At 44.1% G+C, this 118,151-nt stretch overlaps 2 protein-coding genes across 3 annotated transcripts; both read left to right on the forward strand.

The window, feature by feature from the left end:
• The first annotated feature begins 8,191 nt into the window (after positions 1 to 8,191).
• SPTLC2 (serine palmitoyltransferase long chain base subunit 2) lies at positions 8,192 to 81,970 on the forward strand. The gene is made up of 12 exons (XM_054161988.1): positions 8,192 to 8,335; positions 16,562 to 16,756; positions 26,092 to 26,246; positions 27,503 to 27,651; positions 27,986 to 28,110; positions 33,362 to 33,455; positions 35,955 to 36,060; positions 36,894 to 37,113; positions 38,888 to 39,014; positions 74,253 to 74,388; positions 76,453 to 76,582; positions 81,661 to 81,970. The coding sequence occupies exons 1-12, from the start codon at positions 8,210 to 8,212 to the stop codon at positions 81,778 to 81,780; spliced, it is 1,683 nt and encodes a 560-aa protein (XP_054017963.1). The 5' UTR covers positions 8,192 to 8,209; the 3' UTR covers positions 81,781 to 81,970.
• Positions 81,971 to 90,002: 8,032 nt separating this feature from the next.
• On the forward strand, positions 90,003 to 108,961 carry ISM2 (isthmin 2). 2 transcript variants are annotated; one of them, XM_054161989.1, is made up of 6 exons: positions 90,003 to 90,229; positions 104,683 to 104,943; positions 105,967 to 106,333; positions 107,132 to 107,272; positions 107,741 to 107,818; positions 108,326 to 108,961. In XM_054161989.1, exons 1-6 carry the CDS (start codon positions 90,092 to 90,094, stop codon positions 108,841 to 108,843), a joined length of 1,503 nt encoding a protein of 500 aa, XP_054017964.1. In that variant the 5' UTR covers positions 90,003 to 90,091; the 3' UTR covers positions 108,844 to 108,961. The 2 variants fall into 2 exon arrangements, with proteins under 2 accessions (XP_054017964.1, XP_054017965.1); XM_054161990.1 differs by having other exon boundaries at positions 107,747 to 107,818.
• Positions 108,962 to 118,151: the final 9,190 nt, after the last annotated feature.

Consider the following 118,151-nt stretch of genomic DNA (forward strand, 5'->3'; position numbering starts at 1 on the left):
GTCTCATTAGTTTTCCTCTGGGTTTTTTTGGGGTTTTGTGTTTGGTTTTGTGGTTGTTTTTTTTTGGGGGGGGAAGGGCAGGTGGGGGAAAGTTGCCTGAGAAACAGATCTACAAGATGGAATGCCTCTCTGCAGTGCCAGCTCATGGGAAGGTGGTGGTCAGGTCATTTGGTGCTCCTGACCAGACCCTGCTGCTCACATTTCTTGGCATGTAACTATAGGAAATTAATCTCAATTCCCTTTCTCCTCAAAGCACTCTGTGGATCCCTGCAGGAGGGCTTAATTCCCTAATGATAGCAGGGAAACAGTAGTCCAGAACAGCAGTGCCTGATGTGATGCTGTAGCAGGAGCACAGTAGATAGGAGCCATGAGCTGAGTTCTTAACTCCTCTGCTACACAACAGCCAAGTATTGCCTCATACAGACTCACAAAATCATTAACATTGGAAAAGACCTCCAAGATCACCAAGTCCAACCATTGACCCAACACCACCATGCCCACAAAATCATGTCCCCAAGTGTCACATCTACATGTCTGAACACTTCCAGGGACAGTGACTCCACCACCTCCCTGGCAGCCTACTCCAATGCCTGACCACTCTTTCTGTAAATAATTTTCTTTTCTTAGTATCTAATCTAAATATCCTCTGGCACATTGAGGACATTTTCTCTCGTGCTATCCACTTGGGAGAAGAGACTAACACCCATCCCACTACAACATCCTTTCAGGTAGGTCTCCTCTCAGCCTCCTCCAGACTAAACACAAACCCAGCTCCCTCAGCTGCTCCTCATAAAACTTGTTCTGTAGACCTTTCACCAGCATTGTTGCCCTTCTCTGGACACAGTCCAGAAACTCATTGTCTTTCTTGTAGTGAGGGGTCCCAAACTCAGTGTATTCAATCTGTGGCCTCATGGGTGCCAAGTACAGGGGAAGGATGACTGTCCTACTCCTGCTGGCCACACTATTGCTGATATAGGCCAGGATGCTGTTTGCCCTCTTGGCCACCCGTGCACTTTGCTGGTTCATATCCAACTGTCACCCAGCACCTCCAGGTCCTTTTTCTGCCAGGCAGATTTCCAGCCAATCTGCCCCAAGCTTGTAGCATTGCATGGGTTCGTTGTGACCCAAGTGCAGGACCCAGCACTTGGCTTTGTTAAACCTCATACAACTGATCTTGGTTCATCAAGCCAGCCTGTCCAGATCCCTCTGCTGACTCCTTCTCCCTTCAGGCAGATCAGCGCTCCCATGGAGTTTGGTGTCATCTGCAAACATACCTAAAAGATAAATTTATCTCCCACTTACACCACCAGACATAGTCTGGGGATTTCTCCCAGGCTACCAGTGTCACATCAGGTTCCTTCAGCTCTTCCAGAAGCTGCTGGTGTGATTTGAGCTTGGGCAATGTTACTAGGGTGGGCAGAGGCCTGCTCTTGACCAGGCCAGGTTGCAAGTACCTGGGTGAGCATACTACTGAAATGAGATCTCCCTACCTGGCTGCCCAGCATGTCTCGACAAGACATCCCCAGTTCTCCCAGGACTAGTCAGGGTTGCACATCTCGTCCTTCTCCATCTTGAGGAATCAGCACAAGGCAATTCCCTGCTCCTCTCTCTCCCCATCCTCATTATCACTACCTGCACCCCTGGCTGTGGCTGAGTGCAGGTGCCTCCGGAGGCAGAGGCCTTGCTTTTAGCCCTGCTCAGGAAGTGGGACCCAGGCAGAGGCCGTGCTGCTTGCAAAGCCCACAACCAGCCCAGGTGGGGCTGCTCTAGCCCGGGGAAAGACACTTAATACCTAAGCATACACTTCCCTCTTATGGCCGTGCCTGATACAGCAGCCACTCAGGCCTGCAGCACCTTCCCCGGAGATGTGATTTTCCTGTGAATATTGACATTTCCCATCGTTGCCTCTTAGAATTGTCGAGCACAGGCATTTCTCTCCTGCACGTGGGGGACAAGCACAGGACCTTGTTGCCCTGCTTGGGTGATGCTGAGCACACCATGAGCAGGAAAGACAACTCAAGTGCTCAGTACATGTCCTGCCTGTGTCTCATGATCTGACAAAGTATACATCCCTGGTCCTGGGGCAGATTTCCTCTATAGTAGGGCCCAGCCTCTAGTATCTTTCCTCAGCTTAAGCATGGCTTCCACTTACTCTGATTTTGATGGACAAGTTTTTAACTATTTAATTATAGTTAAGGTTTTTGATCAATTTCCCTCACCCCACTGCACAGCAAAGCCTCTCACTTACATGCAAATAATATCCTTGCCAAAAGGAGAGGCTGCAGCCTTCTGTTTTCCTGTACTGACCTTCTTCTGTGGACTAAGCCTCAAATACCACCAATACCAGACTTAATTCAAGAGCTGCATAGCTCTTGAATCCCTTTACATCTGAACTATGGCCATCTTCCCCCAGCCAAGAAGTCAGTTCAGTTCACTGACCTGAAGGAAAACTAGTCAATTTTCCACGGGATAATTTTCTATCAGATCTGAGAGCTGAACTCATGCACTCTTCAGGTAGAAAGAAGAGAGGCAGGAGAATGAGTACCTGCAAAACTGTGTTTGGTACCTGAAAGGGGACAAACTGCTCCTTCTTTCTCCAAGCTAAGGGTTGGTCACTGCTCAGGTGCCATAGTACTGTCCTCACCATCTCTCTCCTCTACAATGTGCTGTCTTCTCATGGGCCAACTTTGTAATAGCATCAGTAAGGTCTGAAACAAAAACTATCAAAGACACATGTTCAAGGGAAGACTGTTTATAGTCATGTTCTTCACACAGGACCAGGTGAATGAGAAGGAATGTGTCCAGGCTCCAGCAGTACCAGTAATTTTGTCAGAAGCAGTAGTTGTGACCCTTCTTGAAGGGACCCACAGCAGTCTGTTCATGCTTTGCTGAGCTCAGTGCCCTAGTGTTCTCTGAGCACTCTGCAGCCATAGGCCCAGATCCTCAAAAGTATTTAAGCACCTAAAAAGAAGTTAGGAATTAAAATACCATGGGGCTGTGGGTCCTAATGAGGATGCAGTTATAGTGGTATTCAGGGTTTTTGCTGATACAGCTGATAGTGCTTAGAAAAGTTCTGCTCAAAAAAAAAGTCCTATTCTGCTGACATAAGCTGCCTGCACACAAGGAGGGGTTCACTGCTACAACTCTGCTGCTACAGCGATACTGCACGCATTTACATGTAAATTAGGGCTTTGTTTACACGCACAGATGCAGCCTTTCACTTCAGCCTGGATCGGGAGGGAAGAGAGAGGGTAATGGTCTCACTACTCGAATTTTATGGACTGAAAAAGCAAGGCACAAACAAAATGAAGTAACTGTCTCAATATAACCCAATATTGGTGGCAGAAAAGGCAGAGACTACAATCATAGATTACAGCCACAGGATTTCAGTGCTAGAGACAGGGAGACAAATTAGTGAATTATTAAGTACAAGCCTTGTCATGTCAACTATGGAAGGTCAAATCTCCGATGTGTTTTGAGATGGGGGGGGGGGCTGTCAAGTAATGAATGCACTAGAGAGCCCTGAAGCTAGAGGATTGAGGCCTGTTTAGATGCACAAAGCATTGTCAGGAAGTATTTGAACCCGAGACCTGAAGAGTTTATGCTATGCATTGCAGAGTTTTACAGGTTATTTCCAGAATAATAGTATTCTCTGAGCCAGTAAAACAGAAGCTGTGGTGAGCCTGGAACTGTAGTATTCACAGCAGAAAGTGTTAAGGACAGGGAGGGACTTCCCTGGCGCAGAAACACAACTCTTAGCTGAATTTAAGCCAACCAACTCTATTGCTTAGAAAGATGTACCTGTCTACACCTTGCCTCCATCAGATGGAAGCAATCTGCTGTGGGCATTCATGCTTTACTTACTTATCAAGATATGCTGAGGACAAACAATGGTCATTCCTACACCAGACTAGGAAACCTTCCAAGTATCACTCCCTCGTATGAGCTACACCAACGCCTCTCCAGCTTTCCATGAATTTTACCTAGGGGCTTGACAAATTCTCCTGGGGCATACTCATAGCTATCTGGCTCTTTAAGAGCTATGAGGTCCCCAAGACCTCCACACTGCTGCTAAATCTTGTCCTATGCTTCAGGCAGTGATTCTGCCTTTCAGCACCCAAGGTTCACTGCTTCCTTGAACTCCTTTCCCAGCACAATCCACGCAATTTCAGTGCTAGGTTGCTGTAACTGTGAAAGAAAAACAGGGAGCAGAGACCATGCGCACCTCACAGCGCTGGTCCGCCCAAACTGCAGCCTTTGCAATCATGTCTTTAGCGCTCATTTCTGCTTACTTCAACCTGCACTGGAAACTGAAGATGAAAGGTATGTGAAAACTGTGGACTCTCAGAGCAGCCTGCCTGCTGTTAACTGCCTCACATGCAATGGCTGAGGTATTGCTTATTTTGTGCTGCAAATATAAAAGGCAAAGGCTTAGGTTATTTTGGACTACAGCTACTTTGAAATCTTCCATCAAGACTCTTTACATATCTGACATCATTCACATACCCAGTGTTTCCTCAATTGCCAACTCCCTCCTTTCCTGAAATTCTTCCCCTCAGTTACATCTCAGTGACAAGCCCTGGTTATTTCTCACCAGTGCACAAGCCCCTGTTCCCTCTGCTTGGGATGTTAGAACTGAAATTTTTCCTGCTACACTTTTGTTCTAGTTTACTCAATTGGTCCTTCTTGAGCTTGCCCTTCTGCTGTCTCCAAGCTTCACAACTCCACTCTGTGATCCCCAAACCTACAGATGGTTAGAAGCAGTACAGCTCTCTGTTGATAAAAAGCTTGCTGCACAGCAATCCCTGGCTGTCTGACCTGTCCACTCTTCCTTTTGCCTCATTAGATCTTTGGATACACTCCTTTGCTTCATTCAGCTGGCTGAGTAATACTGTTTGCTTTGCAGCTCACAGGAACAGCAGCCATGCGACCTAAAAGGAAACTCAGAACTGAAATTCCCTGGTCTAAGTTTGTTTGGCTTCACAAGCTGCAGCCACCTATGCACACAGGTATCTCATGTGTCACACCATCAGTGCTGCATCAGAGCTACCTAGCTGTGACTCCAGCTCTGCAGAATGCACTCTGCAGGCAGCTGCTGTGCCCTGGGATGGTACCCCCATGCTAGGACTTACCTACACTTCTGTCTTGAACTCTTCTGTCACTGCAGCCACAGGGTGAGCATGATTTTTCCTGTCACCAGTGCTGTGCCAAAAGGGGTCAGCTGCCTCTCAAACACCAGGTTTTGCTGGCTACATGCTGAGGGAAACTTGGTTGCTGGGTGATGAAATCACATACGTGAGACTGCCTGGTCCTGCATGAGTTAACTAGTGGATCCCTTAATCTCTTTTTCTTCCTGAGTTTCCTAAACCAAAATTGAAAACATTGCATTGTAGAGGTTTAAGGACAGATGAAGTAACCACTCTGCAGGTGCCCACATGTGAAAGGGGTTTGGGCTCTATTTGAACAGGTAACACAACAGTGAGATCCAGTGCCTGGCAGGCGAGGCAGCTGATCCTTGCTAGAAACAAGACATTAGCAGATAAAACTCCCCCATACACACATGGGCAGGGAGCAGAGGGTGTTGCCCCATACATGCCCTGGGAGTGTAGACTGGTGGACCATCTGCACATGGCACAATCTGGTCAGTGTAACTCAATCTGCTCTGCTTAAAGGTAGCCAGGAAGAAAACACCCATAGCCAACTATGGCAACAGAGGGGGGGAAAAATATATATATAAAAAAAATAAATCTACAGTTTGTGGTCCTCTGGTACACTTCTCTCTAGCTCATTGTCTTTTTTCATTATAGTATTTGTTCATTTCCTCATAATTATTTTAACTCTGCAGAAGCCCCCTCCTTCGTATGCAGAGAAAGCTCAACAGCAGGAGAGGTCCCGGTACCTCTTCCCGCCAGTACTCCTAACTGCACCTACTTCAGCAAGTCCACTTGCACAAGCAACCAAATGCTGAGCAGGGACATCTGCTGCTTCGATCACTAGGTCCTTCCTAGCAACACCAGTCTACCTCATGCTCCCATCCTCCAACACGAGGAGGGACATGACCCATCCCATCTCAGCTGACAGCACACCGAAACCAGGTGAAGGAAGAACGCTTAGACAAGACCATACCTGCTTCAGTGGCACTCAAGATATGGGAGTGGCCACAGAGAGCAAAAATAGGAACAAAGTCTCACGCCCAGCCTGTGTGCATTACCCCATAGCCTGTTTGTTCCCCTCACTACAAAAAGCCCTCTGATCCAAAAATGACACAGAGATGAGGAATATCAGACACATACTGCTGCCTAGAAACAGGCTGAAACCAGGCCATGAAGCTCTCCCAAGTCTTCTTGAGGGAAGGAAAATTACTGTCTTTCACAGAAGCTAATGTATTTTTGTTACATGACTCCATGTTCCTATTGAATGAGCAATGAAACCCACAACAGAGGCTCCAAGATGTGACTATAATACTGAAAAATAACTGTCAGTAGTAGCAAATGAGAAAGGAAAGGCTGAGACCATCTCCTCAAATTCATCTGCTTAAACCTGTTAACTTTCCAGTGTGTTAACCGAGATCTGTGCTACTTCAGGTTGCACTCCAGGAAACACCACAGCCCTTCCCTCTCAATTACACTGGAGAAATCAAAGGTCATCCTCTTACATCTCTTCAATATGTCATTAAACACGTTAAACTGTTTCCTCTCTACAGATTAACACTCCTGCAACATGGAAACCTCTGGATGCCTTCCTCTTCCCACTCCCTCACCAAAACATAGACAAGTTGTTTAACAGTGCACAAATACAGATGCTTTGTGGTTGGCAGAGCATCTTTCCTCTGGTGTTGTCGTGATGTAACCCAAACTAAGGTTGGTAATAGCTACCCCCGAGCTAAATACAGTGTTTAGTTTACCTGGCTTCTGAATAAAGTATGTCCTTTCAAACTCTCAGAAAACACTCAAATTTATACCCAAACATACCATGATTTTTAAACACAGCCGCAGGCAGAGTTAACGGACTGGCAACTCAGCAAAGCCGCCAGGCATACGCCTACCTTTAAGCCCCAATTTAAATCCTATTGACTTAAGTTCTGCCAGGAGCTTGTCAACAGCGTTTCCTTTCAGGCCCTTCATTACTTTAAGGAGTAGAGCCAAGATTCACCTCTCCCAGCTCGATCCCACGCTGGAAAGGGCATTACAGTAATTAAGTCTGACCTCCCAAAAAGCCTCCTGGGTTTCACCCAGGAGGTCTCCTGTCAGACTTGCAACGGGTTACTTTAGCTTTCCCACTGCCCATCACGACACAGCCCAAAGCCTGCGTGTCCTGAGGCCACGCCCAGAGTCTCAAAGGAACTGCTTCACTCTACCAGCTCCCTCAATTCAGAGCAGCGAGGGCAGGCGAGGAGCTCCCCGGCTGCCGCATCATACCCTGGCCCTCTCCTCGGGGACTCCCGAGGGTAGCGGCGCCGCGGGTAACGAGGTGGCACCAGCCTGCGCACTCGGCGGCGCTGTCCCCTTGGCGTCAACGAAAGCGTTTACAGACCCACCGGGTGCCTTCCGGAAGCCAGGGCAGCCTCACACATTCGGCTTCCCCGCGCACCTCCTACAGGGCCGCAGCCATGGCCCAGGCGGTGCACTCATAGCTGCGCTGCTCAGCCAGCCGACCAAGCGCCTATCCTAACCGGACCAGAGCTACCGCGCTTCCCTGAAGGCGCTTTAGCTCGCCTCAGCCTCATCCCCCGTCCCGTCAGTCCGCTCCGACGTCCCCCATTGGCTGCCGTCTCAGCTACCGCCCGGCTCCTCCCTCCTGCCATTGGAGGGATGCCGCTGTTCGCTCGTGCCCCTCCTTCCACTTCGCTCCATGATTGGTTAGCTCATCTTCCTCCTTCGTTCCCGGTTCCATCTCTGCCAAATGATTGGATAACTTTTACCTTTTGGCTCCCTCTCCCTCCCTTGTAATTGGGCAAGCGCCTTCCTTCACCTCACTTTCCTCCCATCTGATTGCCATGCGGGGCTCTCATTGGGTGCCGTCTCCTCGATGCCGTTCCCCTTCCCAGCCTCTGCCGCCAGTCTCGCACGCGCTCTGTTGCGTCGTTGCGGAGGCCGTCCCCGCGTGTGACGCCTCCGCCGACGATTGGAGGAAGCAGCGGCTCGCGCTTCCGGTGCGGCGCGGCCGGGCGGGGGCAGGGGAGCGGGCGCAGCGGAGCGGAGACGGTGGGATGGAAGGACCTGAGCGAGCTGCGGCGGCGCTGGGTGCCCAGCCTCGCGCCAATGGCTGCAGTGGCGCGGCCCATGGAGCGCTCCGCAATGGCTACGTGCGCGGGCTTCCTGCGCCCGACACCCAGGTGTGCGCGGCGGGCGCCCTCCGCCGCCCGGGCGGGGCCGGCACCGGGGCGCGGGATGGGCTGGGGAGGCGGGGGAGCTTGTAGCCACCCCTCACGCCGCGGCTGCGGCGGAAGGTGGGCTACTGGCAGCCATCGAGGTGGCTATTGAGGAGTTCGGCAAAACTTCGGTGGCCAGTGGGGTTCGGATTTTTGCCTCCTGGCCCTCGCCTGAGGGATCTGGGAGGGTAGCGCCTTGGTCACGGGCCTGCTTCGGGGGGCTGCGCCGGGCGGATGATTGTTGGCTAGACTGGTAACTTCAGGTGGAACAACTGGCCCTCAAGTCACTGCTATACCTTTACTGCAAGGCTTTTGTCACCAGCAGAGATTTAAACTTAAACCTTTCATAGAATAAGTCTGTGCTTGAGAAGAAAGGATATTTGCACTGCTCTTTTTTTATTGTTACAGGTGTGATGCACAAGACTGGGGGTTCAGTGGGCATGTGTAGGGACTTACACAGAAGAGTTAAAGGGTTGATGCAGAACTTCACATTTAGCTGTATTAACACCCTGTGATGTGAGTGTATCTGTAATTCAGGCTTCTAGTTTCTCTGAAAGAAAGTAAACCTTTGTGTAAGTGTGTAAGGGACGTCATGGTTCTTGTGAAGGCAATCCCAACGAGATGGAAAAGGTCGTTTCCTTGGGCACCTAAAGCTGCTTGAGAAAACCTACCTCCCACTGTCATCCCTCCTGTTACTCCATGCTTTTATCCCACTGCTGCTCCGTCTGTTTTTCCTGTAGGCTCGTGTAGTCACTAGGTGAAACAGATTGAAGGCTCATGCAGGATAAAACGAAGCTTTTCTTTCTTTTCTTTTTCTTTTCACTCAGGAGGAAAAAAAAAAAACAACAAACAAACCAAAATCAAAAGCAAACAACAAAACTTTAACCCGGGGCACTTGCTGTGTTCCTTTCACTGGGTGGATGCTCACAGTTTTTCCCTGCCAGCTGGAAGGTGACAGCACAGTATTGGGAGTGAACAGTACCTTCATTTGGTGGCACTGTCAGCTTATACTGGTTTAGGGGGCTCTGGCACCTTTAAAATCATAGGTGTAAATATTTGCTCTAAGGCCGAGTGTGGTGATGATGAGGGCCCTTCTGTGAGTGTGGGGTTTGTTATTATTATTTTGCCCCTTTGTGCTTTTTTAAAAGAAGGCCTGACTTAAATTACATTCTTCTGAGCAGAGAAGTGAGGTATGGAAGCCTTTTTTTCTGGGGATTTTGTTCAGCTGTGTATCTGGAAAACATGGGAGGTGCAATATGTCAGTGGATAAACCATCAGTGTCAAACTGAGGAAGCTTAAAAATGTTCCTGCTTTACGAGACATTCTGTTCAGTTAGTAGCTTACACATAGAATCATAGAATCAATAAGGTTGGAAGAGACCTCAAAGATCATCAAGTCCAACCTGTCACCCAAGACCTCATGACTACTAAACCATGGCACCAAGTGCCACATCCAGTCCCCTCTTGAACACCTCCAGGGATGGTGGCTCCACCACCTCCTTGGGCAGCACATTCCAATGGCTAACAACTCTCTCTCTAAAGAACTTTCTTCTCACCTTGAGCCACATGATACTACACTCAAATATGTCTTGGACACCTCAGGTGTTTGAATAACTGTTTCTAAAGGGGAGGAAGACTCGTGGCAGAAGTGGTCATGAGAAATCTTAGCAAAGAATCAAAAGTGTATTGACAATGTCAAAGAATGTAAGAAGAATGTAAGGAAGTTTTACTTTTTTTCATGGCAACTGCTCGCTTGTCCTGCAGAAATGTATAATTAAGAACCTTGCATTCTTTTCTTTTATATGGGTCAGATTGCTACCTTTCAAAATAAGGAACTAAATATCAGAACTTGACTGGAATAAGTGTCTGTTCAGGGGTAGAATAGAATAGAATAGACCAGGTTGGAAGAGACCTTCAAGATCATCATATCCAACCTATCATCCAATACCACCTAATCCAACTAAACCATGCAACCAAGCACCCTGTCAAGTCTCCACATGTATAGATTTCTCAAACAGCATCAGTGATGGGAGGTTAGAGCTGATGTATCACAAACTTGGCTACTTGAGTAGCCCTCTGTCTTTTGAATTTTGGTTGTTGAGCCTTTACACAGGAGAAGGGAAACATTAATGCTTACTGTGTGTTGAATGTATTTGTCTGGGCATGTATGTTATATCATACCAATACAATACTTCAAGTGAAGAGGTCTGTGGAATGCAAAATAGTTAAGTACCAGAAAGGAAGCTGCTTACACAAACTTAGTTTAAAAAAATGTGAAAAATAAGGATGAAGCGGGGGGGGGGGAGGGTGGTGGAAATGGTGCTTTTGCAAAAAAGCTTATGACAGGGTGCTTGAAGAGACCTGACAACATCTAAATAAAATGAATATATTGATGGGAAGAGGAAGGAAAGCCATTGGTATAAAGATCTGTTTCAGTTGCTGACAGTTTATCTGGAAAAGCCTGGAGCTTGTGAGAGGAGAGCTTAGATGAAAAGTAGTACATCACTGTGCCCTCCTGTAGGGCTTGATTATGCAGGAAAGCTTTCCCCATTTTATTGATGTGAAAAAAGGAGTCTGCCTTTATTTAGGGCATCTCTGTAGTGGTTGTCTGAGTAAGTTTTGGGGTCTTCTGGTTGGTTTGGTTTTGTTGTCCTTTCTTTAACCCTCACCAAAAAAACCACAGATTCAAGGCGTTATTATCCTTAGGATGCACATTTCAGTCTTTCCTTACAACTTCCTGCACAGAGATAGACAGGTATTTAACATAGTGGGGGCTTTTTACCTTTACTCTAGCATGAGCAAAAGAGGGTGACATTGTTCACCTTAATTTTTAAACACATTATATTAGTCTTCTGTTGGGATCTGAGCTGGTAATCCTTCCTCTTGGGAAGAGGAGAGAGAAAATTGCTGCCTACTAGGACCGTACGGTGACTGACTTTGGCTACCTTGGAGATCAAATGATTACTTTCCTAGCAACCAGTAATATTAAAGTTAGAGTTTCCCTGATGTTTCTAGAAGATCTTCAAATGCCATACCCTAGCAATCTCCAGATATCTTGCTGCATTCATGCTTTGGTAAACATGATCTCGCACTACTTCCTCAGGAAGACAAGGAGTAGCTTGGCTGCATAGAGTGGGAGGACTGTGGGATTTGCATGCCTTTAAAACTGTTACAAGTCTTGAATTCTCTCTCCACAGCTATTAAAATGGGCAGCATAGATACTGTTTTTTTCTGAAAGCTTTGGTATGTGCATGTTAAAGAAACAGCTTGTGTAGTCCTGCAATTTGTATTTGGGGTTTTGTGTTTTAGAGAATAATCATACTGCTTATAGCCTCATATCATAAGATGCTTCAGGATACAGGGGAACAATGTCTTCATTTCATAGATGCTGTTGTTGCTGGAGTTCAGGTTAGTGTAACCTCTTAGGGAGAGCACACCTAAGAAGAGGAGAGAAAGAAATACTGCAAGTTTTTCTTGTTCCAGTGAACTAGTGATAGCAGTGATGCGAATGACCCCTGCTTTCATATGGTTAGGTTAAGATAAAGATGCTAAATAACTGCCCTGTCCACTAGTGTAAAAAGGAATTTTAGTACAGAATTGTGTGGGCTTGCTTTTACATCTGTGTAAAATGAAAATTCAAATATTTCTGCTAAAAAAGAAAAAAAAATTGATCCTGAAGAACTGAATCTCATGAATGTACTCAGGAAGAAGTGATCATTGCCCCTCACTCAGCATTGGTGAGACTGCAGCTTGAGTACCGTGTCCAGTACTGAGCTCCCCAGAAAGTTGCTGATAGAGCCATGTGAATGTCTGAATCCAGTGGAGGGCTCCCAAGAAGCAGAGGAGGCTGGAATGCATCACTCTGATGTGTTCTGCTTAGAGCAATGCAGTCCTTTCTAGCTGTAGCTAGATGCTGCTGCTCGGTAACTGTTGCAGTGCTGGTTTATGTGATTAGTTTCCCCAAGAGCTTGGCCAAACACAGGCATTACCTACCTGTGGCTGAGTCAGAATGCCATCTTTTTACTGCCTTTTGTAAACAGCTGTGTGGTGCACTCTTGATTTTTCTCTTGCAGTAGTTTCTTGCTAAGATGGTGCTCTTCTGTGTGCACACAGTCTTGGACAGTACAGGAAGGAGTAGGTGAATATCTGTTTGTTTTGAGCCATGCATTTAGCTTAGGTGAGTCCTGGGCTTTCTTTGTCCTCTCCATTTAGATACACAAGTACATGCTAGTTCAAAGGTCATGGCTCACTGGCTCACTTTATCACATGACTTGTTGAAACCATAAAAGTCTTAATCTTGTCCCCTTCCTTTTTCTACTTTGTTTTTCCTCCCCAGGAAAGGAAATTAATTACTAAGCTGTAGGCACTTTCTTGGTGTCTGTAACTGCTCTTGCAGCTCTTTGGCAGCAAGCTTGGAGCTTGCAGCGTGTATGCCTTCATTGGAAGGCTCGTGTGGGTTCATAAGGCTTTCTTGGAAAAACAAATAGGCTCATATCTAAAATGTGGCTACAAATGTCTCTTGTATAGGTATATTTATAGTCATAGTACTCCTCCTGAAAAGTCTGTGGGATTGCATTCTGAGTACTTCTTTAGTTCAGCTGAGATAACATAGAAGCTTCTCAGCTTGTATGGTAGCTGATGTAGGAGTTTAAGGACGTATAAGCATGCCGGTAGGAGAACACTGGGAGAGTAAATTGATTGGAGTGCTATTGAATCAATACCAGTATTCCCAAAAGGGTGTTTCTCAGTGAAATAATAGGGTTTAATCATAAGGAATAACTTACTTAGTTTTAGCATTTATTATAATCGGAGGCACCTCAAAGAAGCTGGAAGAAAATGAGTGTGTGTTTATTCTGATTGAAATGGTCGATAGGTTTGGGTTTGTTGAGTTTGTTTGGGTTTATTATTCTTTTTTTCAGTAGGTATTTTTTTGGTATTAGTTAAACTTAGATCCATACCCTTAGGATGTAGCCTTTAATTTCTTCCAGATGAATTTCATGTTACTTATCATAGTGTCAGTCAGGGTTGGAAGGGACCACAAAGATCATCTAGTTCCAACCCCCCTGCCATGGGCAGGGACATCCTACACTAGATCAGGCTGGCCAGAGCCTCATCCAGCCTGGCCTTAAACACCTCCAGGGATGGGGCCCCAACCACCTCCCTGGACAACCCATTCCAGGGCTTCACCACTCTCATGGTGAAGAACTTCCTGCTCACATCCAGCCTGAATCTCCCCACCTCCAGCTTCATTCCATTGCCCCTAGTCCTATCACTACCTGACATCCTGAAAAGTCCCTCCCCAGCCTTCTTGTAGGGCCCCTTCAGATACTGGAACTGGCCACAATTAGGTCACCTTGGAGCTTTCTCTTCTCCAGACTGAACAGCCCCAACTCCTTCAGTTTGTCCTCATAGGAGAGGTGCTCCAGCCCTCTGATCATCCTCCTGGACCTGTGATCTCTGTTTATTAGCTGCTAGGTAGCTTGTGAAGTAGTCACTGTCAGTTTTCTGTGCTTATCCAGCAACTGGCTACTAATAGCCAGCTATAGGCAGCAGGTACATTGTGTGTTTGCTCCTGAGTAGCTGCTGTTCACAGCATAGTTTGTCAGCGTGGGGACACAAAATTCAATTTTAATCTTATCAAGCTGTGGCACTAGTAATTGCAGCTTTAGTGCACAATCTTTCTCAGATCTGGATGCAATAAAATTCTATGGTTGCATGAATTGGAACCATAGTATTGCAGGGTTTTCTCATGGGTTTTTCTCTGCAGTATTGGCTTACCAAGTCGCTTGATTGTCATGGTGGTGCTGCCCCTCTTCTCTCCCCAAAAGCTGCTGGTTCTTGTTTGCTGAGATGTATTGAATGAGTTTGTAGAGTGGTGATGCAAAGATTATTAAGGTCTAATAAACAACCTTCTGCAAGCTATTATATTTCCAACCTGAATCATTTCAGTGTTGGAGGGGTGCTGTGCTGAAAATGATTAGCTTTAGTTGTGCAAGCCAAACGAGAGTGAGTGGGGCGGAGGGAGTTCCTTTGGCTGGCAGTGTTCCTGAAGAAACAATGTATGAACCTATGGCCTGTATTAAAGCTTCAAACTGCCATCATTAAAGCTTCAAACTGCCATCATCTGCCATCATCATGTGGTAAGCAAGTGTTCCTACACCTGTTCCAAAGCATGGTCATTTTCTAGTTTAAGCCACCACTGTACACTGTGTTTTTAAAGATTAACTTCAATATTAAACCTGGCCTCAAAGCACTGCAGGTTAGTTCCTTGCATTTGGGGCAAGGGTTGCTGCTAAAAGACAAGTTCTTATCTATGACTTTGCTGTTTTGTTTCCACACTTGCACCAGTTCTAAAGTTTCTGCAACTATAGTGGCCAAACTGAGGATGTGCTCTGGTTAAAACTTTGTTCTGGATGTCCCTGTTGGCAAGAGGGAAGAAGTACAGATCAGTAGCAGAAGGAAGGTGCTGGTGCAATTTATACTATACAATGACTGCATTGCTGTAGCATAGTTGTGTCCTAAGAGCAGAATTTTGCTTCTAAAAATTACTTTCAAAATCTTAATGCCAGACTTCCAACTGAGGCTTTCTGCAGCACCTGAGATAATCAGGTATTGCTTTTCAAGTAATGCAGCATCTGATGAAGCCAAGTGTCTGTGTCTTTATTGATTCATCTAGTTGATACAGAGGTTAGTACAACTCTGTCTCCCTTCCCCATACAATAGTATAAATGTCATAGGTAAACAACTGGTTTTATTCTGTCTGCTGGCCCCCACTCATTAATTATCTGCTGTTGTCCTTTTTTGATGCATTTGGGTTCAGCCTTTTTGCTGGGTGCTGATGTTTCTTTGATTAGAGTGTATTTTTTTTAATACATTTCTTATTATATCTGACTATAACATGCAATTTGAGTACAGTCCAGAGAAATCTGGGCAATGTCCTAGAAGCATCCTTTTTTTTAGCCCTCTTTTCAGTGTGATGTTATTAATAAAGGCAGTTATTGAAAGTTATTACCTTGGTTTCCTTCTTGTGCACATCTGGCATATTTGGATACCAGAAAGGTATCCAATCTTAATCCATTTAGAGGCTGTAATTTTCCTAGGACTAGGGGTACTAGCAAAAATAAATTTGTTCTGCAAGGAGTTGGACTTGGCTACAGGTAAAGGATTTATGTCTTGGAGAATGTTTTTTCACACATCATATTATGTGGTAGCTGTTCTATAACTTTTAGGAATACAGGTAGCAATTTGCATCTACTAGCTGAGTTTCTGTGCTTTGATACATTGACTTTTGAGATTTGATCCTTTAACTTTGTTCTCTGAACAGGTGGTCTAGTTAAAACCATGATGTTGTTTTTTTTCCCTAGAGTTATGTTGAGTGAGCCCTGTCAAGTTTTTCTGTAGTAGTCACCAACGTTACGTATTACAGTAGTCATACTTCAGGTGGGCTTGCACATGCATTACACATCTAGGCAATCTCTTTGTCTCCAGGAGAGGGTATGCAAGTAGCAAGATGGCTTTCAGGGTGGGTTTTATGCAGAAAGCCTTGCTTTGTTCTGCGTGCTGACGTACACGTAATGTTGGGACTGCGTATACAATGACTTTTTTGTCTGTGGTATCATGTCCACTCATGGATGAGCACAGTGTTTACGTCAGCATCTTTAGGCTAAGGGCTATGGAGACACATAGATTATGTTTGTTTTGTTACAGGAATACACAGTTCCAAAGTTGAGTCTCACTCTGATATTTTCCACTTGCTTTCCAAGTCTCATAATTCCGGAAAGACATTGTTTAGATGAATGAAACTTCATTTCCATTTTGGTTGGATGCCTGGGAAGCGTCAGTGTTCTGTTATTTGTGCTTACCTAGCTCTTGGTGAAGGGGGAGGGCAGACTTCATCTCGGTTGGCCTGGACATAAGCAATGTTCTCTATGTAGCTTCACAAGCTAAAGAATTTTGAGACCTTAGAGTAAACTGTACTAAGTTGGTAAACATGACTTTGGTTGTATCAACAACTTAGCAACCTCATGTATGGAAATTGACTATCAACAATGGCTGAACCTAGCTGAAAGTACGCTGAACTGGGTAGAGGGATGAAGACCTTACAGCTGGTCAGAGGGCCAGGGACTATGCTGAAATGCCTACCTGTCATTTCTTTAATGAATATCTCACAAATGCCTCTCTTAATTTTTAGATGAATCATATTGTGCACAATGGAGGGCTATACAAAAGGCCTTTCAATGAAGCTTTTGAAGAAACGCCGATGCTGGTTGCTGTGCTGACCTACGTAGGCTACGGTGTGCTCACTCTCTTTGGGTATCTGCGAGATTTCATGCGGCAGTGGAAGATTGAGAAGTGTCAAAATGCAACAGAAAGAGAAGAACAAAAGGTAACCATTGGGAAAGAGTGGCCAGTGGGAAATGATGGGGCTGAGGCTGTAAATGAAGCATTTCTTTTGTGAGCGATGTTATTGAAAGTTTCCTGCTGTTTTCCTTGTCTTCTGAATGCCCCAAATATTTTGATAGCGCTGCTGTTTCATTAAACAAAATGTTTCTTTAGTTGTGGTGTTGTTTTGGTGGAGCAGTTCCTTCATCTAGTTCACTGCAAAACTGCATCAACAGTTACATCAACACGATGCCCTAGCTGCATAAACAAGGGTTTGGGGAAGATAGACCACTTACGCCAGCTGCTAAAGAAATGCTTATCAAAAGATCCGGTTTAGGTTTGAGAGCAGTTGGAGGCTTTCTCATGCTGCTCTAGTGGCTGTGTTTTTATTTGGAAGCATGCCATTAATTCTCTTTAGCCTAAACACTTGTTAAGAAAACCCTTGTGGATGAGAACCAGAGCACAAACTGAGCATCCAGAACAGTAGCAGGTTAGCAGGTGACTGGTTTGAGATAATGACTCTTGACTCACTGGCAGCAATTAGTAACAGTAAATTTGTAGTAAGACATACTCACCAAAGCATCTGTTACTAGGTGAAAAGTCTTGCCTGCTTCAGCAGTTAGTCTGGAATAGATAATCCTAATTTTGAATAATTGTAAAATATTTTGAGGCCTTTATTCCCCGCAGGAATTGGTTACTCTTAAGAAAGCTGAAGTTTGAAATTGCAGTTCACAAGCTATTTCCTGATGACTCCTAATGTGAGCCCTGTTAGCACAGTGTGAATACTAGTGAGCTTTGCTCCAAAGGTAAAGTCAGTTGTCCTACTTTTTCTGATCAGGCTTCTATGTTTCTCAACAGCTTTGGGGAGCCTGTTTGGTTTATCAAATGCTAAGCAGAGTTGTTTTCCACTTACTGGTTTCTGGTTCCCTGTTAAGCCACACAAACAGTTGGTTAGCAGAAAATAGTGTGGTGGGAAGGATGTTGCACTGAGGCAAACAAATAATCAGTGGTGAGAAGGAAAAATAGGAAAGTTTATTTGGAGGATTTTTTTGAGTAAAGTGCATGTCATGTGGTGGTAGATTAGGTAAGATGTAGTAAACTAACCAGTACCATAAATTACTTCACAAGGGCTTCTTTCAACATTGTGAGGTAGAGTTAGGCTGGCTCATAATAAGGTGCTTAATTCCAGAATAGAAACATTCTCATAGCAATTTGATGAGTAATAGGTATTTAATATTTGTTCAAAGTATAGGAGTTTAAATGTGCACTATTTCCAAAACTGACTTCTGGAATCTGGAAGTAAAAAAATTGGATTCCTTTTAACAGTTGCAATATCTGAATAAGGATTGGTGGCTAAATCTCAATTCAAACCCCAAAGTGTTCATTAATGTTGTTTAAGCTCCTCTGGTTTATGTCACCTGAGACTGCGACACCCTTGTATTTTTCTGTGTATAAATTAGAAGTGGATGCAGAAAGGAATATCCAAACAGTTGTAAAAATCTACCAAGACATTAGAATGAAGGTTTAAGTATTGGTCTATACTCATGGTACTTGAAGATTAGAAAGGGACAACTGAAGTGTTGGTGCAATTATTCTATACTGTGGTTATTTTCTGTTGCACAATTGTTGTGAAATGCTTATTCTGTTACTTAAATGTAAGGTGCAAGACTGCTTACATTAGTCCTTTTCTCTGGGAGCAGTCATGACTCTTACATGAGAGCGTACAAATGGAGGACCTCAGGCAGCAGGCCTAGTTTGGTGATACTCTATTGGTTAAGATCATCGCACAGGACGCTGGAGTACAGACTTTGTTAGCAGCTAATTATCCTAGTTCTGAGAGAAATTTAGCTTTGACCTTTTTTTCTAGGTTAATTCAGTACTGCATCTTTCCCTGAAAGACATTTGCTTAACAAGTGTACCTCCCAGACAGATGAATTTAATACCTTTTGAGTTTATATGTTGGTCAAGGCTTGCAGGAAAGAGATGGCACGTGTTCTGTGTTTGTTTGGTATATAGGATGTCTGTGGATGGAGCTAGTAAGAAGTGCCAGTGAATACTGCGTAAGAATGGAGAATAGGAAATCCTGTTTTAAATGGTGTTGAAGAAATCTCAGCCTAGTGGACTTCCCCTAATCAATCACGTTTCTAGTGCTTTGGCTGGAATAGCTGGGTTTGGTGTTGGACAAACAGAAAAGTGATCATGTGAGGTCTAGAACATACAGTACTTATCCTCACACTTTGCTGCTTTAAGCTTTGTTTGCCTGCAAATGAATTGATGAGAGCATGTTGCAGCACATCTAGTGTGGGAGCCAGGTTTTATTTCGGTGCTGGGGGAGTGAGGTGCTCAATGACTTGTTTGGAAACAATTTCTCCTGATTTTCAGATATTTGAATCTCTCTCAGTGCTGGCTGACAGCCCAATCGTCTTAGGGTGGGAGAATGCAGATACTAGTACACAGAAAAGGCTCAGAACTCACACTGTCTTGTTAATACATACTAACTGGAGGAGCCCTGTGGTAGACTCTGGCAGATTTGTGACCTGTGTAGAAAGCAGCAGTTTCATTGTTTAAGTTCTAAAGAGCTGACTGGATGATTATGATCTTACTTAGATCTCAAGCATCAAACAAAAGGAGTTAGGTTTAGCTTTTTGAAATCGTAATTGCCTAGGTGAAAAATCTCCAAAGCAAAGACAGTAGGAGTAGCTGTGTAGCTGGGCAGTGTGACAACCTGCCTTGTGAGCAAGACAAAATTACATACAGTGAGAAAAGGTTTCATAATGGTCTGAATAAACTTGTCCTGAAAGTTTTTCTCCATAGTATCAAGTGATAGAACAAGAGGAAATGGCCTGAAATTGTGCCAGGGGAGTTTTAGATTGGATTTTAGGAAGCATGGTCAGGCTTTGGAATAGGTCACCTAGGGAGGTGTTCAAGAAACATGTGGACATGGCACTTTGGGACCTGCTTTAATGGCCATGGTGGTGTTAGGTTGATGGTTGGGCTCGATGTTCTTACAGGTCGTCTCCAACCAAAACAGTTCTATGATTCAATGAATTGAAGTATGTGACTTTTCTGTGGTGTGTTTCTGAATGTGATCACAGTTAAAAGCATAATGTAAACTTAGGTCCAAAATGTAGTTATGAAAAACTAAGGCCAGAAAAATCCACCTTTGCTTTTTGTGTGTTATTGAGGGCAGTTTATTTCAGTAGAGCAAATCCTCTCCTCAGTTTGTCTCTTAATGTTGTAGTCCTAGTCTGTGCATCAAAACTGGAACCCAAAAGTGACCAAACTAGGTTAAAGAGCAGACTTCCCAATGGGTCTTTATTGGAACTGCCTCTTGACAGTGGGCGAATTCCTTGGAATTTATTACAGCCTTGCACTGAAGTTAATGATTCCAGGAAAACTTCAATATCCACTCATGGTTGGAACACAAAAGGGTGAAAATGAACAGACTTTACTAGTACTGATTTCCAGGAAATAGTCTGATGGGTCTTGGCTTTGTTTAAAATATACCTAGCTAGGCTTTTCCTGGAAACCAGGGTTGTGTGACACATCCTCTCCAAAGCATTATTAGTCTGGTTTAGACATGGGCAAGCGGCAGGATTAAGAGTTCTCAGTTACCCTGGCACCAGTTTGTGGATCCCAATTTCAATGTAATGTCTGGTCATACAATGTAGTTAAATCTGAAAAATGCTTGTGGGATTTTCTTGGCTAGATGAAAATCACTTTTACCTTTCTTTAGGTCTGATTTGCCTTGTTGATTACCTTGTATATTTTGTATGCAGGAACAACTCTGCAAATGGGGCTGGTAACAAGATCTGTTAGCATACCTCTTCATACTCAGTAGCTTGCCCAGTTGGAATATGTTGCTAATATCTGGGGTTTTCAAGCACTTGTTCACAGGAATCCAGCAGTAGTATTATCTCAGGGGCAGTAATCTGTTGTTTTAGCATCTGTATAGCTCGTCGGAGGCCTTCTAATTGTATAAAGGCTACCTACACTTATTGCTCCATTTTTCTCTTGACTCACTAGCAGTGAGATGGAACTAGTTGTTCTGCTTCCTTTTAGAAGCCTGAATTTTGTTGCAATTGTCTATCTGGTTTCCATTCAGCGTCATTTTTGTGTTATCGGGGAATGCCTTATGTGAATTGCAGATAAGCCTGGCTGGTGCTTATGGCACCATTTGTTGGCTTAGGTGCAATGCTATGAAAACTTGGCTTTAAAAGCAGCATAAGTACTGCATTTGCATATCCTTGTGCCCCAGGCTAATGCTTACAAAGCTGTCATTATGACCTTCACTTGTAGTATTAATTTGCAATATGATGAAACCTTGGATTCTCAAAGCACATGTACCAAGGTGCTGCACCCCAAGGGAGGATTTTATTCTTTCCTGATTTTGCTCTCTCCTGAAATTGCTGTGCCTTTCAAGCTTCTAGGATACCACTGATACTTAGATTTCTTCATCATAGAATCACAGAACATTAAGGGTTAAAAGGGACCTCCAGAGATGATTGAGTCCAACCCCCTGCCAAAGCAGCATCACCTAAAGTGGTCTGCACAGGAATGCATCCAGATGGGTCTTGAAAGTCTCAAGAGGAGACTCCACAGCCTCTGTGGGCAGCCTGTTCTAGTGCTCCATCACTCTCACTGTAAAGAAGTTTCTCTTCATATTGAGGTGAAATCTTGTATGTTCAAGTTTGTATCCGTTGTTCCTTGTCTTGTTACTGTGCACCGCTGAAAAGAGCTTGGCCCCATCCACTGGACACCTGCCCCTCAGATATTTATAGTCATTGATGAGATCTCCTCTCAATCTTATCAAGACAAAACATCCCCAGGTCTCTCAGTCTCTCTTCACACAGGAGATGCTCAAGTCCCCTAATCATCCTTGTGGCAATCCAGCAAATCCCTGTCTCTCTTGAACTGGGGAGCCCAAAATTGGACACAATATTCCAGGTGTGGTCTCACCAGGGCAGAGTAGAGGGGGAGAAGATATCACCTCACTGACAGAGGATATGTTCTGGGCTAAAATCCACAGGAATTGAGCTGTGTAGGATTTTCTAGCCCCATGTTCAAATGAATTCAGATAAAAGAACATTCTGCTTGGCCTCCTGCATTGGAAAGAGCATAACCTTTGCGTAACCTTACTCTGAACGTTGCTCAAAGAATCAACTCTCTCAGAATATTTTTCCTCCAAATAAGGCTGTTCCATCTCAGGCTGATATTCTTAGAGTCTCTTACAGCTAAAAAGAGTGTTGGACCTTAAATAGGATGAGAACTTGATGAAAAAAATAATAATACCCTCTGAAGGTCATTTAAAGGTGACAGTGATTGCTTCCAGTAGTAGGATGCTATTGCGGCACAGCCCTGTGGCTGTACGTGCCAAAATTTTGAAGTAGTATGGATTTTGATAAATTTCTTTCCCCCCTTCCTTCCCAAATGATTTTGGTTTTTTTAAACTTTGAAGTGGAAAAAAAAAAACCCCACACCAAAATTTCATTTCCATGAGAAGTGGTCTTTTTGCTATCATCTCTCCTCTCCATCTGAAGTACCACACTGCAGACAGATTTAGGGAGAAAACAAACTCAAACCCAACCTCCAAACCAACCAGGCAGACCATCATGTCCTGTATAGCCACTCCAGAAGTGGTCTTCCAAACTTCAAAAGGCAGTACCAGTTTATAAATTCACATTGACCCTACCATTTCTCTTTCTCATGTTCTCAAATGCATGGGTCATGAGAACCTCTTGGTGGGGTTAGGATTACTGAGGAAACAGACAATCTAGTTACAATTTATCCCAAAATAACACTTCCTGCCTGTTGTATTCCGAGGAGGATGGTTTACTAGGGGAGGGGTTCCTTGAATTCTTGTTGATTTTTAAGACATCCTTTTTTCTTATCATAATCCATTAGATTCAGGGCACTTGACAGTTAAATCACTCCAAACTCAATTTTTGCTGTTGGCTTGTAGGATCATACTTTCATTGTGTATCTTGGTGGTGTCAAACTCTTGTGGGTGATTGTCTTTGTCTCACCAGTTGAGCTCGTTACTCTTCCTGCTTTGTCAGCTTGAGTTTCAAAATAAAACATGCTCTATCTGATCAGCAGTCTCAGGTGAGGTTGGACTCTAAGCCCAGGCATACCTGCTTGAGTTGGTATAATGACTCATTTCCAGACTCTGGAAAAAAAACAGCCTTCTTTTCAGTGGTGCCCAGAGACAGCACAAGAGGTAATGGGCACAAACTTGAACATCTAAACATGAGGAAGAACTTCTTTATGTTGAGGGTAGTGGAGCAGTGGAAGAGGCTGCCTAGAGAGGCAGTAGAGTCTCCATCTCTGGCCTCAATTCAAAACCCCCCTGGATGCTGTCCTGTGCAACCTGCTCTGGGTGATCCTACTCCATCAGAGGGGCTGCGCTAGATGATCTCCAGAGGTCCCTTCCAGTCCCTGTCATTCTGTGATTCTCTGCTTCTAGCCAAGAACCTTGGCTGAAATCTCTGTTGTTTCCAAGGTCACATAATGTGTTTGAATTACTGCAGCAAAGCCACATTCTCAAGCGACGATGGCTAAGAGTTGAAAATGCTGAAAAAGATCTCAGTAGGTGATAATGAGCCATAACAAGTCCGTCAGGTATTGATCTTCTAGTGTGTCAGAGATTCTGTTTGATCTCACTTCTCCCACCCCCCTATGAGTGATGTAGCAGTGGGTTTCAGATGCTTTTAGATAATTATTTCAATTTTGTGTCATGAGTCAGGATCCTATTATATTGCTACAAGTACTCTCATGCATATCACCACTTAATAATACAGTACTCTCCATGTGATCTCATATATGAAGGAAGTTCCCAAATGTATTTGTCAATACCTAGATGCTTTATTCTATTGTCAAAGTGACCAGTTGGTTAGTGATTCAGCCTTGAAACCCATTTTGTTCCTGGAACAGTACAAGACACTGAGATCGAAGGAGGATAGAGCTGTGTAGCTACTTCAAGAAACGAATGATTTTCCAGCTGTAGCTTTATACTAACTGAGCTATTACCCCTGTTAAGCTCACTTGATAAAGAGCCTTCAGAGAAGACTTGGCACAATGAAATAATGCAGAACTATCCTGAAGTACAGGAATGTGAAAGAAATAATTGCCCCACCCTACACCTTAGCTCGTGGAAATCATATTCCTTCTTTCTGTCTTTGCTGTCTTTGTGACTCCCTGGAGCAGTGATCACTGGCTAAATCCAGCTTGGTTTTCATCATCAAAATGATGGCTTCTAGTATCTTTGTGCCTTTTGGGCATGTCTAGAGAAAAGGAGGCTGAGGGGAGGCATTGTCACTCTCTACAGCTACCTGAAGATCCTGAAGTGAGGAGGGGGCCAGCCTCTTCTCCTTGATAACAAGAAACAGGACTAGAGGAAATTATTACAAGTCGTGCCAGGGCAAGTTTAGGCTGGATATTAGGAAATGTTTCTTCACTGTAAGGGCTATCAGACATTGGAATGGTTTGCCCAGCGCAGCGGTGGAGTCATCCTCCCTGGAGGTGTTCAAGCAGTGTGTGGACCTGGCAGTTAGGGACATTGTTTCATCTTGGCCTTTCAGTACTGGGTCAAGGGTTGGAGTGGGTGATCTTCAGGGTCTATTCCAACCAGATATATTCTGTGATTATGCACAGGCAGATCAGAGGAAAGCTTAAGTGAACTGTCTGCCTTGAAGTAGTCACTTTCAGGCTCTTTCCTATACGGTTGGTGGTATGCAGCTGCAAAGGGATGGACCTAGAGGTTCTTTTACTCCAAACTTAAAGAAGAAAGTTGCTAAGTCATTAATATAGGAAGGCAAAGAAAAAAGTACTCTTCCTGCAGTCAAGCATTTTAAGTAAAAGCTTGTTAGTGGCCATTTGTTTGAGTTGTTATTAAAAAGCTGGCATAAATGCTCCCAGGTTGGCTTTGGTGGTGCAAACGTGAGGCAGCATAATTTGGTCAGATAATCTGTCTTGCTTATCGTATCACCAGAAATGAAATACCTCTCAACATATTTGCATTTCTCCTGTGAAAAACAGGAAGAAATACTGTGCTGGCTCTTGCCTTTGTCATAAATTCTACTTTTTCCTTTTGCAGATTATTAAAATAGCTTTTTTTTCCTCTTATTTTTTTTTCCCAACAGCAGCCAATGAATTATGCATTACTCTCCTTAGTGAGTGTCAAACTTTCTTGTTATCGAGTAGCAATAAAGAAATCTCAGTATTTTGGAGCATTTTAAATAGGCTGGGAAAAAAAAATATATTCTTGTGTGCTCAACTGTCCTTGCTGTCACAGTCAGTCAGTGTGACATTCCTGTGTGTTATCCATTCAAGACAGTCACTTACTTTTCCTGAAAAACGTTGGAAGGGAAGCTAGAATTCAGGAAACGCTCATGCAAAGAAATCCTGCGGGATGTAAGTGCCGATAAGCTGTGCAGAAGAGAGGTACCATAATGGAGTTTATTTGCTGGAATTCAGGACAAAAAAATTGTGGGAAGTTCTAGCTGTAACCTCTCTGATAATGCAAATGCTGCTATGTTAAATGAATTTCTGAAGTACAGAATAAAATACGGCAGAGTACCAGAGTTTTCAAACTCTCTGCGTTTTCAGTAGAGCAATGCATACTGTTTGGTGCCAAAAAGCAGTTGCATGTTCCCTTGCTCTGCTAAGCTCTGAAGGCTGAATATGAATCTCTTGTAAAGATGATACGGCTATGAATTTCACAGAGGAGGTTATTGCATGTTTCGAGAGGGATGCTCTCCTCCATTATCCTGCAAGAGCTGGAAGGAGAGCCAAGGTATTTCAAGTCCCATTTTTGTTCAGAGAACAAGATCTCATTATGTCATTAGGAGCTCCCAGTTCAGTTTCTGTGTTGCTTTCATCATTACCTCTCCTATGTATTAAAATTCTTAGAGGCTTTAAAACTTGAAGCACGGCCTAATGCCACAATTATTTTTCCTAGCTGTGGTTTGTGGCTTTTAGTTTCTGTGAACTGCTAGAAAAGTTGAATGCAAATCAGCACCTAATTTTGAGGAAATCTGGAGGGCATGGTAGATTTACAGGCTGAGAAAGTTCAGAAATCACATCTAGCAGGTAGATTTTTGTGCTAGCTGATGACTATCTGGAGTTCAAAAGATTTTGCACTGGCATGGATATCCAGGATAAAAAACACTTTGGGTGGAATTGGTTTCAGGGCTTGTGATGAAGAGCTCTTGATCTTTTTATCTTGAGTTCTCTTTTTCCATTTCTAAATTACACCTGAATAACAGAATTAACTTACTCCTCTCCTTCTTGGTTTACTGTAATACACATTTTCCTTTGAGCACTCTCGCTGTTTTTCAGGACTTTGTCCCATTGTACCAGGACTTTGAAAATTTCTACAACAGAAACCTCTACATGCGCATTCGGGACAGCTGGAACCGTCCAATCTGCAGTGTGCCAGGGGCCAAAGTGGACATGATGGAGAGAGTTTCCCATGACTATAACTGGACCTTCACGTGAGTCAAAATTGAAGAACAGGCTTCAAACAGCTGTCTTGGAGTAGAGGGTCTGTAAGAGCAAGTTGCGCACTGTGAGGTTAAAGGAGCAGGGAATTGTGTGTGTTTTGAACCTTCCAGTGGCTTTAACCCGTAAGTACTGCGTCCAGATCTGGGCCACTCAGTTTAGGAAAGATGTTGACTTGCTGGAATGTGTCCAGAGAAGGGCAAGAAAGCTGGGGAGGGGTTTGGAGCACAAGCCCTATGAGGAGAGGCCGAGGGAGCTGCGGTTGCTTAGCCTGGAGAAGAGCAGGCTCAGAGGAGACCTTATTGCTGCCCACAGCTACCTGAAGGGAGGTTGTAGCCAGGTGGGGTTTGGTCTCTTCTCCCAGGACACAGTCTCACTACCACACACATCTGACCAACAAGCTGATTATATGCCTGTAATATTTTGGCTGTTTACATAGGCTCCTGACTGAGTTAAGATTTCATAGTCATATGCCTATAATAAAATTAATAGTTTGGGTTTGATAACCAGAACCTGGAGCAGGTACTTTGGATTGCACTGCTGACTGTATCTGTGTGTTGATTTAGAACCCGTCCTGACACTAGAAGTAAATATCTGAAACAGAATTTAACACAGTTGTTTTGAGTCAGTCTGTAGAAACAAAATCAGAAATGCAAGAAGAAGGATTCGTACAAGATGGAGACAACAGTGTTGTGAAGAGGTTTGCAGCACAGTACTTGCTGAAGCTAGTCATGTCTCTCCTTGGCTTTCAAGGGCAAAAGAATTAAAACTTTTTTTCTGCTAAAATTCTTCCTAAATTTCCTCCTCATGTATTGTTAGCACAGCAGTGCCAGATGTGTTTCCTTTATATGGTTGGAGGATATCCTGCTTGAGGGGCTGCCAGATTAATTGATCTAGAGATCTTAGTTTGTAATTGACAAGAAAGCTGTGTATTTCTGGGTTGGGGAGAGGGAAATGTCAGAGAAACAGCAAATGGGTCAAAAAGCCTCAAATCATTTTAGATATGTTCTTAATTCATCTTTTATTGTAAACTCTTCTGCAGTCTAGTGTGAGATGATAGGGTAGGGGTAGCGTTTTGGTCACTGATCAGTTTCATAATGAGGGGCACTGCTGGAATAATGTTTGGTTCTATTGATTTTTAACATTGCAGTGCATATTCTGGGAGACTGAAATAAGAGTCTTCTGGTGTAGTTACTTTTTATAATTTTTTTAATTGTGGGTGTCCTAACTTGTGGTGGTTTTGAAACAGGTACACGGGGAGAGTGATAAAGGACATCATTAATATGGGTTCCTACAACTACCTTGGATTTGCACAGAAGTCTGGGACTTGCCAAGAAGCAGCAGCTAAAGTTCTGTCCCAGTATGGAGCTGGGGTGTGCAGCACTAGGCAGGAGATGGGTAAGTTGGAGCAAGATAGAGTGCTCCCTCAATGTATGTTGTTTCAAAGTCTGTAATCTGATTGCAGGCCTTTGAAACATCATGTGTTCCAGCTTTTGAACCTTAGATTAATCAATATAGAAGTTTTTAACTTTAGTGAATTAAAAATTACTTGCTGGGTTTAGTTTACGTGGCATGGTAGTTGGTTCACTTATATTTTCCTAATTGGTATTTTTTTCAACACTCCCTTATAGGCTTTTAAACAAAGAGCAGTCTGGTTGGTGGGAATCTTTCTTGTAGAATATGGCAATATGGCTTCTCCTCACTCTGAATTTCGCATTTGTCTTCTATTCAGGAAACTTGGACAAACATGAGGAGCTGGAAAAGCTAGTTGCCAGGTTCCTAGGTGTGGAATCTGCAATGGCATATGGAATGGGGTTTGCAACCAACTCTATGAACATTCCTGCTTTAGTTGGCAAGGTATGGCTTCAGTACTTTCAAAAGTTCATCTAACAAAGATTCTGCTGGTTGGGGTTTCTAAAAATCTGTATGTTTGGTTTTGTATTCCTTCAGTGGTAACCCCTATCTATTCTCTATGGAAACTATAGATCACAGTATGCATCTCTAACTTCTGCAGAAATCGCTGTGGAAAACAGCATCCATGAGACCAGCACCAGTCCAGATCGTGCCCTCTTTCTGGGATAGAGCCTCGCATGTTGAGGCTTGTTTCCTCAGGCTACTAATTAGTGTATGAATTGGTTGCTAATTAACAGGCTGATTGGCTGAAGAAATTTTGATGCTCTTGAGACACTAAGAAATGGTTGTGTCAGTGAGAGACACCGATGAGCTGAATTGCATCTTGGTACATACAGAACTTCGTATCTTTGAGTGACAGGTGAAAAACCCTTCTTTGGAAGGAGCAAAATCCGAGTAGAAAAGAGACTTGCGAGAAGCAAAGTTAAACGTAGACTGGCCATGTCTGTTATGTGCCCCATAAACCAGTACACAACGCAGCCTGTGTGTCCTGCATCTCAAACTGTGTTCTTTTTTAGTTTTTGATAAGTGAAATGGAAGAGAGCTCTTTGTTAGCATCTTCTGATGCAAGTACTTGAACTGTTTCCTCCTTCTGAAAATGATTCACTGTTAGCCTACTACTATTACCCTATTGGAGTTCTTTGTCCCTGTGTAGTGTGTTTTCCTTCTGTTCATTTATTTTTCTAGTTCCTGAGATAATTTAGTAAATTCTTCCCTTGTGATATCTACAGTTTGTAACATTGCTGCCTTTTTCTTCCTGGTAGCTTTTCTTACTGGTAAATCTTTTCTTGACTAGCTGTAGTGTCTTCCTGGATGCTCTTCTGTTTGTAACGATGAAGCAACACTGTCTACATTATGCCTCTTTTATTTTGGTCTGCTTAAGTTTATAAATATCAGAAGCTTTCTGTAATGAAAGATGGTTCTGAAGTCCAATGCCAGAGAGAAATTCAATGATTCAGATTTAGTCTTTCTGGAGCCAAACACCTCCACAGTGCTATGATGCTGAACAATGTATGTTACTCCTGACATACCTTCTACTTGCATGTTTCTCCTGTCTTCCCACATCTTTCTCTCCAACAGAAAAATTATTTGTATTTTCTGTGAGATCTTTTGGACCCAGAACACACAGCTCAATATAGTTTAGACTACTGTCTGTTGTAAGTCAGTACAAATGGTCCATTACTGCAAAGTTGCTTAATCTTTTTTTCTGTATGGATCCCACTGTATATATTTAGTACCTTATGAGAATATCTGAGATGCCTGACTCAGCTCCTTAATTTCCATATTTTACAGCCATTGAGAGAATCTGAACAGTAATTTCCAAGGCCTGTAACATAACCTCTTTTCAGGCACATAACTTGCACATATACTAAACCATTCTTTCCATAAATGGCTAGTCTGTATTGTGTTAATGATGAGCATACTTGGATTTTTATGCACTTTTAATACAGAAGTAAGAAGCTTCTGCTCTTAATACTAGCAGTGCCATTATACTCAGGTGAATAATCCAAACAGAAAATGCCCTCTTCTGAAGAAAAGAGGTTTTTGTCAAATGAACCATTTTGCAGTTTAGGATGTTCACTAAATGCTTTTTATGGCTGCCTGAAGTTGCTTCTCACTACACTTTTGATTTCTTCGTTGTCTGCAAATAAGGACTCACATAAATCCTGAATTGTGGCACCACCTGGTACACAATTGGCTGCATGTGTGTAGCTTGGTTGGCAATGCTTTGTCAAGAGTCCTCAGTAAATCCTAGAGATTCCCATACCTGATTAGTGTCTGGGGCTTGCTCTCTTTATAACTGTTGTTTGTGTGTCTTTGCATGTCCTACATGCATTTTCAGGTGCAAAGCTACTTGGAACATGCATTTTTGGAGGTTTGGCAAATATAATTGTCTGCATTCAGCCAGAAGGAGTTTCTTTTGACAGTCACTGATATGATTTGAAGCTAATAATTATTCATATTGTATCCAGGCACCCATAATGTAATTTAATTAGCTCAAAACACTAACCACTGAAATGAAATTACTCACATATGTGTAATATTGGACCACTCATTCTGGCTGTGCTCTGCAAAATCCTTGAGCACTTGATTTATATTGCTACTAAATCCTTTTCTAAGAGTAACAAACATGACTTCACTATCCTAGAGATACAATTCTACTCCATAATCTAATCAGCATTGGTCAGCAAAAGAAATTCAAAAGCTTCATCAATGTTACCTAGTTGATCTTTATACACTATGCCTTGTGACCAGCAGCTTCTAGTAAGCAGATCCTGAAAAGAGGTATAGTTGGTGTGCATTGAAAGTTGTTTTTCAGCACTGCTGAAGCATCACTAAAAACAGGTCTTTCTGCACCTGGCAGTTTTCAGCAGGAGACTTGCTGATGGCAGCCAAGTTGTTGGCTTCCCAGTACAGTCACTGCCAAATATGCTGAGTTTAGGGCACAGATATTATGAGATTTGAGAATTACATAGTGAAATGTTGTTAGACTGTTTAAGGCTAAGCTAGACTCCAATTAGTGTCCGTCGTCTTCTCACATGTAAGATTGCTGATAAATGCAACCTAACACTGTAGTAGCAGCATCAGTGATTGCTATACTGTACCAGTGACTTCTTTGATCCTTTCCCCTCTTTCTAGTGGCAGACAATACTTCACTGTTTTAACTTCCTCTTCAGTTTTAAATTAACTTAGTCTAATTTAATGTCCTTCTCTGTTACAGGGGCATGCGAAGTCGCTCAGCGATTTTGTTAAACCTTTTCTCTACCAAAAGCTTGTACTTGTTTTTATGGAGAAGCTCCTTACAGCCTATTAATCATTTTATCTTTTTTTTTTTTTTTTTCCCCATTCATTTTCATGCATTTAATTTTTTTACATTTATTTATTTTCATTTTTCATTTCATATAAGAAGGATTCTAATCCCTGATTGTTGCATTCAGTTTTTGATACAGTATTGTTTAGCAGCAGTGCCCTCTGACATAGCATCTCCTTGTCTGGTGCAGTAGCTGCAAAGATCAAATGCTAGTTGAAGATTTCTGTGCTGCTTATGCTAAAGTCTGAAATACAATATTTCAGACATGTCTGAAAGGACAGTCTATGTCCTTGTAACAGCAGTTTGAACACTTGGGATTTAGTGCAATTTCTGGGGGAAGCCATTCCTGAGCTTTCCCAATATACAGAATATTTCTAGGTGCATTACAGTTCTAGTGGAGAATTCCCCTTTTTTTTGTGGAGAAAATAATCCTACTGTTTGTGGTACCTCCTTGTGTCAGAGGACATTGTGTGGGCAATGCTTTCACGGTTCCTTCTAGTAACTCTCATCGCAGAGATGTTCTTGACACTTCCTTCCACTAATTATTAATAGAGAAACATAGAACGAGTATGTGTTTAGTGTCAAATCTTCAGCACCTAGCCATGCCTTTAGGATTTTAAAGTTCACAGTATCACTTCTAGAGTTGCAGCAGATAGGCATAGTGGGCCAAAGTTATTTGGAAATATTATTGCTTTCTTACAGATTAATCCCCCAATATACATCTCTGTAGTCCAGTGATAACACTGTGCCTGAATGTTCACCATAACAGTTATTGACCTGTAGCCATTACTGCTCTCAAAACAGATGTATCCCCTTTTGATATTTGTCTAAGGATATATCTTGGACAAATTTAATTGCTTTTTGAAAATGCAAACAAATTAAATATAATGTTTAATGGCTTCAGAAAACTCCATTTCACTGCAGTTTTGTTTGCTACTTCCTGTCTCTTCTGTGTTGCCTCCACCTGCAGAGTACTTAATAATTCTGTTGATTAAAGAAAATTAGTCCCTTTGGAGCTGAGCACACATGGGTTGAGTCAGTGGTTACCTCCTAATGTAAGAAATAGTTCAACTTTGATAAGGTCTTTAATCTAGGACTTTGGTGGCCTGTTTCCTACCACTGCTGTAGACTTGCTGAATAAACTGTGGCAAGAACCTTCTCTTTTATGACAAGGTTACCCACTTGGTGGATGAGGGAACTTCAGTGAAGCTTTCGATAGTGTTCCCCACATCATCCTTGTGAAAAATCTGTCTGCCCTAGGCATGGATGGATGTACACTCCAATGGATCAAACATTGGCTGAGTGGCTCGGCCCAGAGAGTTGTGGTGAATGGATTTAAATCTAGTTGGTGACCAGTCACAAGTGGAGTTCCCCAGGGCTTAGTGCTGGGGGCACTTCTGTTTAATATCTTTACCAGTGATCTTGACAAGGAGATTAAGAGCATTCTCAGTAAGTTTGCAGGTGACACCAAGTTAGGTGGGAGTGTTGATCTGCTGGAAGTTAGGAAGACTCTTCACAAGGACCTAGATAGGCTGGCTGGCTGGAATCATATGGGCTTCAACAAGGCCAAGTGCTGGGTCCTGCACTTGCGTCACAACACACCCGTGCAATGCTACAGGCTTGGGGCAGACTAGCTGGAAATCTGCTTGTCAGAAAAAAGATCTGGAGGTGCTGGTTGACATACAATTGAATATGAACCAGCAATGTGCACAGGTGGCCAAGAGGGCAAACAGCATCCTGGCTTGTATCAGCAATAGTGTGGCCAGCAGGACTAGAGAGGTGATTGTCCCACTTGTACTCGACACAGGTGAAGCTGCACCTTGAGCAGTTTTGGGTGCTGCAGTGCAAGAGAAATGTTGAGGTGCTGGAGCAGGTCTGGATAAGGGTAATGAAGCTGCTGAAGGGTCTTGAGAGAGGGCTATCAAAGACTGGAACAGGCTGCCCAGGGAAGTGGTTGAATTCCTGGATCTATTTAAAAGCTGTCCAGATGTGGTACTCAAGGATATGGTGGCCCTGGTAGAGTTAGATAAGGGTTGGACTTGATGGTCTTTGAAGGTCTTTTCCTACCATAGCAATTCTGTGATTCTTTTTTGCCTGGCTGCTTAGGAGGATGAGTGCATCACCAGGAGATACTCAGGCAGATTCAGCTGTAGCACTTCTGGGAAAAGTGACATTTAAGTAGTTCTTTTAGTTAACAGCAGTCATGTATTTTTTATTTGCCATAGTAAGGCTGCACATTTTCTTAGCACACTAGCTGTTTTTATGTGGGAAGTATGTATTTATTTATTAAATGATCCATTAAGCATTTCAGAGCTGGAAAGTGTTGCATGCTTGCCCATGAAACATAAGATTTTCAGTATCTTCTTCTTTCCCCTTCTAATTCAGGGCTGTCTGATTTTGAGTGATGAACTGAATCATGCATCACTAGTGCTTGGAGCAAGACTGTCAGGAGCAACTATTCGAATCTTTAAGCACAACAGTAAGTATCAGATGGTGGGCTCTGCTATAGAGGTGCTGTAGATCAGATTCAGTCTCTTCTACCTTCTGATACTTGGAAATCCAATTGTGTACTGGTGACCTAAGAGGTTAGAAGACTGCTGCCCCTGAGAATTTTACCAGCCCAAACTGGGTATTTTTTGATACACTTATCCTGGAGTAGTTCTGGCTTACATCTGTGTGTGAAGAGAAGCATACTGCCCTTTTGCAAATCTAGGGGCACTGATGTTTTGATGTGGCTTCTTGTTACTTGGATAGTTCAGTGTAGTTAGACTACTGCAGCAGCCTGTGTCACATAGTAATGTGATCATGTAGTGGTCTGGGTTACTATGTGGGGAATAAGAAAATGTAATTTGAGGACCAGATGCCAACATGATCCTACAGTAACAAGCTTAAGAACGCAGATGTTCTAGCTAAACTGGACAGCCATGCATTGGTACAATGTACAAAAAGAAATTTTGGGATGTGAAGCATAGGTTGATTTTACTGAACACTTGCTTCCACTGTTTGTTTCCAAAATAAACAGAATTTGCATGTTGCTAGTTTCATCTTCTTCCAAAGGAGATAGAATATCTTTCAGATTAAAAAATACTAAGGGTTTCCTTCTTTTATTCTCAGTGAAAGAGGTGCCTGGTTGTCCTTGATTACTAAAGCCACTACCTTCACTCTTCAGCCACTCCTAATGCTTTTAATAGGATTATCTCTGAGATCATGATGCTTCTTGCTCTTTGAAGTGTGTGGTGATGGCAAAAAAAGCTTGGGTGGCAGCAATTATTTTCCTTTCTCTGTCCTACTTGACAGTGGATCCTCTGCTGTGCTTATTGTTTCTTTCGTTACTCTTTCTCTATCATTTGAATAATTTGTTTTGCAGAAGTGTAGAGCTGACCATAGTTTTATTTATTTATTTATCCATAATACTTCATAAATCACAAAAGCTTTGCATTCAACTTCTGCATTTGTATGGATATACTTCTGCACAAATTCCAGAATTTCAGAGAACTCTGGTGACAAACAGAGATCTGAGTATGCGGAGAAAGACTTAGGAGCTCTCTTGTGATGGGGAAAATGAGACTGTCTGTTTGAATGGGGTACAGACTTGCAGTGGTGAGATTGGGGGATATTCCAGAAGCTTTATAGGTGGTGGGGATCTGTGAAGGTGAATGGAGTGACCAATTACAATTGGAAGGTAAAATGCAGTCAATCCTCTTGGCCTTTCAAGGCGATACACAATTCACAATTAGGCATGTGTTCTCAGTTCTACTCTTGTAATACTTTGTGCTGCCTGAGGTAACTTCATTTTCCTGAGATGTTAATGGCTTCATTAATATTCTGCTTTTTAGAAATTATGGAAGAAAATGTAAAATCCCCCTTAAAATCCTTCTTCAGTGGTTTCATTTTTTCCCCTACCTTATTCTGCATTCTGTAGCTTTCACTAAAGTCAGACCTAGTTCTCAGTCTTTCCCTCTTTCTTGAGAAATTGGAAAAGAAGTTGGTATTTCATTGTTCTCTCTAACTGCACCAAACTTGTCCTTTCTTCCTGGAGAAATTTGTTGGAGGCAGGGGCTTCACTGCTGACTTCATCTTTGTCTTTTTCTGAGCCTTAGCTGTCTTTTGCAGTCTGTATGAGTTCTAGTCTAGTTCTACTTCACAAGCTCCTCTTCCTGCTACAACTGATCTAATCTACCAGTCCTCTTTTCATGATCATTTGTGTTCTTTTTCATGCCTTAGTGTTTATGTCTGTCTCTTGCTCAGCACTTTAGCTTTTATGGTTTGATTACTCCCATCTCCATTCCTCTCTTCAGGTGTTTATTCACTTCATGTGTATTTATTTGCTCACATTAGTCAGGTTCTCCTAGGATCATGTTGAGTGTTCATAGCCAAAGCTAGTTAGGTTTCAGAGTACATTGCTGTTAGCAACATCATCTATCTAGTTTCTGAAATGCTGAGTACTGTCCTCTTCCTGCACTGCTGGTTCTTTTTACTTCCTTTTCTGTTTTGGGTTTAGTAGCTTCCTGTTCCACACTTCCAGTCTGTTCAGCTTTAAATAAAGCATTCTGCACTTCGCTCTGTATTCTGCTTATCTTTAGTTGATTGTCCTTGAGCTTGCCTATACTTTTTTGACTTACCTTTTTCCAGCAGGACACACTATCTACATTGCTTTTGCTTTTCCTCCCAATGAGATACTTTTTTTCCCCACCCCCCCACCTTCCCCTTCCTTGTGTGCTGTTTGTGCCTAATGCTCTAATTTTTGCTTTTAGCTTGGGATAATTAAATTCTTCCTCAGAGTTCAGACAGTCACCCATTCCCTTCAAACTCGTCTGTGGGCTTGCAGCTAGATGAAGCCCATGCTTATTGACTTCTGTATGGTCTGTCCTCCACACTGGAGCAATTTGTGCGTTTCTGGAGTATTGCTGTCATTAGTCATGTCAGAGCTCAAGCTGGTAGCTGTTTTGGTACGGTTTAACAGTAATTTCTGGTGCAGATATGCAAAGCCTGGAGAAGCTGCTCAAAGATGCTATTGTGCATGGGCAACCTCGTACACGGAGGCCCTGGAAAAAAATTCTTATCTTGGTGGAAGGAATATACAGGTACAAACTATTCTTTATATTCCTAAGACCCTCCACATGAGATCTAGCTTAGTATTTGGGTTCCTTTGCCAAATCAAACAAAGAGTACTGTCACTTCACAGTTATTTCATTAATCTCATCTGTGAATTAAATGGAGCTATGTTTGTCTCACATCCTGGACTTGCTGTTGCTGGTACTGTAGCTGCACCTGCTCTTGTCACAATGCTTCCCATATCCCAATTAGATTGCAGAAATTAATTAATCTGATTGTTTCCATCAGAGCTGAGGTCCTAAGTTGCTTGTCTATTCCATTCTTTCTGTGTTCATAGACAATGCTGGCGTGAATGGAATTGTGCAATTGGAATGTTTTCGCTGAGAGCGAGTAGGAGCATCTAGTAGGCTTAGTTGTGTTAGGCATTTAAATCACAGTTACTTTCAGCACTAAATAGGGTATTTTGGAGGGCTACTAACCTAAGAACAACAGGTAAGTAGGTGTCAGATCAGAATACTGACATGAGAATGGAAGTAAGATTGAGGTGATGAGTTTATAAGATTGTCAGTGAGCACATTGCTTTATAAATTGTCATTGAACACATTCCTTTGCCATAACTTACTGTTGCTGCTACTACTTAGTCTCTATGTCAGCGTCCCAGAGATGTTAAACAGGTAGAAAATAGACATTTAGGCCCCAGGAGCAAGGATGAGTTACATCTCTCTGCAGAACATGATGAGTCTAGTGAATTTTGTGTTCATAATTACTGAAAGAGTGAAGAAAAGAACACAAAGTAACTTTAGGCTTTATCAGGCAGCCCCAGCAATTAAATGAACTGACCTGAATTTCTGTTTCTCAACAGTATGGAAGGATCCATAGTCCGTTTGCCTGAAGTGATTGCTCTTAAGAAGAAGTACAAATCCTATCTGTACCTTGATGAGGCTCATAGTATAGGTGCCCTGGGTCCCAGTGGCCGGGGTGTAGTGGAGTATTTTGGACTCAATCCTGAAGATGTGGATGTTATGATGGGAACATTCACCAAAAGCTTTGGAGCTGCTGGAGGATACATTGGGGGCAAGAAGGTAAAAAGCTAGGAATCTCATGGCTGCAGGCTGGAGATGGAGTCCTTCAGTAAACATTTTATAGTCAATCTATTTCTCAAGTTTTCTGATTATCCATTTGTTTCATAATTTTACATACTGCCTAGGTACAGTGAAATTCTGCAGTGTAGAGGAGGCTAGTCTAGTAAAACACCTCATAGGTGTATAGTTTTCACATGGTCAGCAATGATCCCAGTTTCAGAATGTACAGTACTGGTGTAGTGTCATTTTAGAAACTGCTAAGAGCCAGGAAGCAGAGATTTCCTACTGTTACTTTTAATGAGACTTGCAGGAAAATTGCTGAATGCTGAAGTTTCTCATCCTGTTCAACATCTTAGGTTAGTCTAGGAGAGCTGATTCCCTCTGGACTTGAACAGATTACTTTCTCTTGAAAGACATTTTCTTCACTTTTTGGTTGGGTTTTTTTTGTTTGTTTGTTGGTTTGGGTCAGGTTTTTTGTTTGGTTTTTTTTTTTCCTACTGATTCTTTTCTAGAAAAAGAGTACTGCTAGAAAGTGTTACCCTTGCCAGACTCCTTTTGGAGTACAATGGCATGTGTCCCCTTTCTCATATCCTCAACTGTGTTGTACAGATCAGGCTTCCAAGCTTTATGTGAGGGTATTAGTCCACCATTTTGTTACCATGACAGTAATTATTTTTTTACATAGTGACAATTGCTGCACCTCATTCAAATGCAGATGGGACTTGCAGATGTTTCTTTTGGGGAGTTTACTGGAATTGGATTAAAATTACTATGACATCTTCCCCAGAAGAAAGCACCCTATAAATCTTTTTCCAAAGGTAGCGAGCCAGCAGGATTAACTCTTGGCATAATGTGAAGCAGCTGAGACTCCATAACTGCGTTTTAGCTGCTGTTTGAGGGATTGCTTTAGAGCTAAGAGAACTTAAATCTTCTTACCTGGTTTAATTCAAAGTCTCTTTACAACTTCCTTGAACACTCCCACATATTTCTAGAATATGTTCACAACTTGTGCTGTCTGTAGGACTATCATTAATTTTCATGATAGCAGAAGACCAAATCTGTCCTGCCATTCATACTGCTCCTTATAATATTTTGCTGGAGTGTCCTGGATATTTAAGAGTGGGTTTGTTGCCATCAACAATCAGCCTATATCTGCAGTGTATTGGTCCTTTTGTTCCTGTAAGACTTGCCTTTGTTCTCTAACAAATCTGACAGGTGTGTTTAACTGGGAAATGCAGGAAGGGACAGGTTCTTGACTCTTACATTAGACCTGCTGCTTTATTTACATTGTGCTGATAAATGGGAGAAAATATTTTGTGACCCATTCCCCTGCTTGGTAACTTGTGGTTAGACATGTTGAGCATGATACATAAGCACCAATGGATCCTAGTCCCCACTATTCCATTTGTTTTAGACTCTTATAAACTCTTTTGAAACACAGCCTGCACACAGCATGAGTAATGCAAGCAAAACACCTTGCTGCAATCCAGTGCTCAAGGTGTTGGCTAAACAAGCCTGTTGTAGGCATGTGTCTTTGATCAGTGCACGTTCTTGCCTCCTGATCAAATTATGGGTTGTTGTGCCCTTGCTGTTCACTTTTCCATTGTTTATTACATATACCATAAAAACAGTCCCTGAGATACCTATTCCCTTCCAGGACATTCTGAAAGAGGTTTCTTGTGGTGGTCTGTTTCACTGTATGATTAAGACATGACAATAAAACATATCTCTTGTGCTGGGAAGGCAATGTCTGATGGCTCTTGTGTTTTACTAGGAACTGATTGATTACCTCAGGACATACTCTCACAGTGCTGTGTATGCAACATCACTGTCACCTCCTGTTGTGGAGCAAATCATCACCTCAATGAAGTGCATTATGGGTGAAGATGGTACAACTGTTGGTGAGTCTTTCTAACAGTAAGCATGTGAAAGGGGGAAGCTAAAGAGAGCCTCTATCACATTTAACAGATAACTCATTAAGTGGGCACAACAACAAATAAATTTACCATCCTACTTGGCAGATCAGCCTAGTAACAGGATGATGAATTTTCAGATAGAGGTAAGTCATCTTAGCCTTGTCCAAGACACAGGATTGTCTTGTATTGATTTTTGTTGTGTCCAGCTGTTGTAGCTGCCTTCTTTCTCTTCCCCATTGTCTGTCCTTTGTCGTTTGTTTCGCTTTTAAGTTGCTTTCAGAGTATTTTGCTGGGTATCCTTTACAGTCCTGTTGGCTGGTTACTGCAGAGACAATGCTGTTTATTTTCATCATGTAGTATAGTTTGATGTTTGCACCTCAATAAATACAGGAATGTTTCTGAAATTTCATTTTACTTGGGGAGCTAGAGGCAGTTTTCAAGATCGGTAGAGTTAGTGTATCAGGAGAAGATATTCAGCATATTCATCGTCCTTGTGTGCCTGAAAGTAAGAACAGGGAAATCCTTACTGGTCTTGATGCATTCAAAGTAAAACCTACAAGTTCTCTTGTCTCATTTGCCTAGGAAGTAGCAGATTCCTTCACTTACAGCAAGAAGTAAATAGCTTGCACTTGTAATGCATAAGCTGCCTTGAAACTGAAATTGTACAGCACTTGGCACGTAGGTTTCTTTTCCCTCTTCACAGGCAATTAAAAAGTTGTGAGTAGCTCACATAGGATGGCAGTGAAGATCATTCAGTGGTGCTCAGTTCAGGGGCTCTTTGAAGAATTCAAACTGCAGAGTATATTCAGTTGTGGGAGTTTCAGGCATCTGGCCACGAGGTGGTGGTGGTGTATACTAAAGAGCTGGGTTTGCTTTTCAACGCGGGTCAGCTGGGCAAATAACCTGACAGATGACTCCTGCAGTGAAAAAGCTAGTTGGAGAAATTACTCTGGAAGTTTTTCTGTTGTAATGGATTTCATTCAATCTGCTTACAGACTTAAGTGCTAGCAGTTGGTGGTGGTTGCTCAATAGAGAAGGCGTCACTGAGGCAAGCACAGCCAGGCAAGCAGTCTGTATCTGCACGCTTTCAGAGTGATCCGTGTGAGATATGTGTACCATCCAAGAGCAGTCCCCAGGGCTGCTCTCGAGGACAGATACTAACCAACCCTCAAACTGCATGAAAAATTTAGTTGTGCAAAAGGCCTGGGTCTTGCCATCATCTTATAAGTAACTGTAGCACTCTTTAAGCTGATGAACAGTGTGTGGTCTGCTCAGGCGTTGCTTGTTTGGGGATTTTTCCAGTATCTGTTTTGCTTAATGAAGTGGAAAGCAAGGCATGTGTAACTGATTTCTGTTTCCAGTAGTCAAACTAAGGCATTTTTGATCCTTGTATGAGGCTACAGTGTGATATTTCTTCAAGCCAGGAGAATGGAAGCAACTTCCACTCCAGACTGTTCTCTTGCCATTATGCCAGGAAGATCCATCAGAGCTGAAAGGTGAAGCAGATTGGGAATCAACTTGGCAAAAGAATAAAAGGTCATCTTCGTTGTTGTGTTCCTTAAAATGGACATCAGGCTACATCCTTCTCACTTGGTGCTAAGGAGTATCAGAATTCCTACCCACTTTTTTAATTGGGGGGGGGGGGGAAAGCCCACATTTCAAAGAAGAGTGTGTATGTCTGATTTCTGTATGAACTGGAAGTGATGGATTATAATAACTGGATAGCCAGAGTCCTGTCTGCTGGCACCCAGAATCCCTCAGCTACAGGTCTCATGAAAGTGTTACTGGCTTTCCAAGCATCTAAGTCAGCCCTCAGCTAGGGTGATCACCTCACGGGATGATCCCTGCATGAAAGTGCTTCTCTGCTTCATCTTCTGTACAGTGCTGTACCCAGTCATGGATTTTTTTAATTTGCCTTAAGGCTTTAGAGATAATATTCCCTTGTAGGCATTTTGTGTGGATGCAGTTGGCAAAAGTTCAGTTGAGTAAATTGAGCAGCTGCTAGTGATACCATGACAAATTTTTTTCCTTGTTTAAGGGCTTTGGTTGAAAAACCTCTGTTTGGATTCTGTGGAATTTTGGGTGGGGCTCTGGAGGACCACTGCCTGCAGTTGGTTAGGCTACGAGTAGATGTGGAGTAGAGTGGTGCTGGTAAGAGTTGTTAACTGTGGAAGACAAGTAGAGAAATAGTGTTAAACTGGGTCCCTGGTAAGTACCTCTGAATTGACTGTCTATTACAAAAAATTTGCTGCTTTTATAATTAGTCAAGCTGAACTAATGAAGGAGAGGAAACTGAGAGCAATGGTTTTACAAGGGCACAGGAGTTGGAGCTGGAATCAAAACAGTTTTTTGGTCCACAGCTAAATCTTTTAATGGTTTCAAGAATGCTTTCTTGAAAAGGGTCTTTGTGGCTTCTTTGTCTTCCTGCTTCTGCTCATCACGCACTATTTTTAAGAGCTGCTGTCCTCTGTGGCATAAAACCTGTGTGGAAATTCTGATGTCCTGATAGCTGAGGAATAAGTAGAAGGAAGCAATGGGGTTTTGAGAACAAAAGAGGGTTTTATACATTATTTTGCAGGAATAAGTTCATTCTCTCCTCTTCAGGTTATTTCTAAATCTAGTGAAACATCTGGAGGCTCTAAACTTACAGTATGAGGCATTGTAGTTACTAAAACATCACATAACTAAAAAAAAAAGTAAGTATCTCCTTTCAGACCTTTCCAGCAAGCTGCCAGTGACTAAATAGGATATTAGTAGGAGGCAGCAGAGACAAAACACAGATGCTATGAAAAACTGAATGGCTGCTTATAAAGAACTTAAGATAGATGGCATGCAGTGTGCTGCCTGAATTGGAACAGTAGTTTCTTGTGTCTTGATTTCTGTTGAAACTAATATGTTAATCTTTTTGGTACCATTTATGCATGTAAGTGACTACCAAGTTCCAGTCTCTCTGAAGACAGATACAAGAATGTAATTATGTATGAATACAAGTGTATCCCTTGCTCCTTCATGCAGACTGCAGAAAACCCTCCCAACAACCAAAGTGATTGCAGAGCCGTGTTATGGGTTCTTAATGGTGGTGCTTCCAATATAGAGACTATCTTTGAAGGAACAGTTGTCCTCAAGAGTAGTGAACATCTTAAGCACATAGAATGTCTTTCACAATGTACATGGTTATCTCACATATCACCACATTTAGCTTTGGTGTATAGTAGGACAAGGTCAGTAGGAGTGACACAGGAGGCTTCTTTCCACAACAGCAAAATTTTGGAGCTAGCTTTCCAATTCAAAGTGACTATGGTTGAAATTGTTAACAAGCAAGTGTTGCAGAGGCTTGTCAGCAGTTCAGTGGATGCTACTCATTCTCTCTGTTCAGCCACAAAGATGAATGGACTTCTGAAATTTTATAGATAAAGGGACATTTTTCAATGAATGACAAAAAGCCACAATAAGCAAAGCTTTTGGGGTCGTAGTATGCACAAAGGTGGAAAACTGATTTCTGGAATGGGATTCTGAAAACTTCTTATGTAGAGCCATTTGATTCTTGCTGTTCATGTGGTGGTTGGGTTATTTAAATTGACTATAGGGTAAATGAGACAGCTTGGTGCTTGTCCTGGAAAATGAAACATTAGGACTTAGGGTATTAAGTACTTAATCTGTCTCAGTGAACTTTTCAACATCAATTATTTGGTTTGAGTTGAGAACTGGATTTTTTTCACCATAACAATCTCCGTAGGACTGGGAATCCTGTTTACATAAGAGCCAGTCGTATATCACTGGAGGTGTTTAGGAAGAGACTGGATGGGGCACTAGGTACCATGGTTTAGTTGATTGGATGGTGTTGGGTGATAGGTTGGACTTGATGATCTCAAAGGTCTCTTCCAACCTGGTTTATCCTTATCCTATCCTATCCTATCCTATGCAACTGCAGTTCTTTCAGCAGTGTTGGTCTTCAGGACTCGGCCTGTTCGCTGCCATGATAACATTGCTGGGGCAAGTGGAAGAAAATCATAAAGTAACCTTACTTAGGTGAGGGCAAATCAAAACATGCAAGGTGAAACCAGTCTAGGAACTGGTTAACGTCCTTCAGAGATTACACTTAGTTCTCTCTCCTGTGTATTAAAAACTGAATGTAAATCTTAAATCCAGTTTGAACTAAAGCTGGCAGTGTTACTGGCTTGTAAAAGAGATGAACTACTTCCTTCCATGGAAGTTAACAGTAGTACTTACACATGCTGACATTTTATAATGTTTGTTGTCTTCCATCTCGGTTTCAGGAGGCAAATATCCAATGCTCAGTCACAGCACTGCACTTACTGTGTATAGGCTAAGTTGCTGAGAGATCTTGCCCAGGATTACACTTAAATTTCGAATGGATGTTGTTTTGAGCAGTGTTTAGAAACCCAGGTAATGTTGTACATTACCCTGCATAGCTCCAGTGTTGCAAGCAATAGAGGTAGCAGTTGTATAAGCCACTCCAGCTGCTAAACTATCAAAAAATTTTAAGTAACCTTTGAAAGCTAGTCAGCTGTGCATACTTTGATCAGTATTTGTCTCATTTGAGCACCTTAGTTGTGAAAAGCTAGTAACTGATTGCATCTTGTCAGAGGAATCAAAACCAAATGGTCAGCAAGTAAGGATTTCTAGAATTGCCATGGCTGTACACAACAAACTCCAGTGACTTAAGTCAGGAAAGGGAGTTGAACCAATTCTAGGCAAAGACAGTAAGAATGTACAGTAGTTGGCAGAGTACTGAGCCTAACTGAGCTGCTGAGAAGACAGGACCATCTGTGATATACACAGGGAAAAACATGATGGAAATGAAGCTAAGCCTGGTCTGCTTAAATTTTAGGGGGGGAAATAAGACTAAAATTGGTATTTTAACTTCCATGTGGTTAATTGGGCTCTAAAGTGAAGGTATGGTCTCAGTAGTTCAATCAGCTGTCTATCAGAAGGTTTCTTCAAGTGTTCAGTGAAATTGCCCTGTTCTTTCCAAAGACAAGCCAAAAGTATATCCAATAGCAATAATGTAAGCAATAATGAAAGGTGAGCTAATGTTGCATCACTTAAAATTGAATATTATGTAGCAAATAGTCTAAATATGAATTGTTTGTACCTTTCCAATGTTAGCAGTAATTGCAGCAGTGGCTGCTTTTGTGCTCAAAAGGGGAAATAAACACTCCTTTTGCAGACTGAGCTTGAAAACATTCTATTTGCATTAAACCTAATTCATTTGAATTTCTTCCAATAATGCACTTGCTAATGAGGTGTTAAATTACCACCTTAGGAACCCAGGGACCAGTCAAAACTTTTTTCTGTGTTTTGTTTTGTTCCTTGCTGCCCTTGGGAATCTCAAGCTGAGCTGAGAAACTGTTGGAAAAACAAATACTCTGGGGGTCATAAAGAGAGTTTCCTGCTTCTCTCCAGAGGACTAACAGTTTTAAACATCACTCTCTGTAGTTGTGCTTTCAGCTGGGGATCTTTTAAATCCAGCTTGTTGCTACATCTCTGCCTCCTTCCCACAGAGCATGGAAAGCCTCCAGAAACATTGCTTTAACCTAGGCTATGCGGGAAAAGCCTTTCAGCTTCGGGTGCTTTGAAGAGTGTTTACAGATGTTAGAAGAGCTGCACCCTTTGTGTTGTGCATTGGAATGTGAGAATCCCTCAATGCCTCTTCCTTTGCACTTTGATATCAACACTGTGGTGTTTATGCAAAAGCTTACAAACCTTTATAACTGTACACCTGCTTTGTTCTCATAACATTCTGGTTCTGTTTCTGCTCAGGTGTGAACTGCCATCTTCTATCTTTGTAGCTTAAACACTGTGTCGTAACAGAAATAAAACTAGGAATGTGCTGCTTTGAAGTAATTCCATTTTTGTCTATTTCTTACACTACATTTCATTTAAAACTTGTGGCTTGCTATTTTTACTCTCTGTAGGACTAGAAATGTCACATTTCTACAGAATATTGAGGTCTTGCTCATAGAGGGAAAGGGGGAAATACTGGAGAGGAGCTCACTAGCGTGTATGGTTAGCAATAGTGTGATTAAAACACAGTAAGTCAGTATGAATGTTGAAGTAAAGCACTGGAACAGGAGTAAGCACAAATTAGGTGATGTGCACTCTGTCTCAGTATGGAAGAGTTCATTGTACCAGGAATGATACATGGTTTACTAGAGCAGAATTTACTGAAAATAGGTGAATGACCCACACGATTACCACTTCCTACCATCAGCCATGGCAACTGCAGCAGCTTTCTATGTAGAAAAATCAATACTAGTATTACTGGAGTGTCTGCAGTGTAAACACACAGGGCAACATTTCATTCCCTGAAGTGCAAATGTGAATGTTTCTAGCTTCTTTGGAAAGAAGGAGTAGTCTGTAACTGAAGCCCTTTCTGTGAACTATGTGCAGGTGTTTTAGGCTTTGTGGGACTCAACATACTGTGCTTGCTTATTGCAGTGGACTCTAATGTAAAATGTAGTTGGCACCAGGTCAGCTGATGCCATTTCACATCAGTACAGTTGATCTACCACAAATTCCCAAAATTCAACAATCTTGACAACCTGCAGTTTGGAATTTAGTGCTGTTTGTGTGCAGATGTTTGCTAGTGTCACAGAATTAATAAACTTTGTTGAATAGTACAGATCTAGCCTTTGAAAGAAGTTGTCTGAAAAACCTGCATGCCAATTAGAGTATTTTGAGAGCATGTATGGCCAGTGAAGACATTTGAGATGACTTTAAATAAGATTGTGCAAGAGCTGTTGCAGTCTAGCTTCAACAGAGCAGTTTAGTTCAAGACAAATTGGCTTGTCAAGAATAGGAGATAATGACCTGTAGAGCTTCTTGCTGCCAGGTATAAGCTCCTGTCAATGCTCAGGTTGTTGCCTAATTGTTGCCTAGTGGAAAAGTTGTAGTTAGAAGGCTGGCTGCGTGGGGTTGGAAACGTGTTGCAGAGGATGCATGCTTCTCAGGTTTATGTTGGCTCCCAGCTCCTGAGATTTCTTAACTATTTGGGATTTCAAATTTAACAAAAAAACCCCAACCAAGCAAACAAAATAACAACAACAAAAAAAGCCATTAAAATACTTCTGAAGCTTCCTAGGACTTTAAAGCTTGTTTTCCTACTCGTCAGCTTTAATATTGTATTGTATAAATGTGCTGCCAAACTCAGGCCATAAGTGGGCAGTGGAGAACTCCCTTGCCCTGCAACTAGCATCTCCACAGCTGAGTACTCTGCACAAACAGATATGGTACTCTTGCAGAACAGCTGTCTGTACCAAGAGCTGGAGGCTGAATATTTAGTGCCTTCAATCTCTACTGCATGTAACTTGTCTTTTGTAGGCTTACGGCTATATTCCTGACAAGTATTCCTGACAAGTAACTTTTTGTTCAGGACTTGGCATTGTACAGACAATTGTGGGGTTCATATGCTTTGATCTTTCCAGGATCTTTGGAAAGTATAGCTGTGCAGGAAAAAGCAAGTCTATAAAAGTCACAGCAGAGACAAGGCTTCCAGGGTTTGGGCCTTTTTAGGCTCAAAGCCTACTCTTCTACCTCACTGCCCTTCCAGGTGGCAAGCTACCAGAAGCTGCTTGCCAAATACAACTTACTAACATGGGAGGGCTCAACACCCTTCCTGTTGAAATTATTGCAGAGTTTAAGGGCAAATCTAGTGTTGTTTCAGAAAAGGACAACTATGGCTGTTAAAACAGATGTGGGCAGTTCTGACATGGTGTCAAATTTGCAAGCTGTAGCTTTATGTCATGAGATGAGCCTCTTAGCTATAAGCATCTTTGATGTTGAAGGAGAAACTTAAGATGTATGAGGACTGTGTTCTGTGAATGACTGAGGTGCTACCTTCTCAGTGACTTCACACATAAACTTTGTTTAAAAAAGCCAAAGTAATGAAACCAAGTCAACTCCCCCAGAGTAGAAATGCATAATTTTAGGACACGTTAGTGAAGAGCAGATACACATTTGCCACGTCCTGTCTCTTACACTGTTGCTTGTGTTAGGTGGATGAAATCTCTAGCAATATTGGGAGGCACAGCAAAGTCCTGTTGAAGGGCAAAACAACCTTTGGAAACTAATGTGCTCCATTCCATAAAGTCCCATTTAGTATCACTGAGGAAAAGTAGGGTATTTAGGACTATTCTATTCACTGTCCTTATTCTTTACAGGATCCTTCTACCAAGAGACGAATAGTAGAAAATAACCTGCCATTTTTTTTTTGTCTGCATCTTCAGATTAAGTGCTAACACAAAGATGAAATACTTTTTATAGTACCTTACAGTATCAGTTACAGGTCAAATCTTACTTCTGTGTGGGATCTCATTATTATCTCAAGCTTGGGTAGCCTATTTCTCATTGTTTCTTTGTGAAGCTGATTTCTGTTCAGTTTGACCACAAGATGGTACTCCAGTGTTTGTGACTGCTGTCTCCCAAAGAAGGTTGCCAAAGAGTAGGGTAGCCAAACACATCCCAACCCTCAGCCCTGTTCACGAGGTAAGAGAATGGATGCCCTAGCTCTATTTGTCTCTTTTCAGACTAAGCTGATTTACCGGCTGTTTCTGACCAGAGATGGGTGCTTTACAGCTGACTAGTACCTATGTCTCTTCCACTCTTCTTGCTGTGTTAGACCTTGTGCATTAGTCTGCTTCAGGAGCAATGCTGTTAGAAATTCCTAAGGTATTGACATGGACTGTGACCAATTAACCTACTTCTGCTGAATACTGTTTCTTACACTTGTACACTTCTCATCTGATTTTACAGTTAAGAGCAGCACTTTAGTGGCTGAGGCAGCTGTAGGGAATGAGGGAGAAGATTGTTGCTTGTCATCTGCAGTTAGTGTGTGCTGTTTCTTATGCCTACTTCCTTGCCTGTGATTTCCCTGTTCTACCTGTAGTGGTACTATAGTAAGTTTAGGTATGTACATTCCTTGTGGAAAAGTTTACATATTCATACCTTTGTTAACTTCATTTTCACAGTCCTGAGGTTATTGGAACATCTGGAGTTAATATGTTATGATTTTTAAATTCAAACCATAGGATTTTTTCAGAGTACCACATCTGATATATAAAAATATGTTAATTTAAATACAGGTGAAAATTGCAGCTGGCAGTTTAAAAAACCAAACAAAAACCCCAAAACAAACCAAAACCCCCCAATCCACAACAAAACAAACCCCCAAAACCCTAACAAAACAAAAACCCCAAACCCTGAACACCCCACACATTAACAAACAAACAAAAAAACCCCTAACAAACAAAACCCAGAAAAATAAATAAGCAAAATGAAAGAAAACAAATAAACAAACCCCAAACAACACAAATAAACCAACCTGGAAACTATTTATTTTAATGCTCATCTGTTAACACAGGGCATTCAGTGACACAAGGTGTGGCTGTTGGACTCTTCTTCATCCTTCCCAACCCTGAGCATTTGCTGCAAGTCCGCTTTGTTGACACTGTTGGATTTTAATTCTTTTTATGATGCCCCACCTGCTTCCTTCACCATGTTTAGAGAGAAAGTAGTCCTGTTTGCAGCAGAGGAAGGCTACACAACCTTCTCTGGGGTTTTTTGGTGGGGTTTTTTTCTTTTGGTGTTGGTTGGTTTTGTGTGGGGCTTGGACTTTTTGTGTGTGTGGTTGAGGGTTTGTGTGTGTGTGGTTGTGTCTGTAGCCTTTGTTGTTGTTGTGGGATTTTGTCCATCATGAAGAAGGTAGTAGCTTGTAGCCTGCTGATTGTGGAGATTGAGCCCTAATGCCTTGGAGTGCATGGATGTTGATGTATAGTTAACTCAGAAATTTTGCTACAAAGGAAAATCTTTAACCTTTGTAGAGAGGAAAGTGTTCACCGACAAGTGCTTGTCTTCATGATTGAATTATTTTGGCAAGTCATCATGAATTTTGACAATTCACAATGATTTTCATCCAGTTTTTTCATGGCAGTGCTGTATATAGCTGGTAAACTTGGAGGAATTACTCTGTGTTCTGAGAAGCACCTGTGTAGGCTTTGGGGGCTTTAACGGTTCTGCTTTAGTGACGTTTATTAGCTGCAGCTCAGGCATAGTCTTAGATCCACGAGGTGGTGTACATAAATGAGATTGCTTAGGTTAGGGGTTTGATGCATTCAGTAAGATTGGTGTGTTATTTGAAGGCTTGTGTGTGTGTTTTTCCATAGTGAAGTTTTTCCTAATACAGATTGTACCTGTTCAATGACTTTCTTCAGGTTTGAGGGTGGTCTAACATGTGGCCATGAGGGTTGTACAAGCCTTACGTGTTTTGTTTTCTATAGCAGTAATGTCTTGTGTGTTTCAAGTGCCATTCTCATTGAAGTGTTGTCTCTCTAGATCAGGCTTATTAAACTTGAGCTTTGTGCTTTTTCTCAGAACAGCTGGTGTGCACTACACCTTTTCTGTGTTCCAGGAAAAGGATGTGATTTACTATGCTATTTCTAGTAGTCCATAGATGTAGAGAACATCTATGCCATATAGTGCAGGGTGAACTCCAGCCTTGCAGCTGGCAGCGTGGCAGAACTTAAGATATATAAAAGTACCATTTGTTATTTTTCTCTTTTGAGGTGGAAATGTTATGTTACCACTGTAGGTGAACTTTAGAGATGAAGTTCTTAAAATGCTGGCATTTTTGTTCTTCTCATGCTTCAGTTAAACTTCAATTTGTGGTTTATACTGACCATATATCCAAGTGCCGGGTTCTGCACATTGGCCACAGCAACCCCATGCAGAGCTACAGGCTGGGGTCAGAGTGGCTGGAGAGCAGTCAGGCTGAGAGGGACCTGGGGGTGCTAGTCGACGGTAGACTGAACATGAGCCTGCAGTGTGCCCAGGCAGCTAAGAGGGCCAATGGCATCCTGGCCTGCATCAGGAACAGTGTGGCCAGCAGGAGCAGGGAGGTCATTCTGCCCCTGTACACTGCACTGGTTAGGCCGCACCTTGAGTACTGTGTCCAGTTCTGGGCCCTTCAGTTTAGGAAGGATGTTGACTTGCTGGAACGAGTCCAGAGAAGAGCAACAAAGTTGGTGAGGGGTTTGGAACATAAGCCCTACGAGGAGAGGCTGAGGGAGCTGGGGTTGCTTAGCCTGGAGAAGAGGAGACTCAGGGGTGACCTTATTACTCTCTACAACTACCTGAAGGGAGGTTGTAGACAGACGGATGTTGGTCTCTTCTCCCAGGCAAGCAGTACCAGAACAAGAGGACACAGTCTCAGGCTGCGCCAGGGGAGGTTCAGGCTGGATGTTAGAAAAAAGTTCTCTACAGAAAGAGTGATTGCACATTGGAATGGGCTGCCTGGGGAGGTGGTGGAGTCGCCATCACTGGAGGTTTTTAGGAGAGGACTTGACAGGGTGCTTGGTGCCGTGGGTTAGTTGTTTGGGCGGTGTTGGATTGGTTGATGGGTTGGACGCGATGATCTTGAAGGTCTCTTCCAACCTGGTTTATTCTATGTATGTATTCTATGTATATCCTTCATTTTTGTCTGGAAGTGGAATGATTTTCTGTTCTCGTGGCATATGTTTAGCTGGAGGTGATAATCTGTCTGGTTCTGTAAAGTACTGTATATCTGTGTGGTATTTTACAGTTAGTAGAGGCAGTTGATAATGCTAACTGAAACTAGAGGACTACCGAGTTATTTGTAACGCTTCCTAGTTGAAGCATACGAAGAAGCCAGATCGTTAACCATCTTCTCTTGTACAACAAAGGCAAAGAGCCTTTCTCTGCCTTTTTCTGTTTAAGATCCCAAAGAACAGTTAGCTTTGATACTGGCTTCCATTGTAGAGAAACTGCAGAAAGCAGATGGAAAATATAGTTCACACTCTTTGTTGCTCTGTTGTAAAGCTACTGAGCTGTCTCCATGGAAGTAGATTATAAACATCCTTTATATAACATGCTTTGTCAAAGCTTGCACATTCCTTCTCTTGTAAAGAAATGTCGTGTTTATATGTGTTCCTGATGGTTTTTTCTTTCAGTGGCTTCAATCTGCCATAAAGGCCTGCCAACTTATTTGTGTTGAACACAGGTTTGAGTCTGTTTTCTTCTGTTTCTTTGCTGATGCTTTGTCTTATTCTTGAGATACTGCGTGAAGATATGCTTATTAACTTCCAGTGTCCAAGGTGTCACAATAGAAAAAAACCCAGAAAGTTTAAAAAGCTTGTTTTCTCTAAGATCCCATTCTCTTGTCAAGTAAAATGTTATTGAAAGTGCATACATTCACAGTTTTCATGTTTCTGACAACTGCATGGTGGAGGCACCATAATTAGTTCAGAAAAATAGTCTGACAGGCATGCATTTCTTTTTCCTGTCTTCTCACCTAGGCACGAGACTAACTGTCAGACAAGATCTGTACAGCTGCCTTTGCAATGATTATGAATGTTGTTATAATGACTGTGCATTTGTGGTGATATACATTTTGTATAAGCTGATGTGTAAGTAGTGCTAATACCAATCCTACAAATCCTTCCTCTCAGTAATTAACATGCAGAGTTAGGTAATGCATGTACCCAGGCAATACAATCTTAATTCCTTTGTTATGGAGGGAGAACTCTAATCTTAGTCTTTAAAATTATTGATCAGCTGAAACAATTTCAAAATAGAATAGAATTAACCAGGTTGGAAATTGTTGAGTCCAACTTATCATCCAACACTATCTAATCAACTAAACCATGGCACCAAGTGCCCCATCCAGTCTCTTCCTAAACACCTCCAGTGACTCCACCACCTCCCTGGGCAGCACATTCCAATGGCCAATCACTCTTTCTGTGAAGAACTTCTTCCTAACACCCAGCCTAAACCTCCCCTGGCACAGCTTGAGACTGTGTCCTCTTGTTCTGGTGCTGGTTGCCTAGGAGAAGAGACCAACCCCCACCTGGCTATAACCTCCCTTCAGGTAGTTGTAGACAGCAATAAGGTCTGCCCTGAGCCTCCTCTTCTCCAGGCTAAGCAACCCCAGCTCCCTCAGCCTCTCCTCATAGGGCTTGTGCTACAAACCCCTCACAGGCTTTGTTGCCCTTCCCTAGACACCAAGCTGACTGTACATTGTAATTGATAGGATGTGGTGAATTTCAGCCACCTGACCATGGTGTAACCAGATATGGGAAACATGGTATAAACAAACATGAGCAAACAAAAAAAATTGAACCATCATTAAACAGTGGTGCTCTTGTAAATTAGATTTCAGAAACTGCTCTTTTTAGACTCCTAGGGCAAGGGGAATTATTTGTTGCAGGGAATACTGCTGGTGGGAGTTGGTCTCTTCTCCCAGGCAACCAGCACCAGAACAAGAGGACACAGTCTCAAGCTGTGCCAGAGGAGGTTTAGGCTGGATGTTAGGAAGAAGTTCTTCACAGAAAGAGTGATTGGCCATTGGAGTGGGCTGCCCAGGGAGGTGCTGGAGTCACCGTCACTGGAAGTGTTTAAGAAGAGACTGGATGAGGCACTTGGTGCCATGGTTTAGTTGATTAGATGGTGTTGGGTGATAGGTTGGACTTGATGATATCAAAGGTCTTTTCCAACCTGGTCTGGTCTATTCTATTCTATTCTATTCTATTCTCTGCAGGTCCTTCAACTACTGTCAGCTTCTAGTGTGCTTTTGTTCTCACTTTGTCTCACGGGGTAATTACTTAGACTAGCTATACAGACAGGACTATTTAATTAGAACTTTCAGTAGAAATTCAGCCCCTCGAACAGTTATGTGTGGAAACATACTGTGGTGGCTTGTGGCATTGGAGTTGGGGTGCCCTGCTGGGTCTCTTCTTGAGCCTCGTCTCTCACTGCAGTATGGTTGCACTGGGCTTGGAACATACGGGAGGAGATAAGTGTCATGTAACCATGAAATGAAGTTGTTCCTATGCAGTTCTTTCCATATGAAATAATTTTGTGGTCAGTCAGTCTTGCTGTTATTTGGATACACGTGCTCTCTCCTTCTCAGTCGTCTTCATGGTGAAATAGAGTTTGTGCATAGTTTTTAGTCAGCTTTATCAGACCAGGCATTGTCTTGAATTCTGCTTTAAATGGAAAGGGTTTGTGTGTTTCTGACAGCCATTCACAGGAGGCAGCGTTTCGATTTGGTTTTGGTTGTTGGTGGATTGTTGCAGGTTTGGGGGTTCGGGGTTGTGGGTTTTTTGCTTTGGCAAAAATCTATTCTCCACCAAAGACATCAAATCCTCCCACTTGTGTCTAGGTGGGTTTCTTACAAGGAGTCACACTGAAAATCAATGGAGAGCCTAGGATCTTTTGTTCTGCCTTGTGTGAAATTTAGGAACGCTTGCTATTTCTGCCGTGTTGGACTTGGATCTGATACACCATTGTAGGTAATAGGGGGGGTAAATAGAAGCTTATTACAAGCTAAATGTAATTCTAATAGCAATTAAGTGATCTGATGCTATCATCACGCAGCAGTCTTTTTAGAGACTTTCCTGAGTCTTGAAAAAGCAGGTTTCTGTAATGCACAGTGCATGCAGAGCATGGCAAGAGGCTGTATTGCGCTTTCTCATCTCCTCAAACTGGATTCTTGCAGTAAAATACAAGTTGTTGGCATGATGTTTGACGGTGTGGTTCTCTGTGACATGGTTTACTCAAATAGGTTATGCAATGTAGATCTACTGTTTGGTCATTTCTGTATCTTTAAAATCAGGGGGCTGCTGACAAACAGTCTGAGCAATCATTTTGGTTTGTATGGTGTCCTATGTGAGCTAAAAGACTGTGTCAATGTAAACAGGAATTGTAGGTAGCTTTCGAGATAGAAGAGCTATATAGGTTTAGGGGTTGGGGGTTTGTTTACTTGATCCCCAATGCTAACTGATCAGTTAATTCACACTTTGCAAAGCAGTGCTTGCCTCATGACAGTTTTTCACTTTAGGTTTAAATAAAACAATGATATGCAAACTGTTTCACAGCAGTTCTTGAGCATTGTCTATAACTACTATTTTTTTGGGGCTACCAAAGTGTTTCTGGATTTTGAGAAAAGCATTGGTCCAGCAGAACTTTTTGCAGGGACGTGCCTAAGGTGGTGAATGTCCTACTAAATCACTTCCTCTTCTCTACCTACTGCTTGTGTAGACTTCAAAGACTCCAGAGGTCAGAAAATAATTTCCTCTAATTACCACACAGAGAGCCTGAGATGCTAATGGCTCCCTATCCCAGTTCTGTGTCACCTTCTTATCTATATAGAGGGGAGGGGCAGCTTTTAAAATCAGAGGTGGATAAAGCACTGCAGCTCAAGTGTTAAACCTTGAGGAGGTTACTGCTACAAACCAGGTGGTTCTTAAGATCTCTTGTAAAGGCTTACAAATGTAAACACATGCATTTTGCTGAAGTGCTCACAGCCAGATCAGTTGGTATCCCTAGCTGTGAACTCCTGAGGACTGTTGCCTTATAGAACAAAGAAATGGTCTGATGAAAAAAGCTCTAGATTTAGAGGGCAAATAATCTCTTTGGCAACCCGAGAGGGAGTGTGTGGGAGGTGGGGGTACTGTTATGGGCAATGCATCAACTGATGGACTGCACATAAGGGCACAAAAATGCACACACTTCAATGACAAATATGTGGCATGTCTCAAATGTCAGAGTTGCATAGGAATTATCCTGGTATTAAGATAGCTGAAATGTTTCCATATTAAATTACAAATAATCCTGTCTTTTGGATGCACCAAAGAGTTGCATGTTGTTCCTATTGTGGAGCAGTGTTTTAAACAAGATTTGAAAGAATACACAAAGTATTTCCAAGGCTAAGCCCCTGGCTGTATTTTTATCACAGTCCTGTAAATATCTGGTATTTTTTTAAATGCTGGTTAGTGTACCCATGATGTTGTATACCAGTGGAGCTCTTAAAAGCCTGCATTCCCCAGAATACAGCTTCACAAAGCTCGGAAACATTGGCTGTTGGTGCCTTGTGTGTTGTTGTTTGGATTGCTGTTTGCTGGGGTGTTGATTGGTTGGTTTGGTAGGTTGGGGGTTTTTCCCTCTTGTTTAATTTAATTACATCTCAGTACAGATACCAATCCGTCTGTGTGGCAAGAGAGACTGAGGAGTATCAGTTAATAAAATAGGTTGATTTGGGTGGTCACTTTAGAAAATTCAGATAAATTAGGAAACCTAAAATGTAAATTAGAAGGGAAGAGTCATAGTAAAACCTTCAGCAAAACTGTCCTGACATGTTTGCCTTAAGAGTTGTATCACATGATTTGATATGGTGTTAAGTAGAAACTGGTACCAATTCCTCAGTCACTTATTGAAGAAGGAGGTTGCTCAAGAGGTGGGTTCTGAACATGCTGCAATGTGGCTCTGCCCTGGTGTAAGTGCTCATGTAATTAGCAGCTAATTATTTGTGCTATGGTGTAGCCTATGTTCTTTGGCTTCACTTCTCCAAGTACTGTGCATCAGTCAATATTGGTAGCTCCACTGGAATAGGCTACCCAGGGAAGTGGTCAAGTCAACATTTCTTGAGGTGTTATGTAGATATGGTTCTTAGGAACATGTTTCAGTGGTGGGTTTGGCAGTGTTAGGTTAACAGTTGGACTTCACCTTAAAGGTCTTTTCCAAACTAAACAATTCTCTGATTCTATTTTCTTCATATAAGGACAAATGGCTTCAGCTATCCTTAGCCTGATTGATTGATTGATTTCTGACAATACAATATGTACTCAATTTTCACTAATTTCTCATTAAAGTGCCTTTAATAGCAGTGAAAACATTAATGCTTATAGCTGGTGGAGAGCTCAAAAGAGAGGATTTTGTTATGATGGTTTTGTTTTGAACTCTGTGTTATAGAGCAGGGTTGGAGAGAATGATATTGTACAAAACAAGAGCAGTAGAAATGGTTCATTATCAAGATGAAACTAATTGGTGTGTGTTGGAAAGCAATAAAAAGCCTCTACCTTGTAAAGGACGTTGAAATTTCTCCTGTGTGCACCTTTGTACACTGAGCTGCCACACACCTGTGTCTGTGAGCTTTGGAAAAACTTGCAAAACCCCCACTGAAGGCTGTTGCATAAGTGCAAGAAATGCTCAGACCCAGAGCAGAGTTTAAGTGTTAGTAAAAATAAATCCTCTCGCTGTGGAAGATTGCTGTTTCCTGTCTCTGTTGTGTTATGGCCTTGCTGCATGTACTCCTTAAGAAAGAACAAGAGACGTTTTTCCAGGGGTGTTTATGAAGTTCTGGTGTGGATGGGTATCTAAGGTAAGAGCCATGCTTGCTTATTCATACAGAGGAGATGATTTATTCTTACCCTGTGAAACTTTTGTTCTCATGCACATAACTGTATTTGTTATGAGGGCCAGGAGACCTTTTGCTTGATCTTTTACCCTTTTTTTATTAGTTATGGTCTTCTGGGTGGTACACAATCAGCTACTGACTGCAGCTTCAGACTGCAACTCCTGATGGGCAGAAATGTGCATCAGCTGAGATTTTGCATGAATCTCAAGTGCTGCTCAGTTGTTGTTGGGGTTTATCTCCACTATCATGCTTTCCCTTTTTCTTCTAAGGCTGTAAATCACACGTAAAATATAATGGAATCTGAGTAACATCCTTTAGGCAACTGCTCCCTAAAGAACAGAACATGCTGATTTGATATTAGTTGGAGGGTCAATCAAGAGTAAAATGACTCAGCCATCTTTTTAATAATTTTTTACAATCCCAGAACTATAAAACTACAGGAACAATTTCCTTTCTGTTAAGTGTAATTCATGGAAATGGCCACACTTGGGATTGCAGCTCACTTTTAATTTCTCAGGTTGAATATTCTAGATTTTCAAGATGAACAAAATGTTCTGCTCTTTTTGAAAAGAGGATGTGTTTCTTAACCACTTCATTAAATATGTCCTGTTAAAAGAAGAGGAAGCTGAAAATCAAAATTTGACTTGGAGGCAGACTCAGAAATACTTTGAGTGTTCAAATAATCTCTGCTTTTTATTTGGCAGAGTTCAAAACTCCAGGGGAAATCTAATGTGTATTGAAATTCACCCAGTCTTTTGCATTGCTCAAAGTGGAGGCATGATTTGGTTGTACTGTAGTGTCATTACACCACAAGGTCCAGTTCCCTGATACACTCCAATATAGTTGGGATGTGTTTCCAGATGTCAGAGCAATGTCAGCCTAGTGATATTTTGGTCTGGAATAATTCTTTGGTTTGGTTTACTAGCTAACTTTTAATGCTCTATGCTTTATAACTCATACCTGTTATTCTTTCCCCCAGAATAAATGTCCCTGCTCCTGCTTTTGAGATGCAAAAACGCAGAGCCAGAAGTGGTGCATACCTACCATAATTTAGGTAAAAGGTTTAGCCCTAGGAGGTGTTTTAATGCAGTACAGCTACTTTCTCTGTTTGGAGAGTCTATGCAATGTGTTTTCAAAGAAGACTCAAAATGCCTCTTTTTTTTTTAATCCTATATCATCAATGTCCTCTTTGAGAGACTTGTGTTTTTAACAAATGGTCTCCTTCAGTTCTTTGAGTCTAATGAATTCTGGAGCTGCACAGTGGGAGTCTGACAGGCTGGAAGTTGCATTAAACAGCTTCAGGTTTATATTGAAAACATTGTCCTTGGTTCAAAGGAAAGGTAATTATTCTGCCCTGGAATGATAGCAGCCCCTCCTTTATTGACAGCACACCATCTGGTTGTGATAAATTACATAGCCCTGGCAAGGCTGCAGCTTTTTGGTAGCAATGGATGACTTAAAGGCTTCACAATTCAGGTTGGTAAAAAAAGTAAGAAATACATATTGTTTATGGAAATTACTTATTGCCCTGTTATTGCTCACAGTGCTTTTGTCTGGTTTTATGTTCATTAGGTGTACCTCTAAAGGAAAACTTCACAAAGCATGGACTTTTCAGGAGCTAATTCTGGCTGCAAGTTCAATTCTACTAATTTTTTGAGGGAGAGCTTGAGAAAGTGGCTATGGAAATCTTGAATATTTCAGGTGTAATTGATACCATTTATTGTACTTTGCCACCCAAGGACTCTTAGTAAGAACAGTGCAGGTTATTAAAGGTGGTTTGTTTTTTTCCCTCAAGGAGTGATTGTTCTTAAATGTGTTGGTTGCTGTAGCTTCAGGGTGGTAGGTTCCTTTTCTGAAAACTTGCCAAGTAGTCAGTTTGCATCTATAAATAAAAGTTCAGAGTGGTGCTAGCTAGTTTGCTAGCCAGTTGGTCCTCTCGCAACTAATTCTTGTTCTTGCTGTCCCAGACAAAGTTGCTTCTTCTAGCCTGCCTAATTATATGATATGTTTGGGTTCAGTTCTGTGCTTTTGATAAAAAGCAAAAAAACCAGTCGTTGGTGGTTGTTAAACAGTGATATCTGCAGGTGTCTTGGAGGGGTCAGTTATAACCCCCTTGCAAGACAAGGTTAAACGCTTGCCGTTACAACATACTGAATGTGACTTACTGTCATGTCTGATGTGTTGAAAATGTTGGCTGGTCTCCCCTTCCAGATTTTCTTTTATTTTGGAACATGATTCTAGATATTCTTCCCATACATTACTGCATCTGTTTTAGAAATTTCCTCAATTTGTTGATTTTATTTGCTTGGGGAAAAAAAAGAATCGCAGCCACACTGTGATGATGAACCTTATTTTGGCCAGGTTCTTTTGATACCTTCTGTGAAGCTAATTGCTGTAGAGGGAACTACCTCTGCAAAGCATTTTAGTCTTTCTTACTTGGACAGAGGTAGCAGCAGTACCACTCATTACTAGTTCTTACTTTCATACCACTTCTATTTTTAGAACTGGAATCCTTGTAGTTATATTTGCACAGTGTGGCATGAATAACATTTATCTTAGATTTAGATGTAAAGAGAAAACACTTTGAACCTGGCTTTGCTATGCTTGTTATTTCTGTGGCTAGGCAGTTTGGACATTCATGCAGGGATTTGCCACAGGTTAAAATAACTCTGAAGCCATGTTGAGTTGTTGCTAAAATTTAGTCAAGCATTTTATGTGTAATGAGCGAAGTGCCCTGGTAAGTTTGACTTGCTCGTTGCCTGCCAGGGTACATAAGAAGCAGATGTATGTTAGTCTGGGGTTTGGCAGGCTTGGTCCTTCACCTTTTGCTGGCAAAATATCTCTAGAGCTTCGAGTCTTTTAGGCAAGATGCCTCTCATTTATTATGTGCAACATATTGATGTGGAAAAGTTGCCAAGTGCTCGTTACTTTTAGTATCTCAAACTGATAGATAGGAAATTTCATCCTCTGTTGTGGGAGGCTGCTAAAGTACAAGGTAGAACTAAATTCATGTGGGTAATTTTAGCTGCTTTCTACATGTACTAAATGGTAACTTTTTCACAATTTTAAGATTTTCAAGAGGGAAGGAGTCTGAAAACTGAAAGTGTTAGGGTCACCAAACATTGGAACAGGCTGCCCATGGAGAATTGTGGGATCACCATCTGTGGAGACAGTAAAAACCCAACTGGGTACAGTTCTGGGCAGTGAAATGGACTGGCTGATTTTAAGACATCTCTTCCAGCCTAAAGGATTTTGTGAAAAGTGGAAGTGGAACCTCCCACAGCAGTAACATCCTGTTTTCTGCATCTGTGATATTTTGTGGGTTTACAAAGAGAACAATAAACCTGTAGAGCTTCTTTTACATTCCACAAACGCCTTTTCCAGATCTATTGGACCACAGGGAAAGGTGCAGAATGGAAGTTTTCAGAATCATTGTCTGTGCAAGATGCATCCTAGAATGATCTCATTGCATTGGCATCTCTTAATTATATCAATTCCTGCTGCTTTATAGTTGATTTCTTTCTGATTCCTTGTGTGCATTTATGGCCTGTGGCCAGGGAAGCTGACTTGGTTTCTTGCAGTTTGCCTTGGCCACTTAGGTCTTTGAGATGTTACTATCTACATTCAGTCACCCTTTACCCCTGAAGTACCAAAGCAGGCCAGTAAAGTTGTTTTCCCTAGTAAAAAAAGTTCCTCCCTAAGGCAAATGCCAATTTTCATTCCTACTATACTTGCGTGCCTCATCAGGACAACAACTGCGTTCTCATCCCCTCTATGAGGACTCCTTTTTCTGGTGATTTTCCTGCAGAGCAATGACTGACAGCTTTTAGTACTAGCTTCTTTTTGATTGTGTTAGACTTTCACCCAAGTCAGGATATTATCTTCTTAGATTTTTGGTTTAAGCTTTGTACTGCAAGGCTGAAACTTTACTTCCCTCTATGAAGAGCAATCATGTCTCATTTAAGACTTTAGTTTATCCATGGCTGCAGTCCCTCCATGGAGTGTTGAGACTCATTACAGAAGATTCTTCTCTTGCAGAATCATAGAATCAACCAGATTGGAAAAGACCTCAGAGATCATCAAGTCCAGTCTATAACAAAGGAGAAAAATAATGGAAGCATACTCTGTTAAAATATTCTGTCATAATCTGAGCTAACTTAAAAATGTGTCTTGGGCATCTGCAGATCAGTCTCATATTTTAGTCACAGCTTCATGAAGCTCTGCCACTGGTACAGTGTCTGGTAGCAATGCTTCCTTTGGTAAAGCAGCTTTTCATTCACTTGCATTTTAAAGATTGGGACTCATCAGTGGCTAATTCTAATGGCAGAGAGCTCTTGGAGCCTTCTGTCCTGTGGATTTTTAGATGTACCATTCCTAAGGAATATAAATACTTGATGTGTTCTTCTCATGTATTGTAACTTCCTTCTGAGTCCTTAGTAGGTTTCCTTAGTTGAGGCACTGTGAAGGACACATGTAAGGCTGAACTTTAGCCTTGTTTCAGTCACGCTGAGGAAGATGAAGGCACAGTTACGCCAGCTGCGGAGGCAGGAAGTATGAACATTGGTGGTATGTTTGCACTCAGAAGAATGGACATGCAGATTAAATAGTTAAAGAATTATTAGAAGTTGTTTTCCTTCCTGTAATCTTAACAAGTTTCACCATACAAAACCTTTTTAAGCCACTCTCTCTAGACCAGACTCTGGGCATATTAGAGTCCACATGCATGCCACCTCCATGGATCGGACCTGTAGGGTATAGTTTGGATATGCTTTTAACCACTGGCTTCAACAATGTGCAAAAACATGTAAGTGGTGATAGTGGACAGCCCTTAAGTTCTGAACTGCCTGTCTGGTATGTATGTGAATCTTGGTCTGCCATGTGGTAGCTCAGTAAAAATGTATAGTTGGAGGCATGCCAGCGTGTTACCTTTCTACTCCCAGAGCTCTGCTGTTAGCTGCTGCTGCTTTGTTCTGGCTGTTTGTACAAAAGCTTCCCGGGGTGTAGGCAAAATGATTAACGTTTGGAATCTCCCTTAAATGACTATGGATTAATAATTATTAAGTTTTAGCATTTAGAAATATTTCTAATGGAATTTACTCATTGTGTGTGTGTGCAGCTATTGCTAAATGCTTGGTCTGTGCTGGTTTTAAGAGCCAGCACAGGCCAGATTTGAGGCAGGATGGTCCATTAACCCATTGATTCATTATTTTTTTCTGTGGCATGAGTGGCATTGTGCTGGTTTAGTCTCTGTCTCCTTAAAGCTTGAGTTTTCAGGATTTTCTAAAAGGAACTTGGCTGTAGAAAAGCAGTCTCCTGTGGTTTGATAAATATTGGCTTAGTTTAAATCAATTGTTAATGCTGCTTTTACTAACTCCTTAAAATGTTTATTCACAGTGGTCTCCTTTACGCGTGTGTCTTATTTCAAAGTCTCTCTGCTCACATAATGAAGCCTGCTGTTTGAGGCAAAAGATGACTTCATCAATTGTAATATTTTCATGGCTGTGTATGGGTGATAGGCCATTTCAGCTAATTTTTATTACCATGTCGTTTTGTAACAGCTTTATGTCACCATCTTGCAGAAAACCGACGCCATGAGCTAAGGATGTGATGTTCACTGCTGTACTGAGATCCTGACTGCTCCAGAGAATTTACAGTTTTAATGATACACAGATCAGGGCAATATGAAGAAATCAGATTTATCCTGTTAATGCAGATACTGTTTTGTTGGCTGCAATGAGGTTGGGCAATACTGCCACTGTGATGTTCGGAGTGCATGTGCAGACTGATCAGCCGGTTTCATTTGTGGTCACCAACAGGGAGCAGGGAGTTTCTGTTAACAGAATAATAAACTGTGGAACATGGCTTATTTTGAACAATTAGTAAGATCTTCTGGGAAAGTGCCTCCATTGTAGCCTTTCAATACTTAAAAGGCTTGCAAGAAAGATGGGGAAAAACATTTTGGTAGCACCATATCCTGGTTTGAGCTAGAAGAGAACTAATTCTGCTTGGCGATTTAACTTTTCAGCTCAGTCCCTTCTAAGTGACTGCACCTTCTGCAGTTAAAGTTGTATTTTTGCAGGTAGTGTCTGCTTCTAGAAGTGGTAACATTTGGTCTTTATAGTTAATACTAAGGATTAGTCTTTAGAAAGTTCTTGCTTATACCTCCTCTTACAGACCCTAAGGTCACTGCTAAATTTTGGGTACTATATTGGTGTGCTGCAAAGCAAGAGGTCACTACTGTGGGGAGAAAGAGACAGGACAAATGGCCCATAACTAACCAACAAGGTATTCCATCCCATGTGTGTTATATTCCATATAAAGCTGTGAGAATTTACAAGGGTTAAGCACTGTTCTTCAGTGGTTGATTCGATTCTGCTCTTGATCCAAATTTCTGCATTCCTAAATCCACCTCCTGAATCTGATTCCTGTTTGCTTCTGCTGAGCAGAAGGTCTGAGGGGTTTGGAGCACAAGCCCTATGCGGAGAGGCTGAGGGAGCTGGGGTTGCTTAGCCTGAAGAAGAGAAGGCTCAGAGGAGAACTTACTGCTATCTGAAGCTACCTGAAGGGAAGTTGTAGCCAGGTGGGGGTTGGTCTCTTCTCCCAGGCAACCAGCACCAGAACAAGAGGACACAGTCTCAAGCTGTGCCAGAGGAGGTTTAGGCTGGATGTTAGGAAGAAGTTCTTCACAGTAGGAGTGATTGGCCATTGGAGTGGGCTGCCCAGGGAAGTGGTAGAGTCACCATCACTGGGAGTGTTTAAGAAGAGACTGGATGAGGCACTTGGTGCCATGGTTTAGTTGATCAGATGGTGTTGGGTTATAGGTTGGACTTGATGATCTCCAAGGTCTTTTCCAACCTGGCTAATTCTATTCTATTCTAATCCAGTCTGGGACTTGCCCAGTACCTGCTCACAATGTGTGATATAATTGCTGTCAAGGGGTTTGGGTTTGATACTGATTTTGTATTTATTTCCTTTTATTGTTGTTTTCATTAAAACTGTTTTGGTTTTCTTTTTCAGTTCATAAGTCTCTCTCTTTCCTTTTCTTCTCCCCTTCTGAGAAAGGAAAGGGGTCAGTGGAGAATGTCTGTAATTTGTCTGATGGCTGGCCCAGCCTTAACCCTTGTCAGGACTGTTGAGATAGGACAAAGGGGTAATGGTTGTAAATTAAAAGAAGGTAGATTCAGATTGAGTGTAAGCAAGACATTTTTTACAATGAGGATGGTGAAATGCTGGAGCAGATTGCCCTGAGGTGGTGGATGTTCCATCCCTGGAAACATTCAAGGCCAGGTTGGATGGGTCTCTGAGCAACTTGATCTAGTTGAAAATGTCCCCACTGACTGCAGAAGGATTGGACTAGATGACCTTTAAAAATCCCTTCCAGCCCAAACTATTCTGTGATTACATACTCGACCAAAGTTCTTTTAAAGTCAGTGTATTGTACATGTCAGTTCTTTAACAGATTGTATCTTTCCAGCCACATGATCTCTTTATGGTAAAAGCTGCATCTTTCTGTGATGAAGTTCATGGTGTGAGCAGGCTGCCTTGAAATTCTCTATATGCAGCTGGTAGTTGCAAACAAAACGAGAAAATGCAAATATAAAAATACTCCTCTGGTCTTTGGAATATGCCAAAGGCTTCAATCTCACCAGTATATATAAACTTAATGAGCACATAATGCATGCACCCAGCTGGTTTCTGGCATGCTTTTAGACTCCACTGGAACTGTTTGGCTTGATAGCAAATGTAATGACAGATACTTAGTATTAGCATAAATTTTGTTTCTTGGAGACCTTTCAGTGCCAAGAACCTCAGCAGTAATTTTTCTTTTCTCCTTTTTCCATTTCTGAATCTCCTTGGCTTTACCATTGCCAGTTTTTTAAGTCCAGTTTAATGGTTTTCCTCTGTTCTTTAAAGCACTGAGCATTTTTACCATCACCTCTGCAAAGGCTCCATGCTCGGTGCCCATGTAATCCAGGCAAATCCTCTGCAGAGGGTCCTGTTAAAAAGCCATAGGCATGGGGTTAAATCAGAATGGTCATGAGCCAAGCCATCCACTGTTTCTCCTAAAATAAATCATTGCTAATGCTGCTGCCATATGGCCAGTGAATGTGAGGCCTCTGTGATTTTTTATTTATTTATTTCCTTGTCCATGCTTTCAAGTGCTCTGGCTCTTAAACTGAGCTTCTCCTCCCATGTTATTTGTAGTTTATCTTCTGAGCAGTGAACTTGGGAAGCATGCAAGTGTGTCAGAAGAATAAGTAGCTTGACTCAGCTGTCCAGTCAGTGGCTCCTTAGTGTCTCCTGGATGAATTAAGCATGGCTCTACCATGATGTGATGAAGGCTTTTTTCACGGGAGCGCATCCTGACAGCAGGTCACTGCTGAACGGAAGGAGTCCACAGCTGCCCTCGGGTACTGCAGAGGTACTCCCTCTGTGCAGCAGTGGCCCCTAGTGGAAGATGCTCAGTCCTTCTGGTGACCCCCAGACTAGACATAAGGCCTAAAAACTTCCCATAATGACTCCTGCCATTTCCAAGCTTGTTTCAAATCTGGATCACCCCCAAGCAGCACTGTGGAAAGAAACCAATGACTCACTTCTCTCTCCTGACTGGTTTGCTAAATACTAGAGTTTGAGCTATTAAACAGCAATATAATTACACTGAGTTAAGGAATTAGAGACTCTTAAGTACTTTTTTAAGCTTCTCATTGCTTTGGCAGGTTCTCTCAGCCTTTGCCAGTGTGAGCCTGCACTTTATAATGGAAAACTGGGGGAATATAATATTCCAACCTATACATTTTAATTTGTCTCTGTGCAATCTCAGGTTACATTGTATAATTGTATATAATGCTTTTCTGAAGACCTGTAATGAAAATCTATATCTTCTGCTTCTGAAGGGAAGGATATAAAATTCTTACTGCAAATATTGGCAGTGGTGCAGCACTCACACATGCAAACAGAGGAAACAATTTGGTAAATGTGGAGTCACCTTGTCCCTGTAACTTAAACAATGAGATAGGAAAAGTATTCTGGAAGATAAGAAATCTGTCTGTAATGATATTTTCCATATTGGCTTTTATAGTATGACCTATGAAAAGAAACCAGTGCAAACTTTGCTTCAAACCTTCCTTTCACATTTGAGCTTTTGTAAATCACTATTTTTTTTTGAGGCTGACAGAATAGGTTGCTGTAGGAGGCAACTTTTCCATTGTTATTTTGGGTGAATGCTGCTTTTGGTAGGACTGTTCACATGAACTCGTCTTAATCCCCATTTCTGCCTTCAGATGTGAGTTCAAGTTAGTCTTCTTTCTTACAGATTGATGTTGCAAGCCTCCTAAAATCAATTCTAGCAGATATTACCATCCCAGGTCCTTAAACATCTACTACAGCCTTTTAAAACAACATTGTGCTCTTCCTAAGTGCTGCTTTTCCTTAAAAGATGAAAAGTGTTGGGTTTTAATCAGCACTGGACTGGAATTTTGTCTAGTGTTCTAATGGCTATTAGTATAAAATCTCATTCTACTTTCTCTAGTTTTCAGTGTCGTTACTATGGCTCTTAAACAGGTACTACTTTGTTTTAAAGCTGACCCTTATTTCCAGTCAGGTATTCTGCAGTCCTGCTTGTCCTTTCTGCTACTTGGCCAGTCTAAAAACATGTTGCTATTTTTTTTTCCATTGTACAAATGTTGTTAGAAGTCATGTTGACTTGTGCTTTTCAGGAGAAGCCATAAAGAGGGAATTTTCTCTATCTTATATGAAAAACATGTTCATGGCAGTGAAAGCACAGTAGTGCTTTTATGCCTTCTCAAAACAGGAATTGGCTGTTGTGTTGTTTTTAATGATGAGCTATTTACAAGTTTAGTGTCCAGAAAACAACTTGGCTTGTTATGCTAACATTGCACAAGATCTTCATAAGCCCTCAGGAGGCTACTTAGCTTCTGAAAGCTTAGTAGAGAATCTGTTAAATCAGCAGAAGAATATTGAATTCCTGGTTGACTTGAAAAATGCTTATTTCCAAAACAGAGTATGCTGAATTATGTCTTCCACTGAAACAGCCAACCAAAAGACAGGAATGTAGGAATAATAAACAGAGTGGAAGTGTAAGCCTTTGCAAAAACAAGAGCATTTTAATGTGGAAAAATTTACAAGCTCTGATTTGCAGAAACAAAATTCTAGAGAATGATAAATGTAGCCAAGTTTTCATCACCAGTTTACTTCTATTTAAACTCTCCCAAATGTCCAAAAATGCAAAGAAATTTTCACTTACTTTCTACTGTTTGACCAGTTTGAGAGCAAGGCATATGGAGAAAAAAAGCTCTATCCATGCTAGTGAAATAGTGGCTTATCCCCACAGTCATTGATGCTGATGCTCTCAGAAAAGCAAACGTTGCGGCCTGGTCCATGTTATTTCCATGTAGGATGCATTTAGACAGTATCACAGAATCACCAAGGTTGGAAGAGACCTCAAAGATCATCAAGTCCAACCTATCACCCAAGACCTCATGACTAGACCATGGCACAGAGTGCCACATCCAATCCCCTCTTGAACACCTCAGTAAGCCTATGTGATCAAGGTTGGTCATAAAACCGGGCTGCAGCTTGGTGGTGCCATTTGGGAACCATGGTGAATGCTACAGAACACGCCCTTTCCACAAGCTCTTTTTGTGCCACACAAGAATATGGAGGCTCAGTTTTAACATTAGCAGCCAGCAACAATCAATAAACATTACTGCTTAGGTTATAGAATGCCTTTCAGCACCATGTTCTCAAAAAGCAGGCTGCTGCTTTGATGTCCTTCTGCATGTAGGTGTGCCCGTACCCATGTACACAAATCTACCATAATCTGCACAAGCACTTACAGTGCCCAAGTAACTTCTTTTGGGTTAGCTGTAGTTTTTGTTCACGCTTCTTTTTTATTCTAAGAAAGATGGAAAAGTGTTTAGTCTTGGGAATGCTTTTGTGTAAGAAAAGGAAAAGGTTTGTTAGGTTCCCTAGGTTGTGTTTGTCAGGAGAGAAGAGGACAAGAAACCTGCCCAGGTAAGCCATCCTATAAAACTGATAGCTCTCCTAGCAAAGTGTTCCTGCTGAGGTCATGCTAGCATCAGTCAGCCTGTAAGCTTGCTGCCAGGTAAATCCCTTTATTGACTCAAATAAGCTATAGGAAGATAAATGCTTCTGCCATGAATTAAGGATGGTACATGTGCTTTTCACCTCCACCACCTCTGAACTGGCAACAGTTTGAAAGATGGGACAAACTTGAAAAACAATTTGAAACAAATTACATTAAAGAGTGAAAGTAACTTTTGTGCAAAGAATTAATTGAGTGTTTTCATCTCAAACGTGCCTTATGGATCTGATATTAAGATTGACTTGCCCTAATTCTCTTTACTTTTTGTAGTGAGTTAAAAGATGTCTTTAATATGCTCCAGTCAATCTTCTTAACAAGACCTATTTCTTGTTAGATATGTACTGAGTCTTATCAGGGGCAGTGTGCTGTTGTCAGAGTACATCTTCACAAGTTCTCACAGAACTCTTAGAAATCTCTGCTGGTAAATGTTTTAATTTAGTTGATCATGTAATGAAAACTGGAACTGAGGTCATTCCATTATAGAATTATAGAATCAGTAAGGTTGGAAAAGACCTCAGAGATCATCAAGTCCAACCTATCACGCACTGAACCATGGCTTCAAGTTCCACGTCCAATCCCTTTTTGAACACCTCCAGGGATGGTGACTCCACCACCTCCCTGGGCAGCACATTCCAATGGCAAATTACTCTTTCTGTGAAGAACTTTCTCCTCACCTCCAGCCTAAACCTCCCCTTGGCACAGCTTGAGACTGTGTCCTCTTGTTCTGGTGCTGGTTGCCTGGGAGAAGAGACCAACCCCCACCTGGCTACAACCACCCTTCAGGTAGTTGTAGAGAGCAATAAGGTCTCCCCTGAGCCTCCTTCTCTCCAGGCTAATCAGCTCCCTCAGCCTCTCCTCACAGGGCTGTGCTCCAAACCCCTCCCCAGCCTTGTTGCCCTTCTCTGGACACGTTCAAGTGTCTCAATATCCTTCTTAAACTGAGGAGCCCAGAACTGGACACAGGACTCAAAGTGTGGCCTAACCAGTGCTGAGTACAGGGCAGAATGACTTCCCTGTTCCTGCTTATGTTACAGCCTGAGCTGTTGTTGAGGAACTGAATAATTGTGGTAAAAAATATGTATCGCAAGTGGAATGATTCTTCATGTACTGAATAGCAATCTACTCATGTCAAGAGTTTTCATTTATTCTCAAATTTTCATTTAATCATTCAAAGATGTTAGCCTTCAACTTGTGTGGAAGAAAAAGGCAAGAAACTGCTGTTTACCCTTTGTCTGTGTTGGCAACAACAAAAGGAGAGATTAAATTAAGACTGGAAGGTTAAAACTGTGTTAAATAGCTAGAAGGTTAGTTAATAAAAGAATATATAATAGCTTCATCATAGCAGTGTCATGTGAACTAGTATTTGTTGTCCAACAAGAACTATATTGCAGCTAATCCACACCATTTCACTGCTCAGGAACCACTTTTAAAGATGTTTCCTCCTATGTTGCTTTGAAGTCCTTATAAGAATGAATTAAAACTGTAAACATACAGCATCAAGTATCTGTTGTAGATGCAGGTGACAGTGATCCCTAGTGTGACAAGCAGATAAAATCCTGCTTGTGCTTTTCTGCCCATCTGAAGTTGGTTTGCCCCTCTGGAGTTCAGTGTCGGGCAGTAGTCTGTGTACGATGCAACATGCCTTTTATTTCTCAAGAAGCCTTGCTGATGAAGTGTTGCTTTGTTTGGGAGGACAGATTTGTGATTGCTCTCCAATTACTGCCTCGAGATCACAAGAGGGGGGGGAAAACCAAATACACCCTGGTTGAAGGAAATTTTCTTTTGAGTCTAATGCCATCCATGATAGTTTATTCATCAGCCTTAACAGATGACAAGAAGGTTAAATATATTAGATCTTTGTGACAGAGTAACTGTGGTGGGTTGAAATTACCCCCCGACATAAAATTGCCAGACCAGCTCAGCTGAAAGCAAATGAAGCTGTATTTGCAAGCACACTACAATCTAGAATATGGAATGCAATGAGTATGTACAAAATATACAGTATTTACATACATATACAACACAAGAACACCCCTGGACAAAACCAGGGGGTTACCAGCAGCATCCCCCTGCCTGCTCCCTTCTTCCCCTGTACACAGTGAAAGAGAGAGGAACAGAGAGTCGCTTGTTAGTACTTAACCACAACAAATGCATGCAGCCAAGGTCAGCAAGCTAGCAGAAGCACCAGCTACTATCTGACAGAGTGAAGAAAACTGAACAGAGAAATAGTTAGTTTACCCAACTAACTGTTATTTAGATACCAGGCCAATGGGATATTTAGACCTTATCATGATATTTTCCTTTTTACATCCAGTGGTAATGTGTTTATATTCTACCACGTCTTGCTCAAGATCTGTGGAAAATTTTCTGGGCACAGCCTAAAACTACCACAGTAACTTCCACAAATTCTAGGGCTTCTTTATTCTTTGTAGAGATTTTTTTTGTTAACAGAAAATTAGAAAAGTTAAGCAAATCTTAAGTCTAAGAATTACCTGGTTCTTTGGCTTTTGGTTTGGGTTTTTTTTTGGTGTGCTGTTTTGGTGGTGGTTTTATTTCTTGAGTTTAGCCTAGCCTTGTAAAAATGTTGAATTGCTGAGCAATTCCTGGGTTTTTGTTAAACTGCCTTTTGCAAGTAAGGATTGTCTGAGAACCTTTGCATTATTTGGGCTGTTAGCTTAAGCATGAACTTTTGTGATGTTTGCTTCGCAATGGTAAAGAGCAGTGGCACTAAACACAGGTGAGTTTCTCTGTTTATGTGCCTCATTGATAAACCCATTGCAGGCAGAGTCTAGATCTGGTCTGGTGGAATGTGCAGCCCACTTTTTATCCTGCAGATAACTATGGTAAGCACCAACTTAACTTCTGCTTACAGAAGAAATGTGTTCAAATATCTCCTGTGTAATGTTTTCACTTCTGTCTTTCTGAGCAATAATGGTCTCTAAAGCAGAGGCCTTCACGAATGATAAAGTATCATTTTAGCCTGTGGGAACCTGTCCTGGCAGAGATGCTCACTTTGTTGCCACTAGGTTTGTGTCTCCTAGGCATGTGTCTCCTGTACCTTTAGATTCATGTCAGAGTGCTTTCTTTAGGGTGTTGGGATACTTTTTCTGGTGTTTTCTTTCAGGGAAATGCTAGCTGTATTTTGTAAAGAATATTGCTTGCCTTACATATTTGCAAGACTTGATATGCCATATGGTAAAATGTTAGAAGAGAGAAACTCTCCCTCAGCACAAATCTCGAAACACCATCTTGTGAAGCCTGTTTAGAAGTGGTCAGAAGTTTGCTGTTTGTATTGGAAGGTATGTGTTAAGTATGGGAAGAATGGTACGAATACTAGTCAGTCAGCCATTGGTAGTGAACTCTGCTGCTGCAGAAAAAGCAGGCTGTAAAGCCTGACTTGTCTGCTCTGGTAAGTCTAGAGTGAACTTGCTTAAGGTTTGTAAATGCAAAAGTACATATCTGGCTTTCTTGACCATGTGGAATAGGTAACAATTGCGGGCAATGCCTTGGAGCAAAGGTTTGAGAGGATCTCCGGGTGACTTCCTCAGCAAAGCCACTGCTTGTCTGGGAGTTCACAGATGATTATTAGCACCTAGGATAGGAAGGCTGCAACTCTGTAGCATCTGTTGCACTTAAGGTGTACAGTAAAACAAATGCCAGTATGAAAATGAGCAATGCCAATTCAAAGTGACTGCCTGTTATCCTGGATTAGTATCAGGTTCTGTCAAGTAAATGTATGTTCCTCTTCTCAAACTGTTAGCTGTAAATATCCAGCTCATCTTAGCTATCCAACTATAGGCAATTGTTGCATTTTTTTTTTCCTCTTCCCTCCCTTTTCTCTGTTGAGTCTGTACAGCTCTGAGTTGAGAGTGGTAAAAGTTTCTCCCCTTTAGGTGACATGTGACCTTTACTTCTGATACAATGGCAGCTTGCTCTTTAGGGTATACCTGTGGACTTTAGACTAAATGATGCCGAAGTTGATGGAAGCACGTAAGTGTTTTGGTGTTTTGCTGCATTGCAAGAGCAATCTTATGACTGCAGCAAACTTGCAAAAGGGTATAAAAGCAAAGGCAAAGTTATTAGTTAATCCTCTAATTCCAGTGTAGCTGTGTCAGTAGCTAGTTGAAGTCATTTACAGGCCCCATAAGGGACTTCAGATCAGTTACTTTGATAAGGCGTTCTAGTTTTCTAGCCTTTTGAAGAACTCAGTTCCAGTAATTCTCTCTTTCTTCTCCCTTTCATTCCCTCCCTAAAGGTCATCACATTCCAGTTTCCTAGATGAAAGGATGTTACCAGAATCATTGCACAACTCTATGTGAGAACAATTGGTAGGGTGGTGTCTGAGCCAGCCTTTTTTTTGCATGGTCTTAAAAATGAATCTTCGTACTGCCAACAAAGCCAACTGCTGAAGACTGATGCAGTCCCAGCAGTCTTTCTAGGCCTACAGTTGACCAGATGTGGACAAAGCTCTGAAGTTCAGAATGTGTTTGGACTGAGAAGGGATTTTGAGGTTCTGACTGAATCCTCAAGTACTGTTTGGGTACAAGTGGGATTAGCCGTGTTACCTCGTCACTGCTGTCTCCAGACACTGCTTGGTTTGTGGTCCCAGAAAACATGATAAAACTGTGGTAGCAGTTAACAGCCAGTTAGCATGCACACAGCTAGTGTGTACCAGTGAGGCTGAACCAGGGCATATTAACAAAGCAGAACATTGTGGGTATGCTGCTTGTGTAATATTGCAAACCCTACTCAATTACCATGTGACTGTTTAAGTGCAGGATTTTATAGTGGAAGAGGAGAGTAGTTGCATAGGATACAGGGAGAAAGGAAAGCAGAGGATAAAGAACCTGCACTCAGTTCTGGTTCAATTCCTGGTGCTTAGCTTGACCACAACTACAGTTCTCTTCAGAAGATAGTAATGACCTGTGGTGGGTAATGAGAAGACACCACTGAATATATTTTCAAGCTTGTGGTAGTGATGTAGCTGTGGTAACAAGTTTTTAGAAAGGTAGTCATTTCATTATGTTGACTGATGGTTCTGGAGCGAAGTAAAAGCTGACAGGCCTTTGAGACCCACAAATGAAGGCTGCAAGTTGCTGTAGTAGGTGATTATGTCTGCAGAGGACTAGAAGATTTGCACATGAAACTTGTTTACATCTCAAAACACTCTTCAATCTATAAGGACAAATCTAGAATCATAAACTCTTGTTATGGGAAAGAGTCTAAGGAAGACTGTGAAGTAGTTGCCAAATACAAATTAAGGTTGGTCTTTAGCCTGGAAGGCTCCCAACAACTTGAAAAAGGATGTGAATGTATAGAGGGGAAGACTATAAAGGTGCTGAAGTTCCTTCTGCTTGAAGCATTGTAAACTTTCCTACTTTCTGGGAGCATGGAGAGAATGTATGTATGGGAGAAGCTGCACGCCTGGTTGTGGGAGAGGGCTGATCACAGCAATTGTAGCCAGCCGTTTATGTTGTCTTACTCTTCTCTCAGTGGTGAAGTCTTTTGTATTTTGATGGGTTTGTATATCACTGACTTGAAGTGTTACCAGAAGTTGTGTATTTCTGCATAGGACACATGCAGATGTATCTTCCTCAAGAGGTACTAAGGTAGCTCTTTCATACTGCATATAGACTTCTGTGGACACTTGTGGGTTGTTTGATTGTCTCAAGGTTAAAAATGCGAGTAGTGGGTTTTGACCCACCTTCTGTAGTACCTTGCAGTAGGCCTTTTGCTGGGTTTCTTTGTTTTGGTGGTTTTGGGTTGGTTTTTTTGACCTTCACTTTGCAGTCTGGGGTATGTAAAATAACCAAAAAGATAAGAGAAACCTAGGCCTCCATTAGGTGGCCTGATCAGAGCCAATTTATAAACAAGTTTCATAAGCACAGGATGCCTTTGTGGTTTACTGAAATCTTACTGCTTTTGAAGGAAGAGGAATTAAGCTTCTGCAGAAACTCTGTGGGAGAAAAGATGAAGAAATAATGCTGTTAATGGAAGAGAAAAGATGTCTTAAAAAGCAATGATTGCTGTTAAAAATACCAGCTGTTACCCACTAATGATAGACCAAGTTTTGCAAACTTAACAGGTTTCATCCGTTTTTCTCACGCTTTGCCTTTGATGGGATTTTTCCTTTTGATTGCATGGTTGTGAGTGGAGTGCCCAATATTCTTGGCTACAAAAAGTATATAGGTTCTTAAAATTACATTTGTTGTGGCCTGGAGCACAGCTGTGTGGATGTTGGATGTTTCTTTGAGACCTGGCGTTACTTCTGGCTGATCCCTTTGTTATCTACACATTCAAAGGAAGATGATTAGTATCTAGCAGCCTGCTTCACTAATGTGGCATAGACTTGCACTGCTGTAGATTTAATGCTTCAGTATATGAATCATTCACCTGGTGAAGGCAGTTTTGGGTAATTGATTAACCAGAAATATACTCTGTGGACTAGAGACAAGTAATTATAAATGTTGCTTATTACAGTCTTATCGATGGTACAGTGCTCAATCTGTTAAGCAGGATGCAGCTACTAGGGAATTCTGAATCTTATTTAAAAGCAGATGACTTTCTTGGTTAGTCAGGTACCTCTTGAATCAAAACCTCTTATGGAGAAACTAGGGGATTACTTGGACTTGATGGCTGTGTCTGTCTTAATCTGTTCAGCTACAGCCTTGTCAGAAGATGAGTGATTAATCTTGACTGCACGAGGGAGAAGAGACTCTGAATTCTAGTTTGTGTTTAATTTTAACACTTCCATAAGCACAAGCAGTACATTTCGTAGTTTCTACTTTAACTAGAGGCCTTGTGTTGCAGTTACTCATGTGGCTTAATGACTATTGGGTTCATGGTCTTACCTTCATTTCTTTTCTAGGTAAGGCACGTGTACAGCAGCTAGCAGAGAACACAAGGTATTTCAGGAGACGACTGAAAGAGATGGGTTTTATCATCTATGGAAATGAAGATTCTCCTGTTGTGCCTCTGATGCTGTACATGCCAGCAAAAATTGGGTAGGTTTAACAGGATAGATTCTCATCTGTTTCCTTTAAAACTGGGATGGAGCAAGAATACTAAGACTTCTCTAAACATAAGAGAAGACTGATTTGATTGTTTGCTTTTATGATCGTTACATGGAAACTTCCTATAAGCAGTCTGGAGAAAACTGAGGATTTCAGCCTCAGTAAGAAAGACTTCAGGGAAGCAGTTTTAAAACATGGCATGTAGTTGTAAAAGTTGAAGTTTGGGGAGGATTTTCTAATTTATTTATATGTAGAGTGTATATATGTGCTAAAAGGAAGCCAAAATTGAATGGAAATGAACATTAAAAGTCACTGGAGGATTCTTTCAACTGCTCCTGGATCAAAAGCAGCCAGCATTTCCATAGATGGAATCTGAAAATTAAGGCAGGGGGGTGGGGGAGGAAGGCAAGGGGCAAGACATGGTGGGTCACAAAAACCTGTATTTGATGAATCCCCAGTTTTTCAAGAGGTCTGGATTTAATAGCTGAGATACTGTTATTGTAAATACTTAGATTTGTAAATGCCTGTGGGCTGCTGTGTGGATAATTAAGGCTAAAATTCTGCCAGCAGAATACAATGTATATATAAAAAATTTTTGCAACATAAACAAAAGCCTGATTTCAAGGACAACTTGGCTTTGATAGCTGCTTTTCAGTGTCTGTGTATATTGCAGTGCTCAACCAACACTTTTAAATTTGGAAAGCAGAGCTTCGTTTAAAGCCGTATCACGCATCTCTGGTGCTCTTCTGGCTCACTTAGGCTTCAGTCTGGTTAAGCACTGTGGTTCTGTGAGGGAACAAACATCTCCTGGCACTCTGCATGAAGCTATATATAGTCTTCTCCACCTTTCTCAGTTCAACCAAATTTAAAAGGTCTGTAACCTTTATGGGTGTTGTAGAGTCTGCAGTTTGCACCATCCAGCACACAGAGGCATACTGTTTCTACTGCCCAGCTGCTCTACCAGTCAGCACAATCTTTTCCCTGGAAGTGCTCATGGAAATATTTAATAGCTGAGCAGTTGGGCCAGTAACTTAATTTAAAAAAACAAGAACCCAGAGCTCTGATGAGAGTTGGCTCTCAGGATCTACACAGAGTCTACTTCATTCTTTCTTTGTCTCTTTTAGTCTGCCTTTACAATAGTTTGGGATTAGTGAAAGGATACAAAATGAAGTGTATCAGAATACACCTATGCATAAGACAGATAGTTGCAGCAGAAATGAAAGGCAGAAAATTTAGAAACCTAGTAAAAGGATGGTCTTTCTATACATCCTTGTAAATCTCTTAAGTTCCTTGCTACTTCTCAAGGGAAGGTCAATTCAAAAAGGTTTAACCATTTCCTGTGGCCTGTAGAAACACTCAATTGTACCACCATCAATGAAAGGTGGTAGAGTTTCGTGCCTCTCGAGGCATGTCACAGACACTAATTCATTTAATCCCCATAAGAATTTGTTTTGTTGAAGATACTGTATGACTGGTTTATGAGGGTTTTGCAACCTCCTCAAAAATATTTTGCATCAGATTAGATGATCTCAATTTACTGTGGCAATTCAGTGGTTCCCATGGTAGGCACTTTACAAGCAGTACGTTCTGTGACACCATGATGTACTCGGAATTAAATTGGTGAAAACAAATCATCTTGAAGCTGCAGAAGCATCTAGTTTGGGGCATTGCAGCATGGGGGATTCCTTGTGTAGTCAGACTTCTGAGCCAAAAATCTCCATTTCCTATCAACAAGGTTTGCAAGCTTAGGTTACAAATCCATCCAGAAACAGCCTGCTAAAAGAGTAGCCTCTGCCACGTACAATCTTTCAGCTTTGTTAGAACTTAATTCAATGAAACCTTTTGAGCAGGACCACCTTGGGACTGAATTTTTTAAAAGCCTTTTGTGAACAGGTGCTCTGCCTCTGAAAAAAAGGTACTGGAAGCCCCAAATGGTGGTCTTACAGGCTTGCTTCAGAAAAGGCCTCTCTGGGTTAACATACTGAGACCTTAGTGCTGTTGCTGCTTTGCCTCCACTAATAGCATCCTGACAGTCTCTCTTGTTCTCTCTGGCAGCGCATTTGGGCGTGAGATGCTGAAGCGGAACATCGGTGTTGTGGTTGTGGGCTTCCCTGCCACCCCCATCATCGAGTCCAGAGCCAGGTTCTGTTTGTCTGCAGCTCACACCAAAGAGATGCTTGATACAGTAAGTGTCTCATCTTGTCTTCCTTTTTGCTCATGCCTTCTACAAACAGATACAACGATTGTCTGGTTTTTGTGGACCGGTTCAATGTTTGGTACACAAACTAGTTGAACCTAGTATTCAAAGCTTTGTGTAGTAAAGCTGGCAATGACTCTCTCTCTTTCCTTGCTTCAACAATGCAGAATGGCTGCCTAGAGTAACTTTCTTTTCCTGTTTTAATTATGTGTGAGAGTCTCATTCCTTTGAGACAATGCTTTCTCTGCTCTTAAAGAGGCTCCACCTTCCACAGAATGTTAGAAGGAAAAACTTCTGCTGAATAGAAGTTTAACACACACACACAGAGAATCCCAAAAGAAACACCCAACAAACACCTGAGTACCTCCAAAAATCTGTAATCTTCTCAAGAGCAAGTGCAAACCTCAGCATGTGATTACCAGTGAGAATTCTTATTCTGAAGATTACTATTCCAGTTCTTGTTTACAGCTTCAGAGCACTTACGTCTTAAATAATCCTGTCCTAAATGAGTTTGTGCCATGTGCAATGCCTTACTGACTCCTGCCTGCCCTAAGCATGTTCCAGCAGGAATGGAGGGTCCCTCTAAGGAGGCCATTTATGATATGCTGCCTTAAAAATTAATTATGGGAATTACTCTCTGACTAATTCATCTGAATGGCGATTATATGAATAAGCCTGCCTCTCCTTGTTACAGTTTAGTGTGGTAACTACATGCATTTTTGAGTCTTCTGAATAATCTTCTTTGATGGACACAGACATGGGCTGCCTTAGGCCCTTTCAAAGTTTTCTGTTGTATTTTTGTTGCCCACTCAGAATCTAAGCTAGATTGAGTCACAACCTTGGGCTTCAGAATAACAGATTGTCCTGTTCAGAGACCTGCTTGAAGGAATCCCATAGGCTATGACCCTGAAGAGAGGAGGTGTCCAAGGCAGCTGTTGGTTTTAGTTATTTCTCCCTGAAGAATAATCCACCCTGTCTTACAGGAAAGCAGATGTAGTGGGAAACTTGCACTGATGGACAAGACAACAAAAGCATAAAATGGAAGCATATAAGAGGTGCAAGCAGGAGCAAGTGACACAGGAGTAACAGAGACAAAACATACAGGAATGGGGGCAGGAAAGCCAAAGTCCACCAGCACCTGAATCTGTCAAAAGACATGAAAAGCAGCAGGCAGGGCTTTTATGGGGGTATCAGTAGCAAAAGGATGAACAGAGAAAATGTGGGGGTGCTGATGAATGGCACAGGGATCAGGTGATAAAGGACACACGAGAGTACAGGGTACGCTAGTGTCTTTGTTACCTCAGTCTTTCCTGATGAGGCTTGCCTTCAGAAATCCTGGGCCCGTGAGGTCAGTGGGAAAATATGGAGCAATGAAGACTTACCCTTGGTATGAAGTGTCTGATGAGGAAATATTTAAACAAACTGAACATACAGAAGTCCATGGGACCTCATGGGCTGCACACATAAACATTGAGGGAGCTGGCTGTCCCTGCAAGACCACTCTCGAGTATCATCTTTGGAAGGTTATGATGATCAGGGGAGGTTCCTGAATATTGGAAGAAAGCAAATATCACCACTAACTTCAAGAAGGGCAAGAAATACAGTCTGAGGAACTGCAGGTTGAGAAACCTTACCTTGAACCTTGGGGAGGTAATGGGGAAAAAAAACAACTTGAAACTATTTTCAGACATTTTGTGGGCAAGAAGCTAATTTGGAGTAGTTATGAAGGTGAAATCCTGCCCAGTGTCCACATATGATCAGGTGGTGACACTTCAGACTTTTCACATTTCACTGCCACAGAACTTTCAAATCAGCAGCTGAAGTTTGCTCTCTTTTATTTCAATTTGGTTAGGGAAAACAGTAGGGCAGTGGGGTGTGCAGTTTGATGTATAGTTCATCTTGTTCTCTATCAGTTATGCAGCCTGCCACATGTCTGTGGCATTGTACTTGATGCTACTGAGTTGGTTTTGCCTTGTAAAACCTGAGTGATTCTTCCCTGACACTCCAACAGCAAACTGCTTCGGGAGTTCCTTCTCAGCTACTCGTCCTGCTGCTCTTCCTCTAACTTTCTTAATTCAGTTGTTTCTGTTCCAAATAAAAATTCTGAAACTATGGAGAAGGCCCTCTCCTTCCTTTCCTGTCAGTGTAAAATGAATAGTATCATAGAGTTGACTCAGAGCACAGTAATAGAGCTGAGTGCATTGACATGAGGGAGCAGTAGAATCTGGCCAGGTGGACATGGGGATACAAATGGGCAGGAGACAGAAGGAAGGAGAAGAGAGAAAACTGAAGTCTGTGAATTCACACTGCTGCAAACTGAGCTGCAACTGAAACCATGCAAACATGGTGAGTTGGCATGACCTGAGCAGTTATGCAGTCTCACTGTTGGTTAGGTTCTTGGTCTTTTTTCTTAGTGACTAACTGGAGTCCTTCCCATAACAAGCTGCTTTTGCAGAGTCTATATAACTACTGTACTTAGTCTCTTCCAAAACCAATCTGTAACTTTTACTACTCTGCTGGAAAAAAAGCTCTTTTCCTGTCAATTTGCTTACAAGTCTTTCTGCTTTCCAGACAATGTTTCAAGCTTTGTGCATTTAACTCCTAAAGATTCATTTCTGGAGGACTTCTGTAGGTGCTGAATGCCCTAAATTGAGGAAATGCTTATTTAATATATTAGGGCTTGTCTGCCTAAGTAAATTAATCCAGGGCAAAATGAGGTGTGAATTTTGAAGCGAATGAAGAAATCCCAATTTAGCTCAGTATGTGGAGGCTTTGTTCCAAGTTACTTTAATCCACTTTAGGCTTCAAAACAGCTGCATACTCTGAACCCAGAACACTGGAAAAAGGAGTTAATAAGGAGCCAGTCTTTCTGTCAGTGACTTTGTGTCATGTTTTCTTGTGATGCAGTGAAAGGGGATTGATTTCAAGCAGCTAATCATTAAAGCAGCCCTAAGATCTGATCCCTCTGCTGAACTGTAGCAACAATATCCACCAGGAAAAGGAACTGGAATGAACAGACTTGCAGAGAGCTGGCAGAAAGCTTCTTCAAGTCAGTGACAGTGAGGAAAACTTGGTGGCTCATCCTTGTGCAATAACTAAGGCTGTTACGGCATTTTCTTCTAAACAAAGTCCAGCCAGGTTTGGCCACAAGGAAGAGAAGCTTGTGTTGTAAATGCTGATACTTGTAATGATTCCTTGTTCTTATTAAATCAACCCACATGATGAGGAACAGTTCTCAGTTACAATTTTAACCGTTTTATGTAAATAGAACTTCCTTGCCTGAAAATATTTGGCTCAGGATCAGAGTGAAGTCCCTCATAACCTGCATCCCTGTGGGCTAGTACTTTCTTTTCAGTGATGAAAAATATATTACACTCTCCTGAAGTCAGAGTTCACCAATGCCATTTCCTTTGTAGTCTTTGCTGGTCACATGGTCCTTTTTGTTTTAAATTAATAAAATCCTAAATCTGCATTCAAGAATAACAGTTAAGACTCTTTCAACAGAAACTCAACCTTAAATTGTTTCCATATGGGATCTTTACTTAAAGCTCTGGCAAACTGTGCCCACGCTTTTCTTTTGGGGGTTTTGTTGGTTGTTTTGGGTTTTGTTTGGTTTGGGGGTTTGTTTTGGTTTTGGTTTACCGAGGTCCAGCTTGGCTTTGTTGCTCCCCCTACATTTTAGAACGCAGAGGTTTTCGCTGCCAGATATAACAAGCGTGAGCAAGCATGAGGGGATGTTGTTTAAAGAAACAAAAACTTGAACTATCCCTCCAGGAAGGAAAAGCATGTAGGGATATTAACCCCTGTCTGCCAGCTATTCTCAAGAGACAGGCATTTGACCCAGAACATGTTAAAATTGGAGCATTAATGCTGCGTTAGTTGCATGCTGGAGGAATTTCTGAATGTGTCTATCTGAATAAATTTACAGTTCAAGGGAGTGCAGAATGGCAATTTTTTTAACTCAACCTTTGAGTTCAAAAATCCCATTGGACTTGGAAGTCATCTTCTGAATTCATTTCTTTGTCACTTGCCTGGATAATTAGCCTGCAATGTACTGTTGCAGAATTATCTGCAGCAACTGATTTATTTTGTACCTTGCTCCAGGAGTGTTCTGTAGAGAGATGAAGTTTAGGGTTTGGCTTTTAGCAAACCCTGTTGTGAACCAGTGTCTTATCAAAGAGATTGCAACATAAAGAAAGTATGATTAACTGAGCTGGGACTTTACTCATTTCTTACATTAGCAGATGTTTGTTCTCTGGTAAACTTCATAACATTTGTATTCAGGTCAGTGGTGAAAGGTTTTCCTAGCTTGTTCTGGGCCACCAGCTGTGTGAGTGTTGTTTTGTGGTACCCTCATTCAATGGGACTTGTTTTCTAGAGAGAAAATGCTTGAGATCCTACCCAGAATAACCTTTTTTTTTTTTTTTCATTCCTTGGATTAGCTGGAAAGAATCTCCTATGCAATGTTGTTAACAATGTGGTTAACATCTCTAGTTGTATATGGACAATGCAAATTAACCAAATGGAGACATAACAAATACTTCACACAGTGTTGCAGTTTGCTTTTCACTATCTTGCAATCTCACAAAAGAGAGTATGTCAGAGATGGTATACTAACAGGTACACTAACACACAGGTTGGTTTCATTCTGAATGATTCACTAAGAGGAGTCATTTTTTCCTTTTCAGCTCTGTTACCTCCAGAATGGGAGGAACATTGCTCTTGGTTTTTTCCTGTCTGTGAACAGTCATGAGTTTTGGGGGATGACTGTGAAATTTGAGTTAGTATTGCTGGATATTATGATCCCACCTTGGAACTGCAGTAGTCAGATGAGTGCAGAGCCACTCTCCATTGAGTGACCAGTGCTGCTCCCTTGGTCTTGAGACTTCTAAATGCTAAAATCAAATTACATCCTATGCGCCTCTGAAGCTACAGACTTCTAGCACAACCCCACCTCACTTAAGTAAAATGTCTCTCAGCAGACTGCAGCCATGTGAAAAGGAAGATGTGCTGATAAATTGCTTGCATGTGTCTCTTCTGCTGATCTACTGTGGTCTCTCTCTCAGGCTTTAAAAGAAATCAATGAAGTTGGGGACCTTTTGCAACTGAAATATTCCCGTCACCGTTTGGTACCTCTCTTGGACCGGCCATTTGATGAGACAACATATGAAGAAACAGAAGACTGAACTCCCTCCATGTGCCTTGGTGGGATGGACACACCCTGTGGAACACTCCGTGGCATACAGGCCAACAGCGTCCATGAACAACACACTTGTGACTGCTTAGCGTAAAAGACATTTCCTCACGATACTGAAGTGGCCACATCAGCTCTAAATGGCATTTTGTAAATAAGGAGAAGAGGAGAGGAAAGAGAAAAAAAAAGCTTTGATTCCTGTGTCTTCAGGGTCTGGCCCTAGAGGTGCTTGGCTTATATATTTTTTTTGTCTCTTGTTGCTTTTTTATTTATTTGTCTCAGTGAGTTCACAGCAACCCACACTGGCTGTGGCTGATCAGATCAGACTTTGTATGCACCATGAGCCTCCCAAATGCTGGCTGAGATGTTGTGAGCATGTGTGACGCTGGCATGGCAGCATTTCCAGTGTCACTGCTAGGTGTCTGACCTTCCTAGTAAGGAGTGAGCTGACCTGTCTGTTCTTGGAGACTTCTAGAGAAGCTGTTGATTGCTAACTTTGACATATTTAACAAGATGGATAATCAACCAAAGCTGGTTTTGTTGGTGGTTTTTTGGGGTTCTTTGTTTTATTGTTTGTTTTTTTTTCCTCTTGCAGTTATTTGTGTTTAAAACTTGAATTTAGCCTTTTTTAAAAATAAATGTGTTGTTGACATGTCACTGACAGGATCATTGTTCCCAAACATTTATTTAGTTTTGTAAGCCACAGACAGGATGACTTCTGGAACTCCAGCCTCTTTTCCTTCTCAGTATGGATAGTGGATTGTCTCCTGGTTTTGACACTCATTGTCCTCTTGATAATAGGGAAAGTGATGTAGAGGGGGGTTTGGTTGGGGTTTTTTTGTTTGTTTCATTTGTTGGTTTTTTGTTTTTTTTTTTAATGAGTTGTGTTTTGTCTTCCTCCTGACATATTTCTGTTTAAGAAAAGAAAACAAGATAGAGGGCAATGCACGTTAACCCCATCTGCAGGTTCGTTTTTCTTGCTTTAGAATCATTACAAAACCATGCTAAGTTCCTGAAGAGTGCTCTTTGGATTAAGAAAACCATAGCAGGCCTATACAATGGATGACTATTGCCAGAACCACTTATTTCATGCAGATCTGTGAAAGACTGATTGCTACCCTTGGCCATGCTAATTCACTGTTTCTTGTCATATATGAGATGTTCTTCACTGGCCTTGCTGCACAAGGCTTTTACCCAAAGAGCATAGACAGCTTGGATCTTGTAGCATGCATTACATTTTGGCTATTCATCAAAGTCAGTTGGCAGCTGCATGCCTGTGTAGACCTTTTCTGAAGAGAGAATGTCCTCACAATTGCATTTAGTTTGAGAACTTTGGTGTTTTGCATTTCTGTTACTGAGATCCAATTAACAGTCACTGAGCCAGCTGCTTTTTGGAATCCTTATTTGCAAGTTCCACACTGTCTTGCTCTGGTCGAGATTTGAAATGGACATCTTTGCTCTAGCACACTTTAGAGGTGCTCTGCTGCTTAGTCATTGCCTTTTGCATTCTTTCAGGAAGTGGGATGGATTGTTGAAGAGGTACCAAAAAGGTCCTAACAGGAGTCTGTTGCAGTATTGTTTGTTTCTGTATTTTATATCCTGGACACATAGGGTTTCTGCTTTAACACTGATAAGTTTTGTTGGGCAGCGTGATGCTCTTTGCAGGTGACTGGAGTTTTCTAAGTCTGAGCACAGCTCAAAGCTGTTTGCCTGGTGCTACAGGAAAAAAAAAGACAAGTTCTGTCATGTTCATTCTGCAGTTAACAATGAAGAAGCACTTTGGTCACTAAAGCCAAACAATTCTGCATGTACAACTGGTGATTTAAAGCAGAATTGGCATTTATGGAATATCTATCTTCATGTATTTATAGATCTTGTTCCACTTTAATGTAATGGAACTTCAAAACAGGAGTTCAGATTTTTACCATTGCATTTCAAAACTTTGATTAGATGAGAAGAACTAAAACTGTTTCACAATGGGTCCAGATAACTGTTTCTTAGTCCACCAATGCTGATTTGCTCACCTTCTGGAGCACAGTCTGAGAAGTCCATGACCTGTACGTGCAACTTTACCTAGCTATGAAGTAGTCTCATTTGTTCAGCCACAGAGTGAGTAAACTGCAACTACATGAGCTTGCTTTCTCACCTGCGTTCTGCCCAGGACTAGCTCTAACATTCCACCAGATGACCTGCTTTGTGACTTCCAAGAGGCTTTGCCTCAAAGAATTACTGCCTCTTTTTCCTTTCTTTTTTTTCCTCTTTTTTTCTTTTCATTATGGATTGTAGTATGGAACAAGAAGAGGTTAGTGCAGGAAGCCCTGTCTCCAGCTCTGGAGACTTGATCACAAAACTGTTTAAGATCAGACAAAACTGGCCAACTTGGAGGCGTAGGCATGGGTCAGTAGGGGACTGTTGTGAGCAATCCCAGATACACCATGTGCTTGTGTCTGCTGTGTATTCAAGTTAGCTTGAAAAGCGTGATGTGTTAAGTTTAGAAGTGGGTTATCGTAGGTTCTGCAAGTCTCGAGTCTTAATCTTGTTTCTGGGATTCATCTTTAGGCCAGCTTGTCTTTAGAAGGGAGAAAAACTGGATGACATGTCAGTAATTCAGATAACTTCTGTGTAACACTTCTGAAATGGTCAATGTTTGAAAATTACTGGTCCCCGTTGGGATTCCAGTCGCACTTGTTCAGGAAATGGTGTTTGTGTTAATCTGCCATTTAGTATCTTTTTGCCTATGACTTCCAGTTCTGGGTTGCAAAGACATTTCAGAAATCATTCAGGCAGTTAGCAGCGTTTGCAAACGGCTTGGTTACATTTCAGCCCTCCCACATCCTTTTTGGGAAGCAACTTCACTCCCCCACCCCCCCACCCCCAGTCCCCTCCCCAGACCCTGGAGGTCTTTTATTCAAGGGCAGCTCTTCTGCCAAAGTCTGGTACCTGTTGAAGCCACTTCTGGAAAAAAAAGGAAATTACAAGTCCAAGATTTTTCACTTTTAAGTCAGTAATGCACTGAGCTTGAAAGCCAGGAATGTTTTTTTCACATCATCTGTAAAATACTCTGCTCCCACAACTGAACGAGCAACCCAGTACTGATTTGTGCTAGGCAAACCTGTAGCATGTGTAGGATGGATTGCTACTTTGATATTTATGTACTAGACAGAAATGTGTGTCTCTTTTGTCCTGGCAGCAGAAGTGAATGAAAGAACCAAACTTGAAAGATCACAAAGGAAGAAAAGCTGCTTTAGAAATAGACTCCAGTCCCTGCCAACTTTTCTGAGACATTCTAATTGAAAATGACTCCTGGTATTTCTTAAGAGATGCAAAATTCAAAAGAAAATGAAGGCTGCTTTTGAACAAAAGATTTTGCCCTGTACTGTACACAGGCCAAACTTACTCATAAATATACAATAGTTACCGTACCAGTAGCTCTGTGAAGAACTTAGCAAGCAAAATTTTGCCTCTGCTGAGCAGAATGAAGAGTTTAGAACCATTGTAGTTTTCAAGGCTGATGGCCATATTCTTTTACACTTGAGAAAACTGAGAAGCTCCTATTACTAAGCATCAGCAAAGAGTGAGAGATCTGCTTCTTGTTAGAAACTGGCCTTCCCATGGAGACCTTTGTCTTAAGGAGCCTGATTCTTAATTTTTCTTTAGTTCTTGAGCAGAGAAGACACCAAAGGGGTTTTTCATGTCAAAATACTCAAAACTTTTGGTTTTGTCGGTTGGGGGATTTTGAGTTTGTTTTTGTTTGGTTTGGTTGCTTGTTTTGTTTGGTGGGGTGGGGTTTTTTTTACACAAGAGACAAACTTTTGTATATTATCTGTGTATATGGTATATTTAACCCTTTGTTTAGTTTCTGTGGGTTTTTTCCCTCCTTAAAAAGAGCTGCTCTGATTCTTATGCTACTGGTGTAATATACTTCTGCTTTAGGCAAAAACTCAGGAGTGAATTGCCCAAACATCTTACTGTGATGAAGTTGTTCAGTGAAGGAATTGCATCATTCATCCTTCTCTTGCTGTTTCCTCTAAGAGTGTGGGAGTGATATCCACTGTCAGAGCTGCATCTTCACACAGAGCAGGGAAGAGGAAAGTGAGTCCTTGAAATCCTGTGCTGTGTGGTTGAAGGACTGATAGAGCAGAGATGGAGAAAAGGGGGCAGTCAGTCGTCACTTCCTCTCAGCTATATATAGGGATCTCTCTTGTGTACTTGAGTGAGCATCCCTAAGACAGGACTGCAGCTTCCAGTGCCCAAAGGGACATCCCTCAAAACCTTTTCCACATCAAGTAAATAATTTCTCTCCTTTTGTGCAAATTCTAATTTCTTTACTTCTGAAAAGTGTTTGGCTTACAGTTGTTTGCTCATCCAGAAGCCAGGTTATCCATTCAGGCAGATCATAGGAGAGGTTGGAGGAAAGCATGAGCACGAGCTCTCCATTTCAGAGAACATCTTGCAGCACTGGATCTGATGTGCTATGCATGAGCTCCCTTGCTGCGTCCCAGAGAAGGAAACTTGTGAAGATTTATCCCAATACACAGTGCCCAGTCAAAATGTGTACAGTTTATACATACAGCTTAGACTATATTCTTTTTACAGTTTATACTCAGCCTGTGAAAGTGTCAAGCATGCTGGGATCTGTGTGGGTGGCACTTTCTGCACAGAGATAATGAGGTACCTGTGATCTGTTCTACTGATAGTGAAGCACTGAGCTATTTACCAATGCCTAGTGTGACCTCTCAGCAGATGTATTGCAGGCTTTGGTGCTGGACCTGGAACCCAAGTGGCATTGGCCCACTGTTTAGGAAGAGCACCAGTCATTCAACCTGTGTAACTTGAATGTGGTTTTGAAAGGAAGAAAAGATAAAGAAACAAAACCAAAACCAACTCAGATGCCATTGTGATAGCTTGTATTCCTGTAAATGTCCCCAGCCTTGCAGTTGTTCACCTGTCCAAGGATTTGGATGTGAAGCTAGACCACAACCATGAAGTGTTTGTGTGAAGTATTGTGCTTTATCTTTCACTAAGAGAAGCATTTGGTGCAGACATTGAAGCTGTTGTGTTTACACACCCAAAAGGGGCTGGGTGAAGATGATGACTGCAGTGTGTGTTCAAGGCCTTAAACTGTGACTCTTGGTATGAAGAATTGAAATTAAAACTGACCTTAAAGAATGCAGTGGATTTTAACCCATGGAAGAATACTCTGTGCTTTCAGTTAAGCAATAGGTACTGCTGTTTAAGGAGCAGAAGAGGTGTCTGTATGTGAAGGCAAAAAAAAAGTGCAGTCCTTTGCACTGATGTTCCCATGTAGCAAGCATCAGTAACTTGTTGCAGAGCTGCTCGAAGTGGGAGAATTATTGAGAGGATCAGGGACCTCAGAAGCAGTGGCAGCTAGCAAATGAATTGCCTCAACAGTATGTAAACAGGCCTCACTTGAATATGCCAAGGGTTGGTGCCGTTCCCAAAAAGCCCATGGTGAAGTGAAACATGCACCATTCATCTGACCCCTGTAAAGCATTTGTCTCCTGCAAAACCTCACCCTGTTCAGACAGTATTTCTGCTACCCTCTAACGGTATGTTAAGCTAAATGCATCTCTGGCCTTTCAATATTATTAACTTCAGACCAGTGTGAAAGAGATCAGAGGATTGTTGGAGCCTGAGGCTTTAGGCTAGCAGCCCCAAGGCCAATGGTGGCCCACATTTCCACAAGCCCTGGGCAGAATTACCAAGTCACAGCACTTTGTCTAAAATTGCACTGTATTCTTATGCCTCTGTGTTGCTATAATGTACATATATATTGAATTTTTTTGTAGATAAGACATTTTAGATAAAATTTTTAAATGGGCTTCCCCCAAAATATTTTATGCCAGATGTCTAATTTTTTTTACACTTGGGATTAATATGAAGTTGGATGCTCCATATGCAGGGGAAAAAAAAAAATAATGGATGGTACATTGGCTTTAAAAAGATAACAATGCATGTTTAAAAACAAAAACCAAACACTTGGAGGAAAAAATGCTTGGGGAAAAAAATCCATTCAAATATATTCTATGTTCTGCATAATAAAGACTTTAAAAAAATATATAAAATAAAAACTGTATTGTGATGTATTTATTTTTCTTGATGCTAATGAGTCTTTTACCCTGACAGGGAGACCAAACTCCCCCCTCCTTCCCAACTCTTCTACCCTTCCCCTGCCCATCCACTCAAAAAAATAAAAAAGCCAAAAACAAACCCAGCACATGAGTTTCATATTGGAATAGCTGGGTAAAACCATAGCCTGCTTGAGAGCTCAGAGAGATCGGTGTCTGCCCATAGCTTTGGACTCCAGAGGCAGGCAACCTTGCAAGTGAGATGGACACTCAGGTGTTGCTTTTCAGTCTCAGGTCCATCGTAGAGCAACAGCCCTGATGCACAGTCTAGAGAGGCTGCTTCTTTTGGGGAGAGACAGGTCTGCAGAGGTTGCTACTGTTCCTGAGCTGCAGTGCCCACCATAGCTCTGTGCTAGCTTCATGAAGCTGGCTATGCTGGGCAGCAAGGCTGCTACCTTTGGGTGCTGTTAGTGTTAGGCTATCAACTGTCATGCTGCTAATGAGATGTTTGAAAAGATGAGATGTTTGATAAGATGAGATGTTTGATCCATCATGCATGGGATTCTTGACCTCACATGTCCCTTGCAGTCTGTGCCTTGTTTTAAATACTTCCTTCCATTTATCTTAGCCCCGAGTTTGCATAAACCAGATGTCGGTATTTGAAAAGGAGGTGCCAGGTCCTATTTCAGCTGTGGGTGCAGAAATGGGACCAGACAGAAATGTTTGCCTTGGTTTTTTTTCAGGTGTCCCCTTCTGGGGTCTGGGCCAGGACTGGCACTTTTCCTCAGAGGCCTCCAAAACCTTCTTTCAAGTGTCTTTCCCTAGTAATTCCTTCATAATAATTTCCTCCACAGGCTGATGTGGAGATCCTGGAAAAGATATTCTCTACACCCCAAAGAAACAGCCTCGCCATATTTCCAGCGGGTCTTGGGGATGAGAAAAGATGCTGCCGGCGCAGGAGCGAGCAGATCAAATATTAAAACTTAGAGTGATGGAAACTTCCTTCTGCAGCTCGGGAACAGCCGGAGCTTTCACCGCGGAGTACAGAGCCCTATTTCTGCCTGCCACAGGCTGGCCCAGATCGGGGGTGGCCCGTCCCCGCTCACCAGCGGAGCGGCCCCAGCGCTGCTGGGATACGGGCAGGGGGGAGGCCTTAGCAAGCGGAATCCGGCTCCTCGCACTGAATCTGCTTTTCCCGGGGGCCAGGCGGGAGGCTCCGAAACCCCGATGCGGCTGAGTCCCCAGCCCCGACGCGGCTCCCGCCCCTCCACCCTCCCCGCCTCGCGCGGCCGCGCCGGAGCCCGCCGCCGCCCCGCCCCGCTCGCCGTGAGGGCGCTGCCCCGGCGCTGCGGCGGGGCTCCCCGGAGGGAAGCGCCCCGGTGCCACGAGGCTTGTGCAAGGCCGGCGCCGCCGAGGCGAGGCGAGCCGCCGCCCGAGAGCGGAACAAAGAGCCCCGAGCCGGGCCGGCACCGCCGGGTAGAGGGGGTCGCGCCCGCCCGGGCCATGCAGCTGCCGGGAGGGGAGGAGCGGCTGGCGGCGCCCCGGAGGGGACAGCGCTCGGAGGTAGCTGGGAGGAGGCTTGGCAGCGCCGGCAGCCCCCGAGCTGGGCCGGGGCGCGGCGGGGCCGTGCCCGAGGCCGGCTGCCGCGCTGCTCGCCCAGGAGGGGCTTGACCGCGCTTCATGCGAGAAGGAGCCTCTCGGCAGGGAGCAGCCGCCCGCCCTCCGGTGCCCGGCGTTGACTAAAGAGCCGCTGCAGCACCGGAGAGTGACTCGGCGGGGGGAGGAGAAGAGGAAGATAAGAAATCAGATTGCCGAAAGGATTAGGCAGGGGGGTGGAGAGGCGAAACCCTCTTCTCCCCTCCCTCCCCCCCGCACACACTTGTGAAGCTTTTCAGAGTTATCCTTCAGCATCAGTGGCACCGGCAGCCGAGCCCGAGGGAGCAGCGACACCGAAACGTGCTCGGCAAACTGCAAGAGAGATCAGAGGGAGCGGAGCGGAGCGGTCCGGACCGGCAGACCCTGCCTCGGTTCCTGCCCGCACCCGCAGGGAACTGCACTTCCCGTCTGCGATATTTCATATATTCTTCTTTTTTTGAATTTCCCCCCTGCGCCTTTCGCTCCCTCGAGGAGGGACGCGTTTAGCAGCTCTGCGGGCGGGCGTGCTACCGGGCCGCCTGCCCTGGGCGTGCGAGGTGGGGTGAGAGGCAGGGAGAGATGCCTGTGATTAGAGGGAGAGTCCTGCTCATCCTCGGCTTCGTCTGTCTGACAACTTTCCTGGCTGCCGTAAGAGGACTGCCCGTGAGGAAACAGCGCAGCAACAGCCCGAAGGAGAGAAGCTCTAAGCTGGCGGAGGTAAGGCAGCTTTTGGGGAGGGATGGAGAGCCAGGAGGGTGCTGGGGCGAGCCCTCCGCAGGCTGAGGCGGGCAGCCGGCCACCTGGGCAGTCGTCGGGATTCTCTTGGAGACAATCGTACAGCTCGGAAGGGAGCAGAACGCAACACGTGTCCCCGCGGCAGCAGCTGGGAGAAGCGGCGCTTCGTGCCCCTCCGTTTCTGGGCTGCTCTTCACTCGCTGAGGGGCAGAACCCATTCCTGGCTTCTGAGAATTCCGGGTAGCCTCAGGTATTCGCATTTCACAGATGCTGCAGTAAAGGGTCTAGTTTATGAGCTTTGAGATGGGGGCCGAGTGCCGGGACCCAGCGCCCGGGAAGATCCGCTGCCTGCAGGGGGCAACAGCCCTCGGAGGAGAGGGGAGGGCAGCCGCGGCCCAACCTGCAGTAAAATTAGCAAGGTTGGTGGCTTGCCAGGAACTCCAAAACTCCGCTACTACAAAAATAAGACGTGGCGGATTTCAGCCACCATCTCTCCTTCACGCTGGGACGACCCTGGGGCAGATTCCGGAGTGCTCATGTTGCGTTCTCAGACCGGCAGTCAGCGCCCCGTCGACATCCCCCGGAGCGGTGGCCTGTGCCCGGTCCGGCGTTCCCCGGGCTGGAGGCCCTGGGAGCCCTTACAGGCAGCGGAGGGAAGTCCCGGGGCTCTGCCTCGCTGTCCTGAGAGCCACGTCCTGGCAGCGCTGGCTTGGGAGCACGGATTGTGGAAAGCGAAACTTAAGCAGGCAGCGAGGGACTGGTCAGGCTAGGAACCAACTAATGAGACCTGATGAGGATGACAGGAAGGGAATGGGGAAGAAGCAAACTATCAAGAGGAGAAGGAGAAGAATTTGAATAAGATAGAGAACTGAACGCTTAAAACAAGCCGTTTTCATCTCGAAACTCTTTGCTGGAGAAAACCACTTCAGTCAGCAAATCTGTATTTTAAAGTTACCTTTTGAGAAAATGCTGCTGCTAAAAGTGGATTACAGGAATAAGTGGGAAAAGTGGCAATAGGTGGAGGCTGAGCAGGACAGGGTAAGAGCAGTGCAGCCCTTGCTGGTGGTACATAGCAGTATGAGAAGGAGCAGATTTCATCTGCAGCATCACACTGGCAGAGGAAATGCTGAGTGATGGGCATATACCTTACCATTAGTTATTGCCAAAACATCGTGTTGATCTGTGGAGAAGTCGTGCTGGGAGCTCCTGGTGGATGTGCTAAACTTCACTGCAGCATGAAATCCAGGGAGCAAGTGTGAAGAAGGACTCTGCTGCACGGAAAGCCTGGCCAGCAGACGAGAGAACATGGGCTGCATCTAGCCAAGTACTGCCAGTCGAGCATGGTAGTAGTTTTGTCTGGAGTGTGGACCATGCATATGCAAACAGGACTGCTGTGGATATTACATGCTGCAGTGCTGGTAATACCATGTTGATGCTGTACTTTGGTTATGAAGCTTCAAGTACTGACATAGGTAGTGATTCAATCACCAGACAAATGCCAGGCAGAGTGTACTCAGGCCCCAGATGCTGAGGGAATAGAAATTTATGGCTTGAAATCCAGGAAAGTACAGAAGCCCTGTGTCAGGGCGCATAGGATAGGGACAAACTGCATATTAGGAAGCTGTGCAGGTTTTCACCATAGGACCCTGCAGTGCAATCTCAGGCTCCTTTTTAATCTGATGCCTAAAATACATCAGGAAGTGGGGTGAGCTGCTGTCAGTCCATTTTGTGAATGGTTGTGAATGGCAACGTTGTGTGACCAGCCAAAGATCACATACGGCACTTACACAGCACAGCCTCTGTCCCATTTGCTTCTTGCAGAAATAAAAACATAGAAGAAGTTTGTAGGCAAAGGTTTGAGGGTGGAGGTGAAGAGCAAGGAAGAAGATGAAGAATGGATTCCACTGGGGATCTCTCCGTGATCCCATGCACACATGTCCCTTTGGGGTACTGGCTGCACAGTTCACACAGCAGGGGGAAAGCAATAGGTATTGGTATGTGTCTTCTAGCTGCATTTTTGGAGGAAATCTTCTGTTTCTGGTGTATGTGGGGGGGAATTTCGAGCAGTAGTGCCTGGCTGTTTGAACTGAAGCCTGAACACAAGCACAGCAGTATGGTGTTTAAGGGAAAAAAAAAATCCAGAGTGATTTTGGGTCATATGCACAGATGGTTCCTGTTGCAGCGCTGATAGGTCCTGTCTCTATGGCAGCAGGGCAGCCACAGCTGGAGTATTGCTTACACTATGGGTAATGCCCTGCAGATGTGGGTAGAATGAAGGGGGGCAGGAGAAGAAAAATAGAAATAATGCAGCAGAGCAGATAGACAATCAAACCCATTAAACAATGACATAACTTGGACTTGGTTTAATTTAACATCTTTATTGAAAGCAAACGTTTTTTCTTGGTTTAGAATTGAGTGGGAATTTTTATAATCTCTGCTGATCCTCAGAGTTGAACTTCTATGCTAAAACAATTTGGAAAAAATTAAAATCATTAAGGTTCTCAGTACCTTTGTGAGTTAGAAAGTCTTATAATTGAAGGAAGGATGGAGGGAGCAGATGCTTTATCTTTGAGCAGTAGGCACATTGGTATGTCTCAAAGCTCTGTACCTCAATCAGAATCTGTCACTTCAAGCCATTGCCAAAGGAGCAAGCACTTACATTTACATTTTCTCAGCAGTGATACTGCAGAAACAATTTGCCTGAGTCCAGTATAAACAACAGATACAGTGAGAATGTTTGCTATTTCTTCGGTCTGTTTGTCTGGAAGTTGAAAAGGCTGAATACTTTCTTTCCAAACTCTGACTTACACCTAATGAAAGAAGATACCTGCTCATTCAAAGAATCTTTGGTGTTGTTTGGGAAGGCAGATGAGCTCCAAAGCAGCAGGCAGGTGTACAGCAGGGTTTTCAGAAGCACTTCTACAGGCTGAATGCATTACAGTCTGATGTGGGCAGAAATGTGACAGGTCCAAGCACAGATCTGTGCTCTTTGGATTCGGGTAACTGAGTACTTGGAAAAGCTTATGTCCCTTGTGGAGACAAAGGACATCTCATCACATTACTTAATGGGTTGATTATTTATGAAGTCAAGGGGGTTAAATGCAAACTATGTTTTGATAAACTCACTGGATTTCAGAAGATTGCCTCTAAGCATTACTAATAGATGTTCGGATTCTTTCTGACTGCTACCCGTCGGTTCCAGGGCTCTTCTAGTAAAGAGAAAATAGCTAATGTTCTAATACACTAGAAATGTCAACGTTAGAATTTAACAGATTTGTGTGAACCGACACAACTGCTTCAGTAACTGTGTGGAAATACTGCTGCCAGTGGTAACTGTGATGGGAGTGTTGGTAGTGAGTGTCTCAGCAGTGACAGAGACAGAGAAGCCAGAGGTATTGTGTGGAGGGTCCAAGCTGCCCAGTCCAGCTCCAGTGGGCTCGTTTGGTTCTCCTTCACAGGAGCAAATTACTCTGAGGGTGCCAAAAGCAATGGCAGCGAGCCCCCTGAGGCACAGGAGCAGGGTGGGAATCCAGGCTGGAGCTTGCTGTTGGAGTTCCCCTATTCCGAGACTGTGAGCTAAGCAAATCTGGGATCTGTGATAAGAGATAATGAAGGGCAACAAAGAAATATCAAAGGTAGCATAAGGGCTGTAGCTGCCTGCAAATCAGTGGGTTTGTGCAGCACCTGGTATGGTTGGCTCCTGGCCCCTGAGACATAAGGAAACAAAGAACAACAGTGTTTATTTGCCGATTACATCAGGCAGCAAGAGTTGTGATGGGGAGCCACATTTAAAACTGAAGATCTACACCAAAGGGTTCAGCTCGCTGATTAAAAATCATTGGCTGCAGTATATGGGGAGTCTGAGTGCAGAGGAGTGTTGAAGAATTAAATGTGTAGCAGTGACATGGTGCCTGACTGGAGCTACCAGCAAGCAGAGAGGGAAGGAGCAACAAGGTGATGTGGCATGGCTGTACTGGATAAAAAGCATTAAAGGGAAATACCAACTGGGGGTTCAACCATTGAAGGAGTTTGTCAGGAGACTGTAAGTTGGGGTAGACCCGTCATTTGAGAGCCCTAACGTAGCCTTGAGACTCTGCCTAGGAGAACCACCGGAGGGATGGGCCGTCAGCAGCCTGGGAGTGGCTCCTGCATGCACAGGAACCTCATGTGCCTCCCCGAGATCTCGGTCCCCCTTGGATCACCCAGGCTGTCTGGTCGGGGAGAGGGTCTCGCTTTCGTCTGAGCCGTCTGGCCCTGCTGTAGATCTCCGGGTTGCATTGTCACCGGTGCCTGCCCTGCGTGGGGACACCTCGCCGCGCTGCAGCCCGCTCCGGAGGGGTCGGTGCTGGCTGCCTGCGCTACCACTGCGGACTGTGTCAGTAGCAGAGTCATTTTGTCTGCGGATGTGCTTTTTACCTTTTCATTTCTTCAGCAATTAAGCGTTCTTGTCCCTGGCTTTGTCCTTGGCGGAGGTCGGATTTGCGGGTACAAAACGTGCACTGAAGCATCCTTCCGTTCTGAAAGGGGCTCTTTGTGCACTGGGAGGTACTTCGCCCTTTGTAGCAAATTTCCTTTTGAGAAGTGCCAAATTATCTTAGTCAACACAGTTGAAAACCCTCCCGCCCCGGGGCTGAGGCAGGAGCAGAAACAAAGGAGAGCCGGGTGTAGGGAAGCTGCCCGACATGGGGGCTTCTTCCCTTTTCACCGCATAAATAGGTCTGCTGCATTCCCATTGTCACAGTCAAAGGGGTTCCTGTAAAAGGCACATGTAAGGGGAAGAGATTAGGCATAAATCGCTCCACAGGGCATTGCCTGGCCCTCTCTCTGGGTTCCCAAAAGTGCCTGGTTCTTGCAGACCTTAAAAACTGCCGGGCTGGAGTGTCCTCCTGCCTCCAAGCCCAGCAAGGTGATAGTGGGAGTATACTGGGGATTTTCCTCTTGTCAGTGTCGTCGGCTTAGGGAGTGCAAATCAGGGATCTTCTGTTTTCCCCAGTATCAATAAATATTCTTCCACACAGAATAATCCCCAAAACAAGATACCCCGACACTTCCTGTAGGGAAGCCTGAGGACAGTATGAGCTGCAGTCATGACAGCAAGGTGGCCCATGTCATCCAGCTCCTCTACTGCTGCCAGCCTGAAGCTGGTTTTTTGTATGAAATACTGGAGCTTGTAGCCAAGAAGAAGCAGAGAGGTTGCAGCCATGTTTCAATGTAAAGATGTTTCTGTTTCAGACAGAAGCTTGCAAAAGTGCAAGAGGGGTTTTTTTGTCGTTTGTTTGTTTGTTTTGGTGGGGTTTTTGGTAGACCATTTTTGCAGAGAACCTTCACTGTGCTGTCAGATGTTTTCACATGGCCAGCTGTAAAACTCAGCCTGCATGGTATTGCTTTCAAACGGTTCAGTTTCTGCACATTCCCTGTGTGTAAGGACTCCTGGGGCTTGTCTGAGAAGCTGCTATGAGATACACTCCATCTCAGTATTTAAGAGATGAAGACACTAAAAAGATGGTGACCTACTTGCTTCTGAGTCCCAGGTGGCTCTTGGTGTGAAGGGATACAATGCTTCCTGGACTGCAGGTTGGTTTAGTCTCCAGAGGAAGCATACAGCTTCAAAGGGAACAACATGTAGTAAATTGCTGCCTTCTACTGCCTTCCACACTGTTGGATGGGCATGAGGGAGGGACTCAGCTATGGATGGCCACAAAGCATGCATGCATGCAGGGGAGAGGTGGTGGCAAGACCTGGGTTTATCTTGGATTAGAAGCTGTTGATTGGCCTGGTCTACTAGGGCCTTTTCTGGTGTGTGGGACTTGGGGTGTGAGGCAGGGCTGGGAACATGTCCCCAGCCAAGGGAGTCTCCATCACACAGGGCACAAGAAGAGGCTGGTGTATGGCACAGGTACTGTGTTCTTCAGATGAGCTGTCCTCCATCCCAGTCCCAGAAGCCTCAGTCTATGGCACTTAAGACAGTCCTGCTTCTTTCCTGTCAGCAGAGCCCTGAGGTGCTTGCCAGACAAGGGGATAGTATTTATGGAGTGGCCAGGAGGTGTTCCACCAGTGGAGGTTTGGAACCTCTTCACTTCTCTGGGTTGTCCTCTCTTCCCCACTGCTGCCCTCTCTGCCCTCCCCTTTACTTGCAGTCACTCCCACAGCAGCTAAAATCCTGTGCCATGCTGTGCAGCACCTCCAGCATGACAAGGTGTACACATGTATTCGTGCACACTCTTTCCCCTGCTCCTTCCACTCCAGGAACACTGTGGTTATGTTACATGGTTAAGCTGGCTGCATCTTAAAAATCAAAGATCTCCCACTGGGGATTGCTTCTGGTTCTCTCCTGGGGATCATCTGCAGGGTGGTCCCCCTCATGCCTCCAGTGGAGCAAATTTGGGACTGCCTAGAGATGCTGTGGGCATCTTGGGGTCAGCTCGGATTCCCCTGCACCTGGAATTACAGCTCAGCTATTGAGCATCTGTGCCCATGCTGAGGATGGGTCCTGAGGTTACAGCTGAGATCCCACTGGGAAGTGACTGGCCAGAAAGAAAAGACGGGGTCAACTGGAGGCTAAGATGCTGGGAAAGCAGGTGTCCCCATTTGGATGTGCCCTAGCTTTGTTCTGACTTTGGAGTTGCCTCTGCAGTCCTTCAGGCCTCAGACTCCTGTCTCCTGGGGGGGAAAAAAAAGTAATTATTTTTTTGGTGAGGCACTTAGAAGTAGCAGGGACTGTCCTGGAAAAGCTTATGAACAAATGAGTTATGAACAACAGATTGGAGATGGAGAGGAAGGTTTCCATGCCCCAGATCCTTTCTCCACTCCATGCTGGTGTGCAGCAGTCATTAAATCCTGCCACGGGGCGGGGAGGGGAGCCACTGCTTTGGGAGACTGCAGCCAAGCCTCTGGATAAGGGGCTGTTGGCTGTGAGTCCCTCCACTTTGTCCCTTCAGGAGACTGAGATGCAGTGTCCTTATCTGGATCCCTTCCCATGCAGGGCATGGAGATGCTTCAAGTCCAGCTCAGGTGCCCATTTTGTCTGTATTTGAAGGGGTGCCTGATGGATTTCCATCTGCTTGGTCGGATGTGTTCCCTGTCCTGCTGCCTGCACGGAGCGGGCAGCCTGTGTGCCTGGCATGGGGCAAGGGCAGTAGGTGCCCACTGCACTCCTGTCTGCCCTGTGTTCCCCTACACTACAACCTCTTCTTGCATTGTGGGGAGGGCAGGGGGATGCTGGCATTGGTCTGATCCCTCAGCTTTCTGCATTTCGTTTGCAGTTCTGCCTGGGCTGCAGCAGGGAGGGGAGCAGCAGCTGGAGCAGTCTGAGGGTTACGGTGTGCCGGCTAACAAATGTGCATCGTTAGCTGGAACAAGTTAATGGTTACTGAAGCACAGGAGGTTGAGAGCTGGAACAAGTTACCAGCACCTAGTCTGAGGCATTAAGAGCTTATGCACATTACAACTCAACTATGTTAATGGAAAACATGTGCCCTAGCAGGAGCATTTTCCAGAGAGCACCAGAGGGTATGGATGTGTGTCTGTTAACCTCTCCAGGGGACCTCTCTGTGCAGTCCCTGCAGGGACCCTGCTCCCATACCCACAGCTGTGCCCCATCTGGGCAGCTCCAAGCTGTCCTGTCTGCAGCATAGGTCTCAAGGATACTTTTCTCCTCAGGTAAGAGTGTCTTGCTGCCAGCTGGGCTCCTTGCAGCAGGTGCCATCTGTTAAAGGTCATCCCTTGGACCTATGCACTTAGGCAGAGTCTTCAGTGCAAGGACAGCCCCAGCTGCTGTGCTGGGACATTCAGTTGTGCTAATTAGGTGCTGCATGTCCTCCATTGCAAAGTCTGCTTGGCTCATCTGTGCGGGAGGCAGGGCAGCTCCTCCTGTGGGGCAGGTGGGGAAGAGAAACTGGTCTGTGGTAGATATTCCTGAGATCCTTCTCCAAATATGACATGGAAGACTTGCATCTATTCCTGGCCTTGCCACAGGGTACCCAAGAGACCTGGCACAGGTAATTCTGTTTGTCTGCAAAATGAGGGGATTACAGGATTTGGTTTTATATTGAAGAGGGGAAAGATATTTATGCTAGAGAAGCACCTAACTGAAGTATAATGGCTGAGCTCCTTCTTGTCCTTGTGTCTCACAAGTGACCTGAGGAGTTGGCCAAGGATGCCATGGGCAAGTTACTCATTAGTGTGCCCACAGGAAAGCTGACTGCAGCAAGAGGGGCTGGGTGATGTTGACAAGAACACGTTGGGAGGAGCACTGACAGCAGCCTGGCCAACCACCTGTTTTTGATCTTGCACAAAGTCCACTATGCCATGTCCTGGCTCCTTGTGCCACACGCTGCTGCTTCTCTCTGCTGTGGTGTCTCCTGACTCTGCCTCGGGAGCAACCAAGTCACCAACTCTGGAAAGAGTTTTGTTACTACTGTTGTTGCAATCACGAGACATGAAAATAAATGTGAGTTCTGAAAATGAATGAGACATAAGGAAGCCTTTGCTGCCTCCTGCAGCTTCCTACTCAAGACAGTTGTGATGAAGCTAGTTAGAAAAGAGAGAGGTTCCATAGGCTCTTAAGTATCTTCATAACTGCATGAAGATTGTAATCATGAGGGCATAATAATGATCCAGTCTGCTGCTGGCTCCCACTGATCTGTCATAAAGAGGATCTGCCCATGGAAGTGTGATGACCAAGTGCTTTGTCTGTTCCATGAGCATTTGCAGAGCTCTCTCAAAACCTAATGGGAGATGGTTTTGTCTTTATGTTTTTTAAAAATCCCCAAACCATCACTCAAGATCAAGTTGATCCTGAGGTAGACCAGTGAGGAAAGCAGCTAGAAGATCATGGTCCTGCCCTTTACATGTGCCACAGCCCCTTTATGGGCAGGAGTGTAACCCAAGGCAGAAGACAAGGGAGACAGCTGGAGGTGTCCACTGCCTTAAGTTACCTCTGGCAGATCTTCCAGAGCTCACCTGCCGAAACCCTGAGTGGTGGCTCCTGCTAAACCACCTGCCTCTGAGTCTAAAGGTGTTGTGTCTGATTGTTGGGATTGTGGCTTGGGAGGATTTACAGGAAGTAACAGGGACTGTGTGGCACCTTCTTCCCCATTTTCTTGTAAGTACCCACCCAGCTCTTGACAGCTCTAGAAGCGTGCTACCCTTTGGTGCTCTGGGAAGTTTGTTAAGCAGGTGATGAACTGAGGGGTAGCAGAGATCACTTGCCTGATGTGCGTCCAGTGGATTTTCCATCTGGCTGAAAGACAGATTGTGTGCTGGTCAGTGGGTTATGAGCCACCAAGATGAAACTGCAGCCCTCAGGAGGCTAAAGTGATCTCAGCCTGATGGGCTGAAAAAAAAATCCTTTCTTAAGCAGTGTCTGTGGTGGGGTCATGAAGAAGAGAGCATGCCCAGCACTGAGGCAGGACCTTGAGGTCCCTTCCAACCCTAACAATTGTATGATTCTATGATTCTTGTTATTGCCCAGTTGTTCAACCTTCCTTTGTTTTAAACACACTTAACAGTGTTACTTGTTAGCACTGGAAAAACCTCCCCTTTTTCCCACTCCCACCAGCAAAAACCTCCATGAGCCTTTCTGCAAATTACAGCCCCAGACAGGCTGGGCTTCTTTTTGAAGCAAGCAGCCAGTGTCCTTCTGCTTCCATAGCTGTATAGTAAACCTCTGCTCTGGAGTTTTTCCTGCCTGCTTTCAGTTCAAAGATAATTTTATTTATTTATTTATTTTAATCTTCCTCCAGATCTTTGTACCTCTTTTAAGTGAATATAGAAGGCAAAGTTTTATGGTAATAAATAGATTTTTTTTAAAGTTCTGGTTTCTGTCTTGTACTTGGCTGATTCATAGGTGGGGAAGTTTGCCACACACTGTGGGACAGATTTTAAAATGATGTTGGAGAGAGCTTGGGGGAAGGAGTCAGAAGACACTTGTGTAGACTCAGCTTTATTCAGGAAAACATCAATAGTTCTTCTCGTGGAGTCTTCTTTCAGTACAACATGGTAAACTGTTCAAAGGAAATCTGACACAAGCAGTAATGAATTAGCAACACCCCACCCCCCATTCCTTACAGTTAAGCCCAGTGCGGTGTCGGTGTTTAAGGAATACATCCTCGTTTTCACTGCAGGGTTAAGCCCAAAGCATGGCCTGGACATTGCCTCTGATCTGAGTCCTATATGCACAGCTTGCTTTGGTTCAAGATCAAAACGTTTGTGTGCTTGCTAATTGGGTCAGGATAGGTGTGGGTAGAAACTGTGTCCTCTGAGCTTGTCCTATGCTGGGGACTCGCTTGCTCCAAGCTGCTAACGCACAGGCGCTGCAGGCTCCAGCAGTGCTTCTCTCTGTGGTGAGTGTACTTGGCTTGGATGTAACCCCGTGATGAAGAGCAGCTCTGCTCAGCGGTGTATGTAGTTACAAAGAGCCCTGCTGGTGGGCTCGCTGGCAAGTTGCTGGGCCTGCAGAGTTGCTGAGGAACGTGCTGGAGGAAAAAAGTACCTGTGGTTGTAGTAGCAGCATAGTGGTGTCCCTGCTTGCCAAAGGGCAGTGCAGTACAGAGACTAGTCTTGTTGATGTTTTCAGGTTTTAACCTGCTGTAGGGTCTGAGATGTCGTATCTCTAATCACGTTTATTTAAGAGCTATAGCACGTGAGCACTGGTCGTTTTGCTTTCGTACCCTAGGATTTAGTTCAGTCTTTAGAGAAGTTTGTAGCAAAGTCACAGATTTTTAAGACCAGAAGAAAACAGTAGATCCTTGAATTTCTTTCCTAGCACAGATGCAGTGCATATGTGTTGAGCCCGGTGACATGGATTTGACTGTCTCCACTTCCCTTGTTAGCTTGTTCCTGTGGTTAATCACCTATGGTGTTAAAAGCACGGTCTTTATTCCTCAGTTGAATTTATCTGGCTTGGACTCAGGCACATTGGTTCCTACTATGTGTTTCTGTTCTGGATTAGAGAGTCTCTGGTGTCTGATGGATTATTGCCTTAAAGAACTGGGAAATCGAGTCATTCCTTTCTCTTTTTAACATGACAAACAAATTGAATTATACATCTTTCACTGGTGAAGTTTTTCCATCCCTTGAAATGATTTGTGGTTGCTCTCTTCTCCATCTTCAGACTTCCAAGCAGTTTTAATAGAGGTGTATGGACTAAAAATGGGAAAATGCCAACCTTGATTCTCTGCAGAAACGATGTGTGGCCTTTCCCCACACTTTTTCCACATGCTCTGTTGTCTGTGTTACATACAAAGTAGGCACGACACTGGGGTGAATTGCTTACAAGTTCGTTCCCTTTCCTAACACTGTTGCTGAGCTTGTGCCCCAAGGTGTTTTGGTAGTCAGTGCTACATGTGGGAGAGCCCAGGCTATGTGAGAAGGGCTCCTGGGCTGGCAGAAAGGAGGGTGTGATCCTGCTTATAGCCTTTGGTCTAAACATGGTCTGTCTTGAGTGCTATCCCAGAGTTTCTCTTGGGCTCCTACCCTGGAAAACCTTATTCCTGGCCAGACAGGATATCCCAAGTATATGCAGGAGACACTGAGGCAATTCCTCTTTTGGCTTTTTCCTTTACTTGGTGCTGACTGGTCGCAGAAGGCTGGAGCTCGACCATGAGATACTGGTGGCTTTCCAGTACTGCACTCTCTGCTTCTGAAGTGTGGAGGCAAGTGTCCTTCCACAGTGGCAGAAGGAGAAGGGAGCTAATAATGACCAACTCTGCAAAGGTTTGCAGCCTTTCCCCTGCACTCCATGGAGAGCAGGGGAGTGGAGTTTTCACTCTGGTCAGGCCAGCTCTTCCCTTATCTAATGCACTGCCGTGAGTTAGCTCCAGGCTTGGCTGCCTTATCCATCTGTTGCCTAGGCCTTAAGGGCAGAAGAGAAGGTAGGTGTCACACAGGAGTGTGACCCTTGGCAGAAGCCCTGTGGTGAAAGGGAGAAGACACATCTACCCATCAGGATCGTATTGCCACAGATGCCCTGACCCAGTGAGAGCACTAGGCATCACAGGACCTTGCTTGATCATAACCCATGGCTTGATCAGCAGGGGCTGGGCATTGAGCAGGACCTTGCTCAAGAGGGACTACTCCTGATACAGGGACAAATTTCAACCAAGCGAAGCTTCAGAGCGATGCAGACATGAGAAGGGTTGGGTGGTACGGTGCAGTGACCGTTGCTGAAAGACTCTAGGCTATGCAGTGTGAACACCCCCACAGACTCTTTTTGCCTCTGGAGGATTTGGGAGTAAATGGAGCTCTGGTCACCCTACAACACTCACATCCAGTCCTCTTGGGGCAGTTTTGTATTTTCCCAGTGGGAGCAGTACTCTGAATTTCTTGAGTTTGTTTGGGCATAAAATCTGAATTAGGCACTGGGTGTAAACTTGGAGACTTGGAGTCTGTTCCTGCCTTAGTTGCTCTGATGTCCTTGGGTAAGCTTGGATCTTGTTGCTAGAGATCTCTCTTTCCATGTGTATTAAATTTAGGTTGTCTGTGAAATGAGCTTACCAAGCCTCAATAAGTTCATTGCCAATTAGGCAGGAGTGCCAGCCTCGCAGGGCTGTTGGCAGCCCCTTGCGCAGGGGTTGTGTTGGGCACACGCAGCTGGCAGCAAACCCAACACCGGCGGGCAGTGTCATGTGGCCGACACCAGGATACGGCCAGGTTTGCCTGCTCGCCCCCCCTTGTGGTTTCTGCTCCACCTGGGCTCCTCTTTGCTCTCTCCCAGGGTGTCCCTGGGCATAAGACCGAGATCTGGTGGGGGGCTGAGGCACTGGGAGCCAGGCTATGGCAGAGCCAGGCATTCTTCCCATAGGCCCTTCACAAAACTCTTGAGGTTTTAGTTTTGGTTGGGGGTAAAGGGAGCTAGGAGAGGAAGGTGCAGGCAGAGGGGTCTGTCTGTGCCTGCGTTTGCTGCCAGCTCCCTGGCCAGGGACAGGGGTGAGCCTCAAACCCTCTCAGCAGGCAACACAGGCTCCCTCCTCCCCACAGCTCTCTCTTCTCCGGCCCCATCTGGTGAAGTCTGTCACCAGCCCTCCCCTGTGTGCAGCCCGCTCTGGGCAGCAGCCAAGGGACCAGCAGTGTCCCTGCTGCTCTTTTCCCTCCCCCGGGGACCGGAGAGGGGGGTCGCGAGCTTTGATGTGCGGGCACAGGGCTGGGGACAGGCTGTGTGAGCTCATGAGAGCCTGGCCAGGCTCCAGCTGCCTTTGAAGTGCTCCAGTGATCAGGATGAAAGGGAGGGGAGTCCTTCCCCGAACCATCTGGCTCTAATTGCAGGTAGAAATGCCTCTCGCGTCCCCCGTGGAGAGGGGGCATGCCGCTCCCTTCGTTAATCCCGCGGCTGGGCTGGCGCAAGGGCGAGAGCCTGGGAACAAAAGGGGGTTTCAGCTGGGCAGCCGGGAAGAGGCAGCCACTGGTGGAGATACTGGGGCTCAGGGCATCTCTGCGCCCAGCCTGAAGCTGCGGGGCCCCCAGACCTTCCCGGGGACGTCCCGTGCTGCGGGGGGGCTCTGCCAGTTGTTCCATCTCTGGTTTCTCGGGCGCACTGGAGCCTGCTGGCCCTTTGACTCCCGCTCTTGCGTGCCAGCGTGCGCCGAGGACGAGGACAAGGAACATGGGAGTTCAACACAAGCACGGCCCGTTGGCAGGGTTTGTTGGCTGCCCCCTGTGTCCCTGGCCAGCTGGCACCGCCACCCTGGCCAGGCTCCCTGCCCACTCCCCCTGCACCTCCTGGGCAGAGCTGGCTGCCAAGGCTGCGCGCCACCACAGCAGCGGCAGCAGTTAGAGCCCTGGCAGCACTGGCAAGTGAGTCGTGTTGTCCTGTTCGTCTGGCATCTTACCTTTCCTAAGGAGGTGAAGGTAGCTGGGTTATATCAACCAGCAGTTTCTTTCCCTCTTTGTGGTACCCTTTGGGCAGTAGCTGAAATCTCAGTTAAACTCCACTTGCTTGTAGTCATCTGTCTATTACCAATGCCACAGAACAATACATTTAGGTGAGGTTTCTCCCCTTGTTCTAAAGCCCGTGTTATAAACTTGTTATATAAATACAGAAAATTATTAAACATGAGCTCTGGTAACTGTGACCAGAAACAGCCCTTCCCATTGCCCATCTCCAGGGACCAAGCAATGGCCACAAAGGGAGGACGAGAAGTACGAAGCCTGGTGAGATGGGAAGTGGGACAGCAGAAAGGTGCAGAGAGAGTGGTCACAGGATGGAAAGCACCAGCCTGAGCAGACTTGTAGGTTGTTCAGATGCAGTGGGGCTAAGACCCGGCATGGCACAAACTACTGGGTATGAACGTGGTTAATTACCATGTTAATTACTACCCTGATGCTGCAGTAAGGTGGGGTTTGGTGCAGGAGACCAGACCCCACTTTGCTGGGCAGTGGTTTTTCTCCCTTCACAGCTACCCTCAAGGAGGTGTTTTCACCACCTCTTCCTTTTCCAGGTCTCTGCCTCATCCAACCCCCATTCGGCAGGGGACGAGGAGCTGCCACCACCAGGCAAGGCACGGGGGCTGAGGCGGAGCGGGCAGGCTGGCCTGCGGCGGCACAGGCGCCGTGGGGTGGCTCAGCAGGTAGCCAGGAGCCCAGCACTGCCCCATCCTGACAACACTGACCAGGAGCAGAACCTACCCTTCGTGCTGGACCTGCAGAGTTTGACGGGGCTGGCCAATGTGGACCTGAGTGCCCAGAATCCCAACATCCAGGTAGGGATCAGATCTGGGCAGGCTGCAAGGGCATGTGGGTGAGTGCCACATGTGCTCCTCTATCGGACGACGGAGATTGGAATCAATACGGCTGACCAATATGATCGAGTATCGATCCTTTATTGTTCCAGTATTGCAGGCCTATGGCACAGGCCTAAGGTGTGAGTATAGCACAGTAAAGCATGGAAGAAGAGGGGATAGGAAAGGCAGAAGTGCCTAGCAAGGGAACTGATACAACTCATGTAAACTTGGAGTGCCTTGTTGGCATGGACTCATTGGTTCCCTATGAGTGACCACACATCACACTATTGTAGATGATTGGTCCAACTACGGATGACACGCGAAGTTTGTTGATGCAGGTGCATGTCCTGCTGTCCCAAGATAACTTGCTGTGTTTATAGCTACCAGTGTCCTGCTTTAGTTACAGTGCTGCAAGACAGCACTGTTTTGGTACACTGCTAGCTGGCTCTGCACCCATGCTGAGCATGGCCTACCACCATGTCAGGCTCTAGGCCTGCACTGCCAGATTGCTCACACTGCTCGTCGCTGGCATTGCCACACTCCTCAGCCTCATTTGGTTCCCTAAGAGGAAAGATCTCGTGTGGGCTACCTGTAGGCACTGACATCTGTCCTCTTGGTAGCTGTCTGATGCAAACAGCTGACAAAGACAAGCTCCGTGGCAGGAGAATTTGCTTACTCCCTTCTCCCTGTCCCTTACCCTCTCCACCCCACCCTCTGCTCCTCTCTGTAGAGCTGCAGAGAAAGAGCAAATGCTTCTACAGGGGTCACCTGTCAATTTCTGAGGGTGGTGTTGGTCCCTGTGGGTGACCACCAGCATCCCTGCACCTCCCACTCTGCTTCTGTTCAGTCCCTCCAGGTGAAAAGAGTCCTCCTGCTCCCATCACATGGTCCCATAGCCCAAAGCATCTCCAGCATTTCAGGTTGGGAACTAGTGCATGGGCTGGTAGGTCTGTTCCAGGGCTGTGCCCTGGCTCATTGCCCTGCCTCATATCTGGCCTCCAGGTGACCATTGAAGTGGTGGATGATCCTCAGGCTGAGATGGAGATGGACTTGTTGAAGGAGACAAGCAATGACTGGTCCCTGATGTCCTCTGAGTGGTTGTCCCACAAGGACCTCTTCTGGCCTCTCTTCTGGGAATACACTGACCCCAGTGAGAAGGAGGAGGAGGAGGAAGAGGAAGAGGAAGAGGAGGAAGAGGATGAGAAGCTGGATGTAGGAGACAGGGAGGAGGAAGAGGAGGAGGAGGAAGAGGAGGAAGATTACATGGCAGAGTATGAGGAGGAGTCCATGCTCAGTGGAGTGGGAGGTGACTGGGACCAGCGGTGGCCTGGGCAGAAAAACTGGATCTTTAAGGAAAAATATAACTATGGTGAGTACCCTGCAGACTGGCACTGCCCTCTGCTGCTCTGCTTCACCCACAGCCCTGTCTCACTGCAAGGGGAGCAGCCCTGCACCACGGAGCACAGCACAGTGGTGTTCATTTCCTACTTAAAAATTAAGCAAGCATGCTGAAGAGCAAAGGCAGCACTCATCCAGGGCTGCCTGCAGGCAGACACACCCCAGCATCCCAACAGGAGTTGTCCTTGCATGCAATCAGACAGGAGTGTGGACTCCTGCAAAGGCAGGCTCAGATGAGAAATGCAGGGTAAATGTTTAATGGCAAATGTAATCAACTCAGATCCTCCTGGTGACACCAGTGTTAGAAGGCTTTGCCACAGACCTGAGCAATCCCCCAGGAGGGGAGCTGCAGAGGGTTTGGTGGCAGGTGCCAGTGGGTAGGCAGGCTAGGGCATCACTGCAGCTCCTTCCTACAGCTTCACAGCCACAAGCCCAAAACCAGTCAAATATTGCTAACATGGTGCTTCAGCATCGTGGCCAGTGAATCAGGCAGGGTCAGTGATGATGGGGGTGAGCAGCAATGCCTGTCTGAGTCGGTACAACCTTCAACAAAGTTGTGAGAACAAGAGCCTTTGCTTGGGGGCTGCTTTCCTGAGGTTGCCAGCAAGGGCAAGGCTGGCCCTTGGCATCACATGGTTGGTCACCTCCATGTGCCCCAGGCCCTGTGTCCCTGTAAATGACATCCCAGGGACAGGACAGAGCTAGAGGGAGGTTGCAGGTGGCTACTGAGGCTTTGCTGTGGTCCACCACTCTGTCCTGCCATGCACAGACTATGAAGATGAGGAGGAATGGAGCCTGTGGTCCCCTTGCAGCACCACTTGTGGCAGTGGCAACCAGAAGAGGACTCGGTCCTGCGGCTATGCCTGCACAGCAACGGAGTCAAGGACCTGTGACCTTCCTCACTGCCCTGGTAAGCCTTCCTCCATACCAGTGCTTGGGCGCTGTCTACCTTGATGTGGGCTGGTCTCCCACCACTGTGGGCTGAGTGTAACTCATGCTTCAAGAACTCGTTATGTCTAACGTGATCTGAGGTAATGAGCAATGGGCCTTCATGACTCCTCAAGCAGCTACATGATGCCCAAGGGTGGCAGAGCTGGTGCTCTGCTCAGTGTGTGACTCCTCATGTTTTTCTCACACTGGGAGCTTGGAATCCTCTCCTGAGACATACTGAGAGCTGGCTCCATCACTGGAGCCATAACCATAGCCTCAGGGCTGTCTGTCCTGCTGCTGGCCCTTCCTTCCAGGTTTGTCACCAAGGCAGCAGCAGAGGGGGTGTAAAAGCAGATAGTGTCTGGTGCACTTGTGGAGGGAAAAAAGTACTCCTCCTCCTGATGTTCAGCCTGGCTCTTTGTTGTTTTTATTTTTTACCTGTCTCAAGGAGCAGAAGGGGAAATGGTCTTCCCCACAGAGGAGACGCCTTTCAAAAGTGACAACACCACAGAGCTCTTCAACTCAGGTCAGCATCTACCTCTGCCTTGCTCTGGGGGCTTCTTCTGGGCATGTTAGCTGGCTGGTGGGGAGGGCTCTGCTAAGGTCTCCTACATCTGATGTCCAGATCTAAGTCACCCAAATATGCAGGCTTTTGGAATCATGCTGGGAAACCCAGCTCCTCCCGCAGCCCTGGTACAACACAGTCCCACTTTGTGGTGCAGTGGCTGAGGCCAACCTGCTGCAAGCCCTCTACCAAGAGATGATGCTTCCAGCCAGCCCGGCCCCTGCAGCAGTGGGTGCCCCAGGCAGGGCCCCTGTAAGGGCCAACTCAGCCTTGGCATGAAACCTCTTCCCTCTGTCATTGCCTCGGTGATGGAGCCTGTGTCCAGCTTGTCCCACGAGGCTGGTTGATCCTGCTTGGCAGCTGTGGGACCTGCTGGTGGTGCTGGTGAGGCCACAGGCAAATAGCAGCTGGGTAAAGCGAGGTGCAGGGCTGCACGCACCCTCACCCTTTCGGTGCGCTCCCCCACAGAGGTGGACAGCTGCGAGAAGTGGCTGAACTGCAAGAGCGACTTTCTCACCAAGTACCTGAGCAAGGTGCTGACGGATCTGCCCAGCTGCCCCTGCTCCTACCCGCTGGAGGCTGTCTACAGCGCCGTCAACCTGCAGGACGAGCAGCGGGGCAAAAGCTTCCAGTGGCGGGACGCCAGTGGCCCCAAGGAGCGCCTGGACATCTACAAGCCAACGGCGCGCTTCTGCCTGCGCTCCATGCTGTCCCTCGACAGCACCACGCTGGCCGCCCAGCACTGCTGCTACGACGAGCACACGCGCCTCATCACCCGCGGCAAGGGCGCCGGCGTCCCCAACCTCATCAGCACCGAGTTCTCCCCGGAGCTGCACTACAAGGTGGACATGCTGCCCTGGATCCTCTGCAAGGGCGACTGGAGCCGCTACCACGCCATCCGGCCCCCCAACAACGGGCGGCGGTGCACCGACAATCCTGCCGAGGAGGAGTACCTCTCCCAGCTGCAAGAGGCCAAGGAGTACTAGCCACAGCCACGCTCACGGGAGCCAGGGCCGCCGCCGGCCCCTGCCCCGGCCCAGCCTGGCAAAACCCTGGCCCTGCTTGTGGGCTCCTTGCTGGCGCCGGGCAGAGTGGGGAGGAGGTGCTGTCCACCTCGTTTCCTCGAAGGGGTGCCTCGGCCCCCCTCGGATTTTAGAAGGGGCCAGAGGTTGTTGTGGTGCGATCCCTGCCTCACCGCCCAGGGCGGTCTCACACCCTGGGGTGCCTGGGCTGGCATGCAAGGAGCCACAGGGAATGGGAGGCATAAAGTGAATGGGAGGCTGCTCCCATCTGCTTTTATTCTCTATGATATATCAGTGCAAGCTGAAAGCTGAGGCTCTGCAGGGTGAAATGGCCTTAGCTCCTGCTGTCTTCACGTTACATCTGAAGAACTGGCTTGCTGCAGGCAGAGTTGCCTGCTCTTGCCTGTACACCTGCCCTGGCACATGCTGATTTGCTTCTGAAACTGGGGGTAGGTCCTTCTGGGGAAGGGCAGGGTTTTTCCTCTCCTCAAGTTCTTGCATGCTCAGTTGGGAAGGAGCAGGGAGAGGCTTATCAGGATTTCATGGGTCCAGGAATTATGTGAGGCGGGAGGAGACTGGCCACCTGGACTTCTTTGGCCAGACTGTCTTGCCACCACAGTTTTGGCTGTGAAGCGGAACACTGGATGTCAAAGCTAGACACCGGTGAGCCTCAGAGTTGGTCAGCACAGGTTGGCACCACCTGTGTGCATTTCAGCCTCTGCCTCAGTGCTTGGGATGGCAGCACCCATGCAAGTCCCACCACCAGCCTGCCTCCACACCTGCTTCCCAGGTTTCAGTGCTTGGGAGCACCCTTGATGCAGCTCAGCACAAAGCCCTGTGGGGGGGCAGGAGGCAGCTCAGCCTTGTGCCATTGCTGGAGGAGCAAAAAGCACTAAGCCAAGTTCTGCACAGAGATGGGAGCAAGTCAGGGACTGCTGGGAGCACCTAGCATTGCCCCTCCCTGGTCTACTGCTGGCCTCGGGCAGCAGAGAGAGACAGCAAGCAAGTGTGGCTCCAGAGAAGGAAGCTATACACATGCTAATAATGTCAATTGACCTGGTGTCTTCAGATCGTGGATCATCATGCTCTCTGTTGGCACTTCGGTCTTGCCTGGGTTTTATTTAGCTTTTCACAGGTCCATGGCAGCATATTTTGGGAGCTCCCAAGTTTCCTGTAGAGAAAGCACCTTCATCCCTCGACAGTCAGTGGCTGAACCTGGGAGGAACTGTTCATAGCTATTTAGCAAATGCTATTCACCAGAGGAAATAAAAAAAGCAAGTCAAGTACACATGAAAAAGAATGGAGTTATTTCTAGACTAGAGGTTGAACCCAAGGCTGCTGTCTACTCCCTGTTTTAATGCAAAAAACCCATCTGTCTGAATGCAGAGGTCCTTGGTTGACTATCCTGTGCTAGGTTTGTCCTTCTTCCATGAGCTTGCTCCAGGGCCAGTGAATATCCATGAATATCAGTGAATTTCTGATAGCACTCTGGGGAGCCTTTCTGGGAGTGTCTTATGTATGTTGAGTATATGTTGATCCTTTTGCCTTGGTTACTGGTAGAATATTACATCCTTGCTCATCAGTACCTAAAACTTCATTGTTCTTAAAACAGAAGTATTAATGAAGTCACCACTGAATTGTCCTTATTTAAATACTATTCTACACATACTCCCAAGGCTCCAGTTATGAGTGCTGTCAAAACATTGGCAAACACAATCCATTCCCAAGCAGCTGTGCAGTCTGACATGATCAGTGTTATGTAAAGGGAGAGAAGGAAGGCATAACCAAATAAGCATGGATGGAAACCCAGATCCTGGTTAATGTTCATGATGTTTTCTAGTCCAAATGGTCATTTGCTCACTAGTAAAGAGTGACTAGTAAAGACTGGTAATGAGGTAGGTCATAAAGTGGTGGTCAGGAGGGGGTGGTAGTGATCTGGTGTCTTGGTTCTGGGAGCCTAGCACATGTACTGGGAGGCTCAGCAACAAACAAGGAGGTGTTTGTATAGGAAGCAGACAAATGGAGTGGCCCAGGCCAGGGAAGGATTAGCTTTTACCTTCTGTCATTCAGCAGAAGATCTTCACATTTCCTCTGCCATATCATACGTCAGGTCTGCTGTTAACATCAGCAGACTCTCAGAAGAGCTTATTTACCATCAATGCACAAACTTTAAAACACTCTCCCTTTAAATGTGCCTAGTGCCCCAGTACTGAACCCACACATGGAAGCAGGACCTCTGCAAACAGCCTTTCTTGAAGGAAACTTTTGATAGCTCAGCCAATTTATTTCTTAGACTGGCTGCTCTCAGAGGAAGTGCTATTAGAATGAGGACTGCATCCTCCTCCTATTTATACTGGATATGCCAACCAGTCTGACCCCCCAAAAGAAACTATAATTGCTGTAATAAATGGGATTCCCATCAAAGGGGAAAGAGAAACATTTCTTGCTTTGAGCTCCCTCTCAGAAGAGCTGGTTGAAGGCTGAGTGGCTGTTCTGCCTTGCCGCCTCTATGTTTTAGATGATACAGGCATGAACTGGAGCATGAGAAACATGAAGCAGTGTTGTTCCTCACACAAGCACCTTATATACTGGGAGGTTTTGCAGGGCACCATGAGAAAAGTAGACGTTAAGGAAGCATTTATTTTTATATCCCATCAAAGATTCTGTCCAGCTCAATGCTATTTAAGTGATAAATCTAAGCTTCCACTCCTTAAGTTGATTGTGGTTTTTATATATAATATATAAAATGTGGTTTTTTTTCCTACAAAATTTCATAGAGAAGAATCCTTTATTCTGATGCTGCAATAAAGCACTTTACATATGTATGTGTTACTGGTGTCATTCAGGTGAAACTGAAGCATATGTTGCTATTTGTTTTGGTTGGTGACACTACATTAAATGCTGCATGTCTTGGGCCTCCAGCCCCAACTGTGCTGCAAAGACCCTGGTTGCTTTGCTTCCTTCCCTTACATACATTACAGGATTAACCAGGTTGGAAAAGACCTTCAAGATCATGAAGTCCAACCTATCACCCCACACCATCTAATCAACTAAACATGGTGCTTGACTGCAAGAACTGCAGCTAACAGAGACTATCTGGAACCCACCACTGCAGCCATGGGATATGTGAAGTTCCTCTCACAGGGAAGGAAGCCTCCTTCATCAGGGTCAGGGCTCAGAAGCAAATACAATGCCTGTACCTCAGCCCTTACCCTGGCCAAAGCTGGATGCCAGCCAGCCTTACACACTTCTTTAGGCAGGGACTGAGCATGGGAATGGGTGAAAAAAACCAGCATCATCCCAGCTGGAAAACTAGTTTGACAAACCACCTCCAGCTAATGATAGCAGGGGGGTTTGTAAAGCTTTCCAGGGATCACAACTTTTTGTTGCCATTAATTTGGCACATAAATCATGACCACTTCCAAGCTCTTTCTATTTCCAGCTGTTTTCCCTTCTTCTTTCTTTCTCCTTTTGCTTTGTGCTGGCTGCACATCTGTCAAGGGTTATCTGTTACTCCAGCATGGGGCTCTGCTCCACAGCTGCCTGGTGCCATTACTGACCCCTGCCTGAGATTAGCAGATGGCTCCTCTCAGTGAAAGATGCTCTGATCTTCCTGCTGATCTTCTTCAATATCGAAAACATTGTTGCTTGGAACCTAAACTAGGGACAATAGGCTGAGCTGCACTTTGCAGGAAGAGCAGCACAGGGAAGATCACTCTTTCCCTGGATAGGCAGTCATATGTAACATGCCTAACATGCCTTTATCCTCTGCAACAAGGTCCTTGCTGTGCATAGCTGAGGTCTGCTCTGAAATTCTCGGGCTGTAGAAATCCCACAGTCAAAAGATAGAAGCAGGAAGAATTGCTGCCCTAATTCTGCTAGTGCTCAAGACCTGGAGATGTCACCTGAAACCATGGAGTAAGACTGCTGCAATTTTGCCTGCTGCTTTGAATGCAAGACTTCTTGACCAGCTGAGTTGTCTAAAGTTTGCTAGCCTGGACTGGAGCTCTGCATGGCTCAGCTGTACCACTTCCCTGGCATCCAGCTTGCAGCCAAGTTAATTCATACACAGAAGGAGCTGTGCCCAGACGTTGCTAGGCACAGCAGTCAGCATATTCCTGTTGCTGCTGACCTCCAGTTTTGGCCCCAGATGAGTCAGGAGCAAGCTATGCAAAGACTTTTTCATTGTGAATGACACCTTGAAGGCACGAGTGCATGGTCAGCTGCCTGAGAGGCAGGTGAGTGCAGCCCATCTCTCAGGGGTGAACATGAGATTCCATAGAAGCATGTTTACAGTAACAGAAACCCCATTAGCTATCTGCTTTTTTTCAGGGCTCCTGCTCCAAGAATCTGCTTCTTGGAAAGCACACAAAAACCCTAACTGATCCCCGAAGGAGCTGCTTTGGGAAGAGAAGACACAGAATGACAATGCCAGAAGAGTTTGGCCGAAGCCTGTGGAGCAGAGCTAACTGCAAGGCCTGTCCTTAGCCTAGGAAAGCACAACAAGGTCTGAGGACCTTGAGTGAAAACTGAGGCTCCAAAGAGGAAAAAAAGAACCTTCAAAGCACTCCCATTTTGGGTCAGTAAAGGCACTCATCCCACTGTGCAGCCACACTAGCCCTCTGGACTGGGTGTGCTGGTGACACAGCATGGCACACTGCTGCCAACTTCTCTCCAGAAGAGTGAAAAAAAAAAATAAAATCACACTAGCTGCAGTTCTCCAGCAGCAGTCCTGCTGACCAGAGTGTAAACACTGGACAAATGGGAGTTTGTGGCAAGACCTGGTCTCCTGGGCTTTGCTTTCACCCCAAGTACAGAAAATCGCTCCCAGTAAGTGCTGGGTCCCCAACACCCAGCAGAACTCCACTGCTCCACTTTTCACTGACACTATGCAGAGGGATGCTGAAATCATGTCAGGGTAGCCCTGCCTGATGTGTCCATGTGGCAGGATTTACTCCCTCCATCTCCACAGAGAAGAGACCCAAACGTTTGCAGTCAGGAAAGGAATGTCTTCTTCCCTGCCATGCAGCGGCCAGCTGCCCCTCAGAAATGCCTGAGAGGAGCCCAGCTGGCAGGGCTCAGCCTCTGCTTTGTTCCAGGTCCTTACAAGCATGTCAGCTATTCTTCTGTCACTGCATGGAAGCCCAGCAGTAGGGATCACAGCCCCACACAACTTGATTGTCACACAGAGGCCAGGGGCTGCAGCAAAGCCATGCACCAGCCAGTGTACCCCACCACACCAGCTCCTGACAGCCCTGACCCTTCCCTGGCTTGTGTGCACTGTGGGAGCTGAGCAGCCACAGGCCAGGATGTGAAGTTTCTGAAGAGCCAGGAGAAAGTGTCCCCCCTGCCAGGCATCACAGCCTTTGCACACAGGTATGTACCACAGAAAAACAGATTTAGACAAGAACCTTGGGAATCTACACAGCCCCACCATGGGGGACATGGGCAAACTCTTCCTCACTGATGGGTCCCACTCCCTCCTGGGCTTCAAACTCTCTGGTGTCGGAGATGCCACAGTAACCCTCAGCTTTACTGTGCTTCAGAGATAAATATTTTCCTATCAGCCTTGCTGCTTTATTTTAAGACCACTGCATCTAATCTGCAGTGGCCACAGAGGGCATATTATTATTGCCTTACTTGCTTATACCTCTCATGTATTTCAGGATTTTATCATGGTGCTCCCTATTTCCCTCCCTCTCTGCCCTCTTCTCTAGCCTTAATGCAGGGTTTCCTTAGAAGCTGTACTTGCAGACCTCTGGTCAGTCTCATTGCCCTCCACTGAACTTAACCTCTTTCTTGAAGCATGTAGCCCATAGGGGGCTTTCTTAATGCTACATTCTTAATGTAGGGGGGGCCTTCTTAATGCTACGTGGAAAGATCTCTTCACAAATGCTGCAAACCACAGGCAGCCCAGGCAGCTTCTCTTCTCTTCTCTTGCATGATGTTTGGAGTTTGTGTTAATTTGAAAATTCACCATAACCTGCTCAGTTCAATCATCTTTCACAGCTGGGCTGCCAAGCCTTTTACTTTTCCTCTTGTGCATATTACTGGTGGTTTCTGCCTCACTGTAAAACAAGGTGATGTCAAATACACATTTGTTCTTTTTTGATCCTGAGTCACTTTTCCACTTGGGTATGACAATTTTCAATCTTAAACTTGTCTCCTAAGGATTTTGCAGCACTGGCAGTGATGTAAATTATTTTAGACATTTAAGTTACAGAATCATACAATCATAGAATCAACAAGGTTGGAAAAGACCTCAAAGATCATCAGGTCCAACCTGTCACTCAAGACCTCACGACTACTAGACCATGGCACCAAGTGCCACATCCAATCCCCTCTTGAACACTTCCAGGGATGGTGACTCCACCACCTCCCTGGGCAGCCCATTCCTCAACTCGAGCCTAAAACCTCATGCAGGCCCACCCCTGACAAAACACTCGACATACTGTTTCACAGGCATTTTAAAGTGATCTAAAATGAAGCTGCCACTGAAATGAATGCTCCCAGCTTTCTCATCTCCCTGCCTGCTACCTGTCAGTCCTTGGCTCTTCCTAAGTTCATCTCCAGCAACTGCATGGCTACACATCTCACACATTCAAAGGTAAAGCCTCACCACTCTCTGACAGCTAGGTAGCTTTCAGATTCACCAGGCCAGAGAGATGCTAGGCTACAATCAGAGGTTCCCTGTCAGCGAACAGCCCTGAAGAGTAAGAAGTCACCAAGCAAAAAATTAAATTCCCCTTCTTCAGGTGCAACTTCTGCACAGGCCCTGTGTCAACAAGGACACGTGGTCTAAAGTGGGTTGCACCACTTAGTGCCACCAAAAAAGTCCTGTCTTCCTGAACCCATTCAAAGAACCTGTTTTTGACTAAAGCTGGTGATTATATTATCCATTATATTATCTTCTGTACCAAAACATACTGGATTAATTACAGCTCTATTAGGCCTTCCCTTATTTGCTAATAAAAATAACATACAAAAAGCATTGCCTAAAGCCTTAATAAAGCCCGTGCATTCTGCTGAAGCATCAGGTTAGCTCAGTATGAGTTGTGCTTGATGTAGCCATGATACAGGGGTGTTGGTCAATACTTTGTACCTGCTTATCTGGGTATTTACAGGTTGCTGACTGCATTTGTTTGTTTTGGAATGAATTGGTCTTGCAGACTGATCTAATTCCCTTGGTCCTTGCCTCTTTCTTCCTCCCTCACCTATCTCATTCCTCTTTGAATTATGACAGATTGCTCTGCTGTCCCAAGTCTTCTAGAGTGAATTGCATCAGGCCCTGCCATACTGGAAACATCCAACTACTTTTGCTTTGGCTTTTTGTTTTTTTAAATATATAAGTTCTTCCTGTTTTGCTACTGAAGTAGGGTTGGGATGATGCTTCCAAGCAGTTTTAATAGCTACCTAAGCTAGGGCTTTCTGTCTTTTTGATTTGTGGCCTGATTTTCCCATAGAAGTTTCACATACATACATACATGATCAAAACACATGAAAAAAAGGCTGAGCCACAACACAGGTCCACCTAAACCAGCATCCAGTCTCTGACAGCAGTCAAGAGCAGGTGAGTAGTAAGGAAGAGTAAAGAGGACAAGCACGTGTAGCTATTTCCCTGAAGTGCTTTCCTTGTCAGTGGTTGTCAGAGGCTTCCTGAGATAGGATGGTTGGTCTGATTAATAGCCCTCGGTTAGTTTTTCTTCCATGATTTTTTCCACTCCTGTTCTGAATGTATGCAAACTTTTGGTGCTACTGAAGCATCAGCTGCAAGAATTCCAAAATTCACTAAATGTGTGCAGGGACTAATTTGCTTGGGCCACCCTATTCCTTCCCTTGTTTGATGGTTGCTCCTTACACTCCATACGCCTCATGTGTAGCCAGTTAGCATCCACCTCTGACCTCTCAGCACTGAAAAAAAATCACAGTTTACTTCTATCTTTGTTTTCTGAGGGTTTTTTAACCTTTGTTTTCATTAATTCACAAAACTTTCCCTCTTACCCTGTGTCAGGTCAGATTCTTAAAGAGCTTTTGGGCAGGAGTATACAAGACCTTGCTTTTCTTCCTCATCTTATATAGCCCTCTCTCCATCAGGCAGTTGAAGGACTGAAAACGGTGTCCAGCTATCCTGGCATTTTCAGGACAAGCAAAGGTCTGGGCTTTCTCATTAGCATCTGTATCACTTGCATCAGATGTCAGCTGTAGCTGAAGGAGGGGGTCTCCATGCTGTGAGAGCAGGTGAATGTAGCATGCCTCAACTTAAGGCTCAGATAACTTTTGCCAAGTAAACAGCAGAGGTGGTGTAAGGGATCACCACTGCTGTGCCCTGACACAATCTCATGACACACTCTGTGGCTCAGGCTAAGGGCATGCTGGCACAGGCTTTCCCTCACCAGTGAGTTAGGCCAATAGATTCAGTTGTGAACAGCAGCCACAGCATGGCTACACAGCCACCAGCCTCTTCTGCTGCTGTGCACGATTTCCAGACCCAGGGACAGGGAGCCAGCTGGTGCAGTACCAGGGGAAGTCAGGGCAGGCAGTTTTGCTGGAAGAAGAGCCCTCAAACAGCCTCCAAGCAGAGCCCTGAGCCCATGAACCCCATGAATATGGGCTGCTAGCTGAGGCCAAAGCCTATCTTATTAGAGTAGCAGCAGGATACCCGAGGTAAACCCTGTTTGTGATGAAAGGAAGGCAATTAAAATTCCACTTCAGCGGCCTTCCTGTCCAACTTCCTAACCTTCCAGCAGCAGGTGATTAACAGGGCCTGCCTTCTGCTGCCCTGGCTCAGCTGTGCCAGTAGAGCCCTGCTGCAGGCGAGCACTGCTGCCACAGCCTGGCCAGCTGCCAGCACGGCTGCCAAAGCACAGCAAGGACGCTCCATTCGACTGCTGAGTTTGTCCCAGCTTAATCTTTAGCCACATGAGCTAATTTTTCCCCCCATTTTTCAAATAATTTTGCAGTTCTTTTACTGAAGCTCTTGCCTTGGCTGTGAACACACCTGCTAGGCTTGCTGGTTAAGGTTTCCCGTGGTTCAGGACTTCCCAAACAGAAAACCAAACATTCACAGTGACATCAGTGTGCTTAATTTTGTTACACTCCTGCAGCCCAGCAGATGCCTACACAGATGTTCATCTGTGCATAAGAATTCTGGCAAAATAGGGTTCAAGAGGGGATTGGACATGGCACTTGGTGCCATGGTTTAGTCATGGGGTCTGTGGTGACAGGTTGGACTCGATCTTTGAGGTCTCTTCCAGCCTTGGTGATTCTGTGAA

This window comes from Dryobates pubescens, chromosome 5 (assembly GCF_014839835.1).
Source record: "Dryobates pubescens isolate bDryPub1 chromosome 5, bDryPub1.pri, whole genome shotgun sequence".
In the NCBI taxonomy this organism is placed as follows: domain Eukaryota; kingdom Metazoa; phylum Chordata; class Aves; order Piciformes; family Picidae; genus Dryobates; species Dryobates pubescens.

What these genes read in the sequence shown, in the direction of transcription:
- ISM2 (XM_054161989.1), top strand. Translation starts at nt 90,092, where the DNA reads ATGCCTGTGATTAGAGGGAGAGTCCTGCTCATCCTCGGCTTCGTCTGT. An exon ending in GAAGCTCTAAGCTGGCGGAG is followed by an intron (nt 90,230 to 104,682) that starts GTAAGGCAGCTT and finishes TTCCTTTTCCAG; the next exon opens with GTCTCTGCCTCATCCAACCC. An exon ending in TAAGGAAAAATATAACTATG is followed by an intron (nt 106,334 to 107,131) that starts GTGAGTACCCTG and finishes TGCCATGCACAG; the next exon opens with ACTATGAAGATGAGGAGGAA.
- SPTLC2 (XM_054161988.1), top strand. Translation starts at nt 8,210, where the DNA reads ATGGAAGGACCTGAGCGAGCTGCGGCGGCGCTGGGTGCCCAGCCTCGC. An exon ending in TTCCTGCGCCCGACACCCAG is followed by an intron (nt 8,336 to 16,561) that starts GTGTGCGCGGCG and finishes CTTAATTTTTAG; the next exon opens with ATGAATCATATTGTGCACAA. An exon ending in CCAAAGAGATGCTTGATACA is followed by an intron (nt 76,583 to 81,660) that starts GTAAGTGTCTCA and finishes TCTCTCTCTCAG; the next exon opens with GCTTTAAAAGAAATCAATGA.